Here is a 110,869-nt window from a genome sequence, read left to right as displayed (position 1 = left end):
CAATACTGCATTCTAACCATTGTGTCACCACAGCTCTTCAGTAAACGGTTTGGTCCTGCAATATTCCAGCCTTATAATATTGTGGGTCTGGAACTCAAGGAACAGGCTCTGAGGCATGGACAAATGGAGGCCTGCCAGAGCCTTTAGCTCCTTAAACACAGCTGAGCCAGCCCCCTCCACCCTCAGACAACACAGAAATGTCACACACTAACACGAGTGTCTTGCCAAAAGTAGTGAAGACTGCCCAGGCCATGACATAAAGGCGCTTCACTTCACGAAAGTGATTGCCGGGTGAGCAAATGGGAAGCCAATCAAGTTGGGCAGCAATTGGGCAAGAGAAGCTACAGTTGTAGAATCTCAGCAAAAATGGATTTCAATCATGGTCTGGCCTTTTGCTTGTTGTTGCATGCATCTTGTTCCTAGCTCTTGCTCGATGCATGAGCTTGTGGTGTTCCTGACCAAGATCCTGGCTTTCTTTTTGGCATACATCCCATACACTGTAGGGCCTGACCCTGCTTGCTTTTGGCAAAGCATTAAAAGCAGTGTTTCTTAATCTCAGCCACTTTTCAGGCTGAGAATGCTGGCTGGGGAATGCTGGGAGTTGAAGTCCACACATCTTTAAAGTTGCTGAGGTTGAGAAACTTTTAAAAGCATCAGGTAATGGGCCAGGGTCCAAGGAAACACCTTTTACTGGGTTGTTTTTTTTTTGTATTTGCTGGAGCTAAATTCTAAGCCTCAAACAGAAACTATATTTGTACATATTTCTGTTGTTCGTTCTTGGTTTATTGTGGTTCTCTAAATCTATGTTAGCCATCTAGTGTCATGGGTGCAGGTTTGGTGGTTTTATGAATTATAATTAATTAGAATAAATAAATAATCCAAACACTGAAAGTCTAAAGTCCAATGAAAGCTATTGAAGAGTTACCTTGAAGTAAGTTTATAAATTTTGGAAATAAATACCAAGAAATCTCTTTGCAATTGTGTACCAATCCAAAATGGAAACCATTCTGTAAAAGAATCTTTTACTTTTACTTTTCAGAACTACAATTGCCATCGCAAATGTTCTTCCTAGCTTTAACAACTTAGCTGTAAAAGGACGACAGGCAGGGTTTTGTGCTGGAGACCCAACCTATTGCTATATTTGGAGCCAGAAAGGAATTTCTTCCTCTCCTTATCAGTTATGCTGTTGATTAAGACATTCTACACCTTTTGCTCACCATGAAAAAATCTGGTTTGTTGACTCGGTTGTTCTGTTTGCACAAGAGCACCTGAATCAAATGGGGAGGGGTGAAGGGCAGGCCCCACTTTTCTGTGGATAAGTTGAGACTGCAACTCCAAGAACTGACAGCCACCCGTCTGTAAAGCATCGGAACAAAGGCTGCTGAAGGAAGTGAACAATTCAGAGCATCATTGGAGAGCAAATCAGAGTAAAACAATCGGAGAATTTTATTATTCTGCCAGCCAAGCCATTTCAGCTCTTTTCTTATATCAAAAAGACCACGCTCATACTGTGCCATGGGCTACATTGACCCATTTCAATTTGTGATGACTTACAGATTAACCTGCTGTTTGGGATCATTTTTTAATCTGAATTGCCACCTTGAGAGGTAACCTGGACTTACTTGGCTTTCACCTTCATGCTCCTTTGTATTTCTTCCTGGGTATCTGCTCTTTCACCAGTGCCTGCTTTTCCTCCATGATAACTTTTCCTTGAAATCTTTCAGTGGAGCAGCATCCATGACTCCAGGAAGCAGACTGTTCCATCGCTTTAATAGTTCTCATTGTCAAGGAATTCTTCATTTCCTTTGGATTTCTCCATAAAGCTTTCACCTGTCTGTAAAGCCTTCACCTTCTTGCCCTAGCCAATCCTTAGGCATGATGGAGAATAAATCCCCGCCCTCTTCCCTCTGCCAGCAGAAATTTTGCAAGACCACTAATATGCCTTATCTTAGCCTTAGCCTGAGGTTAAACACTCTCAGGACTTTTAACTGTTCGTAGGATTTAGCCACTATAAGCCCCACTCAATTTCTGCACTGGTCTTCTTGACTCCTAACCACCCTCAAAGTTCTCAGCATCCTCATGGTGACCAGAACTGGACACCCTACCACAGATGCAGTCTGACTAGTACAGCGAAGAGCAGAACTGTTGCATCTCCTTATCTCAACACTGTATCTCTACAGTTGCAAACCAGTTGGCTCTTTTGGCAGCTGTAGCTCACTGACTTAAATCAGTATTGAATTAAAAATTAAACATCTGCAATGAAGGCAGTATATAACAATTCACAACATGATGCTATGTTCACAATAAAAATTAGTTCAGGGACAACTTTGGAAGGGGCTCCAGGTAGACTCAAGCAACCTGATTTGTATCCTTATTGACAATTTAATGAAGAATAAACATCCCCCTTAACTTCTTTCCATTGCATCCCCCATATTTCACACATCACATGTAACATGAAGCTCAAAGAAGCGAAGCAAGAGCCAGCTAGACACGCCTGTCAAGTCGGAACCCTGAAGCTGATGTTGGAAAAGACGACTAGATGACACAATGTTGAACCTGAGCTACTAACACTGGCTGCACTATTCAAATCTTAAAAAGGTAAATACCCCTTGAGCTTCTGTAGAAAAACTACCAACACAGAAAAATATTCTGCTTGCTCACTATATTTTCTCTTATTTTACTGGTGTCCCAGGATAGAAACAGCAGATTCCCAGTTGTTAATTCCTGCTCTAAAATACAAGGCAATGGATGCTAGGGTGATTGGAATTATAGTTATCTAGAACAGGGGCCCCCAATCTCTGGTCCATGGACCATCACTGGTCTGCGGCATGCCAGAAACTGGGCCGTGCAAACAAGCAAAGCCCCATCCACAGGATACAGGCATGACACCCATTCTGGTCCACAGAAAAACCTTGGACCACAGAACCGGTCCCTGATGCCCAAAAGGTTGGGGAGCCACTGATCTAGAACACCAAGGTTACCAGGCGTGCAGTAGCCATAGATGTCCTGGACCAGGGGTCTCCAACCTTGGCAACTTTAAGCCTGGAGGACTTCAACTCCCAGAATACCCCAGCCAGCAAAGCTGGCTGGGGTGTTCTGGGAGTTGAAGTCCTCCAGGCTTAAAGTTGCCAAGGTTGGAGACCCCTGTCTTGGACTACCCACATCCTTACAGATGCATTCGAACAGCTGATGAGTTATAACACAAGATATCTGCCAATGATGGGTGACAGATGCCGCGTTTTCTTTCTCAGATCCTGAAATCAGTATTTACATTCCATTTTCTTGCTGCTTCTAAAGAATTAAGGTTCATCAGGAGGTAATTCAAATTAGAGGAAGAGCAGGCAAGGCAGCATGCCTCCTTGCCTGTGACATCTGAAGTGGAAGGGTATAGGATGTTGCTGTCCAGGAGGAGACCAATCAGCAAGGGAGGGAGGGTTAAATCATCTGTCCACTTGGGATCTTTCTACAAGTCAACCTCAGGAGGACCTGCCTTTTGAAAACAGGTTTCCTTTTTCTGCTAAGATGACCCAATCTTCCAAACAAAGGTTGTCACAATAGAAATAGAGATGTGTTCGTTTATAAAGATAATTTTATGTCAGAACCACCTATTCCTGCTTACAATCCCACTCTCTTTGCATGAGCAAAAGCCAAGGTAGTAGGCCATCAAGAACTGGGTCAAATCCTCATTTGACAGAGCTTATTTTAGAACAGGGCTATAAGCACACTGGAGGCAGGAGGAATTAATCCCTCCTGAAGTAAGCAAAACCTATTTTTGGGGTGCGAGGATTGGTCATCACAAAAAGACAGCAGGAGACAAACTCGGTAAGATTTGGATTAGTCAATTCCATTTTAACAAATACACACTTTAAAACTTTATTTATATAAAAATCATTTCAATTTAAAAGCATTGCAGAATGAATAAGGACTCAAAGAACAGCAGGATAACCCCTTCCCCGGGGGTGCAGAGGAAAAGCAAAAAACGAGAGTCAGTGAGTGATTAGTTTCTTCTACAGCACTGAATTGGTCAGTGGGGAAGGGTAGTTTTGGTTCATCTGGATTAAAAAAGGAAATAGTGTTTTACATTAGAAAAAGTTGCGCAACCCCTCAGAGGGCCTTGATTTATCTCTTAATTCCCCCTCCCCCCCCCCAAAAAAAGGTAAGAAAAACTGGACTGGGGCAAAGAAGAGGCAGTAATAAGACTTTTCTACTGTAGACCTTCCCTCTTGTGCAATGGGGAGGTGGAGAGAAGTCAAGAGCAACCGAGTTCCTTCCAGTTGTTTGATGGAGGCAGAGCTGGGAGGGTGAGAGAGGCCGTAGTCCTCCGCAACAATAAAAGGGCAACCGGCACCAATGTGGTGCCCAGAGTAATTCACAATTGCCCATTTTACTGCTATTTTGCAGATTAAAGGCAGAGATCTGTAAACAGACTCTAAATTCCTTATTCCCTGAAGAAGCAACCCACTAAGGTGCACATTGTGATCCTCACCAAACAGTTCGTTCTCTCCTTCCTCTCCACTCTTGAGCCTTTAGCAGTGACAGATTAGTTCCTGGTCTCCCCCACGCAGTTGCCTCTATCACCCCTCTCCAATCTTGTGACTACATCCACAGCAGGACTCTGATTTCAATGCAAGAAAGGGTGGGGGGGAGAGGGAGGGAGAAGGAGAGGGAGAGAGAGACAGCAAGAGAGAGGGAGCAGGAGGGAACTCTGTGCCAAAATCTCTATGGTCTAGGGATTGGCCCTCTGCACCTGAAATTAGCCAAAGCACCAAGCTATTTCACAGTAGCAAAGAAAAAGGCACATGTAAATAGTGACCGATCATAGTTTCATTCCCTTGCCTGCATGGGAGGACTTGGGCAATATTTACAAATGGCCTTCTATCCCTCATACTTCCTGCATCACCAAGCTTTCTATCTCATCAGCTCTCTCAGCAATTTGTGGCCCAATCTGGGCACTCACCACTTCAGTCAGCGACCCAAAACCAGACGCGTCACACTGCCCTCTCCCATAAGAGGCAAGATTGACGCTTCTAGGTATGAAGACTATGCCCTTCCACCAACTGTCATTTAACGTGCTCCATCCTCTTTCCCTCCCTTAAAGCGCTAGGCCCTAAGCATCTCTTCTCCCACAAATAAATAGCTTCCTAAACTCTGAGTTGATCCATCTCAGAAAGGCCATCAAGAAGCAACTAAGAGACAGGAGAAGGGAAAAGAGACAAATCTAGTCCTCAGCCTGAGGATAAAGAAATTACTGTCTCAAAAGAGGCATTTCCTGAAGGGCAGATGACCCAAATGCAATTGCAAGCTGATCCCCTTTGTCATCTTGCCCCCCCCCCACCAACTCTTCCCAACTAGGAATGTTCCAGTATTCCCAGCATCCTTTGTTGCAAACATGAGTGACACACAAAAATATATTCTATAGGCTAAGAGAAGATGGAGATGGCTTCTCTCTCTGCTTTTTGGAAAAAGAGAGTCAACATCTCCTTAATAAAAAATAAGTTCCAGTATGATTGAGTTTGGCTGAAATCCATTTGCTTCGATTGTTTCCATCAGCTTCTGTGGATTGCATCATCAATGTGTATTTTTAAGTATCTGCCTTTGTTGTGTAATGAGATCCATCAAGAGTATTTGGTCTTTAGGAATTACTCTTTTTTTTTTGAAGAATAAAAAACAGAAATATGACGTCCAGAAGTTCAAATTCTACAGGGAGATGTGAGACCCTGTGGGCTTCAGAGAGCCAGTCATTTGGCTAGATGGCCCCAAGATTTAAAAAAAGCTCAGTCCATTTCATCATAAAAGTTATATAAAATATGTTATGAACCCAAAACTGAGAAGGCAGATGGTAGCACCTCTAGATCTTCTGCTGTGGAAAAACACAAACAAGTTAACATTAGCTATAATGAAAAACAGCAAAGGGCAGAGCTTTATCCATGACAATCTAATCCCATAGAACCATCAATCAATCAATCAATCAATCAATCCAAACCTCAGTAATTTACCATATTTTTTGCACTATAAGATTATTTCCTACCCACCCAAAAAGTAGGTGGAAATGTCCGTGTGTCTCATACAGTGAATATTGCAGTGGGGGAAGGGGGTTTGGTGTGGCAGCCACAATTTGCCGCTGGGAAACGCTGAAGCCTTTGCTGCCGATCTGCTGATCAGCGGGTTGGATCGGCCTCCTGGAATACCACTGATCAGCTGTTCTAGATAGTGGGGATTGCTGCTGATTGCCACTGCCAATTGTCTCTGCCGCCAAATGCTGGTGGCGGTGAATGGCGGCGGCGAGCCGCAATCCCCACTCCCTAGAATAGCTGAAGCTGATCGGCAGTATTCCGGGGGACTGATCCAACCATCAATCATCTGCTTGGTAATGAAGGCTCCACTGTTTCCTGGCAGCAGTGGCAGCTCAGCTCAGTTGACCAGTGGTGGACGCAACGGAGCGGAGCCCTGACAAGCCACGTGCTGTGGCTGCGATAACGTGCTGAAGCTGACCAGGCTGTTTGCTGCAAGGATGCTAGCCAGATGAATACCGGATGGATGTTGGGAGGCATAGGCAGATTTTTTCTCCTTGTTTTCCTCCTATAAAGCTAATGTGCATCTTATGGTCTGGTAGAATAGAATAGAATAGAATAGAACTTTATTGGCCAAGTGTGATTGGACACACAAGGAATTTGTCTTGGTGCATATGCTCTCAGTGGACATAAAAGAGAAGATACGTTCATCAAGGTACAACATTTACAACACAATTGATGGTCAATATATCAATATAAATCATAAGGATTGCCAGCAACAAGTTATAGTCATACAGTCATAAATGGAAAGAGATTGGTGATGGGAACCATGAGAAGATTAATAGTAGTGCAGATTCAGTACATAGTTTGACTGTGTTGATGGAATTATTTGTTTAGCAGAGTGATGGCCTTCGGGAAAAAACTGTTCTTGTGTCTAGTTGTTCTGGTGTGCAGTGCTCTATAGCGTCGTTTTGAGGGTAGGAGTTGAAACAGTTTATGTCCAGGATGTGAGGGGTCTGTAAATATTTTCACGGCCCTCTTCTTGATTCATGCAGTATACAGGTCCTCAATGGAAGGCAGGTTGGTAGCAATTATTTTTTCTGCAGTTCTAATTATCCTCTGAAGTCTGTGTTTTTCTTGTTGGGTTGCAGAACCGAACCAGACAGTTATAGAGGTGCAAATGACAGACTCAATAATTCCTCTGTAGAACTGAATCAGCAGCTCCTTGGGCAGTTTGAGCTTACTGAGTTGGCGCAGAAAGAACATTCTTTGTTGTCCTTTTTAATGATGTTTTTGATGTTAGCTGTCCATTTTAGATCTTGCGATATGATAGAACCTAGAAATTTGAAGGTTTCTACTGTTGATACTGTGTTGTCTAGTATTGTGAGAGGTGGAAGTATGGAAGGGTTTCTCCTAAAGTCTACCACCATTTCTACGGTTCTGAGTGTGTTCAGTTCCAGATTGTTTTGGTTGCACCACAAAGCTAGTCGTTCGACCTCTCGTCTATATGCGGATTTGTCATTGTCTCGAATGAGACCAATCACTGTTGTGTCATCTGCAAACTTCAGTAGCTTAACAGATAGATTGTTGGAGATGCAGTCATTGGTATACAGAGAGAAGAGAAGTGGGGAGAGCACACAGCCTTGGGGGGGCTCTATGCTAATTGTACAGGTATTTGATGTGATCTTGCTTAGCTTCACCTGCTGCTTCCTGTTTGTTAGGAAGCTTGTGATCCACTTACAAGTCTGTTCCGGTACCTGTAACTGGTTTAGCTTAGTTAGAAGAATGTCTGGAATGATGGTATTGAATGCTGAACTAAAGTCTACAAAAAGGACCCTTGCATAGGTCTTTGGAAACTCAAGATGTTGTAGGATGTAGTGCAGAGCCATATTAACAGCATCATCTGTTGATCTATTTGCTCGGTATGCAAATTGCAAGGGGTCTAACAGCAGATCCGTGATGGTTTTCAAGTAGGAAAGCACTAGCCTTTCAAAGATTTTCATGACTACAGATGTTAGAGCAACTGGTCTGTAGTCATTCAGTTCCTTGATGGTGGGCTTCTTCGGCACTGGGATGATGGTAGAGCGTTTGAAGCAAGAAGGAATATAACACATCTCTAATGATTTATTGAAAATATGGGTGAAGATGGGGGCCAATTGGTCAGCACAGACTTTTAAGCAAGAAGGAGTTATCTTGTCTGGGCCTGGAGCTTTTCCTGGCTTTTGTCTGTGAAATAGGTCCTGCACTTCCTTTTCTGTGATCACTAGGGGTTGTGAACCCAATGAAATAGGGTCAGTTGTAGGAGGCTTGGCTGTTGTTGGTGTGTCTGAGATGGGGGTTGTGGAGATAGGTGGCTGTAGTTTCCTTTCAAACCTGCAGTAAAACTCATTCAGGTCATCTGCCAGTTGTTGATTACCTTCAGCCTGGGAAGGAGGTTTGCCATAGCCGGTGATATTTTTAAAAGTTTTCCACATGTTTGCTGGTTCATTTGCTGAAAACTGATTCTTTAGCTTTTCAGAGTAGCTTCTTTTTGCTGCTCTGATCTCCCTTGTTAGTGCATTTCTGGCCTGATTGTACAGCATTTTATCACCTTTTCTGTAGGCTTCCTCTTTGGAATGTCGTATGTGGTACATCTTATAGTGCGAAAAATACAGTAAATGTTGCTCACCCTCAAAAGCAAATACAAATGTCTTTTGTATAAAAGACATCTACACAAGATTTAACCCTAGGAAAGTATGATTAGAAAAATAAGGATTCAGGACTCCTCCCTTTTTTAAAACACAGAAATAAGAGGGTTAATATCAGAAAGCAAAGACCTACCATAGGAGGATAAAGCAACTGGTCAATTTCCTCAAGGGATTCGTGCCTTTCCTCCTGCTGTAGACATAGGTATGGTTAGTAAGAACAGCACACTGGGTCCAAGTGGGAGAAAGGGAGAGACAAAAAGCCTAACTAAAAATCCACTCAGAAAAGCAGAGGAGAGGTCAAATGGAGAGAGAAAAGTCAACAGGGTTGGGTTAGTTATTCAGTTAAAAAAAAGTGTTAACATTGCTTTGAAAGGAGGAGGAGGAAGAAATGGTTAATGCTTGCATTTTTCTCAATACACTATCCTCTTAAAAATATTTGGCTGTTCAAAGTTTGCTCAACAGTAATTTCATTAAAAAAGATTCTACCATCACAGAAATGCAGTACTTTCTGCTCTTTTTTAGCTTCCTCTGTGCATTGGCTATTTTCTCCAAATAACTGGCCTCCAACTATGTTACACTGTAATCTTATACAGCCATAGTGCCAAGAAAATATGGGAGTGTGGCTCAAAATATAAGGAGGTCATCAAGCTGGGCAAGGATGTCCTAGTATCTCCTCCCACTGACCAAGAAGGCTTCTCTAAAGATCTCCGTCAACTGAAATCCCAGTATTTACCACCAGTGGTGCTCCCTTCATAGGTTCCATTTCTTCTCCAGTCCGGTCCAATGTCCTATTATGGTCCCGTTCATTCAATGTAGAGTAGTCTGAAATCAAGAGAGATAATGATGGGAGGGAATTTCTCACAGACCTAACTCTGATGAAGCTGGCAGAGATAATGGCTCCCTTCCTCTTCCACAATCACGTTATTGCTTACCAATCCACCAGCAAACAAGTGTCATTTTTTATTTCCCTAAACACTAATTACACTAATCCTAATCCTTTGCACTCTTCCCCTTATCATCACCAATAATGCTACCTGCAAGCTAGGTCCTATGGAACTGCCAAACAGAAGCCACCACGAGGCTACTCAACATGGAATACAAATAATCCATATGAATTATATTTAACTTTAATTGCAATTTAGGGGAAAGGAAAGCAAACTCGTTCTGACCCTTTCTCTCTCTTTTTGAGGGTAGCCTCTGGCACATTGTTCAAAGTTCAAGTATAATCCTTGGCTTAGAAGAAACTCCGCTCTGCTCTGCAGTGTAATAAAGTCATTAATTCACTTATTTTGACTTCAAAGATTAAAGTATACCAAGCATGATTCCTGAAAGAGTTTAATAAATCTGAGGGTTAGGTTTGTATATGCAGTATTTGCAGGCCTGTGAAAAAGCAATGAGCTGTAATAAGAATCCATACAGTCTGGTTCCATTCCAATAAAGTTAGGGACTTTTAAAAATTGTCACTAGCTTAAATCTTTAATGTCACTACAGGTAGTTCTCCACTTACGACCACAATTGAGCCCAAAATTTTGGTTGCTAAGTGAAACAGTTAAGTGAATTTTGCTGCCCGCCTCCCATGATGACTTTTTGTGTCACAATTATTAAGTGAATCACTGCAGTTGTTAAGTTTGTAACATGGTTGTTAAGTGAACTGGCTTCCCTATTGACTTTGCTTGTCAGAAGGTCGCAAAAGGGGATCACATCACTCCAGGGACACTGCAATCGTCATAAATATGAGTCCATTGCCCAGCATCTGAATTTTGATCGTGTGACTATGGGGATACTGCAATGGTCGTAAGTGTGAAAAACGGTCATAAGCCTCTTTTTTTCAGTGCTCTTGTAACTTTGACTGGTCACTAAATGAATTGTTGTAACTCAAGGACTATCTGTATTTGTTATAACAAGTTATGAAGTCTTCACAGCTATTAAGTACTAAATAGAACATCCCGGAAGATTAACAAGCTCAGTAATTGAAGAGGGTTTATTCAAAGCAAGTACAGGAAACCCTCAACTTATAATCATTTGTTTAGTGACTGTTCAAAGTTATAATGGCCCTGGAAAAAATGACTTATGACTGCTCCTTGCACTTACAACTGTTGTAGCATCCCCCATAGTCAGTTGATCAAAATTCAGATGCTTAGCAACAGGCATATATTTACGAAAGTTGTAACTTCCCAGGATTATATGATCGCTATTTGCAACCTTCCCAGCCAGCTTTTTGACACTCGAAGTCAATGAAAGAAGCCAGATTTGCTTATGACCTAATGATTCACTTAAAAAACTGTGTCAAAAAAAGGTTGTAAAATTGGGTGTGACTTACTGAATAACCACCTTGCTTAGCAATAGAATTTATTATTTATTTTATTTATTTATTTTATTAGATTTCTAGACCGCCCTTCTCCCGAAGGACTCAGGGCGGTGTACAGCCAAGGTAAAAAGAAACAATGTACAATTAAAAGTAAATTAAAAAACTTATTATACAATTTGGCCGAAAATTAAAATAATTAAAAATCTAAAAACCCCAATTTAAAACTTAAATAAAATTTAAAATTCGAAATCTAGACAATTTAAGAAAGCCCCGCGCAAACAAACAAATATGTTTTCAGTTCGTGGCGAAAGGTCCGAAGGTCAGGTATTTGGCGTAAACCAGGGGGAAGTTCATTCCAAAGAGTAGGAGGCCCCACAGAGAAGGATCTTCCCCTGGGGGCCGCCAGCCGACACTGCCTGGCGGACGGCACCCTGAGAAGTCCCTCTCTGTATGAGCGTACGGGTCGGTGGGAGGCACAAGGTAACAGCAGGCGGTCCCGTAAGTACCCAGGCCCCAAGCCATTTCTGGTCATTTGGAAATTCAATGCAAATTGTTGTCATAAATTGAGGATTACTTGTGTCTAACTGAAGCCCTTAGATCTCTACAGTGAAATGTATGGGTAACATTCTGGTAGGTAGGCATGCACCAGGAGACACGGGAGCACATGTCCTTTGGCACTTTTTTGGAAACTGCAAAGGGTGATGGGTTTATCCAATAAAAGCTGCTTTAGATTGGTCAAAAAGTTTTTCCTCTACAAGACAGAAACTTACATACCTGGTCCCAGGTTTCCCATCTGGATCTCTTCCCGAGAGGATTTCTTGTCTAAACAGAAAATAAAATTAAAATAGTTAAGATTACAGAATTTCTCCTGAACTGCAGATATAAGGTTTCTTAAAAATATTTAAGTAGGGTATTTAAAGAATTAAGTAGAAATAGTGCAAGATTTTAGAATCTTCTTGTCAACTTCTGCACTCTGGATCTGAGGAGGGATATACTGTATATAATACCATAATATTAGAGCTGGAACTACATGGCTATTGTTCTCACTCTTTCACTAGTTAAATACTCTTAGTAATACGGGTAGTCCTTGACTTACAACAGTTCATTTACTGACCGTTCAAAGTTACAATGGCACTGAAAAAAGTGACTTGTGACCATTTTTTGCACTCATGACTGTTGCAGCATCCCTCTGGTCATGTGATTTACATTTGGATGCTTGAGAACTGGTTTATGACGGTTGCCGTGTCCCGGGTGTGTGTGTCATGTGATCAACTTTTGTGACCTTTTGGCAAGCAAAGTCAATGGGGAAGTCAGATTCACTTAACAATGGTGTTACTAATTTAACAGCTGCAGCAATTCACTTAACAAATGTGGCAAGAAAAGTCGTAAAATGGGGTATAACTCACTTAAATTTCTCACTTAGCAACATAAATTTTGGGCTCAATTGTGGTCATAACTTCAGGACTACCTGTACTTGAGTATAACTTAAGAGGTTCTTAATTTTTGCCTTTTAGATGAATCCTTAAGTTTTATTTATTTAGTGTATGGCATAACATTAGAATTAGAATTTATTGGCCAAGTGTGATTGGACACACAAGGAATTTGTCTTGGTGCATATGCTCTCAGTGTACATAAAAGAAAAGATACGTTCATCAAGGTACAACATTTACAACACAATTGATGATCAATATATCAATATAAATCATAAGGATTGCCAGCAACAAGTTATAGTCATACAGTCATAAGTGGAAAGAGATTGGTGATGGGAACTATGAAACGATTAATAGAAGTGCAGATTCAGTAAATAGTCTGACAGTGTTGAGGGAATTATTTGTTTAGCAGAGTGATGGCCTTCGGGAAAAAACTGTTTTTGTGTCTAGTTGTTCTGGTGTGCAGTGCTCTATAGCGTCGTTTTGAGGGTAGGAGTTGAAACAGTTTATGTCCAGGATGCGAGGGATCTGCAAATATTTTCACGGCCCTCTTCTTGATTCGTGCAGTATACAGGTCCTCAATGGAAGGCAGGTTGGTAGCAATTATTTTTTCTGCATAGATGGACTAGCAATATATATTAACATTTCATCTATGTTAGAACAGAATAAAATATAAATATCAAAAAGATCTTTGTTTAAACACCAATGCCTAGGCCATCTAACTACTGATGTGCAGAATTGTTTATATTAAAAAAAATCAGGTACTGTGCCGGTAAATGCCCTCAGCTTATAGCTGGTCACGAGGTGATCTACAGTTTGACGTGGGACCCTGAGGGGAGGATACTATGCCCATTTATACACAGTCCTGGCAGTTGCCATGTGAGGTGCGAATCTTTGAAGATTTGTCCACTGCTGACATGGTAGTTCAAAGTCTGGCACCTTTTTTGTGGGGTCACTTATATGCCTTCCTATGACTGGGCATCCAGCAACCCATTTGGCTTTCCATTGGGAATTGATATTAAAGTTGATGGGCAGATGTTGTGCCAATGGGGGCCTCCTGGATTTGAACCTTCCTGCTGCTAAACGAGGAAGGTCGGCATCCATCAGTTGTTGTTCATAACTTTTCTGTATTCTCTCATTTACCCTTAATTATATTATCTCCAATAGGCTGCATATAATTTTCCACACTCCCCTTGTCATCATTCTAAAAATGCCCAACTACCATTAGAGGGCAGTGCTCTTTGATGATGATTCTCAGTTTTATCTGGCTTTTCTGTCCTGTTTGCAATATAAAAGTCTATTCTGTTTGCGATATAAACTATCTTGATTCTTTTTTTTAAACCATTCGTTCCATAGATAGATAATTTGTATTTTGACCAATGAAGCTTTTAGCTCAACTCTTGGTATTACAATAACTCTTTAAAAAACTACCCAATATATAATTTAAAAGTATTAATCAAGAAAGTGTAATGTCCCAGAAGAAGGGTGAAAAATTAAGTTTATCTGGGAGAGATCTAAAGGAATTTCCCCACATTTTTTAAATATTAAAGCTGAAATATAAATGCACATTATAAGAACCCATGTAGAGCAGTCACACATAAACCATTTCTATCCTCTTTAGGAATCTAAATTATCTGTTTTAGCTCGATAGATTACAGACCGGACAAAAGGCTCAGATGATTGGATTACATAGCACTGACAACAATCGTCTTCCTTCAAGCCATCTAAATCTTATTCTTTTAAAATCCACTGGCTGCTACGGGCTCCAGAAAAACCCACTGCTAGAATAGAACTTAATGGACCTTAAACAGCAGCGTTCATCATGGCTCTAGCAGGGGAGCAAAGAGGAAGAGCCTTACAGGAAGCCTTCGACTTATGACCACAACTGAGCCCAAAATTTCTGTTGCTAAGTAAACCAGTTGCTATGTGACTTTCTCCCCATTTTATGACCTTTCTTGCCACAGTTGTTAAGTGCGGTCATTAGTAACATGTATGTATTAAATGAATCTGGCTTCCCCATTGACTTTGCTTGACAGAAGGTTGCAAAAGGTGATCACATGACCCTGGGAAACTGCAACCATGATAAAGACTATGCCAGTTGCCAAGGGTCCAAATTTTGATCACGTGACTGTGGGGATGCTGCAATAGTCCCAAGGATGAGAAAATGGACACAAGTCATTTTTCTGTGCCGTTTTAACTTTGAACGGTCACTAAATGAACGGTTGTAAGTCAAGAACTACCTGTACTTCCTAGAATCTCTTCCACCAAACAAGGGAGGCTGAATGCACACAGACACAGCTTATGCAAAAAAGCTGAATTGTTCCAAACACACTGATCACAATTGTTCTTTCTATCAGCACAACGAAGTGTTAGTTTTGGTGCTGCTCTTCAGGTAAAATGCATCCAAGAGTAGCACTTTTCCTGTCAGTTAAAGTTTTGTGTTTTCACATCCACTTGATTTAGCTACTTTTGCGCCCAGATATTTAGAACTAACAAGAGTCTTCATGTGAGAAAGGAACCAAATGCCCATACTTCACACTCTGTTTAAAAGATACAGAATCAGAATTGCCTCTCTAGTATAAAATGCCACAAAAGCCACATTAATACTATTGGAACAGTTCTGTGAGGCCTATAAAACCATGACTACATTACAGGAATAATTCTTTAGAAAAGAGCTGCTGTACTCCGAAGTCTGAGTTGATAGCACAACACAGACTGGAGCTCAAGAAATCTTAGGTCACTGTCCGATTTCCTTAGCTTCGGAGAGACTTTGACCTGATTAAGTGCAGCGCTACCAATTAATGAACATTAAGCTGAAATAAAGGTGGAGTGTGACACGTTTTATTCATTTCCACTGTATGGAAGCCTCCAAGGACATCCAAACCTGGACCTAATACACATAAGGAAATAACACACTTTGGCATTTACCTTTTTGATTTTTATCAATGAGGGGCAAGGTGCTATCATCAAAGGAGTTGCCACCCTGGCTTCTAGAGGTATTATTCAAATTTACCTGTAGAAAAATAGTGGAAGTGTTCAATACATTTATAATGAAAAACTGTTGTTTTATTTTGTCCTTGGCATGATCTGCTGCCAACCAGTTCTTGGAAACTTTTATGATTTTGTGTGTTTGTGTGCACACATATAAACCCAGCGTGCACTCTGACCAATCTTGGTAACTTTAAGACTTGTGGACTTCAACTCCCAGAATTCCCCAGCCAGCCACTGTGGCTGGCGAATTCTGACTAACTGACTAACAAAAGCAATCTTTGGCCAATGATGAATGCAACTATGTTCTGCAAATTACATTTTCAACTGATGGCATAAATACAACAATTTTCACCTTCCTTGTTTGGAGCAATGCAATCATCATCATATGGGATTGGGCTGGAAAGATCTAGGGTCCAAGCCCCATTCAGCAATGACCCTTCAGGAATCTCAATCTAACTACCTTGAGGGCAAGAGATAGGAACATACTGTAGATACTGCCTGAGATAGGACAGAACAATAATAAGTGTCTTGAACTGGGTTCAAGCTATTACACATCTTACATAGCATATGGTAAAAAAAGGAGTGCCTGCAGATTTTATTCCACTAGTCGTTGTCAACTATAGGTGGCAGTGTTCAACTCCATTTCAAGGCCATTCAGCCAGCACTGTCTGAAGACATTTCTACATTCATGTGGCCAACATGACATCACAGAGCCCTGTTACCTTTCCATCAAAGTACTACCTATTTATCTACTGACAATTGCATGCTTTCAAACTGCTAGGTTAATGGGAGCTGAGGCAAGGATAGAAGCTCACCCCGACGCATAGCCCTTGGGTCTCGAACCTGGCCTGCTAGCTTTCCAGCCAACAAGCCCAGCATCTTAACTTGTGAAATGCCCATAGCATATGAAAGCGATATATAAATAAATGTATGTGAATACAACCAACTTGGCCCACAGAAATAGCTTTCAGACTCAAGATCCCCATTTCCCAATCTTTCCACGACCCCATTTCAGCCCCCAGATACCTGGAAGTCAGATTTCTTCCAACCTTCCTTCTCTAAGGGTTTCCGCAATTCTTTGTACCCCCATATGGTCTGCAGCACAAGAGCAGCAGCTCTGACTTCTCTTTCTGATCGGTTCCTAGCGAGAAAAAAAGCAAAATGTATTATAAAAATCTAAAATAAGCAAAGGACTCAAGTGCACCCACAAATGCTCGAGACAGTTACTCCCCACAAGGAGACCACAAGACAGTTGTTTCCGGCAGGTTTTGAAAACAAGACGACAAGGGAATAGTCAACCACAGAGAGTGCCTTTCAAAGGGCACCGACTACTTCCTTCACTTGTGGTAATTCTTGTTAACTCTTTTACAGCTGTTAGGAAGCTTTGGATTGACCAATATTATAGCACTGGGTGAGTGTCCTTCAATCCTTAGCAAAATAAGTGTTAAATTCAAGTATAAAGACTTTTAAAAATGGGAGGGGGGAATAAATTAAGAGTTTGGAATTAATTATAAAGGATCCTTTCCATGGGGAATGCATTTCTTTTGAATTCTTTAAAAAAACATAAAATAAAGAGTTTAAAACATTAGAGAGAACCAGAAGGAGCTAAAGATTACAATTAAAGGAAGAACACTCAAACTTGACCTACAAATACAGAATGAAGCAAAATATTTCAACATTGGATATTTTACTGTACGCCAGCCAGGCTGTTTGGATAGTGAGGTGGTGGCATATAAATTTAATAAATAAATAAATAAATAGGATATTTTTGAACAAGGGACCCGGGAGTTACTTTCAGAATATCTGCCTCTATAGACAGACGGAATTCAGAGATGCTATGGAAGAAGAATAAATGTTATCTGACACGATTAAAACTGAATTGAAAGTAGATTTTAAAAATGATAAGTATAAGAATGACATAGAAAAAGATGTTACCCATAAGTTACGCAAGTAATTATGTCTTAATAATTAAAAGGGATACACAACTAACAAACCAAGAGACCTGGGTAATTTTCTTATATTGGTTTTTACAAAAAAGACGAAAGTTTTGAAGAATTTTGTGAAACGGGGATAAAGAAAACATGGAAAGAAGTCAAGTTCTAGGACATTATTTGAAAGGATTAAAGATCAAAAGTAACCCTTAATGGACTTTTGCTGACATTGGGACTGAAACGATGAAGCTTTAAGGATTTATTTTATGAAAAGGTGATAAATTATTAAATTTATGCATATTTGTTATCATGAAGGGGGAAAGTTATTTCTTTACAGATTTCTTTTTCTTGACCATATTGTTATTTTTCTTTTCCAGTTTTCTATTTCTTTTCTGTACCTTCTTTTTTTTTTTTTTTTAAAGTTTTTATAAGTTTTTATTCCCTTAATTTTAAATACAATTACTCTTAACCTTTTTAAAAAAATCTAAAAAGACAGACTTTTACAAAGGGAAGTGGAAGCCTCCTTTACTTTTCCCCCTGGCCCAAAACTCCCCCTTACCCTGATTTGTTGATGAGCACCAGTTTCTCAATGCCTTGTGTCTCCCGCAGTTTCTTGGCTGCTTCCAGATTGTCAGCGATGACTTCATTGATAGTATTCAGCACAGAGACCACTGTGTCTTCAGAGAGGTTCTTTGCCTGTGTCTGCTGTCCTCCTGGAAGGTTTTTCACCAAACTGGGAATGGCATGTTTACCTATGAGTGGGATTACATCAGAGCCACAATGAGGAGAAAGGAACATGAAAAGCAGCTGGATAGAAACGCCATCAGCACCTCCATCCCGCAAACCGTATGCAAGAATTTCCTGGAAGCTCACAAGTGAAATATTGGAAGGACTGCAGATGGTAATACAACATAATGGCATACAATGATAGGAGAAACAGATGGCAGCCAAGACTTACGTTACACAACAGGAAAGGAGACAAGAAACAAAATATATAATTGCACGTGAATCCATTGTAATTAATGAAACTGTTAAATACAGCTTATAGAAGAAACTGCTGTTTTAACACTGAAAAGATACAGAAGATGGAAGGCACTGCACTCCAGAGGGAATGGACCATAAAAAGGTTCCTCCTCCGTAATATGAACTACTTTTTTGTGTTTCAGAAAAAATGATAAATATATCATGATTTGTAGTTTCCCAAAAAGCTACAGTGCTTTTAGTTTAGAACAGCATAGAGCAGGTAAAAAGTATCAAACCCACTTTTCCAAAAGCTATTTTTGGGGTGAGGTAGGAACGGGCCTCAAAGCTCTGAAGTATTAGTAAAAGTACTATTTAATTCAGTGGGATTTTTGGCCAGGGATCAGATTCCAGCAATCTTCCAGATATTTCTCAACTACAAATTCCAGCACCCACCGCCCCGTTAAACTTCAGCAATATCTGGGAGGGCCACTAATTCCCCTCCCTTGCTTTCAACTTTACAAAATTCCGGTGATAAGGATAAACAAGTTCCTTCTCTTTAAAGGACACAATATCCTAAATGAGGTAAAGAAACTCCGCACTACAAAGACTGGGTGTGTGTGGGGGTGTCTCCTGGGGGCCCGGGTGGGGAGGAGGAAATGCAAGCTTTATACTGGCCCTGCCTTGCCATCCATTTTCTGATGCTGATTGGGAAGTATCGCAAAACCTTTTATTTGGCAGCTGATGGTCTGGAATGTCTGAATAAGAATACTTTATTTTTTTATTTTTATTTTTTTATTTACATTTATATCCCGCCCTTCTCCGAAGACTCAGGGCGGCTTACAGTGTATAAGGCAATAGTCTCATCCTATTTGTATATTTACAAAGTCAATTTATTGCCCCCCCAACAATCTGGGTCCTCATTTTACCTACCTTATAAAGGATGGAAGGCTGAGTCAACCTTGGGCCGGGCTTGAACCTGCAGTAATTGCAGGCTATTGTGTTCTAATAACAGGCTCCTTACAGCCTGAGCTATTATGACTGTTAGTGGGATTTTTCCTTAAATGATGCATTCCCCTGCAGAAGAGAGCTTCTCCCCTCCTTTTCTTTTTCCCTTACCAATCAGCTCCTTGTTACGGGAATCCACTGCCAGGTTGCGCAGGGCTCCGGATGCTGCTTTCACCACACGCTCGCTGTCGTGGGTCAGATGGTCTGCAATGGCGGAGAGACCTTTCTCCTGGCGCAGTGCAGAGCGGATGTATCTCCCATACTGCAAGGAAGAACAGCAACACTCAGCTCAGAATATGAGCTACAATAAATGCAACTAGCTGCTGACATCATTCAAACAGCTTCCCAACCTTGTGCCCATTGTCTGGAATTAGAGTTCAGTCATGGATTCCAGACACACTGCTCATGGCCAACAAGTTTTTGCTACCAATGCTGTCTTCATTATTCTTCACTATTCTATCTTAGAAACTCATCATTATCCAAGACCAGAATCCACACATGCAACATCTTTAATCTCCGACTGAACTCTCATTTGAAGAGATTTGAATGGTAAGCTTCTGCAGCTGTGAAAATAGCAGGGTTAATTTCTAACTTCTTCCAGGCTGCTCCTCTTAAAATTGGATCAGCTACCCCAGAGAACAAAATTGCGTCTGTGCTGTCCAAATTTGGGAAAGGGGGTTAACCACAAGAATGCTCATTGGATATTCTGCAAGTCAGAATCTTTAATCGGCAGACTATCTTACAAGTCAACATACAATTGCACGCATCCCACCAACTTGGAGGCACATGCAAGGAAGGCAGAGACATACATTCAGAATGCCACATTATTTATACTTAAAAGATATGGTATACGAAAGAAGAACAACAACAAAATGTGTACAGATGGGGGAGAGGAGGACAATTGGCTCATTTCTCTGTTTCATCTTAATCTGTCCATAGTTGCTTTTCTTCCATACAGAGAAGGAATTCTGTTCCCGTTGATTCCTTAAGCGGAAGACTTTCAAGTTGGGCTTTAAATTTTGACCATAGTTTCCCACAAAACTCAGGAATTTTAGAGAAACTACAAGCACAAATGTTGAACTAGGTTTAGCCTCCTTCTGCCAGACAAATCTTTGGATTAAATGGTGTGAGAGAAACTGACCATTAACTATGGCCAAATCTTTAATCCCATTGAGAGGGTCTCGTTAGTTAAGAGTATAGGAAGTAGTCTTATTATTCTTATTATTAATCGCACAGTCAGCCAGATGTTCAGAATGGGTTTGGCATTTTTGTCTACCTAGCGAGTCCTTAACAAGAACTTGGGAGAGCCAATCTGGATGTTTGATGGTGCTACAGATATTGCCGCAGGTTGTTGTTATTATGGTTGGCCACACAGTCAGCCAGATGTTTAGACTGGATTTGGTATTTTTGCCTACCTAGACTCCTTCTCAAAATGATAGGCAAATATGGTTTGCTGGTGTTAACGGTATTGTTGCAGGATGTAATCTGCTCCAAGTAAAGCTGCCTTCTGCAATTGACTGATGATGATTTTTGTCAATGCTTACGGTTTTCAAGTGGTGCTCCAAATAGTTTGGAATTACATCCGAAGGGCCTATTATTATTGGTACTTCTTCTACAATCTTTCTATTTCTCTTTGCAGGTCTTTATATTTTATGATTTTTCTCTAGTTCTTTCTCTTAATACATCTACCTCCTATTTTCTACCATTGCTACTTATTTGTTACTACCGTACTACATATTTGTACCTTCGTAGTACAGAAATATTTGTAATGTACTTCAGTACTTGAGTACTTCTAAACATTTATTCAGCAAGGAAAGGAATAAGGGTGACAATAGCAAACCTTTATAGCATTGTTGGTAGAAGAGTGTTTTAACTTTTGCTTTGTTTTCTTAGGAATGGAGCCACATTGATAGAAAGGTACAAAATGAGCAGCATACCTGTGGCTCCAAACACTACAGGAGGGGAGAGAATAGCACTTTTTTTTTTTTACTTTAAATTGAAAAGTAAATTTATTGGAACCAGCCAACCTGATCTTAAAATTCTTGTAATGTTTACACTACAAGGTCAAGTCAATATGCTGGCTGAAAATAAGTATAAAGCTGGCTTAGTCATGTTGCACACAATGATTAAGTCATGTCTGTTTCTGACTTTGATAGATCAGACTGCTTGATTAATTTTACATAGTTGTCTCACAGCATCTACGGCTCAGTTTAATATTTTTGGAATGCATGGTTGTGTTTTGGCTTACAGGTAGTCCTTGGTTTACAACAATTGGGACCAGAAATTCCATCACTAAGTGATGCAGTTGTTTGGTGAATCACGTACAATTCTACAGCCTTTTTCTGCTGCAGTTGTTAAGTGAATTACACAGTTGTTCAGTGAATCCAACTTCCTCTATTGAATTCTGCTTGTTAGAAGCCAGCTGGGAAGATCGCAAATGGCGATCCCATGACCCTGGCATGCTGCAACTCTTGAAACACATGCCAATTCCCCAAACTATGGCCACATGACCGCAGGGACTCTGCAAGGGTTATTAAGTGTGAGGGCTGGTTGTTAAATAAATAGTTCTAAGTCAAGGACTATCTGTAAATATAAAGCTGGGTTGCATCACATAAAACTGTTACTCTTACATATATTGGACTAAGTTGTGACTGTTACTGACTTTGGTAAATCAGGACACTTGGTTTGATTGCAATTAGCATCTATCAAACAGCATCTGTGGGCTTAGTGTAATGTGACTTTGGGAAAGCACAGCCTGCTTGCAGTTGTTTTGACTTATGTAGTTTTGTGCCCTTCCCAAACTTCTAACCAATCCATACAGTTGTGATGAAAAAGCAGCTTCAACATACGATGAAGTAGCAAACAAGCTCTGGCTGGCTATTTTGGAAGTCTACAAGCTTGAGGGTTCGTTGTCATTAATCTCTACAAGTTGCTTGTCTGTTTTTGGCTTGATGTGATTTACGACTTAGCTCTTTAAGCTTTAAGACCACAGACTCCTATATATAAGTCAATATAGAGCATCTTGACTTAAAGATTTGCAAACCCAGCCAACATTTGCTATCTTAATGTAATACTTTTGTTGGAGTTACTAATTTTAAGGGGAAAATATTTATCTTACAGCACCGCTTCTCTTTTATGTGATTACTCACCGTCCAGCGACCAGCACATAGATTCTGGAGGGCTCCTGCTGAGGCTTCTATGATAGCTGGGGTTTTGCTCTCCTTTAACAATGAAATATAAATGCGGACAATTTCTGGCTGGAAGAGGAGTTCATAGCCTAGCAGAGGAAAGAGAACCAATTACACATAAATCCGGTCAAACTGTATGCCTCCCATGTCTTCCCTGGAGGCATCGATTAAGAGAACCTTCTCGATCACAGCATTTTCCAACCAGCCTTACAAAGGTGTCTGGTATCATCACTTGCTCTTTCAAATTTAGGAAAAGAAAGAGTGTGTGTGTGTGTGTGTGTGTGTGTGTGTGTGTGTGTGTGTCTTCTTCCTGGCCATTTAACTTGTTTCTGCAACTTTTCATGTGTTTCTTCCTCATGAGTACTTTGTTTCTGTTAATGATGTGGGGAGTTCTACTGAGAGGCAACAAAGAATTCTTTTCAATGAATAAGCACACAGAGAAAGGAGGACTCTGATAAATGGGACCCAATTCAAGAGGATGCTTTTTAGTACTTAATCCACTTCCATTCACCAGCAGAGAATATGAAATCACTACAACCAGTTCTCAAGGTTCCCCACCATGTTTACACATTGCTGTGGAAGTCAAGGTTGAGCTGTTCCTTAGGGTGCTGCACACATAAGAACACTTTGCACACACACACACCACACACACACACACACACACACACACACACACACACGTTTGTCTTCAGGATGCTGCAAGACTGGTGCTAGCTGATGCCTGGTCCATCAAGGTAGACAAGTAGGCTTGTGTACAACCTTCATTCAGTCCTGCTACTGTTGGGGCAGTTCAGACTGGTACTGCAACTTCCTCCTATGCATTCCAACTCTTTGGAGCCCTTGCAGATCTCTCAGCTGCAACCTCTTGCTGGCAGGTGACTGCAGGGACTGCTTTTGGACAGCTAAGAGAGAACACTGGTTTTCATCTACTCTTCCTTCTTTAATATTCCTGGCTCCCAAGAGGAAGCCAATGTAAAGCCACTGTTCCTCTAGAAGTCAAGAGTGACCTGACCTTCGGACCTTCCGCCGCGAACTGAAGACACATCTTTTCATTCGCGCGGGGCTGGCTTAAATTTTATCGGTCTTTTAAATTTCTTAAATTTTTAATATCAATTTTAAATGGGATTTTAGTTTTTTATATATTTTAAAGTTTCGGGCTAATTATAATTAAGTTTTTTAATTTACATTTTAAATTGTACATTGTATTGTCTTTTTTACTTCTGCCTGTACACCGCCCTGAGTCCTTCGGGAGAAGGGCGGTATAAAAATCAAATCAGATCAAATAAAATAAATAAAATAAATAAATATTAAAACTAAAAGGAAGCAGATTCCTCAGTACGGTAGATAGGAAGATGCTTTAAGCCCCGTCTTCTAATCTGAATAGGTGAAGTTAGCCCTTTCCTATTAAGGGCCATTGTTGTGGTCCATCAACAACCTACGGAGCTGGCAACAGAGTCGGACAGCGATCAGGCTGAGGTGAGGCCAGGGCCATTGGGAAGTGAGGTGCAGACTCCAGAGCCTCCAGAGACTGATAGTAGTGAGGCAGAGGAACAGGAGGAGCCTCTTCCTAATGCACGCATGAGAAGAGCTGCCAGAAGGCAAGAGCAGCTCAAGCAAAGAGGACAACTCCGGAGTAGGGCCAAGAGATGATTGGTCCCTCCCATAAGGCTTAAAACAGACCAGCAACGGCGTTTCAGCTTTGCCGGAAAACAACGTTGTAGCTGCGTCTTCTGCTTCGTCCTCTTCTTCATGTATGTCTTTGTTTTTGTGGCTTCTGGACGTTTGCCAGGAAGGGCCTTTGGCAGTTTGCCTAATTGGAGCGAGGTTTATGAGATAACTGAGGAATTTGTGTTGGGAGGCATCTGTTTTACTTTGAGTTGAACAACGAATAAAGTTTGGTTTTCCACTGTTCGAATAAAGTTTAGTTTTCCACGGACTAAGTTTATTACTGTCTACTTGGGCCTGGTAGTACAGACCCACACAACAGCCATTTCCTGTGACTAAGAATATTTGTGCTCTGATTTATTCCAGAGTTAGCAATGGTTACAGAAAAAAGGCCACTGCTTTGGTCTTCCTACTGTTGGGTAATTTCCTGACACACCTATGAGTCACACCTTTGTTAGATTTGAGGTTATTAAGGTTGGAGGAAAATTTTTATTTTCACTCAAACCTCCAATAAAACATTTCTCAGCAGTATATGACTTACCACCGTTGCCTTCCTAAAGCCGAACATGAAAGGACAAATGCAACAAAATCCATATAGGAAAACAGCTAATCAGTTCTCCCAAGGAAAGGAGGAAGTTGAAGAAAAAAATGTATTCTAGAAATATAGGAAACTGTATCATAACGTAACTGCCCATCAAATTCAACCAATCTTCCAGATATGCTTGAATTAAAAGAATTCCCAGACAATATTGCTATAAATGCTACAGTGTGTATTTTTGAGATACGAGTTTGGACAGGGCTGATCTAACTCGATACTGCCTATTTTGACCAGCAAAATACTTCACCAGATCCTGGACAAAGAGCTTTTATCATCAACTGGTGCCTTATCTTAGAAAGGATCAAATTCACCTTGTGCAAACAACCATGTTTGCTTTCATTGAGCTACTGTTCTTCCAGCAGCAAAAGAAGCCATACCTTTTGCAGGGGTTTGTCTTTTGGGGAAGTCAACTATATCAGTAGAAGGATCCTCTGTCTGCTTTTTACCTTGAAAAGAAAAAAAAGAAACATAACAAAAAGAAATCCTAAGATATAGACCCCACTCAGTGCCTTTAGTATAGCCAGACACAAGAAATGTAATTCCAAAGTTTGATTTCTTTTACTTAAGGAAAAATGCACAAATAAAGGAGATTCACACCTACTAAACTATAATTAGGATACAGAAAAATATCTGCCTTCACAGGAGCCAGGCTAATGAACTGACTATTTCTGCACCATCTGTTACAACTGTCAGTAACTCTCCCCCAAGAAAGTGTCTCCTAGTGTTTTGATCAAACACATTTAACTGGAGATGCCAAGAGTGCATTTGAAACTCCATGCATACCAAGCATCTGAATATGATCTTTTTCCATTTAATTTAAATTTTCATGTTCAAATATGCTCTTAAAACTAGCCGTTTAACATGGTTGGTAAAATCAGAGCCTCCAGACATGTGAACTTCCAACTTTCAGAAGTCTCATTGATGACCAAGCTGGCTAGGAAACTCTAGAAACTGACATCCACATTATCAGGGGGCAGTTAGATGTAAAAGGCTGTAGTAAGCCACCATGAGCCATCTGTTTCTTACTAAGATGCATGAAACCAGCCAATAATTTGCAAACTATAGTTTATAGCTTGATTTGCAATGACCATCTGTGGCTTATTGAACAAATTATAGGGAAGCATGATGTGCAAATCCAAATTTACTTCTTTCATATTAACCTACAGTCAAAATTAGAATCAATGTACTCTCCCATTAAGGACTAGATGCTACCATGCTCCAATTCAGAAAATGAATTCTCTGCTTTCTCATATTTATTTGGGTAGCATGCCAAGTTACTGCATTTATCCAAAGGCATCTAAAATCATTCTACTCAATTTACTAAAATTGAGAAGAATGAAGTTAACTAGACTAGATGGCACTCCTCCAGTCAGCCTAAAATTTGTTCAAAATCTCTATTTGTTTAAGTTAACTTTACATCTATCTTTAAGGCTTGGGGATGTTGCGAAGACTGCAATAGCAGAAAGACTTGTATGAAGGTAGCATGGAAAAAAAGTCAAGTAATACAAATTAATCCACATCTAAGTGCTTCTTGAGTAGTTTTCGTAGGTATTGTTCTCTCCTATAAAGCAGAGGCTCCAAAGGTTATCCGTACACAACCCGAGAATTCACTCAGAACTCAGCAGCCAGGTATATTCTGTTATTCTCATCATTGTTTATTTCCAAGCCTGTTTCCTGAAACCTCAATTTAATATCTTAATTGAGAAGTGGCTTTCATGCTGACTTCATTTGATTCATCATTATCCTATTTCTTTCGGGTGGTCTGATGGCTCTCCCCAAAAACAGCGCAAGCAAAAGAACAGAAAGAGAGCATCCTGTCACCACGAGACAAGCAAGGAGCCTCACAACGTTCAACGCCGCCCTTGCTTATGCCTCTGATTGGGTTCAATCACACTAAGGAGGAAAAATTGTGTATCACACAAACAGGCATGCCAAAAAATCAAAAAGCCCAACTCACCTCTAGCGAACCACTCATCTTTTGGCGCAGAGAAGGACAGGGAAGAAGGGAGGCAAGAGAGAAGAGATGCCAGCAGGATCACAGCCATTTTGGGGGGGGAAATATAAAGCAAAGAGAAGGGGAAATAGGCCACAAATTAATTGAAGAACCATCCATCACCTGAGCTGAATTACCACACAAAAATGCTACTTGTTACAGTCCTTAGGCCTTGTGAGATAAAGAGCAGGACAGCCAGAAAGTGACCCCAAGATGCTTCTATGGAAAGCAATAGCTTGTCTTATGAAGCCAAGGATTAGAAGCCCTTAAAAGCCAACATCTTCTCCCTTCTAGTTCTACCCTCCCTTTTCTCCAGCTACTTAGCACAGGAGCAGGTCCTCAAAAGTTACATACCTTTGCCTTTTTTGGCACCAAAGCAACTGGCTGCGTGGGGGCCAGTGTTGTTGGCAGCATTGATGGGGGCTTCCTGATAGCGCTCGGCATGTGGGATTTCACGATGTACCTGATAGGACAAGTTCCTCAGTAGGCAGACACAGTTCTCCACAAGCTGGGAAAGACAGTTCCTCACGTGAGACAGGAAAGCCACAGGAGCTCAAACGCTTCACGGCATAACCAGACCATTTCAGGCTTCATTATTTAACAGTGATTTTACTCGCTTTTAAATTTTTTAAAACTGTTGACTAGGTAGAGTGCCCTCTGGGCGGAAAGCTAAAATTAAAGATTCTTATGAAGAGATACAAAACTGGGTTACTGAAGGTTGTGGGAGTGTTTTATACATTCCCTGCTTAAAAGAACACTATGAAAGGTACAGATCTAGATACCGAGTCAGAAGAAACACATACACAGAAAGGGAGAGGTGGCAACTCTTATTAGAAGGGAGATTGTCCTAACAGGAAGAACCAGTCTCATTTGGTCCTTCTGCGCTATTTTCACTCAGGTTTAATATGAAGGACGGCATAGTCAGATTCACTAGAGTAGGAATTCTTTCAAGAAGTTTAGATTATGTTATTGTTATTTTAATATTTTTAATGCCACCCTTCAAAAGAGTTTTCTCAGGCGGGTTACAACTACCTCCTGAATTCCTAATCACAAGCCATGAGATTGGGCTATACAGTTATTGTTCTCTGACTTTAGAACACTAATATTTGAACTATAACCAGCTTGATTGCCTGCTGTATAATAACTCACTGACACAAATGGAGGATGGTCTTATTAAGCTGCTCATCCCTGAGGAGTCCTAGGAAGTGGCAGGAAGGATAAGTATTATGCCTTGCTTTACACATAATGGATCTGGGATAGAAAATGGTAAGAAAATATATGCATGCTGAGGGGAAATGATGCTCTAACTTTTGTTTCTAAATCACCCATCCAAAGATCTTACTGGTTTTGTTTTTATATCTTTTGGTAAAAGCCTACCCTATTTAAAATCCAAACAGGATATTTTAATTTTGAGGATATGGGAAAACCAGACGGCCCGTGCAACAACATTGTACATCTAAGGAACAGAAGTGAATACTAGGCTAGCCTCAGAATTTAATGACAGAATTTGAAGCGACCTTGAAGGTCTTCTAGTCCAATCCCTTGCTCAGGCAGGAAACCCTATGCTATTTCAGACAAATGTTTGTCCAATCTCTTTTTAAAAACTTCCAGTATTGGAGCATTCACAACTTCTGGAGGCAAGTTGCTCCACTGATTAATTGTTCTAACTGTCAGGAAATTTCTCCTTAGTTCTAATTTGCTTCTCTCCTTGATCAGTTTCCATCCATTGCTTCTTGTTCTACCCTCAGGTGCTTTGGAGAATAGTTTGACTCCCTCTTCTTTGCGGCAACCCCTGAGATATTGGAAGACTGCTATCAAGTCACCCCTAGTCCTTCTGTTCATCAAACTGGACATACCCAATTTTAGCCTCCAGTCTCCTAAACATCTTTGTTGCTCTTCTCTGCACTCTTTCTAGAGTCTCAACATCTTTTTTACATCGTGGCGACCAAAACTGGATGCAATATTCCAAGTGTGGTCTTACCAAGGCAGGAAATGAAAGATGAAATTTAAATATTCTTCTTCAATCAACATAAGATGAAACTTCAGATCTCTCTAATTATATATGATTTCTTCCGTTGCTCAGAAAGTGGTTAAGCCAAGTAGAACTCACAGAAGATGAGATGGAGGAAAAAGCCCAACTGCATATATTCCACTAAAAACGAGCTGGGGGGGGAGGGAAGTTTTGTGTGTTTTCCCCCCCCCCCCTCTCTTTACCTTGCTGTCTAAATCTTTCTGGCCAATTTCTGCTTGGACAATGTATAAAAGTGCATCCACTAGCCCATCACACTCCCGCAGCTTTCGACGGGCTTCACTCCTCTCCGAGCTGACGTTCCTATAAAACCAAGAAAACCTTTTAGAAGGATGAGGACACCAGCAGGTTATGGCTTTTAAAATATGTCAGCTTTAAACCAATTTAACCCAACTTCTACTTTCAATGTTGTGGCTAGGTTCACACAACGCTTTACGGCATTGTTTGTCCAACCCTGCTGTGCTTGATTTCACAAAGCATGCCAAGCATTGAACTCCGTGTTACAGATCACCAGTTTCACACTAAGTGATAAGCCAAACAAATCACACTGAAGCTGATCACAATCTGTGAAATCTAATCCATGTGGGAGTTTGGGTGGAGAACTTCTAAATTCAGCAACAGGAGGATTCTTCAAGCTTTAACATACCCTCTATCAGACCTTGAGTTTTCAGCCAATGCTGCCGTCCTCCTCATGGCTGAACAAAGTTCAGACACATGCCATCTGTTTCAACGTTGATTTCGCCAATTTTACTTACATTTATTTATTTATAAAACTTACTGGCTGCCCATCTTACCACAGGATAATTCTATTTTTGATAAAATTTCTACTGAAACTATTAACAGCTCCATTTTGCTCATTCTGAAAAGCCCCTCTCTTATTCCCAGTTTTGATTATGTGGACAGTCACCAGGATTTACTGTCCGGAGTTTTAAAGCCAACCCAAGGCATATCAGGCAAGCCAGGAAGCACCAAGTCACTGAAGATCCTCTTTTGTGGCTAGTACTGTATCTCTTTCCCAACTGGACTATTCTAAGAAACAACACCTGGCACCCAATGGCCTTTCCCCAAGAGACAAATCCTCAAGCTCCAGCATCACAGGTTGAGTTTTTGCAGTTGGGATGCTGCTCTTCAGAGAACTGTCGAGAGTCCTTATAATAACAGCATAGATCCAGCTCACCTAAGGCAGCCAATGGTGTTGGTGAGCACTGATTCCCACTCTATATGGCGGGGCTTGGAGTCTTCGCTGGGCTCTCGTTCCCATCCAGAGCGTGGGATGATAACCTCATCTGTGAGGGCATGTAAGGCATTATCCACAATGGCCATTTTTATTGAGTCATGAGAGGATAGATTCCAGAGTGTCCCTGTGGTGGAGAATATAATGTTATTCAAAAACACATCTGTGTGCCAGGAAGGCCCTTACATCTCTAGCCATTCTCTGTGGGCAATGCCAGCAATGGTTACCTGTAATGACTTCAGTGAGGTCCATATCACGTGCCTTTCGGAGCAGGCGCACCAAAGCAGGGACGCCATCACAATTCTTGATGGCAACCTTGTTGTCCTGGTCTCTGCCATAGGAGATGTTCTTGAGGGCCCCACATGCGCCATAGTGCACCTCTTTCTTGGGATGGTCCAGTAGCCCAACGAGTACAGGAATACCCTTTAGCTTGCGCACATCTGTTTTCACCTTGTCATTTCGGTAGCACAAATGTTGCAGGTAGGCGGCAGCGTTGGACTTGACTGCATCCAAGCGGAACCCCAGCATAGCTATCACCTCGGGGAGCTCAGGCTGGCGCCAATTGGCTGGAGGTGGGCCTCCTTTTCGCAGGCTGTCCAGACTGGCTAGGCTGCCTCTATCATGTTGTGCCATAGGAGACCAGTAATACTGATCTCTAGCCATGTCGTCCACAAGCATGTCTTCGTAACTCCTGCAAACAGAAAAGGAAGTAAGCGGCCATCTCTTATACAATGCCACAGAGAAGAGCTCTGTACTAACCTACTAACTCTCTAGTGAGGACACCTTTGCAATCAGAATTAGAAAAGACTTACTCCCTGGTAAACCTCAAGCACCATCATCTTATCACTAGAGATGAACAGTATTTGAATCCAAAGATGCTTTGGATCTGATGTGGGCATGTATGTATAATATGTATAATGTTGGTAGCTCCTTAAAGGACTCCTGCCTCTTCCAGAACAGCTTCAGGAAAATACTAATTGGCATTTAAGAGATGATAACAGGGCACAGTGAACTCAAATTCCTATTTTCCGAAGCCTGCAAGTATGCTGCCGATATATGCTATGTAGCATGGGAGGATCTAATGCTAATGCTATGCAAGTATGCTATGCTGGAAAAGCGTATGGTTCCTTTAGGGGGCTGCTGTCAGACACAATGAGGATGATATCCACCCACTAGACGCTGCACTTTTGGATTTGAATAGTGCACACCTCTAGTCATAGTAATACCACTAATCTCGTCCACTCTAAAACCAAGAGCATTCCTAAAAGATTATGCCGATAGTTATTTTTCCAGCAGCATCTCTCATGCTTGGGTCACGTGGCAGCAAAGAAATCCAGCATGACCTTCCCTCCCAATCCTAGCAGAATAGAAGGTTCCCTTCAAACTGCCTCATTGCCCAGTAAGAGGCAGAGAGAACAGGCCATATATGTTAGCTTGACTGTATAGGTAGGTAGCCAAGTTGGGCCTAGAGAAAAAAATTAAAATTTAATTGAATTAGAAGTTGTCAACAGTTTTTCTTCTCAGCAAACACTGTTCTAATTTGACCACTAGAGGGCAAGTAGATGTCATCTATGCCTAACCACAGACCCTTTCTACCTCATCCGGCCTATTCACCATTGCCCCAATTATACCAAAGCTGTTCACAAAGCCTTCTTGTCAGTCAGGCCTCCAGTCAGACACTGCAATGCTTTCTTTGTTGTGCAATCAAGTCAGGTAGGTGAAGTTAGATGACATTTGAAGGACACTGGATCTTTACGTGACACAATCGAAGTGTAAATAATAACGTACCAGAACATTTTAGAGGCAGGCCAGCAGGTTTTACTTAAGCGCTTTAAAAATGATTAAATGACTCTCGCTTAAGGGGTCACACCTAGTAGACTGAATGTCTCATTATTTAATGTTGGGGAATAAGACAGGGCAACGGCGACACTAAGAGAACAGCTGTGCCTTCAGGATAATAAGACTCAGTGTGTATTTAGTAATTTTCTTCCTTATCACACCGAATTTAGCTGTAATTTATAGAAGGCCTTTGCAGGCTGTAGTATTTAAGGCTTCATTCACCTTGCTTTAGAGAATGATTCGCGAGAAGAAGAAAAAAACCCAGGAAATGCCACTGAAATAACGCAGAAATTAGGGCTAGGGTGAGAAGGGAATGGAACGGAAGGGAAGAGAAGAAATTGCAAAATGTTGTCATTTTTAAAGAGCTTCAGGGAAAGGGAAAGAGAATGTTCCTTTCATTGTAATGATGGAACAATGATGGAATGTCAATAGATATTTCAGCTTCTTTTTCAGGGAACTCCCCTAAGCAATTTTATGTACATGTATTGCAGACAGCCCACTCATTCAGGCTACCATTTAAGCTAAGGAGCCAAGATTCCACACGAAGCACAATTCATCAGGTTATGAAAAAAGTTTAAATAGAGTTGTTAGCGCTGACCAAGAGTGAAATGTAAAATCTGTTACTACCGGTTCTGTAGGCGTGCCTTGGTAGGGGGTGGGGGGTAGTGTGACTGGGTGGGCATGGCCAACTTTTTTTTTTTTAACTTTTAAAAGCATTTTTTCTACAACCTCTTTGGCCGAAAGAGGTTAAAAAAATGCTTTTAAAAGCCTGTGATGATCAGACAACTCAGCTGGGATTGCCAGAGGAAAAAAAGCTTTTAAAAGGTTCTGAACTTTTAAAAGCATTTTTTCAGGCGAAGAAAAATTGCTTTTAAAAGTAAAAAAAATCACCTCTGATGATCGGGCGGCTCTGCTGGGGTGGGGGAGGGGGCAGGAATTTTTGCTACCGGTTCTCCGAACCACCCGCCGCCATCACTACTGGATCAGGTGATCCGGTCCAAACTGGGAGCATTTTACCCCTGGTGCTGATCAATAAGACTCATTGCAAAAAGAAATGGGATGGGACTTTTGACAGTCCCATTTTAACTTTTGAACGGTCATCAAACAAATGATTGTAGGTTGAGGACTAGTGTAGCTCCACAATTATAAATACTCTTGAGGTTTTTAATTTCTTCAAGTACTGTTGGAAACAAAGCTATGCATGGCAGAGCTGTTCAGATCTTGGCCTCTGGAGAAAGAATTATGTCTTTCAACTCAAGTTATGTTCTCTCCTTTCCAATTGTGAGCATGAAAAGTCAGTCCAACCTCCCTCTTGCTCAAACACAGAAGCTGATCAGTGTACACTTAGTCCCTGGTGTCTTATCGCCATCTGATTACTCTATGTTCTTTTAAAATTAGCTAGGAGCTGCTACTATGTAAGTATGTATGGAGAAAGCCAGGCTGATATATTAGAACAAAAGACTGCCAACTTGATTCTGACTTTTAACAGAATGGATATTTATCGGCCCTGAACTGAAGAGTTATCTAACTTTTTACCCATGTGACAAAAGGCCATATCAGGTCTATTTCATTTCATGTTTTGGTTTCGCAGTAGAGTCCAGCAATTCCTCAGCTTAGCACCTCTTATCCCTGCCATTTAGGCCCACGCAGGGGCAGCACCGAGGAACTGTAGCTAAAGCTGCCTTCACCCACCATCTGCCTTAAGTTCAGAATTCATAAACATTGGATTGGGCTGGGAGATGGAGTGCCCTTTTTTTTTTCTTTTTTTTTTTTACAGGTTGCTCTTTGACATTCTTTGAGCTCAGGAGGAGAACTGTGTGTTATGCCAGTTGTCTAAAAGAGGACTGGGAAGTCCCTGATCAAACAAAGCAACCTATTTAGCCAGTAGCAGCTGCAACACAAAACTGAATAAAATACCTGCCAATATTTTTGCCCTCAAGTTCTGGATAATGAAACCCTGTGGTCTTGAAACAGTGAAATCCCTACCTCCCACCTAGGGTTGCAAGTAATTCATATCTTCTATAGTTAGTTTTCCCATTATAATAAGACCTTTTATAAAACACTCTTGCTCTTCTTTCAGCATTAACCACTTTACTAAAATAACAGTGACTAGAACTAGACCTTTCCCCTTTTCTGTTTTAACGTGGATATATTTCATTAGAAATATTAAAGTGAATATATTTCATTAGAAACACTAGTTCATTTGTATTCTAAGTCACTTTTAATAAACCTTCATTAGTTTATTAAAGTTTATAAACTATGAGGAGCTCTTACGTAAGTGGCCTTTCACTATTTTGATTTCTTAGAGAATAATCAAATAACTTTTTAATACTACTTAAGTTATAACATTGAAATGAACATTATTTAAAAAATTATGAAATGATAGCCCACCACAGATGTGTGATTAGCCACAATACATAACTGCCTACACCAAAGCCGTACCTCTTAAAAGCACAGAAGTACTGTAATACCAAAGCCACATACACCAATGGTTATTATTTATTATTATTACACTGCGCATTTTCTTCAGCTATTTTCAGAAAAGTTGCACTTTATTTGGTAAGACATCCCATGATATTTAGGAAAAATATAAGAGGATTCCAGATGGGTGATGTCATGTGAATTTTTTTTTGTAAAACCTGAGTAAGCCAAGGCAACTCAACAATAAATTGTCTGGAATCACTTTGCCTCTTGAACTTTGGTTGAAAAATGTCCAAGATAAAGTACTTTGTCATAAGATAAGCTAAAGAAAATAAATAACTTGGTTCTACCCCGCTAATTTTTCTTGACAGCACAAGGAACTGCCTCATACTAAGTCAAACCATTGGCCTGCCTAGTTCAAATCAACCGACTCTGATTTGTAAATTGTCTGCGAGGGTTCTAACATATTGCTTCACAATGGTAACTTTCAATTATGTTCCTGAAATCTTCTCTATCAACATCTGTGACAACAAAGGATTTTCTAGAAAGTATTACTTGCTTTAAGGCTCATAATGGTAGGAGAGCTTTGTGCCCAAACGTGGTTTATTTGGGGCAATTGCAGAATCTAAGAGCTGTCACTCATAGCCGGACTAAAGCGAGAACATTCTCTGATATCTTTCCCAGACAAGTCAGCATGAAATGTGGTCCCTGAAGGAAGGGAATTTAAAGACCTCTGAACCAGACTGCAAGTTTCCCAGGTGCCTTGAGAGACAGACAATGACGGTTAACAATTATTTTCCATCTTTCAAACTTGTCCATACAAGATACCCACATAGTTCTGGGTTATTTTTGAAGCCCTGCACCCACACACAAATACACAGTTCTTGGCTTCTCCTAATCTCTTGATCACAGAGTGTAAGCGTATAGTATTCTGCTCCTTGCAACAAATGCAAGCTGAGGAGGGGGGATTGTTTTTAAGCCTAGTATAAAGCAAACCACTTGGACCTGGCAGCTGTTCTGGGAAATTGTTTCGACGCAATCTTGCCCTCTTCGAGACGTGAACAATGTGGGAGCAAGAGGAAATTAAACCTCTCACGTGACTTATTGTCCAAGCATATTACCTCCCCAATGTTTTGTGTATTCTTAAGAATTCTGGCAGAATTCTCAAAAGTGGATCTCCAACATTCATGAAAAATTAAAACTAGGGGACAGTATGCATAAGAGAAATTCTTAAGAGCTCTCTTGTGTAAACTACCAAATCACAATCCTTTTACAGGTTTCTTGCCTGGAACAAGTGAGCTAAGATAATATCAGATGAGTTGCGTGCCATAAAGTCAGAAAGGAAAAAAAATGCATACAAGCTCGCACACAGACATACAAAGCTCCAGTCTGGATAATAAGAGAGAAGCCAGAGAGAAAGAGCCAGCTGCAAGAAATGCTCAGATTCCAAAGATCTCTGCGATCTTTATCAGTTTGTACACAGCACAGTGGTTTCACAACTGGTGGCTAGAGGTCAAAATCCACGTATATGGATTCCACTGGAGCAAATTTTTATACCAACGTCACAAGTAACCAATGGCATTTTTCTATTATAATAAAGACTTGCAGGTTGTTTAATCATTGACTCTGGTCAAGCCGAAGGGACAGCATCATTAGTATCAGTTCAATAGAGAGTTCATTCCTACCCAGAGTTATGAGGCATTTTTAATCTGTTGAATTATATCCCGCCTTTTCCAACAAATGAGTACTCAAGGCAGATATCCATAAAATGCAATGTGCAATGTGAAGAATAAAAAGCAGATGGCAAAAGAAACTCTCCAAAGAGTAAGTCTGAAAAATGAAAGCTTCTTTCAATAAAATCTAAGATACGGTAATTTGCATGGGAGAGCAGTCACTTAGATATTGGCTCCCATAGATGACCTCCCATAGGTCATAACCAGCTATTAAAATTATCGTGATGGAATCACATGCTTCCTATAATGTTCCGTGGTTTAGCTGGAGAATTCCAAGCCAACAAAAAAATCTGAACACTCTTTAGTGACAGACTCAAGCAAAGCAGCTTCCAATTATCCATGCAAGATGCAACTGCAGATTTTGGGTTATAATACTCATGCAACACCTCCAGGAAAAAGTGCAGACTGTGCACTAGTTGAAGTACAAAAGCACATCTCCTGATCACACAATTAAACAGATATTCATAGCAAAGTCTGAACTAGGATATATTTAAACTGCAATTTAGAATGCCACCCAAGGCAGACTAAGCCCTGGTTCTTTTTCTACTAAATACAAGCAATATATTAGATAAAGATTTAATTTGCCAATGGTTACTTTATCCTACGTTTTTTTTTTAATTTGGTCAACTTAAGACAGCAAACATACCTGTCTCCTGTTTTCCTCAAAACAACAATAGGGTCTCATCCAACCTTATTGCTACCTACAAGTTTTCTAAATTTAGATGGAAAGGGAGAGGCACTTGATAGTCAATCAAAATTGTCCAGTGAACTCCAAGCCACCTCTCACAGTAATTGCCTATCACACATTCTGTGCCAGTAGCTAAGATGTCTAATAATATCCACCTACACAGCACCATCTCAAAGAATCTCTTCCCCAAATCCATTCCAGCAAGCATGTCAGTATTTAAAGCTATAGAGAAGTCCAACAGAGCTACTCATGAATCAATTTGGATACCAGGTGTGTCGCTATACATTCATCTAGCTCAGGGGTGTCGAATTCACGTTGTCATGGCAGTGTCACATGAGATATTGGGACTTTTCCCCCCTTCACTAACCCGGGCATGGGCATGGCCAGCACATGAAGCCTGTGCTTCGTGGGCCACAAGTTTGACAGCCTGATCTAGATCATGCTCATGCCATGGCACAAGGGAAAGGAGATGCCAATTCAAATGAAGTGAAGCAACGGTTAGGATTATTTTGTCATCATCCTATAAAACAAGAAGTTTGCCTCTCACAGGTCTAAAATGGAGACAAACCTTTGTTAGGCAAAGATCATATGCCAATTACATCCATTCCAAGTGTTGGTGAGGGCACCAAAGATCATCACACTGTAAGCATTTTCAAGGTATCAAGGCCACCATGAATCACAAAAGAAACAATTAAGGATGAGTGTTCTCAGCATGTAGCTGAGGTTGGACTAGTTATTTAATAGGTTACCTTCACAATATGATTTTCAGGCTTTAAAACGCATGGGAATGACAGCCCCTCCTCCCCAGGTCATTTCAGCTGTCAACCAATGGCTCATCTTTATTTTCTCAGTATCAAGAAAGCATATGATGATAACAGCAATAATCCTTCTCCTGGACTTTGTCAGAAACCAGCTGCTGCAAGGTCTCTAGGAACTGGTTATTTTGGGATCTTATCTACTCATTTGAATGGAGAGAGATTCCAGATTCCTTGCAGAGGTCTTTGCTGAGTGTAGCTAGTGCTATTCTCCTTGCCAAGATAGTGATTGGGAAATTCAGGACGGTCTTTGCTACTGTAATTGCTTCACAGCTGCATATGTTCTTTGGCAACAGCTTTAATGACTGATGCCAACCTTCAGTTAAACAAAGAAAGAGCCTGAAGTTTCTCTGCAGAAAATCAGGGCTAAAATTTTGATGTGATTCGGGATATCTATGATTAGGATGAACCACCTAAGTGGATAAAGAAAGTCAGCTGAGGAAAACCTCCAAATTCAGACCAGGGTTATAAGAATGAGAGGAAAGGAGGGCAACCTTTTTCACCCTTCTCTGATTCCCCAATTTGTACCCTGACTTTCCAGAGCTGTTCATTGCCATTTTAACCCAGAAGATTATTGAGCCACAAGGGTTCATCCTTTCCACGCTTTGAGTACAAAAAAAAGAAAGAAAAAAGAATAACACAGGAAAATGTAAACTCTCAGAGACTTCTCTGTTTTGCCACTTCTTCCTCCCCAGCTCTGAAAAAAAAGGCATCAAGATTCTCTTTGCTACCTGGGTGTGTGTGTGTGTGGAGTGGTCCTTCTGCTTACTGGGTTTCTGAACATCTACCCCAAAGTCTTGCATTGGTGCTACCATTACAGACTGTGGAGACTTTTATTACATATATTGGACAATATCATGTGATCCTAACCCTCAATCTTCCCTCTTGCATCTGGTTTTGCTATAAAAAGATTCTAACACTGAGTTAACCAATAATTTGGAAGAGTTTGCAGGTTTTCAATCTCTAATTTGCTTTTAAAGTCTGATTTTGTTACTGGCTCAAGAATCTTCCCCAACTTGATACTCTCCAGATGCCTTCGGTTGCCATATTCTAAGCCAGCATGCTACGATTAGGCGAAAACTGCTCCAACGCTTTACTGATTTTTGAATATTGCATCAGGCAATTATAGGCATGGAGACTAATGGATAAATGGCAAGCAAACAACAAGGCAATTTCATCTACTTCAGACTTCAACTTAGGACGTTGATGGCGAACCTATGACATGTGTGCCGGAGATGGCACGCAGAGCCCTCTCTGTGGGCACACGCGTCGCCGCCAGTTGCTCTTCTGGGTTTCGTCATGCTTATGCATGTGCGCGCTCCAGTTTCAGTGGTCAGTGCCAAAAAAGTTAACCATCACTGCCTTAGGAGGTGAAATGTTTCCTTTCAAATGACAGCAAGTCAAACAGAAGTATTATAGAAGATGCCTTACATTTATGCAATTTACTGTAACTGAAGACCGTAACATGGAAGGAGCGGGCAGACTAATCAGGTTATGAAGATTCAGGACCATACTTGTAAAAGACAGGCAAGCAAGCAAGCAAGGGACATAAACTTCCATTAGAGAAGGGAAGGCAGTTTGAATACACAGGAGAAATGGAAGCTGTACTCCATAATTACTATTGCATTGCCCCATTTCAGTAGAAACCACAACCACATCCTCTTTTTTTCTTTTTTCTTTTTTGGAATTTTTAGGTGGAACAATTTAGGCCTCGGCAGTGGATCAAGCTAGCTAGTTAGGATGGTGTTTCTTTTCTTTTCTTTAATGGAAATTCATATTCCCAGGATCCTACAGCAGCTATCAGACCAGTTAAGAATCTAAGTTAAGCAATTTTAGCCCAGAGGATAAACAGATTTCTCATACTGAACAAGATACCAGGATCATTCCATACCTTAGAAAAGAAAAAGAAGCAAAAAAAAAAAAAAAAAGCCCATCCTGTAAACTAATCACATCTATCTTCACATAGCAAGCCCACACTGGTATAAGCAGTAACTCATTGCCAAATACCCTTCTCTTACTATAATCCACCTGTAGCACAGAAGACTTTATCAAAAAGAATAGTAGTCATGTTATCGCTACCAGATGTTCTGCGATATTATTTGTATAGCCATGTAATACTTCCTGCATACACTTGTAATTTTTACAACTCCTCCACAAAGTAAACTAGTATTTAATCAGATGAGGGAAGGAGGCAGGGAGGGTCTTGGATAAGTGCAAAGCTGAGGTCTAAAATAGAGACCTTGTATCCAAGATTTAGCCACAATCCAGCAAAAGAAAAAAAACAAAACCCAAGACTAAGAAAAAGCTTTAAAAAGCATTTCAAGCATAACCCAACAACCTTGTTCATCGTGGCCTGATATTTTCAGCTTTATATGTCTGGATGCATCTGGTAGAATGTGTAAGCACATGAAGGATTATGTGTTACATTATCCCCTAGATAAAAGATATTTTCTCTTCAATGGCACTGAAACCTCATACCAGTGGTAAAGGTGAAAATTAAAAAAAAAAATCTATTTTTGTTGGAAAACAGAAATCTGGGGGGGAAATATACATGCCATATTAATTTTTTTCCTGACCTGACCTATGTTCATTTTCCTATTTTAAGAACAAATAATTCAATATAGGTCCTGTTCAGTAAATTTATGAAACAAAACAAGTACAGCTCAGTCAGAAGCTAATTATACTTTCTAGTTGCATTTACAATAAGATTTTAATTTTACTCAAAGCTGAAACTATAAACCACAGAAGTTGTTTTTTTTTTAAAAAAAAACCTCTTAATTTTGTCAGTTTGACAAGTTAGAAAAACAAAGTTGAAGTCAAAAGAGACTGTCAACATGATAATAAAACAGAACTATATAGTCTGACCCTAGACTATGTCCTTACTTTCATCTAAGCACAGGACAAACATGTCCTGACAAGGTTTTCTGCCATAACCCCATGAGTCATTTTGTTTCCAAATATATATGTGAAGCACCTAAAGTCATCCTCAGCTGTTTTGATGTTAAAATGGTATTTTTCCCTTTAAGCTGACAGCGAATTGCAGCAGTTTTAATCTAAGCTAATTTCATAGATTTTGCTACTAACACCACACTCTTGACTTCACTTTTTTAGGCGGGTTTGGGAATGCCCACCGCCAAGTCTGATTCCTGGGCACTTTCCTCCACGACCATATTGTTTTGGGAAGCCGGAATCTCCCCTGCTTCACCCACCATCTGTCAGAACAGATGGGCTGTCTGAAGAGGTGGCGGCTTTGGAAGAGATGGGATTTCCAGTTTGCATCCACCACTTCCTGGAGGCTGTAGTTTGTTAAATCTACCCTTAAACAAGGCTATGATCAGCCGAGTAGCAAGCTTGTTTTAAATGCAAGTTTTGAAGTGGCGAAATGGGACAGCTAGCTCTCCCCTCTCACTACGGAGGTGCGGACAAGCCTGTCAAATAGCAGATCGGGGGCTTCTTCTGGGGAGCGGCTTTGTGTTCTTTCAAAAATGGTCTTTGAGGCCTAGTCAAAAGTAGATCCACTGATCTCCTGGATAAAAAGTCAGCAGCAAAAGAGGCCCATTACAAGAAAGCCTCTGACTGTGCTATTTGTCCTCAGGTGTAGGAACTCCAGTCCTCAGATCCTCAGTAATTTTTAACAAAGTAAAAGGGTCCCAAAATCCAAACATTTGGAAACCCACTGTTCTAGAATAAAAATCTTCCCATTAAAAATCAATAGGAAAAAAATGAAGGCAAGAATAAAAGGTGAAAATACCAGTACCTTTCATTGGGTTGGGGAATGTTAACCATTTCCAGAGTTTTATTTTTATCTTTTTCAGGGGGAAATGGGCTGAGAAAAAAACAGGGTGGGGGGGGGAGATTTCCTGTATTTTTAAAAATAGTCTTGTACTCACTAGGATAGTAAAAGTTTTGAGCTGCGCTGTTTAAGGTTGCAAATAGGTATTTAGCAGACAGGGATCTCTTATGTGCAGCATCTGATATAGGCATATTAGGAAGCAGACTAGACAGCTCCTTACAAGCTTGGAGGTTTACGTTCTTTTTGTTATTTGAACCTTTCTATTATTGGAGTCCTAGGATTTATCATATTAGCGGGAATGAGACTCGGTTACACAGATCTGTGTCACTGAAACAAATTACCAGCTCAGCATAGTTGTGATGTAATCCTTCCCTGCATGCAAATTTACAAGAGAAGGAGCAAGCATATTCATTCCCCTGAAGAATTTTTGATACACAAATAGTCTCCAGTTAACAGCCGTCTATCTACGGTACCACACTAAATTTATCCCAGAACTGTCCTGGTTGCTTTAGAAATGTCACTGTTACTCAGTACTACAATCGCTTTTTCAAGGGTAGTTAAAAGATTCTTCTCTATAGCATGGAAGAAACATCAAAATGTTGCCAACGCTGGCTAAAATATGCTAAACTTATCCTCTTACCTGAGTCTCTGACGGGGATCAGAAGGTGTCCCAGTCCGCCTCGCTGTCCCATATTCTGGCACTGCACCATAATCCAGCTCATCATATGCCATGCTGCGTTGGTCATCCTCCAGCCCATAAGGCTCAGCGTGGAAGCGGTTCAAGTCCATGTTGCTTCCCCCTACCCGCACCTGCGGTTGGGGACCATAGACATCCTGCCTGCTGGGAGCCCTGTAGCCATCCACGGAGGGTCGGTAGCGCTCATCAATTCGGGTGACTCGGGATAGGCTACCGTAGCTGTGTTCGCTGCCATGGTAGCTATCTTCGTAGGGCCGCCCATAACTATCTGAGTAGTGATAGTTTCGTGGAAGGGTAGCCGTGCCTGGCTGGGTCATGTAGGCCCCAGGGCCACCATTTGTATTCTTCCTGAAATTCCTATCCATGGTCTGGATGTAGTTGTTGGTAACTGGAGAGCCATCAATAGGTAACCCATCTGGGCCAACTTGCTGCACTGTACGTGTGGTCATGGTCTTCACAACTTTTTTCACCTACAGAATAGTAAGAATGAGCTATCCGGGCATCAACTTGTCACCTCACAATAGTTCTGAGGGCAGAGCGGGTATCACTGCTCATGCGCTGCAGAGCATTTCTTCATTAATTCCACAGGACACTACTCTCTACTATCTCAAGTCACGCCCTGTATATTCAGCGTCAAATATTAACTTATTCTATAGCATTTCTTAGAAAATTTTCTTATCCCTGAAACTCCCAAACTACAGGAAAATTAAATCCAACACTTTTCACTCAACAAGAACACCTGCAGAACTGTTTTTGTGGCTGTTAGAATCCCACTACACCTCACACAATGCAAGAGTACCAAACGCATAACCAGTCAAGAGCTGTTGGCAGGATCACATGCTCTGTTCCTCATGTCAAGTCAAAAACACCTCCAGGATTTCAGATCCGCTACTAATGGTTTCCTCATACTGATTATCAGCTTTATGCCAATACAATAGTTAACTCCAACCAGACTGAGAGTGCATAACTAATGGGTCAAAAAGCAACTATCTTGCAGCTTTCTCTGTACTTAATAAACTTTCTACATTATGTCTGCACTGGTCTTTTGAAATAATAAACTGAATATAATCACATTATATGTCATATAAAGACAGCTGCCAATGACAAAAATAGAAAACCATAATTTGTGTTATATGCTTTTTATTTGCTCTTAGAGGCTACTCAATACCATGCATATCTGGCAACCATAAGCATCACTTCTTCCCTACAGAAACCCTCCCAGACAGACTGCCTAAGATCCTCACCACTTCTCCCTAGACTCTCACCGTGGTCTCTGTACGACGGGTTGTCCCGTCGTCTGAGGTCTCTACTGAAACAACTGACATGGCACCTTCTGGGTCCTCCTCCATGGTGTATGTCTCTTCCACAATTTGTCCTGGATCCTGCATCCTGGGAATGGTGCTGTATATGAGGTGACTATGGTCCTAGGGAAATGAGGGGGAAACCCATCAACCTATTTCTGTGCAAACAATGCTCTAAGCTTTGCTGGCTGAGGGATTCTGGTACTTGAAGTCCACAAGTCTTAAAGTTGCCAAGGTTGGAGATCTCTGCTCTAAGAAGTCATTTCTTAGAGGTCAGACACCATTTGTAAAAATCTTTTATGCGCAAGTCTCTGACAGCAACAAATTGCTACATAATGTTTCTTTGCACCCACTATAATATAAAAAACCCATGCAGAAAACTCACATCAATTCAGTGATACATGCTGAAACTCTCTTGACGAAGCCTTTAGAACTCTGGTTATAATTTGCACTTAATTACTTTTTAAGAAATCTATTAGCCAAATAGCAAACCACCAAACAAGAATGGAAGATCATGGATTTTCTTTTCATACATTTAGTCACAAAGGTGTTCCTTCGCATCTTTTATCCATATAAGACTTCAAATTTTATTTTTTTTAAAAATCTTTGAATTTTGCTAAGATTCCAACCAATTATCTAAGATCTTCTCCAAACAGCTTCACAGCTTTCTATAAGCTTTGCCAGAAAGACGTTTATATTTTCTTTTCCTACCTGTGGTCCGTTGAGCTTTAATTCTGAGAATTTCTGTCTCTCCAAGTCAGCATTGCCCAAGAAACGGCCGTTCTGCAAAAAATAATAAGGGATGAATTTGTGACCAGCAACAGAAAGCAAGAAGGAATGGGAGAGAGGGGAGGGGAGGGGAAGGGAGAGGGGAGGGGAGGGGAAGGGAGAGGAGAGGAGAGGAGAGGAGAGGAGAGGAGAGGAGAGGAGAGGAGAGGAGAGGAGAGGAGAGGAGAGGGAGGGAGGGAGGGAGGGGCGCATGTATGAAAACTGAGCACTTCAGTCTATTACACTGAATTCCACATACAGCTACAATGCCAAATATTTAGAAATGAGGCTGCTGCGAATTGAAAGTGACAAGATAATATTAGCAATACAGTGTAGGTAGTATCTTAGGTTTACAGTTCTTCATAGAAATAAAGAAACAGGTGTGTATTATCGTAGCCATTTAACATCTATAACATTGAAGCTGAACACTGTACTTTCCAAAGTTTATAAATACTGAGTCCATGCTGTCTCAGTTCTTATAGGCCACAAAAGCTCAAAACAGCAAATGGAAGCACCTTTAGAAATAGTTCAGAAAAGCAAGCCATTGACAAAACCTCTTGAAAAAGTCAACCTGGTCTCCGTCATCTAGTTCTACTTACAGACACCACCCTTTACTGCCCAGAATGAAAAGGAAAAATGCATTTAATTTTTTTTACAGTAGAGAGTTCCTGCTTATGATCTTTATAAGTCATCCTGCATGCATCCAAAATAATTTCTACCCACTATTTGGATGGGAACTCTGCCCTTCTGAGTATGAAAGTTTAAGTGGTATGCAGTATTTATTCGAAGCACAAGTTTAACATCATATGATATTGGCTATTTCCTCGTCTGTACACTTTTTAAGATGGAAGGGCAGAATCTGAATAGCCGGTAGAAGCCAAAACCCAAGGGGAAAAGCAAGATGAGCTTGGTGCAAAAGCTTAATCCAATTCAATTGATGCCTTACTTGTGGCTGGTGGCAGACACATTTCCTTGGTCCTATTTCATGCTTCTTATGTCAATAGTTTCAGGATCTAACAGTCACACTGGAGGCCATTTTATTATCATCATCTTGTACAAATATTGTCATTCAGAGCAAAGAGAGCTCTGTTTACTGTCTGGCATTCCTTAGTCAGTAAATCTGCTCGTTACTCTTTTTGTCTATTTCATCTATGTAGGGCTCTCTTTTCATAAAAAACCATCAAGCTACTGTTTGAGAATACACAGCAGCTTGCATTAGACACGGGAAGAGCAATTAGGAAACTTAAGGGTATAAATATATATGCATAATATACAGGATGTTTCCAAAAGAGCAAAGGACTCTTGTAATCTAGTGGCTTGCTACTAAACATTTCCACTGTTGTACTGTGCATCCACAAAACAAATAGTGAGCCTGCGTTCTCAGTTGTCACTACAAGTGCATATATAATAAGTACAATGAATTTAAACAATAGCCAGACACTGTGAAATTGAATGAGACCACTATTAATTAATTTCCACACTGGATAGCCTTTAACCAACACAGCTCTATGGCCCTACTCATATTGAATACTGACAAATACACTAGTCAAAACACTTAGCTATGCAGACAGCAGAAATCTGAAGCTCTTGGACCAAGCTGCTCCACAAAGTATTTCCAACAGAAGCCAAACTATCGAAGTAGCCCTCCAGCAGGAACCACATAATCAGAAGAAGACAAGTATCCCGCTTGAGCACATCACTAGATGTTACCTGGTGCCGGCGGGTGAGGGTGCCGTTGGCCATTGTTTGGCTGGCATCCTGTGGGGAGACACGGACGCGCTCCAGCTGTGCAGAGACATGGCGCCGTTCTTCCTCCAGCGCCCGTGTCAGCTTCTCAAACTGTGCCTCCTGCTCTTTGACGGAGGCAAGTATACTGGCAGTCGACTCCACTTCCGAGTCATCCATGGTTTTGAAGGCCCCACACAGGGGGAGAGTGGGTGCAAGGCAGGGAGATGCCACGGGGGATGTGAGAATTGACGACACACCGAAAAGGGGTACAAGGGGAGAAGGATCCCCTCACTTCAAAGAACACGTTTGGGAGACAAGCAAGGAGAAAGAGAGAAAGACCGATCTTAGATCTGGGAAAAGAGATTAAAAATACTTGAAAGAGGCGAAGTTCCACCTATGTCATCCTCTCCCAAATCAGCAGAGTGAGAAAAATTGTACACTAATAATTTATATTATAATAATAACCATTAATTTTCTTTCTATTAGTTGGATCCTGGTCTAAAACTTTTTTCCCTCTGAAGCACCTCTCCTTGCATCTTCTTGCATGAAAGCTGAGTCAAAAACTGGGGAGGTGCAGTAAAAGGAGGCGGGACAAGAAATGATTGACCCAGCTTCAAGCAAGGAAACAGAGGAATACCCATGAATTGTATTATTCTATCAGCACGATGGAGAAACCGTATTTACAGGGGTGCTCCTTTAAAAACACAATGGGCATTTTGGATGGTCGAAAATCTCTCCTTCCAGAGTTATCTTCATTGCAAATCAAATACCGGACAAGATATAGGCATGCTAATGACATCGTAACATTAATTTCTTTATTAATTTGATGCCTTAGTTTACGTTTTTAGGACTTCTTTCTATTAGAATGTCAAATATCAGTGTCATTTTTAAAAGACTATGGAACTTTCTATCACTGCAGCATAGCACACTTATACGTTTATTAAGAATTTGCTCTAGTTTAGGCTCTTTTTTGCTCCATTTTTTTTGCTCTTTTTTGCTCCATTTAGGCTCTTATTTGCTGCCTTCCTTTTAGGACAGTTTAATGCATAGGGAGGCCATTTTAAAAAGAAGCTTTAGCCAAGATTTCCTTCTGTGAACACCAGTCAGCACAATCTTTAGTGATTCTTTATCATTTTATCTCATTACATTATTTATACTAAACCGGTCTTCAGAGGAAGTCATCTCAACTTTAAAATATGTTTTGGAGAATTGCAGTCAGTCTTAACCACGCATGCATATTTTACTGTAGCAGCATTTTCATATCTGCCAGCCTGCCTGGGTCCAGGTCACTGTCCCTTGAACAGGAAATTGCACGTCATTTTAGGTTTATGCATTCCTGTCATGAGGAGAGTATCTTCTACCATTTTAAAAACACAGTCCTTGGGAATCAGTTAGCTGACCTACCAACTAATTATAACAGGCTATGTATGGCAGTTATATTGAGCAACATGATAAGCCTGGGCCAGAAGGGGAGAGGCAACAGGTAGTGTTTTTAAGAAACTGCAGCGTTTTCTTTCAAACATACCTATTTAAAGATATGGGGTGAAAAGCTGCAAGTTTTGTTACATGTTACCAAAAAATGTTTGTCACATAAAATTGTTTAAATGCTTTTTACCACTATTTATGCAGTGGTCACAATATATAAACAATCCTAGAGCTTCTCCAATTTAATCTTCCAAAATCATTCACAGGCTATATGTACACTTGTGTATGGAATTACATCTGTTTGTTTTTTATGCATTTTATTCCCCAACTGGAAACTTAAGTCTTTCTATTAAAGATATAATACCTTAGAATAATTTAGGGTTAAGGATTGGGAAATTCTCAGACTTATTTGATAAGAATTTTTTTCTCAAGTCAATTGTCTTCAAGATCCCCTTTTTTATCAATTCAAAACCCTAAGTATTAAGCTATAAACCTTAATATTTATTATCAATATTAATAATGATGACGATTGTCAGTCTTCATAACAGGGCTAACAAGACAAGCAAGGAGAACAAGGCATTTTGCATATCATCTATCCAAATGGTTGTTGCCAAAGTGCTTCAAGACAAAACATTAGCATATGCCCATCAGAAGTATCTTCAGCCACAGCCTACTTATGAATTAATAAAGACATTTTTAATGGACCTCATATATAAAAAAGCTGTGAATATGGAAGGAAGATAGGCTATATATTTTTTTCCATCCTGGAACCATTGTTCTCCTTACCACAAGAGCTCCCCAGTCTTTAAAGAAAGTCAATCTGGAAGAAACCCCAATATTCATCCTGACGCAAAATAACATTTAAGACTGATTTTCCATAGCATACACACCTGTGGAGGAAGGCCGGTCTGAATTGATTGGTTAAGGCACAGCTTGGTCTAAGTGCAGAAAATCATGGGAGAAGGAGCCCAGCCACCAACAGCAAGGAAGCAGGAGGAAAAAGGCTGCAGAGAGACAGCAGAAAGGGGATAAAAAATAGAAATGTAAATTTAAAATAGGGAAGGAAGCAAAGGGGTCAAGGAAGGAAGGAGTTAAGATCAAATCAGTATTTATACATTTTAAAATAACCCCAAATCCAACTGTCTTCCCAAAAGGGATTTAAAATAACTTTCAACAAATTAATTTTTTTAAAAAAAAATAATGGATTCATTAAGCAATAGTAGGGTAGTAGAAATGTTGCAGGCTGGATCATGGAATTTGAGCGCATTTAATCCTTTCCCATTATGACTACAACTGAGGTGAGGGAAAAACGCCACTAAACAGAAAAGCCGCGCGCACACACACACACACACACACACACACGCACACAGACTACACTCTTTGAGATTGGCAAGAAAAACAGACCTTAACTCCACCGCAGTTCCAAACTTTGCCATTTTTACACATGAATAGGTTAGAGTTACAGAGCAAGCAATCTGATAGGGCAGAGATCTTCAAAATGCACGATTTGTTCAGTGATTTATATGCAGTTTCCTCCTAAGATTGTAGGCCTTCTACTTTTTCATAAGGTAAATACCCGATGCAACCACAACAAAACTAATATTACAGTGAACAAAGTAAACCTCACATTTGAGTGACCTATGAGCTAAATATAGACTCTTTATAAAACTAATGAGCTTGTCCTCAATAGTCCTGAGCATACCAACCATCAGTTTACAGTCAAAGAGGTTCCCTCCTATAGAGAAAAAGGAATCACTTATTATTATGCCCATTTTTAAAGAGAGTGCATCACTTCTCCTTTTTAATTCTTTTTTTAAAATTCTTAAATCTTTAGTGCTTTTTAAAGAAATCCATTTTCTTTCCAGCGGTAGAAAAAAATAACATCATCTCCAAGAGAGATGAGAATGTGAAATCTTATGGATATATAGCGTTTCAAGGTTTATTGATTGACTGATTTCTTTATTCAATTTCTATAGCTGCCCAAATCAACCAAGTGACTCTGGCCGGCTTACAATTTTATAATTATAAAACTAAACAATTAAAAAAAACATTAAAACAATAAATACCTCCTTTTTGATCTATCAACCCCGAGGAAGCTGAAGAAGCTACAGGTTACCCTCCAACAGCAATTCTAAAAACCTAACCCTCAAAGATGAACTTCCAAGACAGGCAAGACCATATATCCCTGTCTTGTACAGTATTCCAGTTTTTAAAAAACAGATTTTAATAAAACAATAATGTACCATTATTATTGTTTATAATAAAAGCCTTTGCTTGCAACCTTTCCTCCAAAAGATTACTAGAATAAATATAGGGGAAATACAGAATTACTGTATGCGCTTGATGTTACCAACCCAGTGAGCTAAACATATTTTGATTATACTGGAGTTGATGCAAGTAGTACTGGCCAGAAACTGTTTCCCTCTAACACTTATATCCCCTCGTCCAAGCATGCTGGGTGTGTTTTTTTCTTTTTAATTCACATTCCCCCTCCCCCAAAATCAAAGCAGGAACAACATGTTTGAGCTAGCCTAACCTCCAAGACAGAAACTCTCTCAATCCGTTTTCCCACGGTGCTGGTGACATATCAGCCCCTAAAGTGACTTAATACATATGACCACAAGCATAACAGTTTGGGGAAAGAAAGGGGTTTTTCTTTGAGGAATACATTCAAAAGATTATTTGAATGTAGCAGAACCTTGTGACTTTTTTCCTGTAATAAGATTCAATTCCTCAGAGGGCTTTCAGTTAACCATCACAGTTGAGTGTATTGATACAGAAAACCAATATTAAAATTAAAGAGGAGAAAAACAATCTACAGCATTAAAGTCTATTGAAGCTCATGTCTCCATTTATTAGAGCTTTTGCAGGCTTGCCTGGGATTGTAACAGAGTATTAAATTTATGTCTCCGTGTCAGGGAATAAAAGTGTTAGAGGCACTTTTAACTGAATAAAGGAGGAAGCATACAACAACACACACAACACCATCAATTACTTAGTGGTAGCAACTACCTAAAGTGTTTGCTCGAACACAGAATCTCCAAGAATGTATTTTTTTAATGTAATTTTCTGTGGCATATGCAGATATTACACTTTGCAAGCAAGTTTGATGAAGTAATTTTTAAAGTTTGGAATGTGTGTTGCAATTCTGGATTGTAACAGTTGTAACAGTTAACACACATCAGAATCATATTTTAAGTCACATGTAAAAAGAACTTCATTTAACTTCTTTCACTTCAGTTCAGACATATTGGCACCAGAAGGACTTTGACCTCAAAGACATTGTTAGTTTGCTTAGGCAATCTTGCACTTTGCCATAGGATGATCTTCACCCTTCACCCTCTGCCAAAAGCCAATGCAGAACTTCAATAAGGACGCACTTATACTGGAGTAGGCCGAGTAAAGCTGTCTCCAAACCCCAAAATGCATGCCCTTTTAAAGTTATACAGTATGTCTTCCTGGGCTTCATCATCAGCTTCAGGTCCACCATCAGGATTAAAATTTGCAAGGCACACAGATGACATTACAAGCAAACAATGTGATGTCGCAATCACAGAATTGCAATTCTTCCACCAGCCCAGGCACGTATCCGTTTACAAGCCAGACTTACTACAGATTATAAGACAAAAACTATGAATTGTGTTCATGTAGGACTGGAGTACCTGGTATTCATTGTTCCAAGCAGCAGGCAGTCTCCCCTTTCCGCATGAGAAAATAATAATAATAATAATAATAATAATAATAATAATAATAATAATAATAATAATAATAATAATAATAATAACTATTATTATTATTATTATTATTATTATTATTGTGTGTGTGTGTGTGTGTGTGTGTGTGTATTTAATTTTTATACCGCCCTTCTCCCGAAGGACTCAGGGCGATGAACAGGCAGATAAAATAATACCATATATTACAATAAAATCACTCTTTAAAAAACTTATTCAATATGTTAAAAAACTTATTCAATATGGCCTAAAAAACTTATTCAATATGGCCTAAAATTTAAAATACAATACAAAATATAAAATAAACCCCAATAAAATCCATATTTAAAAAACCCTATTTAAGCCAGTCCTGCTCGGAAAAATAGATACGTCTTCAGCTCGCGGCGAAAGGTCCGGAGGTCAGGAAGTTGTCGAAGTCCTGGGGGAAGCTCATTCCAGAGGGTAGGTGCCCCCACAGAGAAGGCTCTCCCCCTGGGGGTCGCCAGCCTACACTGTTTGGCTGACGGCACCCTGAGAAGACCCTCTCTATGGGAGCGTACCGGCCGGTGGGAGGCATGTGGTAGCAGAAGGCGGTCCCGAAGATATCCCGGTCCTATGCTACTTGTAAAGCTACAAGTAGGGTGGAGGATAGTGCACAAGAACGCTCAGGCTATATGCTGCACTTGTTCTCCAAGTAGTATGTCCAGAGCTAGCTTCAAACAGTAAACAGAACCAATTTGGAGATCACCTGTCTCAAAACAACTATGGATGGCCTGTACTTTAAAAGCAAGAAACAATAAAGATACAGATACCTGTACATGTACATCCAGAAGAAAAATCATAAAGGCCACCACTCTATTCCAAGGCCTGGAAGATTAGCCAGGTTTTCAGACTTCCTGAACATCATCAAGATGGGCACTATGAAGATCTTGGGGAGATGCTATTCCAGAGAACAGGTACCATGTCAGAGAAGGCACATTTTTTAGATTCCAATAGAAGGCATTATTTAATTGAGATAACCTGGAGCAGATACCCTATTTCCAGTAGTGAAATCCAAATTTTTTTACTACCGGTTCTGTGGGCGTAGCTTGGTGGGCATGGCAGGGGAAGGATACTGCAAAATCTCCATTCCCTCCACGCTCCTGGGGGAAGGATATTGCAAAATCTCCATTCCCACCCCACTCTGGGGCCAGCCAGAGGTGGTATTCACCAGTTCTCTGAACTACCCAAAATTTCCGCTACCAGTTCTCCAGAACCTGCTGGATTTCACCCCTGCCCGTTTCCCCTAAAATAAGACATCCCCTGATAATAAGCCCAATTGGGCTTTTTAGTGCATGGCAATAAGGCCAAGTGCTTATTTCCAGGTTCAAAAAAATATAAGATAGGATCTTATTTTGGGGGAAACACAGGTACATTTTATCCAACCTTACGGAATGGACAGAAACTATTAAGAGACAAGTTCCTCAAATAACCAACCCTTATGACATAAAAAAAACCCTCACAGGTGATAAATAGCCCCTTGACTAGTACAACTCATACAGCAGTGTTGTTATATGGGCATACTGTGACATGCCAATTACTGCCCAAACTACTTCATTTTGGACCCAATGTAGCTTCCAGGTTAACCATGTAGAGTGCATTGCAATAGTCTGTATGGTTTAATGTATTTAATAACTCAGTCAGAAGAAACTCTAGGAATTCTACTCAAGGCTTCAGGGGACACAGGTTATGTATTCTTGTTCTAAAACTAAACAGCAGATATACTTTGCAAATAAAACTCTCAACTGATAAAAACTGATAGAAAATGCAAGAACCTGAGCAGCTGTTTTCTCAACAAGGGTAATTAAGATGAAATTTCAGCCTTTCTTACACACTGTGTTATATGAGCTGCGGGCCAAGAGAATAATGAGCACTACAATTTTGTAGAAGTTTGGGACCTGAAACACAGAATTCAGAAAACTGATTTATTGAATTCAGCTATTACCTGCTATTACAAAGTTTTAGTCAAGTCTTTAAACATGTCAGTACATGTTTAAAAAGAAAGAAAGAAAGAAAGAAAGAAAGAAAGAAAGAAAGAAAGAAAGAAAGAAAGAAAGAAAGAAAGAAAGAAAGAAAGAAAGAAAGATGGGAGGGAGAGGAGACAATATTGAGAGTATCACATGAGCCGTGGTGGCACAGTGGTTAGAGTGCAGTACTGCAGGCTATTTCTGCTGATCACCAGCTGCCAGCAGTTTGGCAGACTGAATCTCACCAGGCTCAAGTTGACTCAGCCTTCCATCTTTCCGAGGTGGGTAAACTGATTATTGGGAGCAATACGCTGACTCTGTAAACCGCTTAGAGAGGGCTGTAAAGCACTGTGAAGCGGCATATAAGTCTAAGTGCTATTGCTATTGCTATCATTTCAAAAAGATTTTCAGCCCTATTTGATTAACTGTGGGTGCTTATTTAGGGTTATATAGCATTTGATTGATATTGTTCCAAGGAATGCTGAAAGAAGAGACTATCAGGTTTATATCTCACTTCGTCCAATTCCTGGCAATGTTTATTTAACATTATCCTCAAAATTTACTGCCAAGTATTGTTATACTGTATATGTCCTAAGACCAGAGAGGATATCATATGTCATTTCACTAAATCTTAAAATTAGTCTTTTAAAAAAAGATGTTTCGGAGATATATTTGTATGACCTCTTCAACAGCCCCAGGACAATACAGTCTCATTACCTATATCTGCAAAGCAAAAGAGTAGGACCATTGTAGTCCTTGAATTACAATTGGTTGTTTAACAACTGTTCAAAGTTAAGCCTCAGAAAAGATGCTTTATGCCCCATAAAGCACTTCTGGCCATTGCAAAGCATAACATTGTGCGTGCGTGCGTGCGTGTGCGTGCGTGCGTGCGTGTGTGTGTGTGTGTGTGTGTCCGTCCACCCACGTTGTCACAGGACCGCATTTCAGACAGTTTGCAATTGAGTTGCATTTATGACTGGTTGCCAAGTGCCCCTTGATCACATGATCACCATTTGCAGTCTTCTCTGCCAAATTCCCCATAGAGTCAATGGGGAAGCAGGAAGGGAAGGTTGCAAGTGGAGAGGACACAGGGGAGCTGAATTCCTCACAGCAGGATATTCTTTGAGAGCAAAAGGACTCTCACTTAACAACCAGGAGATCACTTAATTTATGCAACCAGAAATGCTAAGATTGTTGTAGTTGAATGAAGCAGGCACATGGGCATCTTGTTTAACAATTGCTTTGTTCAATGACCAAGATTCAGTCCCAATTTTGGTTGTTAAGTGGTGGACTACCTGGTACATTATCCAAGGAATCCATTCCTTAGAACTGAAAGGGAGAATATCTTGTGTAACCCTAATTCCATTAATATCCTCATTTAACATTAATGCTTACAAAAATGTTATTTAAAAATTCCACTATTGGTTGATATTTGAAACTGACAGCTCAGGATCAAGATAGGCTGAGATTTAAAGTTTAAACTAATTCCCATTGCTCTTTAGCTACACTTCCCTAAAAAAATAATCCAAAGTAATAAAATTCTATTTTGGTTTAAGAAAAAAAATTAAAATTATTTCTTACTTGCTACTTCCATAGAATTTTGCTTAATTAAAAAGACTTAATTTAGATTACCCAAAAGTAACACAATCTTTATGGAAGAGTTAGCTTCTTGTATTTGCCCAGATTCTACACATTTCAGTATTACAGTGGCTAGGTAACAACCAACTATGGTTTGCTTAGTTTTAGTATAAGAGGTTATATGGATTCCATTATACTATTAGTGGCCATTAAGAGCAATAGTGTTTACACTTAACCATCAACATAAATGTTGGATAACCATCTGTCTGAGATGGTGTAGGGTTTCCTGCCTGGGCAGGGGGTTGGATTAGAAGGCTCCAAGGTCCCTTCCAACTCTGTTGTTATTATTATTAAATGTGCAAATATCATGACTTATCTCTATCAATTAACTAGCTGAATACCTCTGTTCCGCTACGAAACTATGTGATTGGGCTTGATAGATCGACACAGCTTGAAAATTAATCTTGCCCCACAGAAGCCTATCCTATCCTATCCCCCTTCTCTCCCTCAGTCTTGCCCACAGAAACATTTCCTATCTTATCCCTTTCTCTCCCTCAGCCTTGCCCCACAGAAGCCTATCCTATCCTATCCTATCCCCTGCTTGCTGCTGTGAAAGTAAAACTGAAACTGAAACTCCTCTCCTCTGCTTGTGTTTTGCATTTGGAACAGATGTCTTTCAGGTGGGGAGGGGGAGTAAAACTCCTTAGCATCAAAGTGTGTTGATAATAATAATATAGGAAATACTAATGCTCTGATGGTTATTTCAAAAAATCCTTTCTTAGTGAGCACCTAGAAGCCAAGAGGAACATACGTGGCAAATTTCATGTTTGTAGGCTTTATGGTTCTGGAGATTTTGTGATGATGCATGAGTAGTATTTTGTTTTTATATATATAGATAACACTGTTTCTAACGTTATAAATCCCCAGGATCCAATTTACAAACTACTAAAGTCAGAAGGCAACATTTTCACTTTTGTGGTACAAAGCTGAGAATAAGCAAGATGCATCTTGAGAAATCTTAAAGTTACTGGAATCTTGGTCATTGAACGAGTTGAAACTGGCTGATCTAACAGCAACTCGAAGCTAATAACTTCAAAAGGATGAATAAATTTGCTTTCAAGAGGTATTTCCCCCCCACAATGCCCTATCACTCGTCATAAATATCTAAGCTACGTATCCAACTGACTGTCTAAATGATGCCAAAAAGACAAGCATTCCCTGTAGGAAGAAGTTTCACATCAGATACACCATTAATAATTTAGGACAATCTTAAGTTATAACATCCTTTTTATTGCAACTTCAACGATTCAAGGGCTAATTATTTAAAAGTTCACTTTTATGCTTTTGTGTCAATCATAAATTCAGTTTTCCAGTTTGCTCAGATATTTTTGTTTATATTTTTTGACTCTGTAACATTTGAGGCGCATATGAGACTTCAACTGCTACCACAGATCATTGAGCTAAACTATCACATTCTAATCTATTTAAAATCAAGATAATAGCATCTTTTCAAACTAAGAGACTAAATGATACCCCTTCATACATCTGATAAAGAGAGCCATAGTTCACAAATGTTTACTTACGCCCATGGATTAAACCTACCCAAAAAGTTAAGACACCACCTTCAAAGCACTCCCTCCACAAAGGCAAATGAACAAAGTTTATGTAAACCAAGATGAGGACAGAGCAGTATCTGAAATATTCCTCAGACATCTTTCTTAAGTGGACCCATGTCTCAATATTTACGGAATTACCTATCATGAAGCCTCTTATTATACCTCATATCATGAAAGACAGTTGCTACTATTCAGCTGTTTTGACTCTGAATTAACAAGGACATCATTTCACCGGGATTATTAGTCACTGTTTCTTTGAGCTCATACTTATGTCGTCAGTATCTAGCCTGTTTTTCCAAACATCCATAGACATTTTCCAAACATCCCTTTTCTTCAAAGACATTTGCTTTTGTATTAGCAATAGCAATGGTGTATAGACTTACATACAGTGGTGGGATTCAGCCAGTTCGCACCACTTCGGGAGAACCAGTTAACTTTCTGAGCAATTTGGCGAACTGCTTGCTGGAAGAAATCATTAGGGCAGAGAACCGGTTGTTAAATTACTTGAATCCCACCACTGCTTACATACCATCTCATAGTGCTTCACAGCACTCCCTGGATAGTTTACAATGTTTTGCATAGTACCCCCAATAATCTGGCTCCTCATTTTTACCAAGCTCAGAAGGATGGAAGTTTGAGTCAACCCTGAATTGCTCAGGATCAAACTCCAGCTGTGGGCAGAGCTTCCTGCAGTACTGCATTCTAACCGCTGCGTCACCAGGGTTTCTAAACTGTACATGCTCCAAACATTTATGCTTTAAGTTCATTATCACAGCTTCTTTCAAACAGCTTCGTTTCTTGCAGTATTCTCCACAATTTTCTCATGCGCCACAACTGAAAGGCATACTTTTTTTCTTCATTCAACCTTTCTGATCTCCATCTTTCATTCCCAAACAATAAGAAAAACCATGGCTTTGACAATATGTATCAATCAGAACCAGAGCTGGAAGGGACCTTAGAGGTCTTCTAGTCCAACCCCTGCTCAAGCAAGGCTGATGGGATGTTTCTGCACTTTTCTTTTTACCCATTAAGAGATTCCTAGAGGCTTCTTCACTTTCAGCCATCAAAGTCTGAGGTTGCCGATGATCCTCCCTGCAATTTTTTCTAGTACTAAAACATGAATGGCTGTTAATGCAGCCTCATTATGGAGACTGATGTCAATATCTGCCAAGCAAGTGCAACCACCTGTGAGCTTTATATGGCAACTACATTAAGCCTTCAAGGAGTACTTGGGAACTGTACCTGCTTGCGGGAATTGGAATGGGAAGAGATAATTTTTACAGCATATAGGAATTAAAACTACATTACAGAAGTTAAGCTACAAAATTTAAATACTTTCCCTGTTTCCAATGAACAATCACTCGGATTCCTGGACTCTGCCAAACCAGGAAGCAAAATATTAACCAATATTTACTTACTCCAGCCCTAAGAATGAGGCCATTATATTTTCAGTATCAGTTTCCAAGCACAGCGTAGATTAAAAGAGAAAACTTTTCCTCCTGTTTTCAGACCTCAGTGATGCTTTTCTCTATTTCTTCACAAAAGCAAAGCAAAAAAAAAAAAAATCACTCATGTTCAAAACTGAGTTGCCTGTTTGGTGCAGTGTTAAGGAGCTGGACTAGCAAATAGGGGATAGGGATTTCTAGGTGACTGTGATTTTCAGCCACTCATTTTCTCTCAGACCATTTCCTCTGTCATGGAGGTGTCATGAGGAAAATAAGACCAGGAAGCATTATGTCTACCATCTTGAGCTGTACAAAGTAAAAATTTGTTTATGTGAGAAATATTACAGCTTTCATCCCAATTCTCAGAGTCTGACAACTGAAAATAAGTCAGAGCTTTAGGTGATTGGACTGCCAAAGACTTCTGATTAATAATAGCAGCAACTCTCCCCCACTCCCAAATCATATGAATGTACCTCGGAGGAAGTTTGTCAGCAGACAAAATTTCTTCATGCAAAGTAGATCATTAAACTATGGTTCTTCTTCTGCCAGGGATATTGTGACAATGTAAATTCATTTAACAAGCACTAGTGGTCATATTAGCCATCATTTTCTCTTTATATTTTCAATTATGCACTCCACGGGGTTTATTTGTGTTTTTTTCATAAAATAATAGTTGTTGTTTTTTAAACTAGAATTCTTTATTGGCCAAGTACGATTGGACACACAAGGAATTTGTCTTTGGTGTATATGCTTTCAGTGTACATAAGGAGAATAGAATACATTCATTGAGAATAAAAAGATACAACACTTTTATACAGTCACATGTTTTTTATAGATAAGCAAACTAGAAATTCATTTCCTGGGTTCATTGCCACACACTGAAATTGACTTTATAGCTTTTGAGTTGTCCCATTTTTTTTCTGATAAGGCACATGTCCTAGAAGAACTTTATAAAGAAGCACTTTATAGTTCAATCTTCCTTGGTCTTTCACCCTGCATCTTCAAAGAATCACAGAGAGAAAATGGAGCAGAAGTCTTTGTTAGATCATTAGTCCCATTTAATTGACTGCTGGACTTTTTCTACCATGTTTCTATTAAAGAATTACAAGGACCATCTAAAAGAGCCAAAATTCAATATTACAATGTGGAGTGGCACATCTAGGTGAAACACAATATGGATGTGATGGAGTTGTGTTGTAGTCTGTAACCAGGTATATAGAGGGTTGGAAACCAGTTATTTAGAACAGGGGTCTCCAACCTTGGCAACTTTAAGACTTGTGGACTTCAACTCCCAGAATTCCTCAGCCAGCTGAAGTCCACAAGTCTTAAAGTTGCCAAGGTTGGAGACTCCTGGTTTAGAAAGTTCAAATGAAGAAAATACAAGTATAAATAATACATCACTTTGAGTCACGTTTAACAAGGTTAACTTTACTGTAGTACACTGCAAACCAACTTTCTGTGGTTTAATAAGCTATGATTCAGGAAGTGTGACTCTACCCACTGCTGGCAGCTTGCAGTAATCATAATACACTCTTAATTAACAGAAGTCAAAGTTGTATGAGACGATGCAGGACCACCCTATATTTAATTAATATTTTTCATACTTCAGAATATTATTCTGGTGTAAGATGTGTGTGTGTGCATGTGTGTGCGCGTGTGTGTGTATTTGTTGTATATTTTAGAGCTGCTTAACTTGAGATACTGGTTACAAGTAATAGCGACTGGTTTAGTTTCACAAGCAGTTTGCAGGCCAGAACGCATCTCTAGTCTTATTTGAAATACAATATTCAACAAGACTGAAGATTTGAGTTTTCAAAGCACTAAACTGAACTTTTTCCAACCACCTCAGTGAGTAGGGTAAGTTCTATTCACCTGCTTCTTATCCTGAGCTTTATTTCCAAGGACCCGCATTGATTTCTCCCTTTGCTTGGCAGGAAGATGGGAAAAAGGAAAAAAGAACTGATATAATAGCTTTGTTTGCAACTTTGTTTGGACTTTGAACACTGCCACTCCCTATACAAGCAAGCTCCTATCATGCAATAATGATAAGGAGACCACAGATCCTTGCAGGCAGCCACAGTCCCTTCCAACAGCTTTTTTTTTTATTATTTGGTAGAGAGAGACTTTAGCAAAAAAACCTAGGCTGCATGCAGGGTGTGTTCCCCACTGACTAAAACTGGCCCAAGGCAGAAAAGTAAAGCTTTGCCCTAACCTGTGTCACACACACAAGACTGGTTTAACTAGTTAATCTGATCTCTTCAAGAGACTCACCTGTCTCTCTAACCTATACACAGCTATCCTGCACCCTTAAGGGGTGAAAATTACATGCCGACCAGGAAGAATTCTTGCAGGTTACTAGAGATCTATGACTCTATACCAATGAAAAGCCCACCTGGCCATATATGGGAAAATTCAAGCAGCTGTTGATACAAAACCAGGATCTCTGAAGCTGGGGAAAGAAAATGCTAAAATGGACAAGGGAGACATGAGATCAAAGAGCAGGGAAGCACAAAGATCAACGCAATCAAGTCCTCAGCGAGTCCCAAGGATAGTTCAACACAATCCCATAATTACCTCTTTTTTTTTTTTTTTTGGTCCTAGTGAAAACTACTAAGGAAAGCTTTTCTTAGTACTTAGTAGTTCTGAGGTCAGCCTGGATGCAAAGTTAAAATCTAATGGCAGCTTTAAGGGACACACCGCCCTGTCTGGGAGTATTTAGGCGGCTAGCTAGCGGTAGCCCATGTCCTGCTGGGAATTCAGTTATCATTTAACTCAGAAAAATGTGCACGGTCAGTGGCAAAACAGCTTTAGGGATGGTCCAAGCAGAACAGCAGCACTCTCCCAAGGCGAGGCGAGGTGAGGCCCGAAGCAAAAGCCAGAGCAACAGGAGCCCCACCCAGGAACTTAGGCCCCAGCCTTTCAGGAAGGGAGCAGTAGGAGTGGGGGGGGAGGTGTGGCGCGCGCGCGCGCGCACACACACACACACACACACACACACACACACACACACACGGAAAGGAAACCAACCAAGCAGAGGGAAAGGATTGTTTCACTGGTATGCCAGTAATCTGGCTGCAGGGCAGCTGTCCTTCAGAGCAATCAAAGGAGAGAGTCTCTCTCTCTCTCTCTCTCTCTCTCTCTCTCTCTCTCTCTCTCTCTCTCTCTCTCTCGTCTTTCCCCACCCCCACCCGCTTCTGTGTTTGTGTGTGCGTGAAGGCTGCCCTGCTAGGAGACTTTAGTTCAGTTACGTAAGCCCAAAGGCGGCCATCCTCTCTGATTCTTGGGGCCCAAATACAGACAAAGTGAGGGCTAAGTGAACAAAACCAGGATAAGACTACATATTCAGATGCCAAGAGTCTACCCCCTCCGCAAGTTCTACATACTGATTTCACTCACTTCAAGAATTTATTTTTCTAAGAATCTGCTTTATGAGGGGAAAAAATTACAATCATTTGACAGATGCCAGCAGAGTTAACTTGTGACCAAAGTCTGCAAACATACTGTTGCGGTACGTCTGGGGAAGGCTCGGACGAGGGCTCTGTGTCCAAGGCAGAGATGGGGCCAGGGCCATCTGGGAATTATGTGCTGCCTCTGGAGCCTCCAAAGTCAGATAACAGCGAGGCAGAGGAACAGGGGGAGCCTGTTCCCAGTGCACGGATGGGCAGAGCTGCCAGAAGGCAAGAACAGTTAAGACAAAAGAGACGATTCGGGAGTAGGGCTCGGAGATGACTGGCCCCTCCCATAAGACATAAAGGAGGAGCAAAGGCATGTGAGACTTCGCAGGAAGCAACTTTGTTCGTTCTGGTTGGTTTAAATTCTGAAGCTCCGTTTTGACTCTGTGTTTCGTGTGGCCTTGCAAAGCTAATTGCCAATTAGGTCTTTGGCAGCATGTCAAGGGAGATAAAGATGGGTGCTTATCAGCCTTATCCCGAAGGACTGTGGCAGACTTCTGTTGGACTCTTTATAAACTATTTGTGACTCATTACAGGCTGTGAATGAACAGAATTCAGAGCCGTTGAAATAAAAAGAGGGTTTTTGGGACTAATCATATGTTTTTTACTGTCTCAGGAAGCCTAGGTCAGAACACATACCAAGACTTCTCTTCACCAAAACTGCTTTATTTTATGTATTTATTTTATCCCATATTTATTATTTTTATAAATAATTCAAGGTGGTGAACATAACTAATACTCCTTCCTCCTCCTATTTTTCCTCACAACAACAATCCTGTGAGGTGAGTTGGGCTGAGAGAGAATGACTGGCCCAAAATCACCTACCTGGCTTTCAGGCCTAAGGTAAAACTAGAGCTCAGTCTCCTGGCTTCCAAGGCATCTCCTTCACCACTAGACAAAACATTTTCCGAAAAGAACCTCTTTCCGCCCGCATTTATGCATTCATCTCTGTGTTGTGTGGTTGTTCTAGTTGTGCATCCTGTCTTCCACTTACTGAATATCTGCAACTGTTGTTATTAAGGGGCCAAAACTACCATCAATGGTAGCTTTTGACAAAATCAAAGCTACCCATTCCCTTATCCAAAATGAACAGGAAAAGGATTGCTTTAACCCTAGAAACACAGTTGGCCAAGTTACAATGCGCCAAAGCTGATTAAAGATCCTTAACGGCAAGACAAGCTTTTAGGCTTCAGCAAAGTACTGGCCACAGCATAGCAAAAAATAAAATTCATAAGGCATTGATGCATTCTACCTCTTTGTCTGCCATGATAATCATGCGCATTACAAATCCAGCTATTGAAAAGATGAAGTGTTTTCACTGTACATATACAGTGTAACATGAAACAAAGAAGAACCACGACCGAGTTGGGGGGCTTATGAACAAGATTCTAAACATTTATGAGCACATTTGACAATGCATTTGGATTACAAAATCTGACACCAATATCCTGCAACCACCGTTTTTCCACTGCTTTCGTGTCTCCCTTTATACAAATTTGCTTTAAGTGAGATTTTAAAACAAGGAAAGCGTGTATACCCAACAGATAACTCTGCAATACTGTTTTCAAAATGGAGTAATATGATCTGATAAACTTGAACCTACAAAAGCACCAGAAAGACATCTATCTTAAAAGGCAGTTAATTTGCTTCAACCATTAAACAAAGAAATGAAAAAATAAAAGATTGTTTTCAAGGAGCCTGAATAGTGCAAGAAAAATGTAATGACAAAAGGGCATCTGACATCAAACATCTCTCTCTCTCTCTCTCTCTCTCTCATTCTTCCATCTGAAGATAACAGAATTTTATTAGCATGAAACACTAGCTTTGAAAAATGCCCACTAATAGTTGGCAATCAAGCACTACACTTGTCATCAAGACAATTATGCTTGACTGGGGACAGAATTCCTCTAACTCAGTTGGGAGCTCAAGGGCACACTAATGCATTGGAAGACTCTTCCCCTGGGCACTGCAGGATGCACACCCACCAGGTTTTTTTTTTTTTAAAAAAGATTTAATTAAGAAAATATTTAACGGAAAGCTATGCTGCAAAGCAAGATACCAGCTCTAGTGTGATCTTTATTGACGTAAATATTTCTAAGCTCCAAATTACATCCTTAACATTCTGGGAGAATAAAAACAACAGATTCTTTTAAAAAGGCTTTCCTTGTAAATATGCCCACCTGCCAAGGAAAGTAACTGGGGTAATTAAGAGCATCCTCACTAATTATTTTGTTATTACTGTATCTACCTGTCATCTGTGAAACCATCGCACAACATGCCCATGGGAAAGACGCATGCATAGTGAGCAGTCTTTGACCACCGTTTAGGTTACACTTTTGTTAGTATCTGTAAGTTCAATAGAAGGCACCTCTATGAAACACGCATACATATTTTGCTACCAATGAAATATCCTACACACCCTGCGGCTTTCCAAGTTTACACAACTACCGGGGGGGGGGGGGGAGATACATTGCGCTCAGCTTTTTGTGTCCTCAGGAGAGATCAGGATCCTTACATGGATCACGGGGCAAGACACCTGGATTCACGTGCCAAATCTCTAAACTCAGGGATCTGGACAATTCACAAATCCTTTCACAACACAAAGGTCACTCTTTTCTCGGTGGGAATTTGCAGCTGAAGTCAGGGGACAAAGAGATTGCACACGCGCATATACAGACGTCTCCCTTCTCTCTCCCCCTCTTGCCTACCCATTTCCTGTCACAGTAGCACTAGATCTCAAGCTCAGAAACAAACAAACACAGAGTGCTGGATTCTGGGAAATGGGCCAGAGCATTCCAGGGCAGCCTGAGCACCAATCAGCAGCCAGAGCTCCCACTTTATCCTGCAGAACTCCTTATCTTATTAGAGGAAAAACAACCCTTGTAACCCCACCAACAACCAGGGCTCGAAGGGGAGATTTGTGTCAAGGATGCGGGCCAGGGAGGAAACAGGAGCAGAAAAGGGAAAGGAGAAGTTGTTCTGTAGCCATTTTGCTACACCAACTTTGCAACAGGAATTCTGTGCCAGATGAACAAAGGAGGATAAAAACCCATCAATAGCATTACATTCTCAAGCGATAAACTTCCAACATTTTGTGAAGTTCATATGGATGCTTTTGAAGGGCATCAATTCATTCCCTTATCATACAAAGATGGTTGATGCATTTCAGCCTGCTTCTCTCCAGTCTCCTTGCTCAAAAGGAGTTAGCTACTTTTCCATCATAGCCTTACTGTAAATACAAATGTGGCATGTCTATCAGCAAGACAGATTTCAAGTCCTTTGCAGCTCTCACCAGAACAGTCACAGCCTGGCTTGGATACCAATTACTAGAAGCAGTCACTAGGAATCCTTTCTACGGCCAACAACCCTGCTGACATTTATTTCCAAGGCTGTGCAACGCCTGAGGAAAGATTAAGAAAAAAGTACTTCAGAGAACCAGTGTTACTCCTGCCAAAAGCTCCTTAAAGCAGGGGTCTCCAACCTTGGCAGCTTTAAGACCTGTGAACTTCAACTCCTAGAATTCCTCAGCCAGCTATGCTGGCTGAGGAATTCTGGGAGTTGAAGTCCACAAGTCTTAAAGTTGCTAAGGTTGGAGACCCCTGCTCTAGACAAGATGAGTGCCACACAAATCTAATCAATAAACATAAATAAATCAGGGTGGAACCCAATTGGAGCAAAATAGAGCTGAAATGGCAAAGTATATATGGTTCTTCTCTAGGAAACTAAAGTACCTCCACTTATGCATGTATAGTATTAACTTTTGTAGCCACCAACAAAATCCATACAATTTTTACCAACAGCCATTATTTTGTACCTTCTGCATTATTATGCACCATCAAGTTGCTTTTGATTCTTAGCAATAGCATAAGATAGATCACTCTGCATTACTACCTGTGTTGAACACAAAAACTGGCATTATCAGTATTCTTAATTCCTAAACATATTTTCATGATAGCATTTGAGTAGAGGCCCAGGCAATGCCTGCAACTTAATTGGAGGAGGGAGGGGGTTATTTCATAGTTCCTAGTTCTTAATATTCAATTAATTCAAGCAACCTATTATGTACTGCCCATGGCTCTCCACAATTGCATAGTCTTATTCTTTTTGTTTTCTGAGATTCTCAGAATCTCAAAAAGCTAGCAATTTTCTAGCTCTCACAATTATGGTTGAGAACTGACAATATTGCTCTAAGTCAGAGTTGAAGTCCGCCAAGCTTAAAGTTGCCAAGGCTGGAGACCCCTGCTCTAAGTGAGATGGGTAGCATATAAGTAAAATATAAAATAGTATAAAATAAAAGTTCAGAAACCATAAAAGGAGAGTAGGAAACTTCCAATGTACCCAGGCTTCTCTTTAACTGTTCTTCAAAAATCCTTCCAAAATAAATTTACTGCTACTTGTCTGTTCTCTGAAAATCTCTATCTTGATATTTGTGTTAATACTTGTTTAAAATATTTAAAATACTTGTTTAAAAACAAGTTGTTTTTAAAATATAGATACCAATAATTTTAATAAATATATTTAAACACAAGATGTAAGCCCAAAATCGTACTGGTTATGATTTGAAATTTCCTAAAGCAAAGTTGCTGTCTAGAATTGTCCTAGTCATATATCCCAAGGATATTGTGAGACACACCTTTGTGCCTTCTTCAATTATTTGGCTACTTGCCCAATATTTTCACTTTACCTGACAGGAGACAGTATCTCATCTGCTGAAGCTATGCAATCCTTTTAACTGAGCTGGAAAGGTTCAAGATTGAATCTGACAGCTTCTACAATAACAGTTCTACCATTGAGTTAAAGCCCTTTTACCCCACCACTTGGTCCAAATATGTGCCACCAAAGAGTTGTTTCTCCAGAAAATCAGAAAATAGCATGGCATTCAATTTTCCATTCATCATGCTCCTAACATGATGCCAGAATCCAAAGCCTCGATGTCATCACTATATCCAGACCTCCTCCTCCTCCTCCTCCTCCTCCTCCTCCTCCTCACTGTATACAAGATCAAAGAGCAGCACAAACTCTACAAACAACTTGGTATGTTCTTCCGGCAAACAGGAATGGCATCATACAGTCTGGAACAACAAGTGCTACAAGTCTATTGTGTGAGGTGTACCAAAAGACTTGCACTAGAACAAGATCAAGCATTGCCTGACTGCTGAGCTGCTATGGGCGAGGTTCCAGGCTACTTCCTCCTCAGGCGCTCAGAACTTTAAAGTAGATACAATTCAGTTCATCCGGCAAGAGCTCACGGAGCATACATCCCCATCTGATTCTTCTTTTGTGCATTTAGAAAGGGAAGGCGACAAGCATGAAACTCACAAACGTTCAAAGTGGCTGGCCGGCCACATATGGTATTCCAGAATGGAGATATTCATTTCTCACACCAGCTTTTTTTTCTGAGCAGGTAAAGGATAATTATTTCTAATATTTAAGAAAAACTTCTCCCCTTAAGTTTAAGCAGTTAATCCTCACCTCACTTTAACTAGCGTTCTTTAACTCCTCAAAAAGAGTTTAAATCCATGATTAGAATTTCTTCTCAAATGTTTACAATAAACTGCCCAGGAAATAGCCCCCAATTTTATTCTTAAGAAATCTAATTTAAAGAAATCCATTTACTGTAATTTAAATCAAAGGCATGATTTAGGCACACTTCCTGCCTAGCAGATGAAGTAATTCAAATTGCAATTCACCAAACAAAAATAAATTAATAAACATTATGAAACTAAATGTTAGCAAGTTTTAGAGAGATACTCAATACAGTAAAGGTGAAACTGAAGTATTCCTTCTATGGACACAACACTATCCACAAAAATAGAATGTCTCCCTATTTCCAGGAAGTGTGAAAGTAATGCATTAAATACTTAGAAATACCTATGTGCTATTTATCCATATTCTATCCTTTGCTTCAAACTGTTTCATGCACCATGTTTTAAGATTCCTCTCAAACTGATTTAACAAGAGAACTGGAAAGGAACAATATCCAACAGTCAAGAAAATGTCAACCAGCGACAATAACATTTATCAGATACTATAAAATTGTGTTAATGCAATAATAGATCACATAAGTTCTCTTCTCCGTTTTTCTTATCCAGGAAGCACATTTTACAATCCAAACATCCATACCTGCTTAAAAGCCACACCCAAGACACAACCCAGCTTTTAAGAAAAAGTTTTACAAAGAGCTACACAATGCAAGCTGCACCTTTATAACAGCAGCCTAAACTAAATGGTTCTATAGACTCTCTCATTTGGCTGGGAGAAGGAAATATTATAATCCAAACAGCTTTTTAAATTCTTTGTTGTTCGGGCAGAAAGGAAGGAAGCAAGCATTTCCTGGTCAGACAGGAAATGATATTGTGTTTAGAAACTTGCAGGAAAGAGAAGACAAATTTCCGACTGGATGTTAGATTTTGGTTTGCCCAAACAGAGAAAGGATGAAGGATGAAGTCAAGGAATGTAATCCATTCTTCTTCTTTCAGATTGTATCTTTTAACAATTCCACCCTCTGTCCAACTCCCCACAAATCTCACTCACAGGCTTGGGCTTCTGTTTTTCCATGTTCCCTCTTACACACACCCTTTCACTGAAAACACAAGAAGGCTGTCATCTCTAGAACACAGCACATCTCAGTCCCCACCGCCCCCATCCTCAAAAATTTAAGACTGCACCACATTTTACCAGGGCACTAAATACACAATCATGCAATCTTGCACAGAGGTGGACAATCTTAGCTCTGGGACGTTAGGTCCCAGAATTCTCCTTCTCCAGTCCTCTGCCTATATTTGTGGAAAACAAGAGTGTCCAGATTACCAGTATTTTGAGATGGGGGATAAAAGAGAACTTCAGATTAAGCCCTAAAAGACACATCGCAGTTAGGCACTCAAGACATCCTCCCATTCCCACCATCCCTTATGCAGGATTTTCTCCAAACTGATACATTCTAGCTACATGCTAGATTTGGACAGCATGATTCTAGCATGTTTGCTGAAAACTAAGAAAAGAGGAGTCCCAATATATCTGAAGAAAACCAAACTAAAGCCTAACCCGACCAGCATTCCAAATTATTAAGCATTTATAGCATACTAACCTCATCCTTCCTCTACCAGCTCTGGTTGTAAAATAAAATGTGAAACCTACAATTGCTGTCTCAATGCTGCTGTCATTATGACAAATCAGTTATCCTACATCCAGAGTAAAAGGAGTTGTGAATTAGTCAGGAAACATTTTCTCACAGACTTATTGCTCAATTCAGAAGAATACTGACAGAACTGGGATGACATCCCATTTGTCAGTGACCGAGATGACCACTCAAGGAGGACATAATTAAGCAATAACTTGTGGAAGAGAAAAAGGGAACAATCAAATAAACAGAAAGACTATCCAAATCACTCCTTTTCAGTCTCCACTGAGGGAGTGGTTTTAGAGAGATATTTAAGCCAAAAAGAAGCAAGTATTGCAGGCTTCTCCCTCACCAAGAAAAAAAAAACAAGCCTGCTTGATTCATAAGCGAGGCTGTGGCAGCAACAGTACATGCAATAACATGTTCAGAAGTATGTGTGTGCTATTCCAAAAAGAAGGGAAAGGCATGTATGCTATCAGAGAGGGCTCTGCTAGATGGTGAGACAAGTTTGACTTGAGCTATTTTAACCAGGCGGCGGAGAAGAAATTTGGGGAGCAAAGAGAGAAATCCATGTTTAGCATTCGCTGAAGTAATGATAAGTCTGGTCTCCATTACTTTAGTGTCTTTTTCTTGGAAAAAGTTGAGTTGATTTTCTCAGAAATTGGTCGTGTTGTGTCCCGTCCCCCCAGTTTTGTTTTTTCCCCCCATTGCCCCTAGGCTGTGCGGTACATTTTTCCCATCTGAAAAGGAGTTGCTGTTGTCAGTCCCATGCAAGGTTAGCATTTCTTTAAGATGCTAATGGGCTTTAAAGATGGGTTTCACTCACACATTACAGTTTTACATGCAGATCAACTTTCAATCTAAAAAGGTGGAATAACTTTTCAGCCAGTTGATCACAGGGGCCTAACCTTCAGCTATTCACACAAGATATTTAATAAAAGAGTGGAAAGTAATTGTGTGGATTATTTATTTATTTATTTGCTTGAAGAGGATACAAAAACTGTATTAAACTGTATGAGGTTGTTTGGCGAGCCTCATTTTTACATTTGGCTTTGTTTGGAGATTGTGGGTGCTGGCAGAAACTCTCAGTTGAAGAGCAACAGAAGGGTGTGTCACAGGACTTGCTCTTATGTAGCCACAAAAGCAGGAGAGGCTGCTGTTAGGAGAGAGGCCTTTCCAATGGCAAAGAATACCACTGGCAGTTCTTCATTCAATTATGACAGAGTCAGTTTGGACCAGCCAGCCTTCACAATTCTGACTATGCTTTTCATCTATTTACCACGTGTAAAGCATGGAAAATGCCCCACTATTTTAGTGTGCACTGAAATCCCATAATCTTCGCTTAGTACCTAAATAGGGAGGTGAACATGGCAGTTGTAGCCCAAAATATCTGGAAAGCACCAGCTTGCTTATCTCTGTTTAAGAAGTGGTAATGAGAAGAAGTCTCTCTAGAATTATTCTGGCCATTTTTACTTCCCTGATATCCCTGAATAACTAATATGTAGAAATGAAAGCAAAGATACATTGATTAATCCATGTTGGAACTGCTATATTAAACAGAGGCACATTTCCACCTCCATTTCTAAACCTTCCAAAATCCAAGTCAAGTACAGATTAAGTACTGATTAACTTGAATGATTGTCCTCTTTTTCCAAAGCACACTTCAGGAACTGTGAATTCAGAATTGCCTGAATGCATGGATGTCCTCTTTTCTATCACTCAGAAGAATCTTAATCTTCTTTATCAGTACTTTCTGATTTCCCTTGTCTACTTTCTCTTTCTTCAGTTCTTGTGGTTGCATAAAGGCCATGAAATAGGAACCTATACTACAAGGGAAAGTCACCATAGTTTATATTTCTTTACAAAGTTAACCTCAATCCTCCCTTCAATGACTCAGAAAATGGTAATGAGTAAGTCTGTCCCCCTCCCTGTCTGTATACTGGGAGAATAAATCAGAAGTCCCTTGATTGACCAATATCTCAGCAGGTCCTAAATTACGTTTCAAGAATGAATATATTATATAAGTCATCAGTGGTAATGTTGTCACTCCTAACAGAGGCAACCCCAATAACCCCAGTTAAATTATATTCTGCTCCAGGTTTTTAGTTTTATCACATTCATTCCTAAACAAAAATGATTTAAACTCCCATTTTGAAAAATGTTGGTGAAAATAACCAACATAGTGTTCCATTTCTGATAATGCCATACTATATTCATTAGCTAAAACACCTGAAAAAACCCAACCCCTGTTATTTCACCTCTTTTACCTAAGCTACCTTCTAGCAAAACATAGTCTCTCATTTCGGGCAACTTGTCTTAAATTCACCTTCTACAGCTTGGTACCCTCCAGACACATCAATTCTCATTGTTCTTAGAAGTATAGCCAACAATTTCAATTACTGCAACTTGTGTAATTAAGTTAGTTATGACTACATTAAGCCTTACTGATTTCACCCCATCTATTTTACATATGACTAAGCTTAGATTCAGCCCACTGTTTTGAGCTATGTGGAAGCCACTTCATCAACTTATAAAATTTTATAGTATGATTAGAAGCAGCTTAGTTTACTGAGTTCACATTACAGAATCATCATCCATTCACTTAATTTTATCTATTTGTCAATCCAAGCCAGTGTGTTTCACTATTGCTCCTGCTACGAATGTCACAATTTATTAAACAGATCTGACCTTTCAATTAGTCATATCAGCACCTGTTCTGATGATATTTTAATTCATGTGGGAAATGAAGTGGTTTTAACCTAGAGCACGGATGTCAAACTAGCCACGTCACGTTGCTGTCACATGACGTATTGTGACGTTTTTTCCCTTTGCAGGTAAGTGTGGCCTGAGTGTGACGCATTCCAGCCCGCGTGCAGCTAGTTTGATACCCCTAACCTAGAGAGTTAAAAAGTTAAGTGAAAATAAAACTAGCCAAAGTTTGCAGGGTGTGCTTCTAAACCTGACTCCCAGAGGATCCATATACACTAAAAAGACTTGGATTTACTTCCCAGTTCCACATACAAGAGTGATAAATACACAGCTTTATACTTTAGCTCATTGGCCTTCCAGCCCAAACAGACTGACTCTGAAGCGTAGCACACAGGATTTGTGTGGCTGAGGTTTTTTTCCTCAGTGTGCAATTTGATGCATATAAAAAGAATAAGCAGTTTGTCATCATCTTTGTCAAACTTGGCTCAATATTTTTTAAAATATATAGAACAGCAGCTTCTCTACCATGAACTTACTGCTGCCCTTAAAGAAGCAAGAGCTCTTTAAAATGGAGGTAAACTGCCCCACCCCATAATGTAAGTCAGCAATCCAGTATTCAGATAGGTAGCTGAACTTTGCTTCCTGAAAAGCTCTCATACATTTTAGATATTCATATGTAAAGTACTTAACTGCTGCTTTCTTTAACACTGTATGTAGAGTTCCCGTATCAAAAGGCTCACCAGAAATATGAGACAATTTAGGCATGAAAAAAGAGTCACCTTATTAACGATTTCTTGCAGGTTCCCTGTTTAGATAAAATGAAGTTTTAACTCTTCTCTCAGACATGCCAGTAGTTCCTTTCTGGCACAAAAATGCCATCACCAGAAATTCAGAAGTTTGTTTAGAATCAGTCTTCTTTGCCTCAGGAAAACATGTACCAAACTCAAGCACTTCATTTTCCAGAGTTTGAAATTCTGGATCAAAGTATCAGGGGGTTTCTCACCACTCCTCAGTTCTCCAGCGAATGTAATCTAAGTGGCAGAACCATATAAAAAAAGTACAGGACAAATAGGTACTTGAACCTGGCTGGCTTGAACCCTAAACCATTGCCCCATATCATTAAATGTATAATGTTTAGCAATAGATCTCAAGGGAATCAGAGGGAAAGTTGTCTAGGTACTAGCCAATCTGATGCTTCCTTTGTGTTGGGAGAGAATATGATTTTCTTTTACATGCATGTGTTTACACTGGGAGAAAACCAAGATTTTCAGGGTTTCAGATAAATTATCCTGTTCTGCAACTACTAAACCCACAAGCCACTGTGTTGGTTTAAACCCAAAGGAAGAAAGCTCCTCCCCTGTTTTTTGCAGTGCCTTTGTGTTCTGCTTTTCTTAGAGAAAAGGCTCTTTCTTAGGGATTTGGTGGCTAAGCAAGGTTTCTAGTGTAACTCCACAGAATTATCAGGACATGGAGAGAAGCACCAAAATGGCAAGAATGTAATAGCAAGAACAGGCAATAGGGGAATGCTACCTCTTCTTCAACGGCCAAATTTTAACTCTGTCCTCTTTTAAATATACTATTTGTGTAAGGTACAATGTGCTATAAAAATTAACATCTTCATTTAGTAACTGGATTTCCACAGGATCCGTAACCAGCTTTCTTTAGCAGCTTTTAATAGAAAGTCCCACCACAGAAATCACAAGCACATAAGTGAAAATGATAGCCACACCCTGTAAATCTACATGACAATTAGCAGTCACCAAAACCTGGCCTCTGCCCCAAGGAATTCACATTTTTAAAAAATGAGACTGGGAGAGAGCGGGGCAAGAAGAAAAAGTAGATTTGGGGAGCATAATAGGCAAGGGAGGGTGAAATGGGACGGGTAGGAGGAAATGCAGTTAAATTAGTCATAACTTCAACAATACAGGTAGCAAAGGTTTTGGTGCTTTCAACTGTAGGAGACCCACCTGCGCAGAATTCAGGACTACTAACAGAAAAAACAACAACACCGCACTACAAGCCCAACGTTGGTTATTTTGCAAGACATTCCAGAGTTGTTGTTTTTTAAAAGCTTTGTCTAACTTAACTGAAGTAATATGGGCACTTAAGAACTCCCGGGGGGGGGGGACTTTACGAATTTGCAAGATTCACAAACTAAGGAAAACTTCTCCAGAGTTTTAAACAGAAGCACAACTCTTTACCCCCGCATACCAGTAACGTTGCTTTAAGACGACAAACCCGACGCAGATCCAAATCTTTAACAAACCCCCCCCCTCCAGTTACCTCCCAATGCCGGATGGTAGGCCCACTCCCCTCCCACCCCCACTCTTTCAAGAGGAATTTCTTATCCTTCCACCCAGGAGGAAAGTTTTGCTGGTTCGACACGGAGCTTACTTTGAAGCAGGAAAGCCGCTCCGAAAAGCAAGAGAGCCCCCACCCCACGGCACCTGGGAGAAGCGAAACGGGATCCACCCCGCACTGTGCCCTTCGCTGCAGGACGGCGCCGCCGATGCAATCTGTGCCCTCTCGCCTCTTTTCTTCCGCTCCCTGCTTTCCCCCCCCCCCCCAGCAAGATCTCCGAAGATCCAAGTCGATCCGCTTCCCGGGAGCTCCTTGGCTCCTTCCCCCCTCGGCCGCCGCGCCCCCCTTCCAGCAGAAAGAGAGGGGGGAGGGGGGTCCCCCGGGTGGGCAACGAAGAGAATCGATCCCGAAATAGGGGAGGGGTGGGGAGAGAATCTTCCGTGCCCAATCAGAAGTCAGGCGCGAGAAGGGCGGCCGGGCGGCGGAGAGGGGCAGTCGGATGCAATTATTACAAAATCGCCTTACCTTGGGCTTTTTTTCCCCCCTCGCGTTGCTCTCTCCGGGAATCTGGCGGTCCCCTTCCGCGGCTGCTTCGGGAAGCAAGTTTGATCCACCGCCACCCCTGGAAGGTTTTACAAAAAAATCGGGACGAGGGCGACGGAGAGGAAGAGAAGCACTTTTCTTTTCCTTTTGGAGTGCCGCGATCCCAACTGTTCCGCTAGGTCTCTCCTAATCATTCGAGTTGACAACTTCGCATAGTCTCCTGGACTAGGTGCCTCGTTGTCCTTCTGCAAATGCAAAGGAGGAGGAGGAGGAGGAGGAGAAAAAAAGAAGATAAGCGTGCGGTTTCCTAACAAAGCGCTAAGGAATCTAAGGATAAAATCTCTTGTCAGCCACAGCTTTAAAATCTCACGGACAAAAGACGGGAGGAAAGCTGGAACGATCTCGTGAAGCTTCCCTCCTCCTTCTCCCTCCCTCCCTCCCTCCTTCTCTCTCTCTCTCTTTTTTTTTCCTGCGGGATCTTTCGCTGCTCCCCCCACCCACAACCCCCCCCTTGCTCAGTTCCAACACCTAAAATGGAAGTTGCACCCAGCCAAAGGCAGAGCAGGCGGGCGGTGACACACCGAGCGTCCTGCCCAGCCCCTCTTTCCCGAAGTGATGTCAGCTCCCGCGCAGATCCAATGGGAGCCGGGCATCAATCAGGGATCTTAGGCTATCCAATAGGAAACTCCATTGTAGATTTTTTTTTTGTTTTTAAAAAAAAAAAGACAAAAAGGAAAATAGAAAAAAAAAATGACAGGAGAAATGTGTAAAGAACTTTTAAAATCGTAAAGAGAAGGACGCTTCCGCCAAAAAGATAGAAGCCCGGGATTTATTTTTTTTATTCCAGCGCGCTGAAGAATCTTCTCCAAAGGGAAACATTCCATTCCACGGGGAAAGAGTCAGGCTCCAACATGTTTCCCTTACTTTAGTTCTATTTCCTCTCTTCGCTGATCCAGGATTTGAGATACTTTTGTTAATTCTTTTACCGTTCAACGCACTGAATGGTGGCTGCTCTGCGATCGGCCCGCGAGAAATTCGGCGACGCTTTTCCCCGAGAATTATAGCTAGACTTGCGCAATCCTAAAGAGTTAGTCAGAAAACCAGTCCACGGTACGGGTTTCCTTGGCTCTATTGTTTCGCTTCCTCTGCGTTACAGACGCCCCGTCTCACCCCAAGAAATGAGGCGTGTAACAAAAACATGCGATTTCAGAACTTTATTGTTTATTAGGGTTTCCCTAATTACACACACACAAAAAAGGCCAGGATATTTTAGTCAAATTAGGGGAGATTTGGCAGCACTGGGCTCATCAAGTGAAAGGATTTCGTTTTGCGTGTCCTGTAATTAAATCTGTACTGATTTGATTACAGTGACTAGGGGTTTCCCCCCACTTTCTTTCCTGCCTCACACCCTTTTTCAGAGCACAGACAATTAGTTTTCTTTGTCTCTCTCTGATTAGCCTGTATTCTTCCTCAATATTTGATTTGTATTTTTTGATTGTGGATCAGGATTGCTGTTCCGTACTGTAATAACTCAGGTGCACGGAGCATGATTCTATATTTGAAGATTCTCTATACCATAGGTCCTTTTTTCTTTTCGCCATTCTGAGAACTATGACAAAGAGCTGAAACTGGTTAAAAAAAGTCAGTATCAGTGGGATGTCTGCACTTTAAAAATGGTATTTATTCCCAAGGAGGATATCAGCTTATTGAAGTGAAGAGAGCACTTTTCACTAAGAACAAATTTGAACGTTTTGTAAGGCAGTAGGAAAATAGACTAGAAACAAAATGAACTTTATTCAAGATAGAAAATTAGGCTGTAGTCCTAAACTCAATGAAATTTTCTTCTGAATTTTAAATATGCATTTTGACTTTTTTTGTTTGCATGTTTAAGCACCATCTGAAGTACAAAGTAGAAAGAGTCCAAGTTGGTTTTGTTCTCATGTTTGATGAACAAAAATACATATGTATTCATGTCCCATAGGCCATAAAAGAATTGATGTTTTATATAGGATTAGCAAATAAATAAAAATTAAGAGGTAATGTCCTCTACAGTACTAGTAGACCTTGACTTATGACCACAGTTAAGACTAAAATTTCTGTTGTTAAGTGAGACATTTATTAGGTGAGATTTTCTCATTTTATGACCATTCTTTCCACAGTTGTTAAGTGAATCAGTGCAGTTGTTGTTAGTCACATGGTTGTTAAATGAATCTGACTTCCGTATTTACTTTGCTGTAGTGTCCCAGGGTCATGTTTGCTTGCAACCTTATGATCACATGACCCTGAGACACTACAGCTATCATAAATACATGCTGTGACCAGGGGATGCTGCAACAGTCTTGTGAAAAATGATCATAAGTCAGTTTTTCAACATTGTAACTTCAGTCACTAAACGAATGGTTGTAAGTCAAGGACTACCAACATTCCCTCCCTTCAAACTAAAGATTGCAACTGCTTTAGACTTTCAGAATAATATTTGGGATTAAGATTAACAGGTGATCTTTCATGTACAACCTTATAAATGAAATTATTTTACAAAATCAAAGAAGTTCTTCCAACTTAGTTTTCCATCTTTATTGCTATGAAGTATATCTCAGTGCAAATTCATTACTTGATAGAACTTTTGTCCCAATTTTTAGCAAGATGTTTGCCAGACCACAATTTCCTATCAAGATGTCAGGTGAAGATAGCAATTCTTCCAATGCAGTAGGAATACATGTGCTGGGATTTCTTTATCCATCCATGGAATTGGGCCCAATGGAGATCTGCCATTTACCGAAAGCTGGACCTTTGTGAAGCAGGAGCAGCCAAGCTGGGCTGCAAAAAATCTGGACAACAGATCCCTTCTATTTATACCAATTTCCATTATTATTAATTTAATTACAAGGCTTACATTCTCTCCGTGTGATGTAATTACAGGGAGGGATCAGAGAATAGTAGCAAAACACCTGCAGAATTTTCCTAGTTCCTCCAGGAAGGCAGGAAAAACTGGTCTTTGCAAAAATAACCATTGGTCGCTCAAAAAATGGCTAGAAGCCATCCTTCCTAGACTAGGCTAATAGTTTCTTAATGAAAAATCACTTTCTATATTTGGGTTCATAGAGTGCTCTAAGCATGAATTTATTTACAACATTTTTATCCCACTTTTATTATTATTATTTTGTTCCCTTTTGGCTTTTTGTTGTATGAACAGAGCCATAGTGGGTGGGCCCTTCAAGTTGAGCTTGACCTCTGGTGTTATTTCTTTCACTGAAGTTGCCTTAGTCAGTGCAATTATTATGGAGATGTGGAGGTAAGAAATGATAGCGAACAATACTTTAGAGGCTTAATTTGTTGTTCAAATACAGTCACTGGTTGTTTCACCCCATCCTTATCTATCCAGAATCATGATATTTATTTCTTTTCACACATTAGCCTAAGAACCAACTTTTGAAAAGCAGTAGTTAGTAACATCAACCATTGAAAGTTAAAATGATCCCATTTTAGCAATAGTATGAAATAAATGTAAACCAAGAAGCTTTAGATTAAAAAGGCATAACACAATATTTTAATTAAGTGGCTGCCCAGAGCAATTGTAATATTTCTTCAGGGATAATTGCTTGACCAGATTCCTCAGCCAGTGACAATTTGCATGGAGACACAATACTATCTACATAGGAAATATAAATAATTATGTGGCAATTATTCATCTTTATGCAAAGAAAACCTCTTTCAGATTAAAAGGATGTCAAGTGACATGCCTGTGATACTTGGTTTGCTTGTCAAAGCAAATCCAAAAACACAGTTTACGCCATAAAGTTTCTTTAAGTGAATTGCAGGACATGTTCATTTGGTTTTATAATTTACTGTACAAATTATGGAGTTCTTAGTGCTCTCTGGTTGGTTGTTGCTTGTTTGCTTGTAGGCATTTCATTACCTGAGTGGTAGCATCATCAGTGCTACTGAGTGTGGGATTTCTCCCTCTTTATATACAGTAGCTTGCCCTGTCAGTGTTGTTAAGGGTATGTTTTTTCTCCTTAAGAGTTTCTTGATTAGGGGACTTCCGGTGGCTCCGCTTCATTAATGGCGGTTTATTCAGACCGCCAGTTCTGTGTGATTCTGTAGAGCCGCTTAGACAGCGTTAATCTGCTGTCAAGTGGCTTGAAAACCTCTTCCCTCGGGCAAAGAGGGAGAGGTGAGCATTCGGGCTGAAGTAGAGCCCCCAGGGAAGCCCCAGGAAGAGTCTGGTGGCTTGGTGGGAACGCTCCTTCTATAGCCCGGAAAAAGCTCCGGAATCCGGAACGCTTCTGCCAAATGGCAGAACAAAATGCAGCGTCCATCTCCGCGACTGAAATGGATTACTGAAGGACTGCTAACGCGGACAGAGCTGAAAACAGGAGCGTTAGCATTTGATTGTAAGAAGATTTTAACTCTCTGACAGAGAATGTATTCGTAGTCAAGAGTGGAGATGATGAAAGGAAATGGCATTTTGTGTATTGAAAGGAAATGGCGTTTTGTGTATTGGAAGTGAAAGCTAAGGAAATGCTTATTACAATTGCTGGTGTGGAACCTTTAAGAAGAATATAACAAGATATTTTTTTTAAATGAAATTTTTTTCTTCTTTTTTTAATCTTTTTATTACAGTGTTTAAGAAGAATAGTTTACTGAATTTTTCTTTTTTTCTTCTTCTTCTTCTTGGTATTACTTAGTTTAAAAATGGCTCTTAAGCAAAGAGATTTAACTACTTCTAAAATATTGGAAATTTCTTCAATTCAGATATGGAAATTGAAAGAAGATATCAAAGACGGTCTAAGGAATTTTTTACAGGAGCTTATGGAGGCTCATCTTTCAGAAATAGATCAAAAATTTAATGAAATGGAGAAAGAAATACTGGATTTTAAGGATACGGTGGAAGAGCAGAGGAGGGAGATGAAAAAATTAAAGGAATCAATTACCCCATTACTGCTATCTAGTATTCAGACCAAAGAAAGACTGGAAGAACTTAACCAAATTAATTTAGATTTGCAAAGGAAAATAGATGAAGTTAAAATTAATTTGAATTTAGAAAATAAAATAGATGATATTCAGATTAAGCTAGATAGGGCACATGAAGAAAGGGTTATATTACAATATAAATTAATGGAATATGCTATAAGGGTGAGGGGATTAAAAGAATGTAAGGAAGAAAATTTGAAAGAGATTTTTACTCAGGCCTTTGCTCAGATAGATGGAGTGGAACCAGAAGATTTTGAAGTTAATATTGAAAAAATTTATCGTGTTAATTCTTGGTTGGCAAGGCAGAAGTGTTTACCGAGAGATGTGGTTATTTATTTTACAAATAAGAAGATTAGGTATGGAATTTTGCAAGCATTTTATAAAAATAAATTTCAAATATTAGGAGAAGATATAATAATGATGAAGGAAATGCCTCCTAAAATGTTAAGAAAGAGAAAAGAATTTGCCTTTTTAGTGGATGAGCTTAAGAAACATCAGATATATTTTAGATGGGAGGTTCCAGCTGGCTTAACAGGGAATTATAAAGGAAGAAAGTATTTTCTCAATACAGTTTTTAAAGCACGAGATTTCTACACTAATGTATTAAAGATTGAGAATCCTTTATCGATAGATGTTAAGTTGATTGGTGAATAGATGGTGGAAAATGTGTAAGATAGAAGATAAGGGGAGGGAGAATGTTTAATTCTATTATATATGATTATGGTTAATTTTTGTAAATGATTTATTTTGGATATAAATGTGTAATTTTAGGGGTACTATTTGATATATTTGAGGTATAAAGGAATAGGAAGATGGAATATTGTTTAATTTTGGAGGATAGATAGTAAAATTTAGGAATTTGGATTAAATATTATATTTGAGAGATGGATGTAATGTTGTTATATGGTTAGAATTTAATTGTTATAACTGATATATTTTGGATAAGTTATAGGTGTAATTTTAATAATGTTATTTGATATAAGCAAGGTAAAGTGAAGATTTTAATTATTACAACTGATATATTGTGGAGATAATATAGGATTGATAATAATATTTGTAATATTATTTGATGTATGTAAATGATACCAAAGATATGAAAAGATGGATTATTTTTTACCTTTGGAGTTGGACAGTAAAATTTAAGAAATTAAGTTGGAAATATGAACTATTTTTGAGAGACTGCCTAATGAAGAAAGACATTACAGAAGAATCCTTGGTGAATATTGGAAGATGGAACGTTATTTTGGTATTGATTGATGAAGCTTGGATATTAAAAACTATGTACTTTATTGAAGAACAAACACCAACTTAATCGGAAATTTCTGAGAACTCTAGGAATGGAATGGTCTGATATATAATGGATTGGAAGAAATTTATTTTTTTTGTTTCTGGAAGGGGAGTTGAGGTTTTAAGGAGTGACTATGGATTATGATTTGTGTTATATTTTAATTTTTGATTGTTAGTTTTATACCCTGTATTCGGTTCTGGGAAGTCCCGAGGGGAGGGGGAGGGAGGGGGAGGGGGGATGAGTGGGGGATGAGGGTAGAAAATGGATTGATGGTTAATGTACATAGATGATTGAAGATGTATAATTAATGTAAGATCGGAGCTGCCTGGCTACCATTTCAGAATGATGGGAAGGAAGGAAGGAGAAGAGAGAAGGAGGTAGGAAAGGGAAGAGGAGGAAGAGGAAAGGAAGGAAGAGGGATAGAAGAGGGAGAAGAAAGGAGTAGGGAGGAAGGAGGAAAGGATGTAGATAAGAGAAGGGGAGGATGGTCGTGGAAAGTAGAAGAAGGTAGAGAAGGGAAGAGAGTTAAAGGAAGGGGGTGGTGACCAGGCAGGTCCGATTAATTGTATATGATGGTACACTAAATATGTTATTGGATATGAATGTTAAAATAAAACTTTTTTTGGGGGGAAAAAGAGTTTCTTGATTAGGGTATTGTTTTCTGCCTGCTTGCTAGTTCGTCTAATATTAATTCTTTTTATCTGAGTATAGGTTCTGTAGAGGATGAGTTTTGCTTTTTTTTGTTCTCTTTTTAGCTTTACTGTCTCTTTTGAATGGTATGTAAATATGGTTTATCTTTATGTATCTATTGATGACTGATTTGTCTATTGAAATTACAGATTGTATTATGACTGATTGAAAATTGTAATTGGACTGGACAATAACCATGATTGCACAAGACCCATCCTCTACAAGAAGTGGTTAAACTTCAAGAATAATTTTGGTACATGCAGCTCAGTGCTGTAGTCTGCTTAATTATGCGCTATTAACTAAAACACAACATACATATTGTGTTCAACATATTGAACATATGGTTTGTTCAATACTGTGTACTAAATAAAAACTGAACAAACCATGACACAAGAATACTGTATGTCGAAAAAGACCCAAAGTTGTGATCGCTGTCAGATTCCATGGATCTTCTCATGGAAAAACAATATACAAAATATAGAATATTAGGGCTAACAGAAAAATGCACAGTAGAATTATTATTATTAACCATTTATCTGTTATCTGTCAGTTTTCTACTTTCCATTCTTTTTATACATTTGATAACTGGACAGCATAAAGGGCCACAGTGTGGCTCAGGCTGTAAGAAGCCTGTTATTAAAACACAGCTGCCTGCAATTACTGCAGGTTCTAGTCCCACCAGGTCCAAGGTTGACTCAGCCTTCCATCCTTTATGAGGTAGGTAAAATGAGGACCCAGATTGTTGGGGGGGCAATAAGTTGACTTTGTAAATATACAAATAGAATGAGACTATTGCCTTACACATTGTAAGCCGCCCTGAGTTTTCGGAGAAGGGCGGGATATAAATGTAAATAAAAAAATAAAAAAAATGGAATGTCTGTGGCCCTTACTATGGCTAAAAGACTGACACTCCAACTTTGGAAATATAAATATATGGCTCCATTCACTCTATGGCAGGGGTCTCCAACCTTGGCAACTTTAAGACTTGTGGACTTCAACTCCCAGAATCTGGGAATTCTGGGAGCTGAAGTCCACAAGTCTTAAAGTTGCCAAGGTTGGAGACCCCTGCTCTATGAAGTGAAGAGTTGATTACATTTTCCACCGAACAGCAGACAGCCTATTGGTATATATTTTGTATGGGCAAGTGAAATAAAATATAGAACTCATTTTTACAAAATACAGAGGGTTAAAAAACAGAATAGTTATATAAATGCATTAGAAATTAATACATTGTACTTAAATATTTATATTAGATAAATGTATATAGAACTGAAACTATTAGTTGCTACAATAGTATATTATACTTTACTTTTTTTCTATTTTTTATTTGTTAAGCACTTTTATGTATATGTTTTGTATGTATTTGCATTATAGCTATCTCAGGTTTTGACTTTTCTCTGTTATTTTTTTAAGAAGCAATAATAAATGTTTATATTAATATACAGAGATAAAAGGTCAATGAAGTTTGGTGCCATTTACCTAATAAACTATTAATTCAGAGGGAGAAAACGACAAACTTAGTCAAAACATTGTTTGCATTTTTTCCAACTAGTCACATTCTCATATAAGGCATGAGACAGCAACCACAATTGTTGCAAAGTACAAATAGAAAAATCACATTGTGTAACAGCCTGGATTCATTCTTAAACAAAAGGATTCACATATCATAACCGAGCCTCAAAATCATTGTTCTTTCAGCAAAATTGAGTTTTGAGACCTGCAACATATTAATTTATTTTAGTATCATTACAGTGTTTGATTTAAACTGCTCTCTACAGCCATTTGCCAAATGTGCAAAACAAAATTCACAATTGCTTTTTATTGCTGCAGTTCATTTTCCAATCAACCAACTTCCTAGGCAAACTCTTTTATTGTGAGTAAAACAAAAGGCTCTTTTACTGTAGAAGAGAGATCCACTTATATTCTTTGATTAAATAACCTATTTATGAAGGTCACAGTTTGGCAAAAGTGTTGTATGGCAGCCCAACCTGATACTTTGCAAAGTAGCAGCAGCAGCAAACAGATAGTTCCTGGGACAGTCAAGTCCAAACCTAAGGGATGTTAGGTTAGGAAAGGTTGACATATATTAACCAATCACAGTATACCCTCCAGCTGTAGCAGAAGGTCACACATTCCTGGGTAAGATCTGACTCTGATATCTGTAAATGAGTATTACTGTGGAAGAGTCAATAAACAATAAAATGTCCATTGAATTGAGCTCAACTCCTGATGTGCCACAAATACATCTATATATGCAGATATCTTGGCAACACGATCCCAGGTTATCCTTTTTTCTTTCCTTCTAGGTATTTTTTTCTGATTTCCTTTCTACTAGCCTCTAGCCCTGTGATTCTCTGGTAGTAGTCTTCCATTAAATCCAACTTTCCCTGGTAGTAAATTTCAATCTGACCCAACTTTTTCTAAGTATAATTGATGTCAGCCATATGCTGCCACCTGCTGAGGCATGTATGTGTGTGTTTGTATGTATGAATACAAGCACACATAAATGCTAGTAACAAGCAGTCTGTATACAGGTAGTATAAATAAAATATGATAAAAGCTTAGGTATATCAAACCTAAAACATCATTTGAACCTTTTCCAATTAAACAATTAACTTATTGGTAACTAAAAAGTTGTTCAGTGGGTAGAAGTTAGAGCTAGAATTTAGAGCTGTTAGGGAAATACTATTCCTCCATAATACTGAGAAATAAATACTATCACAATTTAAACTTAGCTTAGAAATTTAAAAATACTGAAACAATATTTTTAAAACTCTTTTGATTCTTCTCCCATTCTTTGATCAGGTTTAAATAAATAAAGGTCAAGGAATAGAAAGAAAAAGGATTTGAGAGGATTAAAGATCATTGATGGACAATCATGGCATAGGGCCGGGTTACTTACGGGACCGCCTGCTGCTACCGAGTACCTCTCACCGACCCGTCCGCTCTCACAGAGAGGGACTCCTCAGGGTGCCGTCGGCTAGGCAGTGCCGTCTGGCGACACCCAGGAAGGGCCTTCTCTGTGGGGCTCCCACCTCTGGAACGAACTCCCTCAGGACTTCGTCCAGGACCTCGAACGTCGCAAGCTCAAAACACACCTATTTATTTGCACTGGCTGCTGGTTTTTTAAATTTATTGGTTTTAATGGGGTTCTTAGTATTTATATTGTTTTTTATCAATCTGGCTATTGAATAAGTTTTTTATGTCTGATTTTAAATTGTATTTATATGTTTGTTTTTAATTGCCTGTGAACCGCCCTGAGTCCCTAGGGAGATAGGGCGGTATATAAATCTGAAAAATAATAAAATAATAATAATAATAATCATCATCATCATCATCATCATCATCATCATCATCATCATCTAATTCCACCGAACATATGTGGTAAAAGAATTGGTCAGAAGTTCCAATTTAGTTCCACCTGAAATAAATGCAATTATTGTTCAAGTCAAGAACATTTACAATAGTTGAAGAATAGTTTCACCATCTCTTTAAAATATTTTTAAAAGATGGGAAGAAGTTTAGGATATTAATGAATCAAGTTGGAACCTTACATGATATAAAATTTAAACAAATTATCAGGAACCAAATATAAAAGTAAATAATTAGTAATACTGTTCCACATTCCCTTAAAATTGGATTATATTAATCAAATTGCTTCTAGATAGTGTTGGAGAGTTCTTAACCATAACCATAAGATTAAGAACCATGGTTCTTAATCTTAACCATAACCATAACCAATATATATATATATTGTTGTGATAATGCCCACTGAGTTTCTTATTTGGCAGAAAGTGTTTGAATAATCTGTACTACTGTCTTTAATAATTAATGCTAGCTTTATTGTCCATTTTACTGAGAATTAATGCTAGCTTTATTGTCCACTTTACTAAGACATACAACATGGTGCAATTACTATAAAGATATAAATCCCAGTTTGATTCTGGGCCAGGGTATAGTTATAGTATACACTCTGGAAAACTAAAGCCTATCTTTCTTTGAATCATTGTATTAAAAATGCGGGAAATAGAATAGGCTGAAAAATGAACATGTTCATGAATTCTGTAGTTAAATACTGGTTTATTCACATAGGCCCTTCTTTTTACTTCTATCAAAAAAGAATTATAATAGATTTAGATAGAGTATTGCTTATGGATATTAAAATATAATATTTATGATTACAAATGTGTGTATAAAACTATGTAGTGTGAAATATGCATTTTCTACTCTTTTTGCTTGCTATTTCTTAATATTTTGTTTTTATCCTATGTTTTATTTTGTGTTTGTTAATCACTGTACTGTATGATTATAACTATCTAGTTTACTAAATTCAACTTTTTAAAGTCCTTGGAAGAGCAAAAACTAGAATATCAAAACAAAAACAAAAGTTGCTTTCTGAGCCATAAAAATTCTCCATGTGTCCTTTTACAATGTGAGTAAAGTGCATTAAAATTCTTTTCAACCACAAAACCAAAACTAGGCAGGATTATTATGTCCTCTGACAGTTTTCAGCTGTGTAATTTGGACAGATTTTTTAAAATCATCTGTTTCTCAAGCTTTGCTTCTGTCAATAAAACACCATTCTGAACAACATAAATTTTTATCTTTGTTGTTAAAAAAAACCCATAAAAGCCAACTGATGGTCTTAAATATTTTGCTACTGACAACTCTTGGGATTAATTAAGCAGTCTAGTTGTAGATAAAGGGGACATCCATCCCCTTCAAGCCCCTCAATTAATCCTACAGTCTTCCCTCATAGCAATATTAATAAAGATGATGGATACATAAATATGGTATAAGTTGTTTCTTTTGCTCTTACTTTGTTTTGCCCTTTTACCTCATCTGTTAGATTTAGCTATGTTAGAAATATGTTTCTGCTTTAACCAAATTTAAACATATCATTTTTTGTGTGCAGGATTTACCTTAGTTAAAAACATCCTCATATTGTTAAGATGTTAAGATATAACATGCTTTCAGTCTTGTTTGGAAAATTCAGCCTTCTCCAGCTGATCATAAAAATGTAGTTAATTTTTTTTTTTAACTTACATTTCTATACCGCACCATCTCCCAAAGGACTCAGGGCGGTGTACAGCCAATATTAAAATACACACACCAATATAATATAAATATAATAAATAACACTATTTAAAAACAATTAAAAGCAAATATTTAGTGGCCGAATCACTAAAACGGTCAAAGACCGATTAAAACCCATTAAAATTTCGCTAAAATACGTCTTAGGCTAGTCCCGCTCGGTGAAATAATAAAGTCTTCAGTTCACGTTTGAAGGCCCGGAGGTTGGGGAGTTGGCGTAACCCTGGAGGTAGCTCGTTCCATAGGGCTGGTGCCGCCACAGAGAAGGCCCTCCCCCTGCGGGCCGCCGACCTACATTGTTTGGTCGACGGCACCCTGAGGAGGCCCGCTCTGTGGGAGCGCACAGGTTGTTGGGAGGCAATCGGTGGCAGAAGGCGGTCTCGCAAATACCCCGGTCCTAAGCCATGCTGAGAATCTATTACAATTGTCATTATTATTCTTACTAACCATGCAGTAGATATTTCTCACGTATTGTAGGAAGAAATGTCTCTTCAAAGTTGTTATTATGTAATATCGCAAGATCATTTTGCATAAGGGCAAAAATGGTAGAAATGTTTATTTTTAAGTTTTTTATCATTATTGTAATAAAACAGAAAATAGGAATTATCTTTCTAATGGCACTTTAAAAATATTTTGCTGCTCTATATCTATTATTATTACTTGCTGATTACCAAGGAATAGTATAATTGGGCTGTTATACATTATCTCCAATACTGACCAGAACAGAGAAGTAAGATATAAAATAAATAAAGACATACCGGTAATACTTTACCTTGTTAGATTGTGATGCTAGCATTCTCTAAGACTACAGTACGGGGAAGGGGGCTTATAATATTAAAATAAGCTTAGTTTGCTTTAATTTTGCATTGACTTAATGGTTCAGTGGCTGCAGCTTCCACCTGAATTTTATAAATATTTTCAATTGTAACTATGAACAGCAATAACATTCTGCTACATTTAAATTCAAGCTTCTTTAGCATGCCAACATCTCTATCTTCTTCTAAAATTGTTTCTGTAGTGCTACAATTCAGCAAGTTTGTGGAAATTCTCACCATATGCACAAGGCTGACTCCCCACAAGATTAAATAGTGTATTTCTTGCACTTCAGTAAGTAGTTAATTTTTGTGAGTTCAGTTTCTCTGCTTTTCACACGCTACTGTTTTGTTTCTGTTTTCATGCCTGTACCTGCTTTTGACCCACTTAGCTGTTATGAGTCAGAAAACCCTTATGGCAGCACAATATACATAACTACCTTTATAGAAACAATCAAACAGCAAATGATTGTACTGCGTGAAGAATGAGGCCTCGCAGGAAAGACCAGTGTGTGTACTTTTTCTGTTTGAAGAACGGTGAGTGTTCTGTATGAAGTAAGCTTATGTGCCATCTGTTGGGGAGTTTTTATTAATTCATCTCAGGAACAGTACTACAACAGTATTGAAACTTAAACTTCAGAAGGTAATTACCGAAAACCTTATCCTGAGAAAGATATTAAGATTATGATACATAAAGGACATGAACAAAATATTCTCTAGGGAAAACTAACAAAGCGAGTTTTACAATGTTTATTGGTAGGCTTTGTTTAGCATATACAAAAGAATCATGGTTTTTGTTGTGACCTAGGCCCAAGGAGTTATTACCAGACATGATCAGTCCTAAACAAACATATTTTATTATAACAGCTGAGAATTATTTCATTCTCAGCTTAGTCCAAATTAATTCCAAAACAAGTCTTTCAGAAAAAGTCCTTCGGGCTATCACAAACTTTTATCTTCTTTGGCACCCTGCCAAAGGCCTTTCTTGGGAAAGCCCCACAAAGTTCAGAAACAAGAGACGCCAACTCACAACAAATTTATTTATTTATTTATTTATTTATTATTTAAATTTTTATACCGCCCTTCTCCCGAAGGACTCAGGGCGGTTCACAGCCAGATAAAAAATACACAATAATACAATATAAATACGATTAAAATACAATTAAAAAACTTATTAAATTGGCCAAGATTAAAAATTTAGGATAAAAACCCATTAAAAACCCATAAATTTAAAACTAACCCAGTCCAGCGCAGATGAATAAGTGAGTTTTAAGCTCGCGACGAAAGGTTCGGAGGTCCGGAAGTTGACGGAGTCCTGGGGGGAGTTCGTTCCAGAGGGCGGGAGCCCCCACAGAGAAGGCCCTTCCCCTGGGCGTCGCCAGACGACACTGTCGCGCCGATGGCACCCTGAGAGTCCCTCTCTGTGAGGCGCGGGTCGGTGAGAGGTATTCGGTAGCAGCAGGCGGTCCCGTAAATAGCCCGGCCCTATGCCATGGGCGCTTTGAAGGCGTTCACCAACACCTTGAGCGCACCGGAAGGCCACAGGTAGCCAGTGCAGCCTCGCAGGATAGGTGTCACTCGGGAGCCACGAGGGGCTCCCTCTATCACCAGCGCAGCTGCATTCTGGACTAACTGAAGCCTCGGATGCCCCTCAAGGGAGCCCCATGTAGAGAGCATTGCAGTAATCCAGGCGAGGCGTCACAAGGCGTGAGTGACTGTGCACAAGGCATCCCGGTCTAGAAAGGGGCGCAACTGGCGCACCAGGCGAACCTGGTGGAAAGCTCTCCTGGAGACGGCCGTCAGGTGGTCTTCAAAAGACAGCCGTTCATCCAGGAGAACGCCCAGATTGCGCACCCTCTCCATCGGGGCCAATGACTCGCCCCCAACAGTCAGCCATGAACTCTGCTGACTGTACCGGGATGCCGGCATCCACAGCCACTCTGTCTTGGAAGGATTGAGCTTGAGCCTGTTTCTCCCCATCCAGACCCGTACGGCTTCCAAACACCGGGACAGCACTTCGATAGCTTCGTTGGGGTGGCCCGGTGTGGAAAAGTACAGCTGGGTGTCATCAGCGTACAGCTGGTACCTCACACCGAAGCCACTGATGATCTCACCCAGCGGTTTCATATAGATGTTGAACAGAAGGGGCGAGAGAATCGGCCCTGCGGCACCCACAAGTGAGGCGCGTGGGTCGACCTCTGCCCCCGTCAACACCGTCTGCGACGGTCGGAGAGATAGGAGGAGAACCACCGATAAACGGTGCCTCTCACTCCCAATCCTCCAACCGGCGCAGCAGGATACCATGGTCGATGGTATCGAAAGCCGCTGAGAGGTCTAATAGGACCAGGGCAGAGGAACAACCTCATCCCTGGCCCTCCAGAGATCATCCACCAACGCGACCAAAGCCGTCTCAGTGCTGTAACCGGGCCGAAGCCGGACTGGAACGGTCTAGATAGACAGTTTCCTCCAGGTGCAGGGGAAACTGATATGCCACCATACTCTCTACAACCTTCGCCGCATGAGCGGGTTGGAGACCGGACGATAATTACCTAAAACAGCTGGGTCCAGGGAAGGCTTCTTGAGGAGGGGCCTCACCACCGCCTCTTTCAAGGCGGCCGGAAAGACTCCCTCCAACAAGGAAGCGCTCGTAATCCCCTGGAGCCAGCCTCGTGTCACCTCCTGAGTGGCCAGCACCAGCCAGGAGGGGCACAGGTCCACTGTTGCTTTCCTACCAAGAGCCCAAAAGCCTTTGCTGCTCTTTTAAAGCTTATGGGAGGGGCCAATCATCTCCTGGCCTTACTCCCGAATCGTCCTTTTTGCTTTAGCTGCTCTTGCTTTCTGGCTTTGCATGTGTGCACTAGGAACAGGCTCCTCCTATTCCTCTGCCTCTCAGCTATCTGCCTCTGGAGGCTCCGGAGTCTGTGCATTACTTCCAGATGGCCCTGGCCCCATCTCTGCCTCCGATGCAAAGTCCTTATCCAGGCATTCCCCAGAGTCCAGGACTGGCCCATGGTCCTCCCCAGCCTCCTTACTGTCCAACTCCGCTGCTAACTCCGCGGGCTGCTGGCAGACCACAACAGTTTTGTCCATTTGTTGATCTGTTCTTGAGTCTGGCTTCCTAACACAATGACAACAAATTCCACTATGAAGAATAGACAGTGTTTTGTGAACTGAAGTGTTATTAGATAGAAAAAATAATTTTGAGGTTCAATTTATTTCCCCCCCCCCAATGGCCTAATATGTTTTAAGTGTTATTTAGTGGTGGTGGTAACAGCACTCCTGTAACTGCAGCTCAGAGTTTATTTGCTTTAGTATGTTTGACAGTCAGATTTATTACAGAGGTACGCAATGGATGGCTGCTAAGTGCAATATGTAATCTCTGGCCTTTCATGTAGGTAGCCCTGGGCTTAATTTTGAAAACTTCTGTAAGAGACCAACTTCTTGATGAAAACTATTTCTTTTTTTTTTTTTTTGAAAAAGAAAAAAGAGGATGTCAAAAAGAGAAAAAAAGGGGATATCTATGGCAATAAGGATGTCTTCATCTGGTTTTGGCTCTGGCCAAATGTTTTCCATGCACTGCTCCTGCTCTTTAAGGGCTCCATAGAGAGGACTTGTGAAAAAAATGCAGGGTTGCAATGAAAAGAAATTTCCCATTGTGGACCTGATAATTTGAAATGAGAATCAGCATCAGGCTATTTAGGAGCTGCCTAAAAATGAAAGCAATTCTTTCCAAGCATTTCTCTCCCAAGATTATCCATAAGAATGTCTTTTTTTCTTAAAAAGGAATTGGGATTACAAGAATGGAAAGTAAAAGAACTGTTGCTCTCTTAGAAGCAATATATCCCTGCATACATTAGGACAGAGGCTTTTAAATTTTTCTTTCTAACAACCTTCTGGTGAGCCATCAAGGTGGGGTTTTTCATGATAAAATTCCTGGACTTCCAACATCTATGCACTTTTTTCATATATATTATCTTCCTCCTTGGCTTGTTCCTTTTAAATAAGCTGGGTCCTTGAATGCCTTAATTTCGCTCATAAATTTTATTGTATCATATTCCAGGAATGTGCACAAAATCATATTCAGAATCCTACATTAAAACTTTCATAAGTAGTCCTTGCTTACCTGCTGCCTTGTTTAGTGACCATTTGAAGTTATGACATATGAAAGAAAACAGCTCTGTGACCAATCCTCACAGCCGATCTCGACTAGCTCCTTGGTATTCGGAGGAGCTGAGAGAGATGAAGAGCCGGAAAAGACGCCTAGAGAGTGATTGGAGGTCCAGCCGCTCTGAATCCGATCGAACACTAGTTAGGTCTCATATTCAAACTACCTAGTGGCGATAAGAGCGGCAAAACATGAGTATTTTTCCGCTCTTATTGCATCAGCAGATAACCGCCCAGCCGCCCTGTTTAGGGTGACCCACTCCCTTCTTGCTCAGGGAGCTCAGGAGGACTCCTTGCAAGGGCGTGCTGAGGATTTTGGACAATATCTGCACGATAAAATCGCTCGGATTCGGGATGGTCTGGACGCTGATTGGGTAGATTCGGGTGGGATGACGGACGCAGTTCTTGAGAATGTTATCTGGGAAGAGTTTGATACTGTGGTTCCCGAGGACATGGACAGGATATTGGGGAGGCTAAATGCGACCACATGTTTATTGGACCTGTGTCCCTCCTGGTTGGTATTGGCCACACAGGAGGTTACATGAGGCTGGCTTCTGGGAATTATCAACGCTTCTTTGACGGAGGGTGTCTTCCCTACCACCTTGAAAGAGGAGGTGGTGAGGCCCCTCCTCAAGAAGCCCTCCCTGGACCCAGCTGTTAGCGAATTATTGTCCTGTCTCCAACCTTCGTTTTATGGCGAAGGTTGTCGAGAATGTGGTGGCATGACAGCTCCCCCAGTACCTGGATGAAACTGTCTATCTAGACCTGTTCCAGTCCGGCTTCAGACCTGGGTACAGCACAAAGACGACTTTGGTCGCGTTGGTAGATGATCTCTGAAGGGCTCGGGACAGGAGTTGTTCCTCTGTCCTGGTCCTGTTAGACCTTTCAGCGGCTTTTGATACCATCGACCATGGTATCTTGCTGCGACAGCTGGGGGATTTAGGAGTGGGGGGGCACTGTTTTTCAGTGGTTCTCCTCCTATCTCTCGGACCGATCGCAGACGGTGTTGGCAGGGGGCCAGAGATCGACCGCAAGGCACCTCATGTGTGGGGTGCCACAGGGGTCGGTTCTCTCACCTCTCCTGTTCAACATCTACATGAAGCCGCTGGGTTTTGGAGTGCAGTGCCATCTGTATGCTGTACTCAGCTGTACATTTCCACTCCTAACCACCCCAACGAAGCCGTCAAAGTGATGTCCCGGTGTCTGGAGGCCGTGCAGGTCTGGATGGGGAAGAATAGGCTTCAACTCAACCCTTCCAAGACTGAGTGGCTGTGAATGCTGGCATCCCGGTACAGCCAGCTGATTCCATCGCTGACTGTTGGAGGCGAATCATTAGCCCCTAGGGAGAGGGTCCGCAACTTAGGTGTTCTCCTGGATGGTCGGCTGGCTTTAGAACACATGACGGCTGTTGCCAGGGGAGCTTTTTATCAGGTTCGCCAGTTGCGCCCCTTCCTAGACCGGGAGTCTCTATGCACGGTCACTCATGCCCTTATCACTTCCCGCCTGGACTACTGCAATGCTCTCTACATGGGGCTCCCCTTGAAGAGCACCAGGAGGCTCCAACTGGTTCAGAATGCGGCCACGCGGGTGATAGAGGGAGCAACACGATGCTCCCATGTAACACCTCTCCTGCTCAAGCTGCACTGGTTGCCAGTGGTCTTCCGGGTGCAATTCAAGGTGTTGGTTATCACCTTTAAAGCGCTCCATGGCATAGGACCGGGTTATTTACGGGACCGCCTACTGCCACCAATAGCCTCCCACCGACCTGTGCGCTCCCATAGGGAGGGCCTCCTCAGGGTGCCGTCAGTCAAACAATGCCGACTGGCGACCCCCAGGGGGAGGGCCTTCTCTGTGGGGGCTCCTGCTCTTTGGAATGAGCTGCCTCCGGGGTTGCGTCAACTCCCTGACCTCCGGACCTTTAAACGCGAGCTTAAGACCTTTTTGTTCCACCGGGCGGGGCTGGCTTGACGTAATTTTAAATGTGGGGATTTTATGAGAATTTTAGGATAGTTTTAATTTATTGTGGCCAAATTTAGAATCAGTTTTTTAAAAGGTTTTAATTTTTGCTTATGTTGTTTTATTTTGGCTGTAAACCACCCTGAGTCCTTCGGGAGAAGGGCGGTATAGAAATCAAATTAATAAATAATTTTATTTATTTTATAATAAATAATTATATTTATTATAATTATAATAAATTATAATCATTATAATTTATATATTATATAATTTACAGTCATTGCAGTGCCCCATAGTGACATGATTTCACTTCAGGCATTTTGCAACTTGTGTGCATTTACTGCCATTGTAGTGTCCTGCAATTGTGTTATTACCATTTACAAGTTTCACAACTAGCTTCCAGCAAGAATAATTAATGGAGAACACAGAAGTGAAATCACAAGTCGGTCACATGATATCTCACCGAATGACCACAGTGATTCATCTAACAATAAAATGGTCATGTGATTATTATTATTTTTTCGTTTATTTTTTTGTTTAGTGGCAGAATTGCCAGTCCCAATTCTGGTTGCTAAACAAGGACTGTCTTAGTTCTTTCTATTTCTTTCCTACATTCTGCCCATTTGTAATACAGACACTGAAACTGTTGGGTTATATAACTTGACATATATCTTTGTGTACAGATAGTCCTCAATTAGCAACCATAATTAGGACCAGCTATTAGATGATTTATTTCACTGAGTGAAATTGCGGCTATGCATATGATCTTACTTCTGTTTTCCTTTGCTTTATAGATCCGCAAAGGCCATAAAAACAAGAATTGGTTGCAAAATTACTTTTTAATTACTATTATAATTGTCAACAGGTGCTGTCCAAAGCAGTTGCTGAACTTTATATGTTCATTGTTGGATGCATGCACAGATTGTGCGTGCATGTGCATATGCATGAAGAAAAATGCAACCCTGATAACTCTACAACAACATAGCACGATTGACTTGTGGGGATGGCACGACGTGCAATAAGTTCACATGGTGCAATAGGAGTCAGTGTTTGTTAGTAGGATTCACTGGGCTAGGGATTTTTTTTGTCTTTCACTGTGAGTTGTATTGTGTTGGGAAGGTGCACAAAGGGAGGCTCAGCCAATCTCATTGTATACATGTTGTACTCTGACAATAAAGGTTTGAATTTGATTTGATTGCTGATTATCATGCCAGAGTGGGAAATCATGAACTCTTTGTTGTGCCAGTGGTGATGTTTTCTAATGTCATTGGTAAAAGCTTTAACTCTAAACTTTTGGTGCGAAATGTCTTAGTATCTAGCATACAATCCCAAGAATATCCCAAATTTTTATGTAATGAACAGACTAACTACAAAGAAACTGAAAAGAAGCAAAATTAACCTAAAACTAGAATAAGAAGAAACTAAATGCTTGCAAATTTATTATATCCCACAAGTGCTGGCTGAAAGCCCAGCCTTCTCCAAGAACCCCATTCAAAAGTAAATGCCATCTGCAATACAAATATAAAATTAATCTCAGTTGGGTTAACTCATGAAAATCCATGGATATATTTTTTTAAAAAAAAGACTTAATTGAATGAACCACAATTGGTTGAATTCATACAATATGGTAAGCCACAAACCAGAGTTTATAAACCACAGTGGCTGGATTTTCACAACACACAAAGCTAAAACCAAACGTAACACATTTGGGCTTAGTTAATGAATGCATTTACTGAAATGTTGCTTTGTTTATATTTCCCTAGTCAATCTGACTCTGTTTTAATGGAAAATAATCAGTAATTATCTGATTTTTCAAAATGTATTCAATGGATGTTGAATAGCTTGTATTTTGTGGCCAATATCTCCTCCTAATGTAAAGCTATATGTGGTATTTTGGACACATATATATTGTTAGACCTATCTTTAGGAGAGTTACTTCTTCTTTAGCAACAATCACTTTCTCAAATGTCCAGCACATATTAAATTTTGCTTGTATGTCAACTTAGGCTGAACAACTCTAGTATTTCTGACATTAGAAAAATCATCTGTTGAAGAATTCGTGGATGAATGGCCCTTGGAAATCTGCCTGCTAATCTCCATTGAGCATTAATTGGTACGATGCCTTTATTGCATGCATATCCACTGTAATTGTTTTCTGATTGCTTATTTGTTCCCTGTGACTATCATTAAGTGTTGTACCTTAGAATTCTTGCTGAACGTATCTTTTATGTACACTGAGAGCATATGCACCAAGACAAATTCCTTGTGTGTCCAATCACACTTGGCCAATAAAAAATTCTGTTCTATTCTATTAATTCAACCATTGGTTGATTGTATGATCACTGAAATGAAAAATTATATATATAAATTATATATATATATATATATATATATATATATATATATATATATATATATATATATATATATATATATATATATATTCATATTCTGAGGTTTTCACGGGTGTTTGTATGTAGGTCTTTGGTTATTCGGGTTTTCTCCCGCGTAAAATTGGAAGTGTCTTGCCGACGTTTCGACGAAGTCTCATTCGTCAGCTTCAGGCTTCAGCTTCGTGCTTCTGGGAGCAATGTGTGATTGCAGCTGTTTTTTCCTTTTTAACTGCTAGTGGGGGTTTGATATATATATATACACATACTATTCATACAGTACAAAAATGCTGTGGCCTGCATCCCATTAGTAGGATATTATGTGGCATGCCCCCTCAAAATGTTTATGGAATCAATCTGTTTTATGTTAAAAGAGAAATGCCTATTCTTTTGCTGGGATAGTAAAAGGGAAGGGAAGATAAGGGAAGCCTCTCCCTGATGTTTCTGTCTACTCTTCCTGAAAACTTTGAAAAAGAGGAATACATTATTACCCATACAGGATAATAGTACATTTTCTTTCCACTATCTTCTTTACGAATCAGTTCATATGTTTATGTTCTATGTCAAAAACTCAATACCTAGAACATTCAGTTTTAACAGATATCGACATTACAATCCATATTTTCCAAAATCTTTTGAAAAAAAGCAGGAATATGATACTTATCAAACATGCACTTGCATGATATTTAGAGGGATAGAAAGGAACTGTGCATATCACTGGCACATTTAAATTATTTTGCAATATTTATAACTGGCTCCAATCTTGATGGACTCCGGGCAGGGTACCATAAAATAAACAAAAAGATAGTTTAAGGTCTCATCAGAAAGCATAAGTATCATCACTAATTTAAATGCTAATTAAATCACTAATTTAAATGCACTGCATACCAGAACAACTAGACATAAGAACAGTTTTTCCCCGAAAGCCATCACTCTGCCATCACTCTGTTAAACAAATAATTCCTTCAAACTATTTACTAAATCTACACTACTATTAATCTTCTCATCGTTTCCATCACCAATCTCTTTCCACTTATGACTGTATGACTGTAATTTTTTGTTGCTATCATTAAGGGATAAATTGTGCCCTATGACCATCATTTGTGTTGTAAATGTTGTACCTTGATGAAGGTATTTTTTTCTTTTTCTTTTATTTACACTGAGAGCATATGCACCAAAACAAATTCCTTGTGTGTCCAATCACACTTGGCCAATAAATTCTATTCTATTTTATTCTGTTCTGTTCTGTTCTAATTTAAATGCAAACCAAATTTTCTTTTCTTCTTTTCTTCTTCTCTTCTTTCTCTTCTCTTCTTTCTTTTTCTCTCCTTCCTTCCTTCCTCCATATCCAGCCTTTACTATTTTTCAAATAATTCAAGGGGCAAACATATCCAACACCTCCTGTTTTCCCCACAATAACTTCCTTTGTAATAAGGAAAATAAATCTTGCATATTGATTGTAAGCTCCCTCTAGGTGAGATGGGCAGCAAATAAGTTTAATAAATAAAAACTTTCTTGCATTTTTTGAAATAATGTAGAGGAAGATTACACACACGTATATCTTCCATTCTAAATGCATTTAATGTCATTAACAACATAATTAAGGTGCACAGATTTTATGACCAGCAAACAGAGATTTATGGAGACAAACTGATATGGAAGTGTCATCGCTTGTGGTCTAAATTGAGAAATAGAAGAAAATTAAAAAAAGTGGCTGTGTTCATATTCCCACTAAATCATAAATTGACTTGCTCTCTGCGATTTAGCATGTGGCATGCTCCCATGTATGCATTCAGTAAATCATGATTAAGGGAATCATAGTTGCGTAGTGTGAACTCATCTGGTGTTTCCCATGCCGAAATTCTCTATTATATAGTAAATTTTATCTGTGCGTATCCTAAATGTATTTTACTTAATATTGGGGTCTATATGAAGTTTGTAAATAATTGTATTTAAGATAAAAGCTTTATCCATATTCTAACATATCATCAACATATCAAAGAATAACCTTGATTCTAAATGGATGACAATGTTGTTTCTAGACAGCCAGCTGGGATTGCACATCTTGGTAGAACACACTGAACCGCAACAGCTAACTTTAAAGCACATGGTTGCCCGTTTGCCTCACGATCTGCAGCGATTTAAGAAAGATGGTATCTTTCTTCTACCTCTTGTAATTCTCAGATACTGCTCAGAGTCGTTGTGAGTTCGGCGGGATACAAGTTTAATACGTTATTGGACAATAATTAATATTGTCAGCTTAGTTTCTTTGTTAGAGATAGCCGGGAACTGCAAAGAACTGGAGCCCATACCTAAATTTAAATACAAACCAAATTTTCTTTTCTTCTTCTTTTTCTCTTCTTTCTCTCTCTTTTCTTCTTTCTCTTCTCTTCTTTCTTTTTCTCTCCTTCCTTCCTTCCTCCATATCCAGCCTTTACTATTTTTCAAATAATTCAAGGGGCAAACATATCCAACACCTCCTGTTTTCCCCACAATAACTTCCTTTGTAATAAGGAAAATAAATCTTGCATATTGATTGTAAGCTCCCTCTAGGTGAGATGGGCAGCAAATAAGTTTAATAAATAAAAACTTTCTTGCATTTTTTGAAATAATGTAGAGGAAGATTACACACACGTATATCTTCCATTCTAAATGCATTTAATGTCATTAACAACATAATTAAGGTGCACAGATTTTATGACCAGCAAACAGAGATTTATGGAGACAAACTGATATGGAAGTGTCATCGCTTGTGGTCTAAATTGAGAAATAGAAGAAAATTAAAAAAAGTGGCTGTGTTCATATTCCCACTAAATCATAAATTGACTTGCTCTCTGCGATTTAGCATGTGGCATGCTCCCATGTATGCATTCAGTAAATCATGATTAAGGGAATCATAGTTGCGTAGTGTGAACTCATCTGGTGTTTCCCATGCCGAAATTCTCTATTATATAGTAAATTTTATCTGTGCGTATCCTAAATGTATTTTACTTAATATTGGGGTCTATATGAAGTTTGTAAATAATTGTATTTAAGATAAAAGCTTTATCCATATTCTAACATATCATCAACATATCAAAGAATAACCTTGATTCTAAATGGATGACAATGTTGTTTCTAGACAGCCAGCTGGGATTGCACATCTTGGTAGAACACACTGAACCGCAACAGCTAACTTTAAAGCACATGGTTGCCCGTTTGCCTCACGATCTGCAGCGATTTAAGAAAGATGGTATCTTTCTTCTACCTCTTGTAATTCTCAGATACTGCTCAGAGTCGTTGTGAGTTCGGCGGGATACAAGTTTAATACGTTATTGGACAATAATTAATATTGTCAGCTTAGTTTCTTTGTTAGAGATAGCCGGGAACTGCAAAGAACTGGAGCCCATACCTAAATTTAAATACAAACCAAATTTTCTTTTCTTCTTCTTTTTCTCTTCTTTCTCTCTCTTTTCTTCTTTCTTTCTTTTTCTCTCCCTTTCTAAACTCATTCGTGGTTAAAAACGGAAAGGAACGCGAATGATTGAACGCCCCTTTAACAAGCAAAAAAAAAAAAAAAGCCACTTTTGCTATGGATTCGTCCTTCCTCACGTCACTACGTACAGTCGCTAAGCGGAGCTCTGACTACTATAAGGAGAGTGCTTTAAAAAAACAACACATAAACAGCCTCGATTTGGCTCCCTCTTCTCCTCGCTTTTTTTTTTTTTTTTTTTTAAGCCGTGATTCCTCCCGCCAAAAGCCAACCTGTCTCGTTAATGGCTGGAACGCCAGCCAATGGGAGGGCTGTTTCCGAGATGTGGCGGCGGGAGGGGGCGTGGCTGGCGCGTGCGGGTACTGTTTTCCCCCGCTTTTAGTCTGCTGCTGGGGAGCGTTGCCCAGGCGGCGAGGCGCGGCGCGATTGGGTGTTGGGGAGGGGCTGGTGCGGGTATCCGCGCTCTCGAGTGTCGCAGGCGCCTCACCGTCCGTGTGTCGGCCGAGGCTGGAAGGCAAGCCCACGCTCGCGTGGGAATTTGGGAGCCCGAGAAAGGGAAGGTCCCACAGTGAAGGTGGGGAAAAGGTTCCGTAGGACTTCACGAATGAATGAATGAATGACTAGAGTGGGCAATAGGGAAAGGGACCACTGTCGTCTTTGGGGAAGGAGTTGTATTGAGGCAAAAGAGTTCGTGAAAATGGTATCTTTTCCCCGGTAACTTTGAACCGGCCTTTCCCCAAGAAGTGCCTTCTGGGTATGTCTGACTACAACTCCTATCATCCTCAGCATAACATGATGGAGTTGGAATCCAACATCCCTGAAGGGAAAGATGCTGTAAATTATGTAGCCATTCATCTTATTTTATGTTTTGCTGCTGCTTTTCCTTGTACCATTTTGTGGGACAATTTTGTACTTGGTTAAGCTGTAAGGTATGCATCTCAGTTATTTGCTGCTTTGGAGAGAAACACACATATATATATATATTTATCAAATATATTTAAAAGACAATTGAAATGAAGTTGGTTATTACCAACATGGTAACGGTTTCTTAGAAAATAAGCTATTATGGGTATATGGGTAGTGGTGAAAAACAATATCCATAATTATCTATTGCCTTAACTTTGGTTCAAAAATGTAACACAAATTACTGGTGGAGTTTTTTTCTATCCAGAAAGTCAAACATGCATTCATATAAATGTTTGACTAGAAATTAATTTAGTGGGTCTTTTTCTTAGGTAAGCATATACAGGATTGCAGCATTAATCTAGATAAGTGCTGCTTCATATCCACTAGTAGTTCTCTTGATTTTAAAATGAAATATGAGCAAAGAGATATTTGGACCATTAATGAATTTGTCTGGAAGATTTTGCTTCCTGTTAGTGAATGGGCTCCAATTAAGAGAGGCATTCCAATGATAGGAAAAATGCAAAATTATAGCTGTTGGGTTTGCTGAATTTATACCTGCAAACAGATCTAGAACTGTTTCAGAAGTTGCTAGATCTGTATTACTACAAGAATATCAGAAATAAATATGTATGCAGAAAGACAGGATGGGAAATATAAGATTGTCCTCATTTGTAATTGCTACAGAAAGGAGCAGTGAAAATTAGTAAGAGGGCTGGAACATTTTTTCTTTTCTTTAATAGTTTATAGTATTAAGAGGATTTTGGAGGGAAGAATGCTGAAATGACAATAAAAATTATGATAGTAAAGAAATTAGGAGTTTTCATTCACTAACTTTATTATACAATCTCTTAAGTGCAGGAGAGTGATGGAATAAAATAATTGAAACAACAGCATTAGAATCAGTTATATAATATGAAATAAGGAGCCTCTAAACTAAAATGTCATAGCATATCACTATCTATACATTTAAAACAACAGGTAAGACAACTTGTCTAAAAAAGAAGCAGTTTTAAATAACGATAAATTGAGGGTTTATACAATGAAACTGGCAGACGATTGAGTACAACAAAAAGGTAATTTTATTTCACATAGCATACAATTTATAAACTTTATTACCATAAAATAAGATGATTATTATCAAAAAAGGAATCCAAATAATATACCTCCTAGATTCAGGTGTCAATTAAATGCTAGGTAGCGGGATCTGGAAGGAGGGATATGGTGGCTATATTTTGTTTTGTTTTAGAAAAAGCAAGTTATAAAGAAAGTGGAAGTTCATAAGCAGTGTCCAGTTAACTAAACCAAATAACCATTTGGTTTCATGGTCTCCAAATTTTTCAGTCTGAGGGACACATTTGCAAATATTTTATGTGTCGGGAAAAATCAATTTTATAAATGAGCAAATATGAATGCTTTATTTTGCTCAGTGCGATATGATTCACAACAACAGCAAAAAAAGAAATGTGACAACTACAAAGAATGCCATGCTTGTATGGACAAATGATATAAGAAAGATTTTAAAAGGAAAGATGCTTCCACTTCCTCATCCAGCAACCTTCCAGCTGACTTGCAAACCTCCCCTCCCCCCCACATTGGAAAATTGAAGGAATCTATCTTCCTTTCTAAACAGTGGTGAATACAGGTAGTCCTCGATTTTACAACTGTTCATTTATGACCATTCGAAGTTACAACGGCACTAAAAAAAGTAACATGACTATTTTTCACACTTATGACTGTTGCAGCATCCTCATGGTCAAGTGATTTACATTTGGATGCTTGACAACTGGTACGTCTTTATGATGGATGCAGTGTCCCAGGATCATGTGATCACCTTTTGTGACCTTCTGCCAAGCAAAGTCAATGGGGAAGCCAGATTCACTTAACAACTGAGTTACTAACTTAACAGCTGCAGTCCATTTAACAAATTTGGCAAGAAAAGTAAAACAGGGCAAAACTCACTTAACAGATTTCTCACTTAGCAACATAAATTTTGATCTCAAATTGTGGTCATAACTCAAGGACTACCTTTACAGCGCTGCTGTGTCTCCCTATGCTGTTTAGAAAGGATCAGAGCACAGCGCTTGGGAAGAGATGGCAGGCTGGAAGGAACCTTTCAGAGGGCTGGATATAGCTCACGGACCGTAGTTTGGAGACCCCTGATATAAATCTACATGACTACTAAGCCATCTTGTTGAAAGTTATGCCATGTAAACCTTGAACTTGAGTAAAAATGTAGATCAAATAAAATGCCTTAGCCATGCTTTATATTTAAGGTTTGTTATTGGGTACTTAACTTACCTGGGACTGTCTATGCTACCTGTACCTGGAAAAGAAAGCTACTTTGAAGAGGTTATTGAACACAGAGGCGGGAAGACAAAACAGCTGCTAATTTGGGAGTATCTACCTGTGCTATCTCTGCTTCCCTTTCTCTTCTCACTCCCAGTATCCAGGAGGAGAGGAACAAGAAGGTGAGCGAAGGCAAATAATTCAAAGCTGGAAAGATGGCTGAAACACTAGCAAGAATGACTGTTTTTACTATGATCAGAGCAAGGCTTAATTACTGACTTTTGGTGCCGTGTTACTGGGTAGGTCATTTATTTGCAGGTTATGCCAGACTTCTGGAGATCTGTTATATGAATGTGTCCAATGAATGGAAACATGTTAAGCCATGGTTTGGTTAACTATGGAAAAAATAGTTGGCTGAATTCAGATGTTAAGCCCAAACAAATAAATGGTTTAGCGTATTTGCTGAAGGCATCTCAGTTAACAATAGTATAACTTCAGATAAAAAGGAATACTTTTTTTAATTACTGAATAATAGTTAACTAGTTAATAATAAACTAGTTATTACTGAACTAGTCTGTTATATAAATTAGTGAATATCTTGCCTAATTTGATTGTTACAGGATTACTTTTTAAACATTTTGATGAGCATTTTGACATTTTTCTGATTTCTTGAATTATATGCATATTCTTGTTCATTTGTGACTTCTGTAAGATATGAGTTAATACAGAACTTGCAATCTGTCTCTTTCGTATTTTGGTCCTCAGTATATGAAGTGAAAGTTTTGCATTGTTAGTGGGTTTGAGGCAGGTGTGGGTTCTACTTATCTTTGCAATCAGTTCGCATCGTGCGTGCACTCTCTCTTCTACGCATGCGCAGATCACTTGGTGACGTTCGGGTCAGTGGGTGGAGCCTCCCGCCAGTTTTACTACCGGTTCTATAGAACCGTTTTACTACCGGTTCTATAGAACCGGTCCGAACTGTGGGCAACCCACCACTGGGTAAAATGTTTAAACTTTACAAATTCCTTGGGTCCTTTATTCATCCCTTAAACTCTTTGAAATTTTCTTTCCAAATAGCCCCCCAGCCACATTCATTTGGTAATGGGGCTTATTATATACCACATAAAGTCTGGGGTGGGGTTTTGAGTTTATGAAAGTTGCATGGCCCTGTTTTAAATAGGGATGCTCAGACCAAACTGCAAGGATCACAGTCGTGAACACCTCCAAAATCTAATTTTTAATGTGACCAGAAAAGGAAAATTATCAAATATCTAGAAAATAATCATTTTATTTAGCAAATTTAGTTTTATTTAGCATTTTGTTTTTGTTTTAGCTACAGTCATTAAAACCTTCATTCTGTGCCACTAAGAGGTTACTGGCCCCTGCCTTCTGCCCCAGATAAAGCACATAACCCTGGCAATAGACTGTGTATCTTCCACAAGTGGAATTTTTTCCACACTAGACACAGTTTGAAATATAACTGTATGATGAGAGGAACAAACCCCTCTATGTAAATTTTAAGTCTGGTTTTGTTTATGTGAAGGTATATATTTTGGAACAACTTATTACTCCAGGAATTCCAGGGTACTGAATTAAGAGTGCCTTCTTATTTCATAAAGCTTTGAAGAAAGTTCGACATTTAGTGAAATTGCTAACGTAGCAATTACACACCAGATGTAATGATACCTGTAGTTGGAATTGTTCTGATTGTTTTAGGACTTTTGTTTAATATGATCAACAGCAAGATTGAAAAATCCATAAGACTATTTTCTACTAAGCAATTTAGGCAGTTCAAAAACGTCTTTCAGAAAGTATCTACTGAGGCAAAATTAGAATATTTCTCTGATAATATATACTGCTGATAGAATTAAAGAGAAACTTTGACAGAATAATATGAAGGTAAATGTATATCTATCTATCTATCTATCTATCTATCTATCTATCTATCTATCTATCTATCTATCTATCTATCTATCTATCTATCTTCCTGTGCTGGGTAGTATGCCACCACACTTAAATTCTGAATTTAGTTGAAATAAATGCTATTGAACTCTGATGAGAATTGAATATAGACTTCAGCTGCAGTGCTAACATGGGCAACATTTATTTCACAGAAATCTGGTATACAATGAAGGAAAGTTCTGTTACCATGAGTTCTTCAGCTACAAATCCCAAGATTCTATATAGGAATTCTCGTCTACTCCGTATGGTGTTCTTACAACTCCATCGCCAACAAAGGGCTGACTTATTTTGTGATGTTGTCCTACAAGCAGAAGGTACTAATTTTTCTAAAATCTGAGAGATAGAATAAAATAAATAAATAGAGTGGATCAAGTTCTGGTATTTTGGCTGAAATTTTTTTAGTGCTTTGCAAGTCCTCTAAAAGTTTTTCAAATGGTAGATGTCTATATGCAACATGTTGTTTTTTAAAAAAAAGAGAGAGAGAGAAACCTTATTTTTCTGGCTCACACAATTTTTTTTATAAGTTATCCTATGTTTTTCCGTATATGTGTATATTTATCATGCTTCATTGGATAAAAAGCAATAGCTTTGGTTTAGTGCAGAGTACCCCTTTTATAGGATATGCATAATTCTAATAATTATCCAAAAATGTCTGTTATTCATTTTGTTACTGCAGTAGTGTAATGTGCAATTGCCTGCGAATCCATTTTGCTACCTCACCCAGTTTGATGCACCTCAGACTGACTCCTAGAATTCCTCAACCATATCCATGGGCTATTAGATTGAGGAAAAATGGAATTTAGAATACTTTGCCTTCCACCAAATTGTCATCTTATGACTGCAGTTGGACCAGAATTTCAGTCATTGAGCAAAATAGTCATTATGCAAGATGCCTGTCCAACTGTTTAGCTCGATGATCACAATCCAGGCACTTCCAGTTATGGTCATTAAGTAATCTCTCAAACTGTTAAGCAGATGGAATAGCAATATACCACTTCATAGTAATTTAAAGCCCTCTCTAAGCAGGTTACAGAGTCAGCATATTGCCCCCAACAATCTGGGCCCTCATTTTACCGACTTCAGAAAGATGGAAGGCTAAGTCAACCTTGCACCAGTCAGGATCAAACTACTGGCAGTTAGCAGAATTAGCCTGCAATACTGCATTCTAACCACTGCATCATCACATAAGGAGCCTTGGATGGAGGAGGGGAGGGTTCCTTCATTGGGCTACAGGAACAGAGTCAAATCTTCAGGATTGTAGATAAACCCTCCTCTCTATCCACTGTGGAAGTCAGTGGGGAAATCAATAGCAGGGAAGGTTGCAAGCTGCTGCTTCCTGCCAACAGGACTCCCCTCCAGTAGTGAAATGCACTTTTTTTTTTGCTACCGGTACTGTGGGCGTGGCTTGGTGGGGGAGATCATGTGACTGAGTGGGCATGGTCAACTTTAAAAAAAACTTTTTAAAGCATTTTTTACTATCTATTTGCCTGAACCAGTAGTAAAAAAATGCTTTTAAAAAATATTTTTAAAAAAGGTTCTGACGATCGCGCAGCATAGCTGTGATTGTCGGAACCTTTTTTTTACTTTTTAGTAAAAAGTAAAAGTAGTTTTTATCACTACCAGTTTGCCCGAACCGGTAGCATTTCACCCCGGTTCCCCCCTCATCTCAGGGCTGGCTGAAAGCTGCCAGGGGGATTTAGCCCTGCAAGCAGGCAACACTTTCACATCATCTGCTTAATGACCACAATTGTGAGTGCCAGGATGGTGGTTGAGGGAAGGAATAATATGTCTACTTAATAACTTCTTTGCTCAGTGACCAATATTGTGATTGTAAGTTGAAAACTATCTGTAGAGGTGGAAAGTCCCCTCATTTCATCCCTTTTAAGTAAAGTGGCTTGCAATATGGAAGTTGGGTTCTGAATAGGAATACAGTACAGGTAGTCCTTGACTTACAACCATTCATTTAATGACTGTTCAAAGTTATAATGGCACTGAAAAAAAATGACATGACCATTTTTAATACTTATGGCTGTTGCAGCATCCCCATAGTTACGTGAGCAAAATTCAGAAACTTGGCAACTGGTTCCTATTTCTGATGTTTGCAGTGTGCTAGGATCATATGATCACTTTGCAACCTTCTAACAAGCAAAATCAATGGAAAAGCCAGATTCACTTTATAATTTTTATTGACAATTGCAGTGACTTAACAATTGTGTCAAGAAAGGTTGTGAAATGGGACAAAACTCACTTAACAATTGTCTCGCTTAGGAACAGAAATTGAACAACTCAGTTGTGGTTGTAAGTTGAAGATTACCTTTATTAAGCCTTGGCACTTGAAACATTTAACCATAGTGAAATTTTGCAAAAAAATAAATAAATGTGTGATAGATCCAGGGAGGTTATTTGGAGTGCTGCTGTTCCTACTTGTTATTTGTAATTGTGTTGAATTCTTTCACTGAAATCTATGGAGCCACTTAATTTTACCTTGGGCATGCCTATGGATTTGTTTAATATTTTGTTAGTTGTGAATAAAATACATAATGGTAGTTTGTACAGTTTGCAATTGTTTTTATTGCTCAATTGTACCCAAATAACTAGACCAAATTGCTAAGCATTTGCCTTAAAGAAGACTTAATAACCTAAGAACTCTAAGCAAATTTATTTAGGAAAGATGTAGATATGGTTTTGTTTATTAAAATGTATACTTTAACACTACCCAGTAAGTTAATGTAAAAGGAAGAGTGAGCTAAAATGTCCCTTGCAAGGAACCCTGTTCTTGCAACTTTGTTTTAAAAGTACAACTATTTTAAATTAACATGTGAAAAAAGCAATTTAATACTTAAGTGTAATTGATACATTGTTTAAGTTAGCATGCTTAAAATATAAATCAATGATCTATGTACTGGGATCTATGTACTGGGAATGGCAATAGCTGGCGAATAGACTCCAGGCCCTTTCATCTACCCTGAAGTCCAGATTCCTCTCTGATACCCCCCCCCCTTCCACTTCTTTGCACTTCTGTTGTCAGAAAAAGGGAGCAAAGACAGTTGCTTGGGGAGATGTTGCTTCAAGGTGCATTTGAGTTAGCATGCTCCTTCCATTTCTTGCCAGGGCAAGTAAAATAGTCTTTCAAAGTGCTTCTGGTTAGTTGCCCTGGGAATAGAATTTAGGACTAACCCATGGAGAACATCTTCAGTCAAAACTGATGGTCCACTGGTAAAATACCTGCTAATAATGGTGTTCTTTGTAGGCGAAGCTGTTCCAGCTCATTGTTGCATCCTGTCGGCCTGCAGCCCCTTCTTCACAGAGCAGTTGGAGCGAGAAATGCCCCCCAAGGGACACAAGGTGGTGCTGGAAATTCGGGGGCTGAAAATTGGGACATTGCGTAAATTGGTAGATTTCCTCTATACATCTGAAATGGAGGTGTCCCGGGAAGAAGCTCAAGATATTCTTGCAGCTGCACGACAGCTTCAGGTGTCAGAACTTGATTCTTTACAGTTAGAGGGAGGAAAGTTAGTAAAAAAAAACCTGGACCGGCGATTAAATAGGAATTGTTTGCAGATAACCAGTCCAATGACCAGATCAGAGACAAGTTTAATTCATTCTTCTGCTCCCTCTGGAGGTAGCTTGACATCCTGGGTAACTGCAGGGAAGCAAGCAACACCCAACAGTAATTTTATACCATGCTCCAACGAAATAAGTAGCCACAACAGTACTGATCAGAAGGACTTAAAACAAAAGCTTACTACAGCATTGCTGAGTAGTGACAAACAGATTTCAAACAGCGAAACAATTACTGCTGATCCCCTGAAAACAAAAGTTAAAAAATGCCCTCCAGGCACAATAAGGAATATAATGGGCAGCGATGAGAATGGTAATCTGCACAGAAAGGAGACTGAAGCTGAAGATACACACACTAGAGCCAGTTTGCAGAATTCAAAAAAGATAAAGCTCAGCCGTCCAAAACTTTCCTTGCCACCTCTGTCTACATCTTGTGCCACCAAAGACCCTTGCACTGTGACACCCAGCAAATTGCCAAAGTCTGTTAAACGTCTCTGGAGACAAAAATGTCCTGTCAAGGAGGAGACGAAAAAAGAAAATAATAACCATTTTTGTGGCTTCAGAAGCCCCCCTCTTCTTCCTAAATCTAAAGGCAGAAAGCGCACCTCCAGTGATCCAGCATCCTACTCAAACTTTCCCCAAGAAATAGGTCACATAGGCCGGGTAAAGCTCAGAAAAGTTATCAATGGCAGCTGCTGGGAAGTGGTGCATGAATCGCCTGCAGTGCAGCCAACAGTGGTGGAAAACGGTGTGCATACTTTGAAAGATGTGGGCTCCCAATCTCAACTGACACATCCTAAACTAGAAGGAGATAATGTGCAGCAGTTGGCCCGGTCTCCTAAACTGCTGCCTGCAACTGCTGAGGCTGCACCGGGTCCTGAAAAGAGTGTGATAAAACAGCAGCCAGAACTACCCGAGAAGAAGGTGGCCTTGGATGAAGGAGCTGATGCTGCTGGGAATCATTATGACATGGAGGCATTTGTGCTGGATCATCTGGTCAAGAGCGAGCAGTACGATAAGCTTGCTTCAGCTGGAGAGTTGGAGCAAATGCTAGACTTGCTGCTATCTGATGAGGATGCCACTGGGGGAACCCAGAGCACCAGTATTACACAAAGCCTGTGTTCTTCACCCCAGGCAAATGAGAATGTCCTGGGAAATGTTGGAATTGAAGAAAAAGAGAGATGTTGTACAGTAGGTCCACAGTTGGACAAGATAAAAATTAGTGAAGCTGGTGACTCAACAGATGGGAGTTCTTTGCTGGACCCTGTCCTTAACGGTCTTCCTCTTGTAACACCTGAGCCTAATGGTGACTGCCTTTCCTCGTCCAGGTCAGCCTCTCCCCAGTTGGGGGAATGGGCAACAGCTCAATGTCAGCTGTCTGAATCCACAAATGGGACTGCAAAATTTGCTGACCCTTTGTCTGTCACTTGGACGGGTGATGAGAACCAAGGACCTTGGGAATGGGATATGGGAATCTCAGATACAGAAACAAAGTCACTTACTGAAGCTGTTTTGAACAACCCTGTGCAGCACAACGTGGACTGCAAGCTGCCATCTTTCTTACCCAGCCTAGAAGAAGAAACCATAGACATCGGTGGGATAGAGGACTTCTTTCTTAATATTGAATGTGTCCGGCCAGATCTGTCTCCTATATCTGAAACTGAGGTGGATATTCTGAACTAGTGAGTGCAAGTAGTGGCAAGGAATTACTTTGACTATTTGGTGAGGTGGGCTAGCAGACAATATTGCACTTAAAATTCCATGCAAATAGTAAGGAATCTGCCACAAAAAGCAATTAATAAGATTCCATGGTGTTTTTGAGTATTTTGATCAGATGATGGAAAAAACCCCTTTAAAATCAAACTGGGGAGAGGCTGCTTCATTATCACCAATTCTCAGCCTCATTAAATCATGACCGTGACATTAGTATAATCTATTCTTTGCGTACAGGCCACCCTTCTAGGATGCCAGGGTTCTTCTGGCCTCTTGTGGGATAGGTAACCTACAGAAAAGCTACAGCATTACTTCTGTGAAAAGTAATGTTTTATATTGTGAGAGACATCTTGAGGCTGGTAATAATTTTATACAAGTGTGTTCTATTTAATTTCCTTTACAGATCATAATGTAATTGCCTTATAGTAAACAGAAGATTTTAAAATGCTAGTCAGAGTTTAAAGCATGATTTACAATTCAGAGGACAAAATTATGTTCTCTGAAAAGAACTCTTATTGTGAAATAGTGTTGTCCTCAACTGTTTTAAGTCCTGTACTTCCCTTCAATATTTTAAAAACATTTTATTTAATGACTAGTGAATTAACCAAACCTGGAAATAAAAATTCATTGCTGTTAGGACGATTGTTGTCCCAAGCTGGGAGCTACTACATTGAGTTAGCAGTTCGAAGGCAATATAAAGGACTTGGCAACAGGGTAAGAATTGCCCTCTTTGTACTGGCTCTTTCAGTTCAATGCTTCAAAAAAAATATTTGTTTAAAGGTCTTATTGAAACTTGGGAAACCAGCAGAGGGTCCACTGATTTCACAGCTGTATTTCCCAGTTACTAGAGATCACACAGTACCAACTCAACACTTACAGCAGATACTTTGCTGTAAATGTTAATTTTCCCCTTAAACCAGTATGTTGCTGGAAGCAGCACCCCTTTCTCCTGCTACTTTTGGACGGATGGCCCACTTGAATTGAGCTGACTTTTCTCCTGATAAGTGGCCTGCAGGATTTAAATACTGATACAAGGAACTAAGTGCCTTGCTGATTTTCTGTATTTTAAATAAGAGAAGGCTCCCTAGAGGCTTGAGAATAATTGCCAAGTTGCTTGTTTTTCATTGAAACCATCTCCCTTGTGTTTGCAGCTTCTTCACAGAGAAGTGTATTCAAGTGCAATGACCTATACCTCCATGAAGCTGTGCCAAATACTTCCTTCTCTCACAACCCAAAGCTCTTCATGTATGCAGAACATTCTGAAGAGTAGGTGGCACAAAGACTGGAATAAATATTGAGTTGTAACTTGTTCAAATAAAAATTGTTAAGTTTTCTTGGTACTTTGTATCATTTACATTGAAGCCATCTTGCGGCGTTAACTATAGCTAAAAGAAATAAAACAATGAATGCACACAAATATTAAAAATTGTTGGGCAAGTATAGGGAAGATTGATAAAGTCAGCAGAGTAAACTAGAAGTTAATAGTAAAGTTAACTATCTTGAGCAGGTATTTTGTGCATAGGGAAAAGCATGTGGATTAAATATAAAAACTACAAAGGCTGAGAACTGCTATCAGTAATATAGGATAAAAGTAAAAAATGAAAACTAGTAGCCTTCTTTAATCAGAATAGAAAAATAGGTTTAGAGTGTAATTAGCACTTTATGCTCCTCCCCCAATGGTTTGGATACTCCAACTTGACTGATTCCTTAGTCAATTAAAAACACACACACCAAAACAATGCAGAGGAGAGAGTTGGGTTTTCAGGGTTCTTCATTCTGTCATGATTGAGGAAATGAGGAAAAGGCGAAGTAAAACAAGTAGTTGTGAAGATTTCTTCCCTTTTCTCTGCCAAAATAACCCTAATACCTTTGGCTTTATT

General features: G+C 39.7%; 2 protein-coding genes across 13 annotated transcripts; one reads left to right on the top strand and one right to left on the bottom strand.

Annotated features, from left to right (window-relative positions):
• Positions 1-3,859: 3,859 nt before the first annotated feature.
• CTNND1 (catenin delta 1) lies at positions 3,860-74,164 on the bottom strand. Of its 12 annotated transcripts, none has more exons than XM_058196821.1 (21): positions 73,704-74,164; positions 48,132-48,245; positions 45,799-46,166; positions 44,032-44,103; positions 43,285-43,443; positions 41,963-42,489; positions 30,261-30,724; positions 29,977-30,160; positions 28,985-29,102; positions 27,125-27,278; positions 26,735-26,752; positions 25,155-25,223; positions 22,476-22,603; positions 19,438-19,588; positions 17,918-18,110; positions 16,454-16,568; positions 15,365-15,449; positions 11,781-11,828; positions 9,432-9,520; positions 8,832-8,888; positions 3,860-5,860 (listed from the first exon to the last, which is right to left on the bottom strand). In XM_058196821.1, exons 3-21 carry the CDS (start codon positions 45,991-45,993, stop codon positions 5,849-5,851), a joined length of 2,838 nt encoding a protein of 945 aa, XP_058052804.1. In that variant the 5' UTR covers positions 45,994-46,166; positions 48,132-48,245; positions 73,704-74,164; the 3' UTR covers positions 3,860-5,848. The 12 variants fall into 12 exon arrangements, with proteins under 12 accessions (XP_058052804.1, XP_058052781.1, XP_058052821.1 ...); XM_058196798.1 differs by having other exon boundaries at positions 45,799-46,107; XM_058196838.1 differs by having other exon boundaries at positions 3,860-5,857; positions 45,799-46,107.
• Positions 74,165-102,029: 27,865 nt separating this feature from the next.
• On the top strand, positions 102,030-108,959 carry BTBD18 (BTB domain containing 18). Its single transcript, XM_058156246.1, has 2 exons — positions 102,030-104,029; positions 106,966-108,959. Exons 1-2 carry the CDS (start codon positions 103,846-103,848, stop codon positions 108,957-108,959), a joined length of 2,178 nt encoding a protein of 725 aa, XP_058012229.1. The 5' UTR covers positions 102,030-103,845.
• Positions 108,960-110,869: the final 1,910 nt, after the last annotated feature.

The sequence above is a fragment of the Ahaetulla prasina genome, chromosome 1, assembly GCF_028640845.1.
Source record: "Ahaetulla prasina isolate Xishuangbanna chromosome 1, ASM2864084v1, whole genome shotgun sequence".
NCBI classification, from domain to species: Eukaryota; Metazoa; Chordata; class Lepidosauria; order Squamata; family Colubridae; genus Ahaetulla; species Ahaetulla prasina.
Note: the sequence above shows the minus strand (reverse complement) of the source record. Positions and strands in the feature narration are given on the sequence as shown.

Coding starts and splice junctions, on each gene's coding strand:
- CTNND1 (XM_058196821.1), bottom strand. CDS start 45,993: ATGGATGACTCGGAAGTGGAGTCGACTGCCAGTATACTTGCCTCCGTC. Junction 42,490..43,284: donor CCCGTCGTACAGAGACCACG/GTGAGAGTCTAG, acceptor ACTATTCTGTAG/GTGAAAAAAGTTGTGAAGAC. Junction 27,279..28,984: donor AGAAAGATTTAGACAGCAAG/GTAAAGAGAGGG, acceptor TGTCTTTCCCAG/CTTGTGGAGAACTGTGTCTG.
- BTBD18 (XM_058156246.1), top strand. CDS start 103,846: ATGGGCAACATTTATTTCACAGAAATCTGGTATACAATGAAGGAAAGT. Junction 104,030..106,965: donor TGTTGTCCTACAAGCAGAAG/GTACTAATTTTT, acceptor TGTTCTTTGTAG/GCGAAGCTGTTCCAGCTCAT.